The sequence below is a fragment of the Oncorhynchus keta genome, chromosome 22, assembly GCF_023373465.1.
Source record: "Oncorhynchus keta strain PuntledgeMale-10-30-2019 chromosome 22, Oket_V2, whole genome shotgun sequence".
NCBI classification, from domain to species: Eukaryota; Metazoa; Chordata; class Actinopteri; order Salmoniformes; family Salmonidae; genus Oncorhynchus; species Oncorhynchus keta.
In genome coordinates, this window is record NC_068442.1 from 37,176,760 (window position 1) to 37,320,938 (window position 144,179).

The 144,179-nt window shown below is 42.9% G+C and overlaps 6 protein-coding genes across 16 annotated transcripts; 1 reads left to right on the forward strand and 5 right to left on the reverse strand.

Moving 5' to 3' along the window:
* Positions 1–5,464: 5,464 nt before the first annotated feature.
* Positions 5,465–45,136, reverse strand: eps15l1a (epidermal growth factor receptor pathway substrate 15-like 1a). 7 transcript variants are annotated; one of them, XM_052475127.1, is made up of 25 exons: positions 45,073–45,133; positions 43,944–43,985; positions 43,589–43,678; positions 42,982–43,029; positions 42,764–42,859; positions 42,418–42,483; positions 42,051–42,236; positions 41,605–41,850; positions 41,311–41,468; positions 41,045–41,222; positions 36,483–36,545; positions 35,575–35,663; positions 33,786–33,858; positions 31,853–32,014; positions 31,478–31,675; positions 29,474–29,638; positions 28,018–28,123; positions 27,109–27,165; positions 21,215–21,372; positions 20,549–20,621; positions 19,024–19,184; positions 18,558–18,651; positions 14,135–14,296; positions 10,104–10,120; positions 5,465–9,662 (listed from the first exon to the last, which is right to left on the reverse strand). In XM_052475127.1, exons 1-25 carry the CDS (start codon positions 45,097–45,099, stop codon positions 9,516–9,518), a joined length of 2,862 nt encoding a protein of 953 aa, XP_052331087.1. In that variant the 5' UTR covers positions 45,100–45,133; the 3' UTR covers positions 5,465–9,515. The 7 variants fall into 7 exon arrangements, with proteins under 7 accessions (XP_052331087.1, XP_052331089.1, XP_052331085.1 ...); XM_052475129.1 differs by having other exon boundaries at positions 14,088–14,296; XM_052475125.1 differs by lacking the exon at positions 10,104–10,120 and having other exon boundaries at positions 14,088–14,296; positions 45,073–45,136.
* Positions 45,137–51,432: 6,296 nt separating this feature from the next.
* Positions 51,433–56,939, reverse strand: LOC118401408 (UV excision repair protein RAD23 homolog B-like). Its single transcript, XM_035798890.2, has 10 exons — positions 56,610–56,939; positions 55,060–55,141; positions 54,611–54,690; positions 53,958–54,322; positions 53,794–53,840; positions 53,565–53,692; positions 53,133–53,256; positions 52,759–52,976; positions 52,400–52,546; positions 51,433–52,275 (listed from the first exon to the last, which is right to left on the reverse strand). Exons 1-10 carry the CDS (start codon positions 56,676–56,678, stop codon positions 52,162–52,164), a joined length of 1,374 nt encoding a protein of 457 aa, XP_035654783.1. The 5' UTR covers positions 56,679–56,939; the 3' UTR covers positions 51,433–52,161.
* Positions 56,940–57,361: 422 nt separating this feature from the next.
* On the reverse strand, positions 57,362–63,305 carry LOC118401409 (calreticulin-like). The gene is made up of 9 exons (XM_035798891.2): positions 63,072–63,305; positions 62,407–62,508; positions 61,927–62,130; positions 61,538–61,632; positions 61,219–61,428; positions 60,574–60,687; positions 58,674–58,817; positions 58,497–58,589; positions 57,362–58,349 (listed from the first exon to the last, which is right to left on the reverse strand). Exons 1-9 carry the CDS (start codon positions 63,163–63,165, stop codon positions 58,149–58,151), a joined length of 1,257 nt encoding a protein of 418 aa, XP_035654784.1. The 5' UTR covers positions 63,166–63,305; the 3' UTR covers positions 57,362–58,148.
* A 985-nt stretch (positions 63,306–64,290) lies between these two features.
* c22h19orf44 (chromosome 22 C19orf44 homolog) lies at positions 64,291–69,176 on the forward strand. Of its 4 annotated transcripts, XM_035798887.2 has the most exons (9): positions 64,291–64,889; positions 65,080–65,238; positions 65,373–66,035; positions 66,139–66,541; positions 66,713–66,795; positions 66,976–67,456; positions 67,576–67,674; positions 67,854–68,020; positions 68,509–69,176. In XM_035798887.2, the coding sequence occupies exons 2-9, from the start codon at positions 65,092–65,094 to the stop codon at positions 68,596–68,598; spliced, it is 2,133 nt and encodes a 710-aa protein (XP_035654780.1). In that variant the 5' UTR covers positions 64,291–64,889; positions 65,080–65,091; the 3' UTR covers positions 68,599–69,176. The 4 variants fall into 4 exon arrangements, 2 of the variants coding, with proteins under 2 accessions (XP_035654780.1, XP_035654781.1); XR_004829257.2 differs by having other exon boundaries at positions 64,291–65,238; positions 67,795–68,020; XR_004829258.2 differs by having other exon boundaries at positions 64,291–65,238; positions 67,585–67,674; positions 67,795–68,020.
* On the reverse strand, positions 69,058–79,886 carry LOC118401406 (calcium homeostasis endoplasmic reticulum protein-like). 2 transcript variants are annotated; one of them, XM_035798884.2, is made up of 18 exons: positions 79,698–79,886; positions 79,076–79,249; positions 77,885–77,923; positions 77,038–77,201; positions 76,649–76,786; positions 76,406–76,557; positions 76,112–76,223; positions 75,930–76,019; positions 73,899–74,091; positions 72,610–72,767; positions 71,896–72,352; positions 71,464–71,711; positions 71,194–71,327; positions 71,035–71,121; positions 70,506–70,640; positions 70,149–70,346; positions 69,460–69,740; positions 69,058–69,345 (listed from the first exon to the last, which is right to left on the reverse strand). In XM_035798884.2, the coding sequence occupies exons 1-18, from the start codon at positions 79,720–79,722 to the stop codon at positions 69,308–69,310; spliced, it is 2,823 nt and encodes a 940-aa protein (XP_035654777.1). In that variant the 5' UTR covers positions 79,723–79,886; the 3' UTR covers positions 69,058–69,307. The 2 variants fall into 2 exon arrangements, with proteins under 2 accessions (XP_035654777.1, XP_052331092.1); XM_052475132.1 differs by lacking the exon at positions 77,885–77,923.
* A 5,506-nt stretch (positions 79,887–85,392) lies between these two features.
* On the reverse strand, positions 85,393–106,364 carry LOC118400782 (retinal homeobox protein Rx1-like). The gene is made up of 4 exons (XM_035797782.2): positions 106,139–106,364; positions 99,125–99,511; positions 91,995–92,248; positions 85,393–89,988 (listed from the first exon to the last, which is right to left on the reverse strand). Exons 2-4 carry the CDS (start codon positions 99,396–99,398, stop codon positions 89,545–89,547), a joined length of 972 nt encoding a protein of 323 aa, XP_035653675.1. The 5' UTR covers positions 99,399–99,511; positions 106,139–106,364; the 3' UTR covers positions 85,393–89,544.
* Between the last annotated feature and the right edge of the window lie 37,815 nt (positions 106,365–144,179).

The window sequence follows — 144,179 nt, forward strand, 5'->3', positions numbered from 1 at the left end:
TATAAACAAAACAGATAGCATGTTTTCCTTGAATTGAATTGAATTGAATTGAATATCATATGCATTCATTGCTATTCGGTTTCCCCTTTAGAAGTCTCAAATTACAGGCTTTACTAAATGTTTACATTTATACCTCCTCACATATACAGCACAGTAATTCAGAATAATCTCTGAATCTGAATGATAACCCTCAAGTTACTCTGCTCCCGTTTCAACCGAAGATGATCTGTATTTCCTAGTATGAAACCATTCATAATCATAACACGCAGCATTCGCTGGCTCTTTGCCATGGCACACCTGAAACTCCATGACAGAGATCCAAAATACCATTAACAGAGCCAAGACAACCAAATTCTGCTCTACCTACTTTATTTGTGAATTAAGAGGGTGTATAAAAGCTGTAAATCCAGTTGCAAGGACTGTTCTTAAAGGTCACAGGAGGTTATTATCATAGTTTGGGGACTAATGTCAACATGATATAAGCAGATATCTCTTAAAGTTACCATCTTTTATGCAAATGTATCAAGGCCTATTCACATCTCTTTCATATTAGATATACTTTAGTCTGAAGTGAGCATCAGGTCAGAGAAACTGTCCTTATCAAGCAGAAATACTTTACACAGAGTATCTTCAAAAACAACAGCATAATTTTAAACAATTCTACAAGGACGGTTACATAAAAAGGCAATAAAGAAGTATGTCCGTAGAGAGAACATGGAGAAGACAGCTTTTTAAAGCTCTACAGTACAAGCTAGATACGTATGTTTGAGCTTTATATGAAATCTCTGAAAGAGGTGAAAGAGTATTAACTGCTGAAAATCAAGGGAGCAGTTCAGTGTGTGTGTGTGTGTGTGTGTGTGTGTGTGTGTGTGTGTGTGTGTGTGTGTGTGTGTGTGTGTGTGTGTGTGTGTGTGTGTGTGTGTGTGTGTGTGTGTGTGTGTGTGTGTGTGTGTGTCTGTGTCTGTGTGTGTGTGTGTCTGTGTCTGTGTCTGTGTCTGTGTGTGTGTGTGTGTGTGTTTGTGGAAATACATATCACAGTAGGCCCCCAATGGGCAACAGAACACACACAGATGCCCAAATTTCAGTTTCCAGTAATAACGCTCAACAGGATATTCACCAAGACTTTGAGAGACACAACAAGCCTGGCCTCCATATTCAATGTAAAGCCCCAACATCTCATACTAAGATCCTGTCTGAGTCAAATGTATAACATCGATTATACCAGGAAAGAGTTGATCTCCTAGACTTCACGGCAGCCAGAAGCCAATTACCATGTGTGGGAAAAGTGGGAATGTCAAAGGATGAGTACACCATCTACTGGAGCTGTTTGGAAGCTCCTCAGTGGAAGATACTCATCTGGTCTATGGATGAACAACATGGATTAACATTGGTACTGGCTAAATACAGTCCTATGTAGAATGATACTGTATGTGAAAGAGTGGGGTCCTTTGCCAACAGACACATGGTGAGCACAGTCACCACTATGCACTTGAGGCCAGAAATACACAACTCAATTTCTAAGGCACTTGATATATACAGCATATTTTTGTTCATTGATAAATATGTTGATGTCTCGGTTCATTTCGGGAAAAACACTTCCATACCAACATCAACTTCGTTGTATATTTACGATACAAAAACCATCTCCCCTCCCCAGCTGTATGTAGCCCTAGTACTGCTTCAGTGCATACCACAAGATATATTTCTCAAAGATAAGCATCAGACTAATGGTGAATTATATGGAGTGACAAGAGTACCAGAGAGGGTCCATCTGGACTGTTTTAGTCAGCATTCCTCCCCTGACAGTCAGTCCTATTGGAAAACATGAACACTTTCCCCTGGTCTGTACCACAACATTCATGGGTCAGCCAGGCCAGGCAGCCCTGCTCTAGAGCAGCAAGCCCCACTCCTTCCCTCACCAACAGCTGATTAAATAGACTGGGCCAACGGGACTGGGTCTGCTACTCCTCAGGTCCAGGGCAGATTATTTATTAACTATGGCAGATTGGTTAAAGGAGAGGGGGTTCTCTTAACTGTTTTCCTAGGCTTTTCTAGCATTGGGGTGGCAGGTAGCCTAGTGGTTAGAGTGTTGGGCCAGTAACCAAAAGGTTGCTAGATTGAATCCCTGAGCTGACAAGGTAAACATCTGCAATTTTACCCCTGAACAAGGCAGCTAACCCACTGTCCCTAGGCCGTCATTGTTCTTAACAGACTTGCCTAGTTAAATAAAGGTTCAATTAAATTCTATCTCTTGGAACTAAGGCTAAAAAACATAATGGCCCCCAGCTAGCTGTCAGAGAGTTGGGGTCTCCATGTTTCGGCCCCAACAGGGAGAAGGCATACGGGAGATCCTCTTACAGATACCTCTGACAACTATGGACCCCCAACTCCCCTATAAGGGTGTGTGTGTGTGCACATGTGGAGTGTAAGCATTCTCCAACATCATGAAGCATTAAACTAGCATTGGAGACCCTCCACAGCTGGCAAGGGATATCCCATTATTTCCAGAAATTCTCTTTAAAGAGGGGGTAGCACAATTGTCCTAGTGAAAACACGTGCTGAAATATGCTGCTAGTGACAACATGTGCAACCTTTCTGCTCTTAACATGTCATGTTCTTGTAAGAAAACATGTCAATTCAGTCACTCGTTGAAAAAGTAAAAGACAACACTAGTAAATACCCCAAAAAGAATGCACAAATATAGATACAAATATTGGAGGGGCAATTTGTGAGACGAGCATATCTTCAATAAGTCTCCATGTCCCATTTTCATCCTTAAAGGCAAACAGCATTTCATTTCCGTACTTCCATTAGTATAAGGTAAATACAAACTTACCTAGGAATTTCCTGTTATTTCATACGGAGACAGTTAACATTCCAAACACAGGACTTGCTTGGGTTTCAAGTAATATATCCAGAAATGAGTGGTCTGTTGGCACAGAATTATTTTCACACGTGCAGCTGTATCCTTGAAATATAGACGGCTGTAATTCACAGCCCATTTTATTGCCTGGTGTTGCTTTTTGGCAGGTCTGGCATTTGGGGGACCATCAATGAGCATCTTGTCTAGAGGTTTAGATCTACAGTATTTACTAATTTGAGGGAGTTTTAATTCAAAAGGTCAAGAAGTATGAACCAACACCCCTGGGGGGTAAAATTAAGTCTATGAATCTTTGGCTGGTTCATATAAAAAAGTATATTTTGTATTTCAGATTCTTCAAAGTATCCACCCTTTGCCTTGATGACTGCTCTGCACACTCTTAGCATTCTCTCAACCAGCTGCAGGAGGTAGTCACCTGGAATGCATTTCAATTAACAGGTGTGCCTTGTTAAATATTAATTTGTGGAATTGATTTCCTTCGTAATGCATTTGAGCCTATTTGAGCCAGTTGTGTTGTGACAAGGTAGGGGTATATACAGAAGATAGCCCTATTTGGTAAAAGATCAAGTCCATATTATGGCAAGAACAGCTCAAATAAGCAAAAAGACACGACAGTCAATCATTACTTTAAGACATGAAGGTCGGTCAATATGGAAAATGTCAAGAAGTTTCTTCAAGTGCAGTCGCAAAACCCATCAAGCGCTATGATGAAACTGGCTTTCGTGAGGACCGCCACAGGAAAGGAAGACCCTGTGTTACCTCTGCTGTAGAGGAGTTACCAGCCTCAGAAATTGCACCCCAAACAAATGCTTCACAGAGTTCAAGCAACAGACACATCTTAACATCAACTGTTCAGAGACTGAGTGAATCAGGCCTTCATGGTAGAATTGCTGCAAAGAAACCACTACTAAACGACACCAATAAGAAGAGACTTGCTTGGGCCAAGAACACAAGCAATGGACCGGTGAAAATCTGTCCTTTGGTATGATGAGTCTAAATTTGAGATTTAGACTCATGCTTCACAGTGGGAACCACATGCGGACATCATCTCGATCATCCGAGTCATTGTCCTGTTGAAAAACAGGTGCAAACCAGATGGGATGGCGTATCGCTATAGAATGCTGTGGTAGCCATGCTGGTTAAGTGTGCCTTTAATTCTAAATAAATCACTGACAGTGTCCAGCAAAGCACCCCCACACCATCACACCACCTCCTCCATGCTTCACGGTGGGAACCACACATGCGGAGATCATCTCGATCATCCGAGTCTCACAAGACACTTGGGGGTGCTTTGCTGGACACTGTCAGTGATTTTCAACAGGACAATGACCCAAAACATACCTTCAGGCTGTGTAAGGGCTATTTGACCAAGAAGGAGAGTAATGGAGTGCTGCATCAGATAACCGACCTCAACCAACTCACAATCACCAGACCTCAACCCAATTGAGATAGTTTGGGATGAGTTGGACCGCAGAGTGAAGGAAAAGCAGCCAACAAGTACTCAGCATATGTGGGAACTCCTTCAAGACTGTTGGAGGGACCGCTGAGTGCTGAAGCGCGAAGCAACACTCACTACCGAGTTCAAAACTGGAAGCAACGTCAGCACAAGAGCTGTTCGTCAGGAGCTTCATGAAATGAGTTTCCATAGCTGAGCAGCTTTTTTCCAGATGTCCCAAACAATCGGAAAGGGGATTCATCAGCGATAATTACTTTACTCCAGTCCTCAGCAGTCCAATCCCTGTACCTTTTGCAGAATATTAGTCTGTCCCTGATGTTTTGTCTGGAGAGAAGTGGCTTCTTTGCTGCCCTTCTTGACACCAGGCCATCCTCCAAAAGTCTTTGCCTCACTGTGCGTGCAGATGCACTCACTCCTGCCTGCTGCTATTCCTGAGCAAGCTCTGTTCTGGTGGTGCCCCGATCCTGCAGTTGAATCAACTTTCGGAGACGGTCCTGGCGCTTGCTGAACTTTCTTGGGCGCCCTGAAGCCTTCTTCACAACAATTAAACCGCTTTCCTTGAAGTGCTTGATGATCCGATAAATGGTTGATTTAGGTGCAATCTTACTGGCAGCAAAATCCTTGCCTGTGAAGCCCTTTTTGTGCAAAGCAATGATGACGGCACATGTTTCCTTGCAGGTAACCATGCTTGACAGAGGAAGAACAATGATTCCAAGCACCACCCTCCTTTTGAAGCTTCCAGTCTGTTATTCGAACTCAATCCGCATGACAGAGTGATCTCCAGCCTTGTCCTCGTCAACACTCACACCTGTGTTAACGATTGAATCACTGACATGATGTCAGCTGGTCCATTTGTGGCAGGGCTGAAATGCAGTGGAAATGTTTTTTTGGGATTCAGTTCATTTGCATGGCAAAGAGAGACTTTGCAATTAATTGCAATTCATCTAATCACTTTTCATAACATTCTGGAACATATGCAAATTGCCATCATAAAAACTGAGGCAGCAGACTTTGTGAAAATGTATATTTGTGTCATTCTCAAAACTTTTGGCCACAACTGTACTCAGTGCACATGCAAAAGGAAAATCAATTAAATAAAAAAACACCACAAAAAAACATGAGACCTATTTATTTAAATGAAATGTTTATTCTAGTAAACAATGACCATGTACATAGGATTAACATTTAAAATAAATCCAAGCATTTTTTTTTTACTCTTAGTGTATAGTCATATATCCTCAAAATGTTTTAAGTTGTACATTTTTTCACTTCTTATGGGACAAATATAACAGACATAATATACCGTTTAAGACAGCTTTGATTATTTCTTCTCATCTACAGCGGAAAGACAATTAAAGGCAGACCAAAAGAAAAAGGAATGCATCGAGCTTCAGAAGACAGATCAGTTGTCAGAAAAACAAAAGATAAGTCCTCTACAATCTCTACAATCTGTTTAGGCTTGTATTAGGCCTCTGCATGTACCTCTGAATGTATGATCAAACTCAGCCAAGTTGGGGCAGAGGGCACTCGTATTAAAAGCATAGACATATTAAAAGTCCAATGGGATTCACAGGTGTTTTCAGCACACGAACAACGAGAAAAATACTAAATAAAATCTATTGCACAATGTAGGTATCAAAGACAAAATACAGCATGAGTGGTAAGTATGTAGAGAACACTAGGTAGTGTTGGGCCCTATTTCAATACTCTCAAAATGCATCCTTCCATCCTGTCTCCCTAATCTGACATGATTGGTTGGGTGATTGGGATACATAATGGAACCCTTTCTTTCACCAATCCAACAGTGTCAGATCAAGGGAAGACCTATTCAGTTGCACAACTGACTGATTTCAAGCTAAATGTGTCATCCGAATTTAACCCAACCCCTCTTAATTGACATCATCGGCGCCCGGGGAGCAGTTGTTGTTGGGGGTTAACTATCTTACTTAAGGGCATAATGACAGATTTGTTTCCACCTTGCCGGCTCAGGGATTTGAACCAGCAACCTTTCAGTTACTGGCCCAATGCTCTTAACCGCTAGGCTAACTTCAAAGAATGGAGTAAGAAATTATGGATATATTTTCAAGGCATAAAAAAAGGGCCATGAAATGACCAATGAACAGAGAGCTGACACCCTCACTGTGGATTTCCCCTAACCTGAAGGTACACTACAGGGGTTCTGACATACAGCATGCTGGGTAAGGGCGGGAGTGTTGGCATCCCAAGCTTCGAGAGTCTGACCTGTAATTAAAACACCACAGGTAGGGCCAAAAAGGTCAAGGATCAAATGCAGACGACCACAGGTTACCTCCCCACTGTGCACAGACATCAGTTCAACATCTAGTTTTGATTTACATTTGGTTGAGTTGTCAACTAACATGAATTCAACAACAAAAATTCAACATGTCATTAGATTTACGTTAAAAGTTAGGGTTAGGGGTACCCTTAACTCCTCCTCCACATTTACTGGATTGGTTGAACAGTGCAGAAGAGAACCTCCCCCAACAGTTTTTTTTCTTCTCGTCAAGACCAGTGCATCTTGTTTCAGGCGTTTCATTTACCCCTGCTTCGTTAGGTTACCCTATCCCTAACCCAAAAGACCAAATTCCCTCACGTTGATTACTTTTTTCTACGTTGACTCAATGTCATCACATACATTTTTTTGTTAAAATGGAAACAACATTGATTCAACGTGGAAACAACATTGATTCAACCAGTTTTTGCCCAGTGAGTCAGCTATATACAGCAGCACAGTTAAAGGTCAGATCTGTACCAGAACAGGTTTTTCACATATAATATAATTACACTGTTTTAACCACTAGAGCAAAGAAGTTTGATATGTAAACATTAACAAATAAATGTTGAGAGATGGTTTCTATTTCAACCTTGTGGCAGCGTTAATGGCCCATACCACTGAATTGTAACTTAAATCATGTCCTTTCCCAACCCAAAGGGGATGTAACTTTCATAATGCATTTTCACAACATTCCATATAGTTAGATGAGGTCTTTTCACTCAGACTAGTACAATAGTAGGTGACAACAATGACATTACATGGAAGCTTATAAAAGTCAATGTAGGACACATACAGTTCAGTACAACAGGAAAAGACAGAACACAGGGGCAATTAATGTAAGTGTCCTTTTCATATGGTTAGGACCTCAGCTGCTATTATCATCATCTCTATTCAGTTCAATTCAAAGCTTAATTAAGGTGAAAGTGAAGTAAAACTCACAGGTGTAATGTGCTAAGCAGGCAGTACCATCAGCAAGGAGTTTCAAGTAAAAGACAAAGCAGCTATAAATAAAAGTGGTTGAGCCCAAGTTGTAACATCAAACTATGACACACTGTACCGTAAACAGCGGAATATTCCAGTTATAGCTGTGAAACTCATGTGACCTAATGAATTTGCATATTATTGATGGTTAGCTGAAGAAAACCACAGGCCATTTCTAACTTTCTTTAACCTCTGCAGCTTGTGCTTGTAGGTTTGTAATTTTTGGCAGCTTTTTTTCAACTAGAATCGTAATAAACAAAATGTTTCTGTCTTTTAACAAATAATACATAAAATAATAAAATAACACATCACATAGTGAAAAAAAATATTATAAAAAAACTCTATAATAAAACTTGAAATAATTTCCCTCATCTCGCCTTTTTTGGTTGTTGTTTGATATACATCACAGCTTTGTGAACTTACTTGAACTTTCAGAGGAGGCACAGCTAAGTACCCATTCCTTCTTCCTATTCCTTCTTCCTAGCACACTGAAGAAGCACTGAATTATTGTCAAAACAATGCATCTACTATCTCACACTCAAAGAGAAGGAAAATATATCTGTACAGTTTGTTCTGGTCCAAACAGACCTCTCTCTCACACAACACTTACAGTAGCCAGTCAAAGAAGAACCCTGCCACTGGCTTGCCACATTCACATAATAAACCAATACTAAAATAATGTCTCAATCTTAATAAGCATTCCAGCATAACCTTTGGGAATTCCCTTCTTCACATCTGTCAGAGCTCCAGCTGCGATTAATGCTCATTCACCAAACCAACACATATTATGTTCATCTTTACATCTTTCATGTTGAGCCAGCCTCTATAGTGCATTTAAACAGTGCATCAGTTCATTCTAAAACCACGGGTCATCATCTTTTCCCCTCCCCACCTATCAATTAAAAACAGTAAGAGAGATTGTGATTGTTGGCTTCAATCTCCCACTCCAACTCCAACCTACCACCGTAAAGTCAGATCCAGTTCCATTTCCACCAGTGATGTAGTGGTAAAAAAATAGGTTGGTAAACTCTGATCACCGGTCGTGGTGAAAAAAGTAATGCATTTGTCCGCAAAAGGTGGATTAACTGTCACAAAAAAAATAAAAAAGGTTGGTAAACTGCATTTACTTGCGTTTCCCCTCCACTACACCACCACTCCACTGGTTTCCACAGGGCCCAGTATAACCCCAAAAGTTCTGTTTTGTATTTTTTTTTGCTTTGAGAGTTTGTCCATCCAGAGATTGTGTGGTGAGGTGTGTGTTTCTGTGTGTGCGTATCAGATGGCGTGTGTATGTGTGTTGTGGCGGTGGTGTGTGTCTGTGTGTGTGGTTAAGGAAGCGGACATGTGTTGGGCACATCGGCCCTGAGAGAAATGGCCAGCTCCAGGTCCTTCACAGTGTGATGGGGTATGGTGTGTGAGTCGTACACGCATGTGTATGTGCACGAGTAATGCTAGTAAGAGTATGTCTATCTGTGTGTTTGTCTATATGTGTCTGTATCTCTATGTGTGTGTTTATCTATATGTGTCTGTATCTCTATGTGTGTGTTTGTCTATATGTGTCTGTGTCTGTATCTCTATGTGCGTGGGCATCCCACTGGGCACAGAATTCAGTTCAACGTCTAGTTTTGATTTACATTTCTTCAAGTTGTCAACTAACGTGAACTCAACATGAAATCAACAAAAAATATGTCATTGGATTGGATTTAGGGTAAAGGTTAGTTGAAAAAAATACTAAATACCCTTATGTTACTGACTTTTTACACATGTAATGAGTTTTCAACGTTAATTCAATGTCATCACATGTATTTATTTTTTGTTGAAATGATGTGGAAACAACGTTGATTCAACCAGTTTTTGTGCAGTGGGATGTGTGTGTGTGTGGGTGTCCAGTCCAGTCCAGATCACCCGTGGGACATCTCGGCCTTGCTGAGAGCGATGGCCAGCTCTAAGTCCTCTTGCTCCTGCTGCCGGAGCCTCTTCAGCCGCTCCCGCTCCGCTCGCTCACTCTCTCTCTTCGCCCACTCCAGTTGCTGAGCCTCATTTCCAAACTAGAGAGAACAGGAGAGAGGCATTTAACATACAAATTATTCATCCCTCACACATATACAAAACACATACATTAGAAGGTGTCTTGACAGATTATTGCATTTTAGTGAACCTTACACTGTATATAAAGGGTAAACTTCCATGTTTGCCTGGCTACAGTAAGAGGATATACTGTACATGACTGTAGATTTCATAGTCACCATCTAATCTGCTCTTATAACTATACAACGTATACACACATCAGCACACACACAAAATATACACACCACTAGACACACACTAACTGACCTATCCCTATCCTTACTTTAATATTCAATTCAAGTGTGTTCTGCTGTTGGAGGAAAGGTGCTTCTTATTGTTTAACCTAAGTGGTTGTGCTCAGAGCCTAATGTATGAGACCAAAACACAAAACAAGCCACTATTCAATTTGACCACATTCTTACCTTAACCTTTTCTGGTCCTGCGAGAGAAAAATGAATGATAAAACACCAAAGAAATAATTCACCAATCGCACATCACCATCCATTTTACACCGAGCACACTTCGAAACACCACAAGATACAACTAACTATGACAAAGCAACATGGAGGACTTTTCAGTTTGGTCCCAAGTGACAATGAACAAGCAACTAAAAGCATATTTAAGATATCATGCAACAGTGACATGCAGGGAGAAAATGGAAAGGAAGAAAGTGACATTTTCCTAATCTGTTAAAGTGATAGTATGAGATCTAGCCTGTGTAAGGATCACAGCAAAGTCGAGCTAGGAACTCTCCCATGCATACCAAAACACACATATCAGGAGACACTGCTTTACCAACCTTAGATCTGATTCAGATGTCAGACTCAAATGAGCGCCTTCAATTCTGACTCACCAAAATAAGTATGGAACAGAATCCATTGAGGCGTTTAATAGATACATTACATTTGTTTCAAATGATTCATCATTCAATTCAGGAGCCAAGTTAATATATGATTATATATTATTATTATATTATTATATGATATGGTATTTTTATAGATAATATCTTTATTGTGGAACACCATGCCTCTTTAGTTTCAATAAAATCCAGGCAGCTGATTCTGTTCAAAATGTTTTGGTTACTTTGGGAGTAATTTGGCACAAGTCAGAGATGGTAAAGTAGGATCTATGCTACCAATGTCATGCAGCAGACCAACACTAACCAGGCTGAGCAAACTAAGCCTCATGAAAAGACAAACTGATACGGCATCTACACACTAGTAGGACACACATCACTGATACACACCATAGACATGCTGGGTAAGAACTCAGGACTGAGAGCTGAGTAGTGATACTGCTGCTTCCCATGTCAACAGATCCCACAGCCAGACCAGTGACCTGGACCTGTCAGTCACTAAACCACACCGGATTGGCTTCCCTCTATGGCCTAGCCTGGCATTAGGGCACACACTGACTCACTGACTTACTCACGGAATGACTTAATAAGGGACTGACTTACTGACTGAATGACTTAATAAGTGACTGACTGACTGACTGGCTGACTGAGTGACTGATTGACTGACTGCTGATGATTGGAGCTAAGTATTCAAATATGAGTATGCTGGATTATGCTTCACTGAGTACATTTACATGCACACTAATCATTTTAGATTAAACTGATTATGGTAGTAGGCCGAGTATGGTAATAGTCATGTAAACACTTTACTCTGCTTATCTTAATTGGCGTAAAATAAAACAAATTAAAAAACGAAGTAAGCATACGCCGATTATAACACCTAGTGCAAGCCTCCCTCTTATCTGCGAGTGAATTCAAAAAACTGAATTATGCATCTTAGAAACACACTACATGGCCAAATGTATGTGGACACCACCTCAAATGAGTGGATTTGGCTATTTCAGCCACACTCGTTGTTGACAGGTGTATGAAATCTAGCAGACAGCCATGCAATCTCCATAGACAAACATTGGCAGTAGAATAACCTTACTGTAGAGCTCAGTGACTTTCAATGTGGCACCGTCATAGGATGCCACCTTTCCAACAAGTCAGTTTGTTAAATTTCTGCCCTGCTAGAGCTGCCCCGGTCAACTGTAAATGCTGTTATTGTGAAGCGGAAATGTTTAGGAGCAAAAAAACAGCTCAGCCGCGAAGTGGTAGGCCAAACATAAGCTCACAGAACGGGACTGCTGAAGTGCGTAAAAATAATCTGTTCTCGGTTGCAACACTCTCTACCGAGTTCAAAACATTCTCTGGAAGCAATGTCAGCACAAGAACTCTTAGTCAGGAGCTTAATGAAATGGTTTTCCATGGCCAAGCAGCCGCACACAAGCCTAAGATCATAATGCGCAATGCCAAGCTTTGGCTGGAGTGGTGTAAAGCTCCTCGCCATTGGACTCTGGAGCAGTGGAAACGCATTCTCTGGAGTGATGAATCACGTTTCACCATCTGGAATTCCGAAAGGACGAATCTGAGTTTGGCGGATGCCAGGAGAAAGCTAACTGCCCCAATGCATAGTGCCAACTGTAAAGTTTGGTGGAGGAGGTTCAGGCTCCTTAGTTCCAGTGAAGGGAAATCTTAACGCTACAGTATACGATTAGATTCTAGACGATTCTGTGCTTCCAACTTTGTGGCAACAGTTTGAGGAAGCCCCTTTCCTGTTTCAGCATGACAATGCACCCGTGCAGAAAGCAAAGTCCATACAGAAATGGTGTGGAAGAACTTGACTCAATCCCATCAAACACCTTTGGGATGAATTGGAATGCCAACTGCGATCCAGGCCTGATCGCCCAACATCAGTGCCTGACCTCACTAATTCTCTTGTGGCTGAATAGAAGAAAGTCCCCGCAGCAATGTTCCAACATCTAGTGGAAAACCTTCCTAGAAAAGTGGAGGCTGTTATAGCAGCAATGTTCCAACATCTAGTGGAAAACCTTCCTAGAAAAGTGGAGGCTGTTATAGCAGCAATGTTCCAACATCTAGTGGAAAACCTTCCTAGAAAAGTGGAGGCTGTTATAGCAGCAATGTTCCAACATCTAGTGGAAAACCTTCCTAGAAGAGTGGAGGCTGTTATAGCAGCAATGTTCCAACATCTAGTGGAAAACCTTCCTAGAAGAGTGGAGGCTGTTATAGCAGAAAGGGGGGGACCAACTCCATATTAATGCCCATGATTTTAGAATGAGATGTTTGCCGAGACACTACGTTTGTCCATGTAGTGTCGTTTTCACATATAAACTTTATATGTCCGAACTCAGAGTCAAATAGGCTTTGCAAAAATAACATGGTCACTGTGGTAGAACATTTATTGTGATTGCCAATTATCTGTATTTATTTAAGTCCCATCAGGTAGCCTGATTTCAGATGTGTTCATGGAAACAGGATTATTAGGGAAATTGTTCTTCTTGCAAAGCATGCAAACGTTTTAAACAAAGTATTATATTAATATGACTATCCACAATAATAATAGTGTGAATGTAACTGTACTCACAGACAGCCCAGGCCATAGCACAACACTGATTTTAAAGCAACCATTGGCTGGTTGAATAATAATTCACATTCTGCCAGAATCCACTTATTGAACTGCCAGATAGGATTGCCAGAGATATAATACTTTCCAAGTGCGCTTGTTTTAGCCCTCAAACTCAACTCTGGACCTCAAAGCCAGTTCAACTGCGTTTTTTAAAAATTGTTCCCCTCTAATCAGGGTGTAATTATTTATCAGGTAGAACAGAAAACCAGCAGGCTCCGGATCTCATAGGACAAGAGTTGAATACCCCTGCGCTATAGCATGCTAACTAGCAGCAAACAAAATATATTTGTATTTGTTTAAATGTTCCGATCGCAGCGTACACATCAAACCACAAAAATGGCTGACACCCTTGCCTGCATGAGTACTGGGTATCACTTCTTCAATGCAGCTCCTGTGCTTTACTGCACAACATCAAATGCATTGTAGGTGGTGTGCAACCAACAACAATGCATGTGTTGAGAGAAATTCCCCCCCCAGAATCAGAACACAGTACAGAAAAGTGAGCCTTCTTCAACAGGAAACAGCTAGTGTCATCATCTTAGATATGAGGTAGGGTTGGAACGCACGCTCAGATGATCAGTGATCATGAACAGTAGTTATTGCTATGGATTATGCCATAGGTCTGAACAGTTAGCCTGTTACATGGTGGTTAATATGCCATGGGTCTGATTGGACAGATGCCTGGCTCTGGTCTTTGTGTGGAGTGAAGGTAGGTTATTCACAAACAGAGACATCTGCACAGTGAAGGGGAGGCCAGGATGAGATGCAGCAGAAATGTCTAGATAGACAGGCTGAGCCTTGTCGTCTGCTCTTCTCTAGATGCTTCAGTTAAACGTTGTGGGAGCTAGAAGTAGCGAGGTAGTGGCTAGGTATATAAAGACTGGTCTGGACAGAGAGAGAGTATCACTGAGCTCAACTTACAGAGCTGAAGTCTGCAAAACCCAAGGAAGGGTCTTTAGAGGCTTTACTTGAGGCAGGAGGAGCAAAAGGGTCTTTGCCACTAAAGGGGTCTCCGACCCCCTTTTTACTCTGAAATGGGTCGATGGCGTCACTGCCGAACGGCTGGAAGGGGTCGCAGGGCTTGGCCAAGTCACCCGCTCCTCCAGGCAAGTTGACAGGGCTGCTTTTACCTGAAGACATTGAGACAGTAAGGACACAGTCATTTCCCCAACAGATATGGTGTACTCCCATTTGAACTATAAATGTTACACTGATGTCTCAAAGATTAAATATGTGGTTACGGGGACAACTTGAGGTATTAAGTGATCACTGTCTGCACCAAATGCCACACGCAGCTCAACTTAAGCGAAATAGAGAGAGTAGACAAACAACACCATCGCATACACACAAAATTGTAATGAAACAATATGCCAGCATGGTATGAATTAAACACATTAAATTAGATGGGCCATATAGTATATTGCATGAACCCAGTACCAAAATACACGGCGAGAGCAGTTTCCTCTTTTATGCTGGGTTTTATGGCGAGCAGATGGGTAGAGTTTCTGCCCACATAACCAACAGAGGATTCAGTTCACAAGTTCATCAGATCTCTCCTCGGTGGGTGATGCCACTCCAAGGCCCTAGGGACGGCAGTGTTTTCTGACTACACTTTTTTTTAAAGATTCCAAAAGGGTTATTTGGCTGTCCCCAAAGGAGAACCCTTTTTGGTTCCAGGTAGAACCTTTTTTGGTTCCAAGTAGAACCCTTTTGGGTTCCATGTAGAACCCTCTATGGAAAGCGTTTTATATGGAACCCAAAAGGGTTCTACCTGGAACCAGTAAGGGTTCTCCTTTGGGGACAGCCAAATAACCCTTAGGTTCTAGATAGCAGGTTTTTTCTAAAAGCTAAAAGTGTAGGGACCAAAATTATTCCTGGTAATGTGAGGAAAAACTCCTGGTCTTATTTATGCCAACGTATTGTATCCTCATACCTTTATTTCCACATATAAATATATAAATCATTTCACAAAGAACCGAAACTACTCTAAAATAGGCTCATGTTAACATGGTAGTGATGTTTCTCTGTAGGCCAACCTCGGCTGGCACAGTCAGTGGGCCATGGGAACATAGTGCTGGTTGTTGTTGCTTCTGAAGGTGTTGACCACATTTCCAATCAAACTGTTATTTATACCCGGCTTGTCAAGGATAGCAGTTCACAGCCCCACTGAACAGCCAGGCATTCAGTTTCTCTTTCGCATAATAGAACATAGTCTTTACCACATACCATCAGCTCCACCCTGTTCCAAAATACCAGCACATCATTAGTGCTACCTATCAATGTAATGCACAAGGCACAACTCAGAACCCCACAAACAAAGGTTCTGACATGATTCTCATAACATAAATCACATGGACTGTATCTCGTAAAAATCTAAAGTATTGCTATGTAATGACTTCAGAAACCACCTAGAAACATTAAGATATCAGCATCAAACTACCACACTACGCTAGTGACCTTTCACTTATCTACTGTATGTTGCAGATTCTTCTCTACCCATATTATTTAATTTCCACGATTCTATAAAACCAGGTGTGAAAGGTGTTTATTGGCCAGGGCACAGAGTGTGACCCGAGTCGGGCAAGAGGTCGCCAAAAAGCCACACTTCTCACCCGAGTGTGCACACACACGTGCCTGCACACACACACACACACACACACACACACACACACACACACACACACACACACACACACACACACACACACACACAAACACGCACACACACACACACACACACACACACACACACACACACACACACAAACACGCACACGCACGCACACACACACACACACACACACACACACACACACACACACACACACACACACACACACACACACACAGGGTGGAAAGAGAGGAAGTGGGGAAGGGTGGGGTTGAGAACATTGTTGTTCTTACTCATCATCTCCTGTGAGACCTGATGCTCTGTGTTCTCCATGCAGCTTGGCATCAAATAATAATGTCAAGTAAGGATTCTAAAGATAGGGGATTTTTAGTTACAATTCATTTCTTAATTTTAATTTCATTTCATGCATGTAATTCAGCACATAAACCACTCATATGCATCTAAGTTCTACTTTGTAATAATTACATTGCATATTGAATATATGGTTTACCATGAGGGGGGACCAATAATAGTAAGTGGTGAAATCCTGAATACCCTGGTCCATTCAACATCCTTTGGGAGGCTTAAATGGTGACATAACACTTTTACTAAGTAACGTTCTGGCTAAAAATGCATATTAGGCCTAGCTACATTGCTACTAAGTTGAGCAGAGCTACTGCATAGTCAACTGGACTCATCTCTTTGCAAAACTGATCTGTTTATTCGATCTTAAAAAGGAGAATGAGATGATCAACTCTTCTTATCTGTTCTCATGGAGATCCTATCATGTTTTCTAAGCTGCATTGACCATCGCTGTTTGATCTATGACTACTGACTAGCATACTCTACTCTACTCATGCGGAGGTAAGAGAGGAGGCGACACCAGCTGAGTGTTACCTACGGGCACCGACGTCAATTCAACGTCTATTCCACGTTGGTTCAACGTAATTTTGTTGAAATGACATGGAAACAACGTTGATTCAACCAGCGTGTGCCTAGTGGGTATTCAGGGCCCTTACAACTCCTTCTAGTCAACTAGGCTCTAACAGTCAGAAGATATGTGATGAGCCACGCCATTCATCCTCACAAGCTTCTTCTGACTATGTCACTAGAAGATCCAAGCAAAAGAGGGCAACACTTACAATGAGATGAGAAAGACCATTAATAATCTTGAAACTAGGGGGCACTATTTTTATTTTTGGAAAAATAACGTTCCCAAATTAAACCGCCTATTAGAAGCACCGAGCGGGAAGAGGAAAATGGTTTACGTATGTATGGGTGTGGGTGGTTTGTATGTATGTATGTGTGTGTGTGTATGTATGTGTGTGTATGTATGTGTATACGCATATATATGTGTATATGCATGTGTGTATGTGTTTTTTGGTGTGCTTTGTCTCTGTTGTTGTATCTCTTAATATGGGTGAAAATTGTGAAATTCCAATAACAATACTGTTACAAAAAAGAAGTGAACCGCCTATTTTTCAGAACCAGATGCTAGAATATGCATATAATTGACAGCTTAGGATAGAAAACACTCTAAAGTTTCCAAAACTGTCAAAATATTGTCTGTGAGTATAACAGAACTGATATTGCAGGCGAAACCCTGAGGAAAATCCAATCAGGAAGTGCCTCTTATTTTGAAACCATTGTATTCCTATGCACCCCTATTGGCCATTGAAAGGGATATCAACCAGATTCCTTTTTCTACGTATTCCCTAAGGTGTCTACAGCATTTTGACGTAGTTTCACGCCTTTATGCTGAAGAATGAGCGTAAACGACTACATTGCGTAAGTGGCAAGCTGAGGGCTCTCAGAGTGATTATTGCGTAAAAGACAGAGGTAGTCATTTTTCCTTTCGCTCCTACTGAAAAGCCAATTGTCCCGGTTGATATTTTATCGAATAGATATTTGAAAAACACCTTGAGGATTGATTATAAAAAACGTTTGCCATGTTTCTGTCGATATTATGGATATCATTTGGAATTTGTTTCGGCGTTGTCGTGACCGCTATTTCCGGTGGATTTCTCAACATAACGTGACCAACAAACAGAGGTATTTTGGGTATAAAAATTATCTTTATGGAACAAAAGGAACATTTGCTGTCTAACTGGGAGTCTTGTGAGTAAAAACATCCGAAGCTCATCAAAGGTAAACAAATAATTTGATAGATTTTCGTGACCAAGCTTCCTGCTGCTAGCTGGACATAATGCTATGCTAGGCTATCGATAAACTTACACAAACGCTTGTCTTGCTTTGGCTGTAAAGCATCATTTCAAAATCTGAGATGACAGGGTGATTATTAACAAAAAGCTAAGCTGTGTTTCACTATATTTCACTTGTGATTTCATGAATATGAATATTTTCTAGTAATATTTTTTGACCGTTGCGCTTTGCTAATTAGTGTAGTTGATCACAATTCTCCCGGATCCGGGATGGGTAGTTCCAAGAGGTTCAGGGGAAGTGGCCAAGGGATACTAAACCATCACAATTCTATAACACAGAACCAAGATCAAATTGACCTATATTGCGAAATGTACTGTTAATCAAGGTACAAGGTGTTAAGTAGTATTATTCATAGTGAAACCTAGAAGGTAGGCACTACCCATCCTTGGTTAACGCACTACCCGTCCTTGGTTAACCCACAACCTCACCCTCCTCTAGTTTTTTTCCTTCTCTTTCCCTCTCTCTGTTTCTCATTCTCTATCTGCCCCTCGTCTCTCTCTCTCCTACACCTCCACTCCACCTCTATTTCTCCCTGTTTCCCCTCGGGCCTCACTCACCACTGGGAGGTTTGGGTCTGGGGGGAACACTCATCTTGGGCGGCAGAGCTGGGCCGTCCTGATTCCTACTGAATGGGTCCTCCACAAACCCCGACTGGAAGGAGAGAGAGAGAAGAGACGAGAAGAGAAGAGGAGGGAGAGAGAGAGAGAGGGAGAGAGAGGAAGAGAGGGAGAGAGGGAGAGAGAGGAAGAGAGGGAGAGAGGGAGGGAGAGAGAGAGAGAGGGAGGGACGGAGGGAGAAAAGGAGAGAGGGAGAAAGGGAGAGAATATATGAGTCTTCAGATGCCAAAGCTGAAGCTAATAGCAGTAACTTCACAACTATCCATAAGTTCCAAATCATATCAAGACTGATGTGCAGTGAAGGTGTTAAATCAGGAAGTTAGAAAAAATACCTCTGGAAAGGAATTGTGCAGTCTAATGATTAAATAAATAAAATGTAAAAGTTCATAGTCTTTAGTAGAAATACCTGCTGGTATTCTGGGAAACCTCCTCTTCCTTCCATTGGGTCTCTGATCTTTGACATTTGGCTGAAGTCTGCGAACCCACTGTTACTGATGCTGCCAAATGAGCTGTTACTGCCTCCAAAAGCAGTGCTGCTTCCAAAGGGGTCCAGAGTACCAAAGAGATCTGAGCAAATATCAACATGAGATGTTCAAGAAACGTTAGTCCAGGGTTTAGGTTACACAGCACAAATACACAAAATATTCACAGTATTCGAACGGGTGCTGTATGAAACGTAATCAAAATGGGAACCCTGGCACTCTCCCAGAAGCTTGGCTGGTGGGTAAAAACCGCACATTCAGACAAACAAAAAAGTGTATTGGGTCCGCACTCAAAAAGACGTTGCATAAAGCTAACTTCATTATTAGATTTTTTAAAAACAAGACGGATATGAGTTGTGCTTCCAGAGTCATTGCTCAAAGGTTGGCACACTGTTGCATCTATGTTTCACTGTTTCACCCCTGACTGTGTAGAAACCCTGTGTAGTTTCAGTCAAGAGTGACAAAATGAGCTGGCGAAAAGATTTGAATTTCAAGTATCCTTTTCACTTGGCTCATAAGTTCAATAGGCAAACTAACATGAAAACCTGATCCTACAAATATCCAACTGCCACAGCCTGCCCTGTGTTCTAGCACGGCGATGTTATTGCAGTACTGCATGGTGTAATGTGTTTATATGGACTACAGCAATTTCCTAGGGAAAATAAAAAGAGGACTTTCTTGCGCAACGCTAGAGAAGTGAAGGGGTTGATTGAGAATGGGACCTACACACTTGCACAGTTACAGATGGCCCTGGCCAAGGTCTCTCTGGGGCTATTTCAGATGCCACAAGCCATCCTCTGGGCCCAAGCCACAATGCATCTCTTGTTTTCACAGGGACTGTTTCAAGTGGTTAATGTGCTGCTAAGAATGGGAACCTTAGGAAAATATCACATCAAACAATAACCTCAACTGTTTCCCTCTTAAAACCATTAGGGTCAACATTTTACCCATCTTATTCATACCAATTCTATTTGAGGTAATGTGTTATTTTACACTGATATTTGTTAACCACCAGCACCCAAACACAGACTGAGACCTACCCTGTGTTCAAAAACTTGAAGGGGAAAAAAAGGGTTGGAGGGTTTAAACAGATTGTCAAAGATGGGAACTATTTCCAGTGCTTCTCGTCACCTGCTCTGCGGGTTAAGACAGCTCACAACGCCAAAGGCCTATAGGCTTATACACAGACAACAGTAGGCTGGGCAAAAAAGGTGTGGGTGCTCTTGTGCAACTCACCGGAAAATGAATCACCTTTATTCACCAAATACATTTGCAAGTAAAGAAGTGTGACTTTCCACATCACTAGTGTATATCTCTCTATCTCTGAATACAGAAAGCAGACTTATACATGACAAAGAAAGAGATGGGGAGAGGGGGAGAGAGGTAGTCAAAAAACAACTTGGGGTGAGGAGGAATAGGAGAATAGGAAAAAGAGATTAGAGCATGTACCTGGTCCTGGGCCTCTGGTGGGTTTTGGGCTAATGGATAAGAAAGGGTCTGCGCTGCTTGTAAAATGACTTGTCTGCAAGAACAAGCAGAAAGAAACAGTTACATACATATACGTATACCAAACATTAGGAAGCTATGATCCCTTATCTATTTTATTTAGTTAAATCCACTTCAATCAGTGTAGATGAAGGGGAGGAGACAGGTTAAAGAAGGATTTCAAGCCTTGAGACAACTAAGACATGGATTGTGTATGTGTGTCATTCAGAGGATGAATGAGCAAGACAAAATATGTAAGTGCCTTTGAACGGGGTCTGGTAGTAGGTGCCAGACGCACTGGTTTGTGTCAAGAACTGCAACGCTGCTGGGTTTTTCACGCTCAACAGTTTCCCGTGTGTATCAAGAATGGTCCAACACACAAAGGACATCCAGCCAACTTGGCACATCTGTGGGAAACATTGGAGTCAACATGGGCCAGCATCCCTGTTGAATGCTTTCGACACCTTGTGGAGTCCACGCCCCGACTAGTTGAGGCTGTTCTAAGGGGAAAGGGGGGGTTGCAACTCAATATTAAGAAAGTGTTCTTAATGTTTTGTATACTCAGTCTATACACCCATTTATAAAATATACTCAGTGTGGTTAGAAGGTGCCATGATGGCTTCCCTGTACCTTGGTGGGGAGGGTGGCACTTTTACTGAAAGGGTCGGTGGTGCTGAAGGGGTCTGCCTTGATGGTGGTCTTCTTGAAGAAGTCTTCTGACGAGGCCTTGAAGGGGTCCGTCTCTTTGAAGGGGTCCCCTCCAAAGGGGTCTGGGTGGAGAGAGAGATCTAGGAGAGCAGACTGTGGATCAGACATGACCTTTCCTTCACACAGGCCAGTCTGACTGGTCTGTAAACGTCACACAGCTACGCTATATGAATCAGGTGTACTGTGTAGTCTAAAGCATATAGTGGCTGAGATAATGTCTCATTTGGTTAACCTTTTCAGTAAGACTCATTTAACCATGTTTAGGCACTATATTCTATGCATATTGTTTATATCAGTTCAAAATGATGTGTGTTCAACTCTCATTGACTACTATAGTCAACATTGAGAACGTAGCCATTCTCCATTACGCAAGACAAACACAACAAGTGTCTACAGATATTTGGCAATCACCATTTAGATAACATTCAATATCCAGCAAATATTTTCTTTGGAATCTATCTTATAATTACAGTTAGGAGTAAACGAGGTGAGTGCTGCAATGAAAACATCAGTGTTTTTTTCCCCCCTCATCGTAGAGATAAGGGAACAGACATTTCACAATATTACAAAGAGAGAAGTGTGACGGTGAAAGCCTGTTTCACAGCTCCATAGTTTCATTAACATAACAAGAGGATGGCATTGTATGTCCATCAGTGGAGGCTGCTGAGGGGAGGACGGCTCATAATAATGTCTGGAACGGAACTAATGGAATGGTATCAAACACCTGGAAAACATGTGTTTGATGTGTTGATACCATTCCACCTATTCCGCTCCAGTCATTACCACGAGTGTCACGAGTCCGACCGAGGGTGTTTCCCCTTCCCGGGCGGGTGGCGCTCGGCGGTCGTCATCACCGGCCTATTAGCTGCCACTGATTGTTTTTCCTCTCCCTCCTTGTATGTTTAGTGGTAGCACCTGTTCATGTGTAATTAGTTAATTAGTTTGTCTTTATTAGACAGCCGGCCCGCCTGGTTGTTGTGCGGGATTATTTCAGTGTAACCTTCGGCTCTGTTGTAGAGGTACGTGTTAGTGCCTGGTCGTTACTTTTCCGTTGTACATTCTCATTCCCTGTGTTTGGGGCCGTTACTATTGTAAGCACCCTGTGGTGCGTTGGTACTATTAAAGACGCACAGCTTTGCACTCACTGTCTCCTGCGTTTGACTCCACACACCTACGACACCTGAAGCATTACAGAATCCCGCACCTAAATCAAATTGAATGGAGTCAGCAGGAGCAGCAGCCAACCCTCTCCCATCGATGGAGGAACGGGTTCTCCACCACACCACCGTTCTCCATCGGATCGGATCCGCGATGGATCAAGTGATGGAGAGAATGGACCGATGGGAGAGGAGTGGTCTCCTCTCTCCACCTTCGGCACCCCGGCCCGGACTCCCCATCACTCGACTCCAGCACCCTCCGTCTGACGCTACCGAGGGCTTATGATGGAGCGGCGGCGGGTTGCCAGGGGTTTCTGCTTCAGCTGGAGCTATACCTGGCCACCGTTAGACCCACTCCCTCAGGAGCGGAGAGGGTGAGTGTCCTCATCTCCTGCCTCACGGGTCGTGCTCTGGAGTGGGCGAACGCAGTCTGGAATGGCCCAGACTCAGCGCGGGAGCACTACCCAGAGTTTTCCTGCCGCTTCCGTGCCGTGTTTGATCACCCTCTAGACGGCCGAGCGGTGGGAGAGCGACTTTTTCATCTCAGGCAGGAGAGGAGGAGCGCCCAGGATTACGCGCTGGAGTTCCGGACCTTGGCAGCCGGATCTGGGTGGAACGACAGGGCCCTTATGGACCACTACAGGTGTAGTCTCCGAGAGGACGTCCGCCGGGAGTTAGAGTGTCGGGACACCACTCTGTCACTGGATCAGCTGATTGACATGTCCATTCGACTGGACAATCTGCTGGCTGCCCGCGGGCGTTCAGAGAGGGTCCTGTGCGTTCCACCACCCAGCCCCTCCGCTCCCATTCCGATGGAGTTGGGAGGGGCTGCGCCGAGGGGTACCGGAGGAGGAGGCCTTCCCTGCACCAACTGTGGTCGGAGAGGACACACGTCTGATCGGTGCTGGGGGGTCCGTCTGGGAGTAGAGATGGCAGGCGGAACGCTTCTCGGTCACCCCAGGTGAGTCAGCATCAGACTCACCCAGAATCCCTTGTTGGCCATATGTTTGTCTTAATCTCTTTCCTTCACTTTTTTCCCTCTTCCCAGCATAGGGCGCTAGTCGATTCAGGCGCAGCTGGGAACTTTATGGATCGCGGACTCGCCCTTAAGTTAGGGGTTCCGCTGGTGCCGATAGATTCTCCTTTCCCCGTGCACTCCCTAGATAGCCGGCCATTAGGGTCAGGGATGGTCGGGAGACCACGGTCCCACTGGACATGGTGACGCAGGGGAATCATAGGGAGCGTATCAGTTTTTATTATTGATTCGCCTGCGTTTCCAGTGGTGCTGGGGACTCCCTGGCTGGCCCGGCACAATCCTAAAATTTCGTGGAGACAGGGGTTCTCCAGGGGTGGTCAGAGGAGTGTTCTGGAAGGTGTTTGGGAGTTTCCATCGGTGCCACGTCGGTGGAGAGTCCAGACCAGGGTTCCACGGTGTGCATTCCCCCAGTATGCCGATTTGGCAATCGCTTTCAGTAAAGTGAAAGCGACTAAATTACCACCTTATCGACCGGGAAGGGATTGTACGATAGATCTCCAGGTAGACGCTGCGCTTCCCAAGAGTCACGTGTACCCGCTGTCCCAGGAGGAGACGTTGGCAATGGAGACATATGTCACGGAGTCGCTGGGACAGGGGTACATTCGGCCCTCCATTTCACCCGTCTCCTCGAGTTTCTTTTTGTGAGGAAAAAGGAGGGAGGTTTGCGTCCGTGTATCGATTATAGAGGTCTAAACGCCATCACAGTGGGGTATAGTTACCCTCTACCTCTCATCGCTACGGCGGTGGAATCGTTCCACGGAGCGCAGTTCTTCACAAAACTGGATCTCAGGAGCGCGTATAGTCTGGTGCGTATTCGGAAGGGAGACGAGTGGAAAACCGCATTTAGTACTACATCCGGCCACTATGAGTACCTCGTCATGCCGTATGGGTTAAAGAATGCTCCAGCCGTTTTCCAATCCTTTGTAGACGAGATTCTCAGGGACCTGTGCGGGCAGGGAGTGGTTGTTTATATCGATGACATTCTGATCTACTCGGCCACTCACACCGCGCATGTGTCTCTGGTGCGCAAAGTGCTTGGTAGACTGCTGGAGCATGACCTATACGTCAAGGCTGAGAAATGCGTGTTCTCTAAACGAGCCGTCTCTTTTCTGGGATATCGCATTTCCACCTCGGGGTGGTGATGGAGGGTGACCGCATTAGGGCCGTGCGTAATTGGCCGACTCCAACCACGGTAAAGGAGGTGCAGCGGTTTTGGGTTTTGCCAACTACTACCGGAGGTTTATCCGGGGTTTTGGCCAGATAGCGGCTCCCATTACCTCACTGCTGGGGGGGGGCCCGGTGCGATTGCAGTGGTCAGCACAGGCGGACAGAGCATTCAACAAGTTGAAGGCGCTGTTCACTGATGCGCCCGTGTTGGCGCATCCGGATCCCTCTCTAGCATTCATAGTGGAGGTGGACGCGTCCGAGGCTGGGGTGGGTGCCGTGCTATCACAGCGCTCGGGTACGCCACCAAAACTCCGCCCCTGCGCTTTCTTCTCAAGGAAGCTCAGCCCAGCGGAGCGTAACTATGATGTGGGGGACCGGGAGTTGCTAGCGGTGGTTAGAGCTCTGAAGGTGTGGAGACACTGGCTTGAGGGGGCTAAGCACCCTTTTCTCATCTGGACCGACCACCAGAATCTGGAGTATATTCGGGCTGCAAGGAGACTTAACCCCGTCAGGCAAGGTGGGCCATATTCTTCACCCGGTTCCGGTTTACTTTGTCTTATAGACCGGGCTCCCAGAACGTGAAGGCTGACGCACTGTCCCGCCTTTACGACACCGAGGATGGGTCCACCGAACCTACTCCCATCCTTCCCGCCTCTAAGCTGGTAGCCCCAGTGGTATGGGAGGTGGACTCGGACATCGAGCGGGCGTTACGGGCTGAACCCGCGCCTCCTCAGTGTCCAGCGGGCGAAGGTACGTGCCGCTTGATGTTCGGGACAAGCTGATTCGGTGGGCTCACGTCCTACCCTCCTCGGGTCACCCTGGGGTGACGAGGACAGTGGGGAGCCTTCAGGGGAGGTATTGTTGGCCTACGTTGGTTAAGGACGTTAAGGGTTATGTCTCCTCTTGCTCAGTGTGCGCTCAGAGTAAGGCTCCTAGGCACCTTCCTAGAGGGAAGCTACAACCCCTCCCCGTTCCACAGCGGCCATGGTCACATCTGTCCATAGATTTCCTGACCGATCTTCCGCCGTCTCAGGGAACACCGCGGTTCTAGTGATTGTGGATCGGTTTTCTAAGTCCTGCCGTCTCCTCCCGTTGCCCGGTATCCCTACAGCCCTACAGACTGCGGAGGCATTATTTACCCATGTCTTTCGGCACTACGGGGTGCCGGAGGACATCGTTTCTGATCGGGCCCCCAATTCACGTCTCGGGTATGGAGAGCGTTCATGGAACGCTTGGGGGTCTCTGTCAGCCTGACCTCCGGTTATCACCCCGAGAGTAATGGGCAGGTGGAGAGAATGAACCAGGAGGTGGGTAGGTTTCTGCGGTCGTATTGCCAGGATCGGCCAGGGGAGTGGGCACGATACATTCCCTGGGCTGAAATGGCTCAGAACTCACTACGCCACTCCTCTACTAACGTGTCCCCTTTTCAGTGTGTGTTGGGGTACCAGCCGGTCTTGGCACCATGGCATCCGAGCCAGAACGAGGCTCCTGCGGTGGAGGAATGGGTACAGCGCTCCAAGGAGACCTGGAGAAGAGGAGTGCTGACCGCCACCGAAGTGAGGCCCCCGTGTTTGTACCGGGGGACATGGTCTGGCTCTCGACCTGAAACCTACCTCTCCGCTTGCCCTGCCGGAAGCTGGGTCCGCAGTGTGTAGGGCCCTTTAAAGTCCTGAGGAGAATAAACGAGGTGTGTTATCGATTACAACTCCCTTCCTATTATCGTATTAACCCCTCATTTCATGTGTCTCTCCTCAGGCCGGTGGTAGCTGGTCCCCTGCAGGACAGTGAGGTACCGGAGGTCCCCCCTCTGGACATCGAGGGGACCCCGGCGTACACGATCCGGGCCATTCTGGACTCAAGACGCCGGGTGAGGGGCCTGCAGTACCTCGTGGACTGGGAGGGTACGGTCCGGAGGAGAGGTGCTGGGTACCGGTGAGGAACATCTTGGATCCATCCATGTTGAGGGATTTCCATCGCCTCCATCCGGATCGCCCTGCACCTCGTCCTCCGGGGCGACCTCGAGGCCGGTGTCGGCGCGCTGCGGGACTGATTGTTTTTCCTCTCCCTCCTTGTATGTTTAGTGGTAGCACCTGTTCATGTGTAATTAGTTAATTAGTTTGTCTTTATTAGACAGCCGGCCCGCCTGGTTGTTGTGCGGGATTATTTCAGTGTAACCTTCGGCTCTGTTGTAGAGGTACGTGTTAGTGCCTGGTCGTTACTTTTCCGTTGTACATTCTCATTCCCTGTGTTTGGGGCCGTTACTATTGTAAGCACCCTGTGGTGCGTTGGTGCTATTAAAGACGCACAGCTTTGCACTCACTGTCTCCTGCGTTTGACTCCACACACCTACGACACCTGAAGCATTACAACGAGCCCCTCCTCCCCAATTACGGTGCCACCAAACTCCTGTGATGTCCATGTATAATTAAACTCATGTGTTGTGAATAAATAAATACCTGCAGCGGATGGTAGTGATGACTGCTTTGCAAAAGGGTCATTTTGGAAGGGGTCACCTATAGGAGAAGAATCAAGTGGGGGGGAATCAGAAGCTATGCCAAAGAGGACAAAAGCTAAAACGCTGGAATTGGTCATCTAAAGAGAGAGACAGAGAGAGAGAGAGAGAGAGAGAGAGAGAGAGAGAGAGAGAGAGAGAGAGAGAGAGAGAGAGAGAGAGAGAGAGAGAGAGAGAGAGAGAGAGAGAGGGAGAGGAAAGAGAGAGAGGGAGAGGAAAGAGAGAGAGGGAGAGGAGATGGAGGGAGTGGAAAGAGAGAGACAGAGAGGAAAGAGAGGGAGGGAGAGGAAAGAGAGGGAGAAGAAAGAGAGCGAGGGAGTGAAAAGAGAGTGGAGATGGAGGGAGGAGAAAGAGAGAGAGGGGGAAAGAGAGAGAGGAAAGAGAGAGAAGGAGAGGAAAGAGAGAGAGGGAGAGGAAAGAGAGAGAGGGAGAGGAGATGGAGGGAGTGGAAAGAGAGAGACAGAGAGGAAAGAGAGAGACAGAGAGGAAAGAGAGGGAGGGAGAGGAAAGAGAGGGAGAAGAAAGAGAGCGAGGGAGAGAAAAGAGAGTGGAGATGGAGGGAGAAGAAAGAGAGAGAGGGGGAAAGAGAGAGAGGGAGAGAAAAAGAGAGAGGGGTGAGAGGAAAGAGAGCGAGGAGGAGGAAAGAGAGAGAGGGAGAGGAAAGAGAGGGAGAGAAGAGAGAGGGAGAGGAAAGAGAGGGACAGGAAAGAGAGAGGGGGACAGGAAAGAGAGAGAGGGACAGGAAAGAGAGAGAGGGAGAGGAAAGAGAGAGAGGGTGAGGAAAGAGAGAGGGACAGGAAAGAGAGAGAGGGAGAGGAAAGAGAGAGAGGGAGAGGAAAGAGAGAATCAGCACCTTTGAACGGGTCTGTCTTGAAGGGGTCTTCGGAGTGAAAAGGGTCTGTGTGCATCTCCTGAGGGACGCTATTGAACCCAGATGTATTCACCTTGAACGGGTCCTCCTGAGAAGGGCAGAAAAGTAGGGATTTTGATGTCTGTCTGGCTCTGGAGAGCTTCGGTTTATTTACTCTTAAAATGCTGCCACCATCTCCAACCATTTTCCCCTCAGACACGCATTAAGGAGATAAACCAAGTCAGATAGACTCCATTGTTTATTCAGTCGACCGCTAAGTCTCGCCAAGCCGCCAAACACGATGGCCATCAAATCAAATACTTCACATTTCAATTATGGCCCACTCAGGTTCAAGTGGAGGAATTTGAGTTCAACAACACTAACAGAGACCTCGGAGAGAGGAATGTGTGCCTTTAGAGAAGCCCCACTATGACTGCCTGGTTCCAGACCAGACCAGAGCCCCCTGAGCTTGAGTTTCACTTTAATAACACACAGGCAATTTTCATTCTCCTGCAATTTGTCCATTCGGTGTCTGCTGCGCCCCACTGCACTCAGCTGGTCCCAATGAAAAAGCACCCGAGTCGGTAGGAAACACACCTCTTATTAGGGCCCACATTCTTCAGGGTGTCAGGTTTCTCTAGAAAACCTGCCTTCACGGGCCAGACGAGCCCTGGCTATGAAAACGCTTACTTGTTATGTTTCATTAGCAGGACTTCTCATTTCAATAAGAAGTCTGACCATGATCCCTGTATTCAGTCCACCATGACATTCAATGCTGCCCAGAATTAGGACTAAGAATAAGAGCTAAGTGTCCGAGCCCTTTCAAAACGCACAGGTAATAAAGCTTAAGATGGAATAACAGAGGGCTGCCAGGTAAAATAACTGTGCAAAATTATTTAAGGCAAGATAATTACATTATGCGGAAAGCAAATCAAATATAACCAAACTATGGGATTAATCCATTTAAGATTGTGGAGTCGCACGTTTGATTGGAATATTTCTGATGCTAAATCATGGAAGTGATACCTCCTTTCTCTGCAGGTGAAGGTTTTGCATATTCCCATCATCGTCTCTTTAGCTGCAGCTTTCTGAAGCTGTTCAAAGTGGTGACAAGCAGATGCATTTCACACCCAGGCCAGCAGGTTTCAATAACTCATCATATTACCATGATCTGAAATGAACTACAACATTACACTAGGGCTGCAATCCATTGTTCAAGTCCAAATGTACCAGCTGTGTTCAGTAGAGTAGGTTTAACCAGTTCTCCACTAGACACCAACCATTCAACCTCAATTTACCTCTCGTAAATATGACTTCTACAGGCTTGCAATGCACTTAGGTACTACTACTATAGGTTTACAAATAGAGCCAGATGACGTGGTCAGGAAAGAAACTGTGGGCCGTAGTAATAAGGACTTCAATCAACCTCCTGTCCTTTTAAACAGTGTGGTGTCCTCACCACGGCGCCGAAGTCTCCGTTCTCGCGGTCGGGGAATCCCTCGCTCATGTCAGCCAGGTTGGTCATGCTGCCTCTGTGTGTCCCATTTAAGGTGCTGTTGTACTGCTCAATGCTCTTATTCATCTCCTGCTGGCTGTCCTGGATCTGAGACAGCTTACTGCGAGCCTGGAGGAACAGCACAGCACATACACAGTAGGTTAATGTAGGGTTTCTTTCAACACAGAGAATGTCATGGTTGTTAGGGTAACAACACCGTCCTATGTGAATGCAGGATGCTGTGGTCCATGTGCTGAGCTGGCTCTAGACTTTTTGGGGTCCTAAGTGAGATTTGGTTGGGCCCCCCACCCAATCTCGTAGGTAAAATCTCGTGGCCCCCCTGTTGACCGTTGAGAAAACATTTAAAAGTTTTGAAGTTCATTTCCTGCAATTTTACACAATTTGCCATGAGGCAAGGAGAAAATGTTGCCCTTTTAAAGCAGGTTGTATGAAATTCTACACATTTTGCCATGACTTTTGCCATGGTAAAATAATATCTAAGTGACAGTAGCTAAGAAAATCCATGGGGGCCACCTGGAGGTCAGGGCCCCTGGGCATGTGCCCTTCATGTCTGGTTGGTAATTCAGACATGATTACTACAAGTTTTGATAATTGGCTAGACTAATTTACCAACCAAAAAAATGTTAGTGTGTGACAATTGAGTGACTGTCATTGACTGACATAACAAAAGGAAAACTGCTGATGAACAACCAAATTTCAAAACTTCACCTTGTGCATTCTACTATTCTAACTTGTGGCTGGGGCCCTAAGAGACCACTTCCGTCACTTGTGCTTGGAGCCAGCCATGTCCAAGTGTTTGTACATAAGGTTGTGATGACGTTTTCCATTTTATTTCAATATGTCCTTGAGAGACTAAACCAAAAAGAGCCAACACAACAAAAATAATCATAAAGTGGCTACAGCTGAGTACTGGTATTCCCCTTGGCTCCTCACAGATGGTGGGCTGAGAATACAACATAAACTATGGTGGTATAATCTCAATATAATTCAAATTTACTGAGAGAAGAGTGACGAATTCTGATATTAGAGTCAATATGATTTGGTCCTGATGAGTATGGAAGTGCTGCCATTTGTTCATGAGAGTAGATGAGAACGGATCATCTTTCACTTACTTCGATGCAATGGCAAGGATGTCCCCACCTATAAAAGACAACACAGCCATCTATGGCTCAGCATCCTTTCTTGGGTGATATGAGAGATGTGAGATCTGAGGCGTGGGCTGTGGCATGTGGAAGTCATGTCAGATATGATGATTCAGATGATGCAGAAAGCAGAGGTAAAACAGCTGGTTCTCTAACTGAAACTGCCACACCCAAACCTGGCAGAGGACTGAGAACCAGCTGATATCTCCAAATTAATTCAAGAGGGGTTGACGACGATGACATGCACTTTAAAATATAATCACGGAATATATTACATTTCTCTCTAAAACAACTTCCCTAGAACTTCACTGAAAATGAAGTATGCCTTAAATGTCCAGTTTATGCTGAATATCTTTCAGAGAAATGAGAGGATAGAACTCAAGGGGGAATGAACCGAGCCCAAATTGAATCTGGTTGTTTCCGCCATTCATGACACAGTTTCCCCCTGGTGGTCACATTAGAAAGTGTCTTGCAACAGGTCCTCACATCCCACATCTCACATCAGCCTGGTTCACACCACAGGACAAAACAGAGCCAAGCCATGCTGAGCTGAATTGCCTGGTTATGCATCCAAAATAGATAGCTGTGCTGAAACCATGCAAGGAAAGGATAGTGCAACAATGAAATATCAGAGCCAGCATGGTTCGGGTTAGATCTATTGTGTGAATCAGGTAAGGTTGTGGTCCTTGTCCTTAGCCCGATCCCCAACAGGACATTACTGTGTATGGGACCTCTGCATATCTGACTGGGAACATTCCTGTTCCTTCTCCTCTCTCACTACCTGGCCCCAGTGGTTCTCTCTCACCTGGTTGATCTCGTCCTGGGTAGCTTTGAGGGATCTGATGATGGTCTCCAGCTGGAACTTGCCGGCAGTCAGGCTCTGTTCCATCTGGCTCTCCTCCAACTGCAGCCGGTTCAGGTCTGCTTTAGCCCGGCTCAGTTCCTCCTCCTGGCTCTGCAGGTCTGTCTCCTGGGAGTGGATCTGGTTCTGCAGAGATGAGATCTGAGGTAGAGAAAGAGATTGAGAGCAACAGACAGAGGGGAAGAAAGAAAAAGTGGACAATGTAAGCTTTGTCAACCAATGCAAGGATGGAAGGTCTGTCTACCAGATTGATAGTGAAAAGTAGCTAAGTTTCATATTGATTCCACGGCTACTACATGACCCCTCCATCCCTCTCACCATTTGAGACTCCTCGTTGCACTGGATCCTGACGTCGTTAAGCATGTCCTCCAGCTTGGCCTTCTGCTGGTCCATCTCCTCCAGCCGCTCCTGGGCATCCTGCTTCTGGGCCTCCAGCTCCTGCAGACTGCACGTCTCTCTGTCCAGGTCGTTCTGCATCTCCTGATGGACAGATGGGGGGAAAGAAGAGGATATTGGTTTGGGGGAAGATTCATTTCATAATTGAAATAGTGTGTTTTGGATAAACTGTACATTCCTGATTCATCACCAATACTTCAATTTGGAGAACCACCATATCACATTTAAATATACACTGCTCAAAAAAATAAAGGGAATACTAAAATAACACATCCTAGATCTGAATGAATGAAATATTCTTATTAAATACTTTTTTCTTTACATAGTTGAATGTGCTGACAATAAAATCACACAAAAATGATCAATGGAAATCAAATTTAGCAACCCATGGAGGTCTGGATTTGGAGTCACACTCAAAATTAAAGTGGTGAACTACACTACAGGCTGATTCAACTTTGATGTAATGTCCTTAAAACTAGTCAAAATGAGGCTCAGTAGTGTGTGTGGCCTCCACGTGCCTGTATGACCTCCCTACAATGCTAGGGCATGCTCCTGATGAGGTGGCGGATGGTCTCCTGAGGGTTCTCCACCCAGACCTGGACTAAAGCATCCGCCAACTCCTAGACAGTCGGTGGTGCAACGTGGCGTTGGTCGATGGAGCGAGACATGATGTCCCAGATGTGCTCAATTGAATTCAGGTCTGGGGAACGGGCGGGCCAGTCCATAGCATCAATGCCTTCCTCTTGCAGGAACTGCTGACACACTCCAGCCACATGAGGTCTAGCATTGTCTTGCATTAGGAGGGACCCAGGGCCAACCGCACCAGCATATGGTCTCACAAGGGGTCTGAGGATCTCATCTTGGTACCTAATGGCAGTCAGGCTACCTCTGGCGAGCACATGGAGGGCTGTGCGGCCCCCCAAAGAAATGCCACCCCACACCATGACTGACCCACCGCCAAACCGGTCATGCTGGAGGATGTTGCAGGCAGCAGACTCTGTCACGTCTGTCACATGTGCTCAGTGTGAACCTGCTTTCATCTGTGAAGAGCACAGGGCGCCAGTGGCGAATTTGCCAATCTTGGTGTTCTCTGGCATATGCCAAACGTCCTGCACGGTGTTGGACTGTAAGCACAACCCCCACCTGTGGACGTCGGGCCCTCATAGCACCCTCATGGAGTCTGTTTCTGACCGTTTGAGCAGACACATGCACATTTGTGGCCTGCTGGAGGTCATTTTGCAGGGCTCTGGCAGTGCTCCTCCTGCTCCTCCTTGCACAAAGGCGGAGGTAGCGGTCCTGCTGCTGGGTTGTTGCCCTCCTACGGCCTCCTCCACGTCTCCTGATGTACTGGCCTGTCTCCTGGTAGCGCCTCCATGCTCTGGACACTACGCTGACAGACACAGCAAACCTTCTTGCCACAGCTTGCATTGATGTGCCATCCTGGATGAGCTGCACTACCTGAGCCACTTGTGTGGGTTGTAGACTCCGTCACATGCTACCACTAGAGTGAAAGCACCGCCAGTATTCAAAAGTGACCAAAACATCAGCCAGGAAGCATAGGAACTGAGAAGTGGTCTATGGTCACCACCTGCAGAACCACTCCTTTATTGGTGGTGTCTTGCTAATTGCCTATAATTTCCACCTGTTGACTATTCCATTTGCACAACAGCATGTGAAATGTATTGTCAATCAGTGTTGCTTCCTAAGTGGACAGTTTGATTTCACAGAAGTGTGATTGACTTGGAGTTACATTGTGTTGTTTAAGTGTTCCCTTTATTTTTTGAGCAGTGTATATACTGTACATATGTGAAAACCCCTGAGTCCCCTTTTAATAAAAAGTGGTATGCCTGCTCACCTGCACCTCTGAGGACTTGTGTCTGATGGCCTCCTCAGCATCTCTAATGTCCTGCTCCAGGGTGAATTTCTCCCTGAAAGAGAGACAAACACACACAACCATCAACCAACAGCGCCACAGGGTAGAACCAGACAGTCTCCCCCTCCTCCTTCCTTCTCTCCTCCTCCTTCCTTCTCTTCTCCTCCTCCCTCTCCTTCCTTCTCTTCTCCTCCTCCCTCTCCTTCCTTCTCTTCTCCTCCTGCCTCTCCTTCCTTCTCTTCTCCTCCCTCTCCTTCCTTCTCTCCCACTCCTCCCTTTCCTCCTCCTCAATCTCCTTCTCTCCCTCCTCCTCCTTCCTTCTCTCCTACTCCTCCCTCTCCTCCTCCTTCCTTCCCTCCTCCTCAATCTCCTCCTCCTTCCTTCCTTCCTTCCTTCCCTCCTCTTCCCTCTCTCCCTCCTCTTCCCTCTCTCCCTCCTCCTTCTCTCCTCCTCCTCCCTTCTCTCCTACACCTCCCTCTCCTCCTCCTCCCTCTCCACCTCCTTTCTTCTCTCCTCCTCCTTCCTTCCCTCCTCCACTCCTCCCCCCCCTTCTTTCCCTCCTCCACTCCTCCCCCTCCTTTCCTTCCCTCCTCCTCCACACAAAACAACAAAAGAAAAAGGACAGACTGTGACAGCAAAGAGAGGGTTACCTGAGAGCATTCCAGTGTGTAAAAGCAAGATTTCTGACGCAGCATGTAAAGTATGTGGTGAAAACAAAAGATTGATAAAATACACACAGTAAAGGAAGGTTGGAGGGGAGGGGGGGGTGAGAGGGGATGAGGTGGGATGAGCGGAGATGAGGTGGGATGAGGGAAGGAACACCAGCTGTGACCTGTCTTCTCCTTTGAAGTGTGCATTTTATGCCCTGAGTTCTAGTGTGTAGATAGCATAACGATATATTAAAACACAAAACAGTATATAGATGTAGTATCTTAATTCGAGTCAGTTTGCTGCAGCAGGAAAATAATCCTTTAGCAACAGGAAATTATTATTATAATTAATGGAGTTATTATTTTATTTTTTATATTTTATCAACAATACAAAACATACACATACAAATGACAACATCATACAAACATCAACAACATCACACCTGCCCAGACCCACTAGCACACACCCCCATCTTCAGCGTCCGCATCACTTTCTACCACATGGTGTCAAACTGCACCCCGTTGCCCACGCACTTTCCATTTTTAGATAATAAAGCAATTGACCTTTCCATTGCATTAATGACGAAGGATTGGTTAATTTCCAGTTTTAAGTATATGTTGTTTTAAGATGATAATGAATGGAATTTTGTAGGTGTTTCTGCAGGGGTTGATACATTTTCGTAAGGGACATTTCAAAGTGGAAATGTCAAACTTCAGAAGCCTTTTAAAACCTAAAATAAACTTTGCAGGAAAGTTATCTTGCAACAGGGTGATCAAATTAAGATCATACATCTGTAGTTGCTACTTTTATTGCGTTTAGGTTAAACTACTGCTGTAAAACCGCAATGTCTAACTAAATCAAGTCAGAGCTATGTTGAGTGATGATTGATGAAAAGGAAATGAAGAGAGGATCTCATACAGGGTGACATAAGCTGGATATGACATAACTAAGCAAAAAATATCTGAAAAAATGACATCCCTAAAGACGGTGTGTTTTTAAGGTACGGAATTCTGGATCATTGTCAGTGGCACAAATGTTGCATGATGAGAAATAAATTACAATTTGAGATCACTTTGAAAGAAAATAACCCCTTTGATGTCTCCACAGTGTTGTGAATTACCTCTGCAGCTGAGCGATCTCTTGACTGATGTCATCAAGCTCCTTGATTCCAGTGAACTCTGACCCTGACCCAACAGAACTGGAGCTGTCCTGTGGATGGTCAGAAAGAGAAAAAGAAGAAGAGAAAGAGAAAGAGAAGAGAAAGAGAAGAAGAGAAGAGAAAGAAAGTTAGCCCTATTCTTAGATAACCTGAAAGCCCGAATGCCACAACATCAAACCATCCAGACCAAACCAGAGGGTAGATAGAGAGAGAGATCACAGGGAAGGAAGCATCACAGAGGGACGGGCGACGGGACGAGTGCAACAATGTCTGAGGTGAGCCGGTCACCATCGCCATGGTTAGGAAACTCAGGAGGTCAAGGCACACCACCGTTCACAGCCAGAGTTCTCACAAATGCTTTTCATCATTGGGTTTCTGTCTCGTGAGCCATCGAAAGCATTTGTCGAGTTTTACCAGTTACCTACCCAGAACTTGAACATTATTTGCTGATACAGAGATATAACCCAGAAAGCGGCATTCAGCAGCGTTTAGGTTAGGGTAAAGAAGAAAAGAGTGTGCAGTAAGCTCCTGGTATGGTCTAAGCACCAGACTGGAGCAGGATCGCAGCAGTCTACACACACAAAGCACATCACAATTTCGAACCACAGTTCCGAACCATTGCGATTCCAAACCATATAAATATAATTTCACACCAAATCAATCAATGAATAGTTATGTCCATCAAGAGGATACTCTCTCCACAGCTCAATAATGTAGTTACATAACACTCCCTGGCTGCCAAAACAAGTCTTTCTTATCAGAGGATCAAAGTCCCTCCCTCCACGCTTTTAAACCAAGCACCTGGAAGCAGGGCCATGGAAAATGCTAACACATTTTCAAAAAGCAAAATATGGGAGGACGTCACTCACCCGCCTCATCTCAGACAGAGCAGCCATCTCAGAGCTCACAGGGGTCACATACCCAGAAATACTCTGTGGATAGAAACAAGGGATGAAGACTTCCTATTGAACACAAGAATGATTCCTAGCCATGAGACACATTGAGTGTCAATCCCAGAAATGAATACAGGATTAGATATTTTTTTAACTGTGTTATATGTCTAAAAGTGTATAAACATAAAGAAAGAAAGTTGCACACTCTATATATGCTCCCAACAATTTCATTGGTAAACCTAATATCCTTTTTCTCAAAGTGGAAATACAAGTACTTGCAACAGGGTGATCATGTCTCTGCACCAAAATAGGTTGTTTTCAATAAAACATCACAATAAGATGTAGAGCAGTGGTCACCAACCGGTCGATCGTGACTGGTGGATCTCCAAGCCATTCCTAGTCGATCACCAAACATTTCTGTTAAAAACCCAATAATAAAGCCATAAGTTCCTATTTTTGTATTTGTTTCGTGCTGTTGGCGGTATGTGCACTTGATTCAGCAGCACTACTTTCGGGAAGGCACAGTGTTCCCATTATGAACCATTTCATGTGTCTGAAGGTAGAACTCCGGCTACCTGGCAGGCCTAGTGAGCAAATCAAGTGCACCTATTTGTATTTGTATTTATTATGGATCCCCATTGCCAGCAGCTACTCTTTCTCGGGTCCAGCAAAATTAAGGCAGTTTATACAATTTTAAAGACATTAAAATACATTCACAGATTTCACAACACACTGTGTGCCCTCAGGCCCCTACTCCACCACTACCACATACTTCCAGTTCTAAATCCATGTGCATGTATAGTGCCTACGGCTGGCCAATCATATAGCTCAGACCACCGTGTCTGCAGTTTCCTCGCGCCATAGACTTTAAAAAAAACTTTTAAAACCATGACTTGAGAGAGACTCAATGAATACAGCAAATAGCTGCTGTTTTTATGGGTAAGTTCATGTTTAAGTTGTTATTCAGCACTGTTAACACTTTTATGAGCCACTCAAGCTTCCACTCAAGCTACAACCAACACTGCAGCTGCAATTAATGACTATAGCAAAGTGTTTCAAAAAGCTTGCGTTGATATTTGTAGCTTGTGTCTTTTTTAATATCGAGGAATATTTCACTTTCTCTGGTCATAGAAGTAACAACATAAATTGGTGCATGAGGCAGAAATAATGCTGTGCGACTTAAGTTTCGCCATCAACTGGAAGACTGTGTCCACTATTCTCAGTGGAGGGAGGGAGCGAGGTGGGACGGTAAGTCGGGTGAGAAGCAGCCTCACAGCTGCTCCCTCCCCTCAGACTGGCCATCAGATGCAGGCCATCAGTCCAGTAAAATAAATAAGCTAATTATTATGCTCACTCAGCTGTGCCTCACAAGTAATACAACAAATGATAAATTACCAGTGTGATCATATACCTAAAATGTTGAAATATAATTTCATAATGGTCTGAGAAGAACAACTGTCACGCCCTGATCTTGGAGATCCTTTATTATTCTCTATGTTGATTAGGTCAGGGTGTGACTCGGGTGGGAAAGTCTATGTTTTCTATATCTTTGTTTTTGGCCTCGTGTGGTTCCCAATCAGAGGCAGCTGTCTATCTTTGTCTCTGATTGGGGATCTTATATATAAGTTGTCATTTTCCTTTTGGGTTTTGTGGGATCTTGTTTTTCTGTTTAGTGTCTGGGCCTGACAGAACTGTAAGCTTTCGTTTTCACGTTTGTTATTTTGTTTTGAGTGTTTTTAGAATATTAAAATCATGAACACTTTCCACGCTGTGCCTTGGTCCACTCTTCATTCCACAAACGAGAGCCGTTACAACAACATTGGCAGGGAAATTAAAATGTAGACAATATGCAGTGATAATATATTGGGCCAAAGCCTATTTCACAAACTTCATTGCTACAAAACTGTTTTTAATTGGTTAAAGTTGCATAGGCTTAAGTTTTTGAAGTCCTGTTTAAAAACAAATCTGAGCGGTAGATCAGATCTCATCTTGCATTTTGCCTCAGAAAGTGATCTTGACACTGGTGTAGAGCGTTCGATTTGCCTACTGGGGAACACACAGCTCAGCTAAAACCATTGACAACTGCGTGCCGATTTCAAGGGATTGTTAAATAAATGTTAACTATTTGGTTGTAATGTCATCACCTCTTGAAGAGCATAGTCAGACTTACGAATTTCAGATTATTCTATGCAAAACAATTGCGCACATTTATCTCTATCATCAGAGTTATACAGAAAGTACCTGCCTGCTTATCATGATCAGTAAACATCAATGATCATGTCATTTCAGATAGCCTCACAATATCTCTCAATATTTGCCACCATTAACTGGATAGTTGAGAGATATAAACTAAACCTGACAAGTATGAGTGGTTTAGGTTAATTTCCCATATTTTGTGTGTTGTGTCTGTAAGCTACCTCTAGAAACGTTGCACAGTTGGCTAAACATATGCAAGTGGGGCAAAAAAGTATTTAGTCAGCCACCAATTGTGCAAGTTCACCCACTTAAAAAGATGAGAGAGGCCTGTAATTTTCATCATAGGTACACACAACCTCAAACAGTCACACTCCAAACTCCACTATGGCCAAGACCAAAGAGCTGTCAAAGGACACCAGAAACAAAATTGTAGACCTGCACCAGGCTGTGAAGACTGAATCTGCAATAGGTAAGCAGCTTGGTTTGAAGAAATCAACTGTGGGAGCAATTATTAGGAAGTGGAAGACATACAAGACCACTGATAATCTCCCTTGATCTGGGGCTCCACGAAAGATCTCATCCCGTGGGGTCAAAATGATCACAAGAACGGTGAGCAAAAATCCCAGAACCACACGGGGGGACCTAGTGAATGACCTGCAGAGAGCTGGGACCAAAGTAACAAAGCCTACTATCAGTAACACACTACGCCGCCACGGACTCAAATCCTGCAGTGCCAGACGTGTCCCCCTGCTTAAGCCAGTCCAGGCCCGTCTGAAGTTTGCTAGAGAGCATTTGGATGATCCAGAAGAAGATTGGGAGAATGTCATATGGTCAGATGAAACCAAAATATAACTTTTTGGTAAAAACTCAACTCGTCGTGTTTGGAGGACAAAGAATGCTGAGTTGCATCCAAAGAACACCATACCTACTGTGAAGCATGGGGGTGGAAACATCATGCTTTGGGGTTGTTTTTCTGCAAAAGGGACCAGGACGACTGATCTGTGTAAAGGAAAGAATGAATGGGGCCATGTATTGTGAGATTTTGAGTGAAAACCTTCTATCATCAGCAACGGGCATTAAAGATGAAACGTGGCTGGGTCTTTCAGCATGACAATGATCCCAAACACACCGCCCGGGCAACGAAGGAGTGGCTCCGTAAGAAGCATTTCAAGGTCCTGGAGTGGCCTAGCCAGTCTCCAGATCTCAACCCCATAGAAAATCTTTGGAGGGAGTTGAAAGTCCGTGTTGCCCAACAACAGCCCCAAAACATCACTGCTCTAGAGGAGATCTGCATGGAGGAATGGGCCAAAATACCAGCAACAGTGTGTGAAAACCTTGTGAAGACTTACAGAAAACGTTTGACCTCTGTCATTGCCAACAAAGGGTATATAACAAAGTATTGAGATAAACTTTTGTTATTGACCAAATACTTCTTTTCCACCATAATTCGCAAATAAATTCATAAAAAATCCTACAATGTGATTTTCTGGAATTATTTTCTTCTCATTTTAGGTGGGAGAACTTGCACATTTGGTGGCTGACTAAATACTTTTTTGCCCCACTGTATAGTGGTAAGTAGACCTCATGTACTTTTTTCTCCAGACGATGGAGACCTACCTACCTAGCGAAGTTAGCTAACATTATACCCTTTTCAACATTGTTTTTAAGAGTGTTTAATTACAATGACTTCTGACAGACATGATATAGACTACATAGATTGACGGACCAAGTCAAATTGGCTAGCTAGTTAATAACAGATCACGTCAATATGGCTAGTTAACAAGCTAACTTTCAGGGGATAAACTAGATGGCTATATCAAAACATTGTTTGATTTGCTTGCCATTTATAGTGGTGATGACAGGAGTCCGACTGACAGCTTTACCAGGACGAGGACTTGTCGATGTCAAGCTCTTTTCAAAAGCCTAATGTCTGATGAAGCAAGCTAAATTATGTTGTTTGCTTAGCTAGCCACATGCCAAATGGATAGGTCCCTTTACATATCTGAAATGACATGATCATTGATGTTTACTGATCATGATAAGAAGGCAGGTACTTTCTGTAAACTCTGATGACAGAGATAAATGTGCTTTGCATGGAATAATCTGAAACTTGTAGTTCTGACTATGCTCAATAGGTGATTTATTTAATCCAAATAGTTATAACATTTATTTAACATTTATTTAACAATCCCTTGAAAGTGGTACATAGCTATCAATGCTTTTAGCGAAGCTGGGGGTCTCCTTGCCCCCCAACAGCCAAATCTAATGTATTGTGACGCTTTATTGAAAACAACCTATAGAAAGAGTGTGTATGTGTGTGTGTGTGGTGCATGAATGCGTACATGGGAGGGAGTGGTACACACTGGAACGGGAGTGCCCCTCTCTGAAGGAGGGATCATGTCAGGGGTCAGGGCCTGAGGAGGGTCCATGCCTTTGCTGACTTTCTGCTGGATGAAGTGCATGGCCAGAGCAAACTGCTCCCGCGTCAGCTTCCCCATCTGCCTGGTGTCTGCCAGGGCCCTGGACACACAATAATAACAACATGAGTAATACAGTCAACTTCAGTCCGGTAATCAGGTGGCATCAGCCATCAGTCAGTCTCTCCTACCATATATGTGCCAGTAGATTCTGGGGCAGCCCTGAGTGCATGAAGATGTCCTTGACTTCCATTCCGCTGACAAAGCCATCCAGATCCAAGTCTGTCTTCAGGAAGATTTCATCAAAGCGTCCTCTGTCTGTCACCGGGACCACCCAGTTCACTGAGTGCTGACATGGAGAAGAGATTACACGCATTATCACACACATATCTCACATGTTAAATGTTTTGTGTGTGTGTGTGTGTGTGTGTGTGTGTGTGTGTGTGTGTGTGTGTGTGTGTGTGTGTGTGTGTGTGTGTGTTTACCTGCGCGGATTTGAGTGTGTGTTTGGGAGAAAGGCTGCCGGCACTGTTGAGGGAGTTCATGCTGCCGTGGGAAGGGGTGGAGCGCAGGCTGTCCTTGGGGGGCGGGGGGCTGGCGGGCAGCACAGGCACGGTGCCAGGGAGGGAGCCAACCAGAGACTTCTTCCTCTTGTTAGGAGGGATGAGAGAGGAGGGGAGAACAGAGGGGACCGGCTCCTTCTCCAGGGCCCGATAGACCAGGTGCATGGCCTGGACAACAGAGGGGAAAGAACAAAGTCAACTAGTCATTACAAATGCTATTACAAGTAAGCCTTATTACCAATGTTATTAGACAGTTATTATGTTTTACTATTGTGTCAGTTATAATCTTATACACATGTGAAAGTGAGCTGTGAAATATTTGTTTATTCAGATCTAGTCATTCCACAAGTTCCTGGAGTACACCTTACCACAGCAAACTCATCTCGATCCAGATGTCCATCTTTATCAATGTCACTAAGATCCCAAACCTTTCCTAACACGTCCAGAGGTAGTTTTGAGTTGATTAGAACTGGTTTTACTTTGTCACCAGAGAGCAGTCCACTGACTGGTGCAAGACTTTCAAATATCCCATCGAATTTACTCTTTTCTTCGGGCTGGAATAAAAAATGAACAAAAATAACAATGAGTGATTGATAAACAAAGGTAAACTCATTGTTGATGATTCTCTGAATTCAGTGTTTTGGATGACAAAATAAAAAAAAGTCTAAGATACAAAACTAAAATATGTCTGCATCAACCAAGCATATGGTCCTGGGGTGTTTCAACATGACTCACCCTCACAGCCCAGTGGGGTTCACTAGAGACCGATGATGTGCTTAGCGATGGGCTGCTAGTGTCCTTCTATAACAAAACAATTTTAAAAATAACTTCACCTTCACGCTTACTTTACAATCTCCCAACCAAACATATAAACATATAGAGTTTGAGAAAATAAACGCATCATAAAACTATCATGAAACATGTGTGTAGTTAGGAATGTACTAGTTAGGAATGTACTAGTTAGGATTGTACTAGTTAGGACTGTACTCTTTAGAATTGTACTAGGTAGGATTGTACTAGTTAGGATTGTACTAGGTAGGATTGTACTTGTTAGGATTGTACTAGTTAGGATTATACTCACAAATTTTGGGGGAGGGATAGTGAGGTTCAGACTAGTGAGGCTGACGTCTTGTCCGCTCTGTGCACAGGCCACCAACCGCAGAGCTACATAGAACCCCTATTAGACAAGACAGGACAACATAATTATTTATGGGAACCATACAAATACCAGCTCAATTGCCCTCAAGGGCCACAGAATCAAAGACATCACACAAAGAGAGGAAATGATTAGTTCTCTACCTGTTTGTCCAAGAACCCTTTCCCATCTGGGTCTGCCAAATCCCAGATCTGAGGGGAGACAAACACAAACAAGATGATCAACTAAGGAAACATCAATTAAAGCATCAATGTGCAACAATCATTATGGAATGTGTACAAAGTAAAGTAATAAACAATCAATGTGCATAACAGTCCCAGATAACCAGCTGAATGTGATGGTGAGATAGAATAGGCTAAGACTCAAAGCAGAGTATGACATAAACAGACCAAGGTAACACGTAAAACAAAAGATGGGTACAAACGGTACACCAAATATAGCTGAAACAAGTACACACCCTAAAGGTTCTGATAAAGAGAAAGGAACGACATTGATTAAATCAGACCAGGCAATGACGTAAGATGTGGTCATCTTTTCCAGTTATATTCCTCTGGGAGTACTGAAGCATGCCTGTGTGGAGGTGCTCGTATTACTCCTTAATGACAGAGACACTCTAATAAACATAACTTCCTGCTGGTTGCTTTCAGAACAGTTTATCCGTCTACAGTGTCCGAGACTATTCCCTTGAGTCTGCCACTCTGCCCAAGGTTTCAGAGACCGGCAGTGCTACACAGTACCAGTGCTACCCACCTTTCCCAAGGTGACATCAGGAAGGCCAGATTTCTTCAGGAACAACGCAGCTTCCGTGGGCCCTACTCTCCCCGTGTTTCCTGGGTCCACCTTGCAACAAGCACACAGCAAACCAAATTATGAAATGTTTCTATCCACACCTTCACTCTATACTGTTGAATGTGTTTAGCGTTGTCTTAATGTCATAAGGTGTATGCACCAATTTGTAAGTCGCTCTGGATAAGAGCGTCTGCTAAATGACTTAAATGTAAATGTAAATGTTAATGCATCCATTGAACAATAAAGACATTTAATGATCCCTAATCTATGTAGATAATATGACTATGTGATAACCAAACTTTAAAATGTATTTTACCTGTCTATAAAAGTTCTCGTACACAGGGTTCCCACTTGACAGCTGATTGGGGAAAGGTTTTTCAGATTACTATTTCAAATAGCTGCTGGAAACCATTGTCTTACGTCAAATAGTGTGACACACCCCACCAAACTACTACTGACATCTGGACCCATCCTTTAAAAAGGCACTTAAGGGTCTATCACAAACAATAGCCAGAGAGGGATTTCCTGTCCCGTGACATCAAATATGAATGTCCTCTAATAGGCCATGGCCAAGTTGTTGAGTACCTTTTGTGAGCTCTTTAAACTTAAAGCGTTGTGTGAATTATAAGATGGCAAAAGGTGTTATAAATCCATGTTCTCCAATAACACTAAAAGCCTATCTTTGTTATGTTTTAATGGAATAACTACAAGCATCATGTAGCCTAGCTAATGTGATTGACACAAAACTGGTCCTCTCTGCAATCTTACTTAAAATGCAAAGTACCCAGCATCGACATAAGCGCACAAGCTGGTCAGTCATCATTCATCACATCTAGTAGGTAGCTGCAGGCATTACGGTATCACTACTCACTTCATAGCTATCACAGTGTAGCAGTGTATTAATATGTATATATTAATATATTGTTATTACAGTAACTGTTCGTGTTATTACAATGTTATAATAGTCCAATTGTGTAGCTTACTAGCTTGTATTGTTTAGCTGGCAACCTATCTAAGCTAACTATATATAGCTAGCCTTCTAGCTCGCTATAGCTAACTAACGTTGAAATATGTTGGTATGTTTTGGTTGCATACCTCCTGCTCTTCTGTCTTGTATATACATCTAAATATTTATTAAACATATCTCAAAATATCTTTCCTCAAATGAGCATTAACGTTAGCTAGCTTGTTCATTTTTCAAGAAAGCTAACGGTAGCTAGCCCACTAGCCAGGCTAGCTAACTAGCTTTCTAACGGTACTCTCTTCAAGCTTACTGTCAAGGCCTTGTCCCATCCAACTAGCAAGCTAAATACCTTCGGTATTTGTCTTCTTTCTTATACAAATTGGATAAAGAGCACACCACTAAAAACGGCAGGTCATCAGCATGCACAACAGCTAGACTGAAAGTCCACTGCATAATATTGAATACATTGCAGTAACATTACCTGGGTGAGAGATGTGAGTGCTGCCATCTTCCCTGTTGCTGCGGGAACGCACACACCCTCCAGTTCGTAGACAACACCACCTCCTAGTGGACAAACTTGTGCATGGCACTTATGATTGAAATGATAGTCTTTCAAACGTGTGAAAATTGTCATATTGTTTCAAGCAGTAATGTAAAGTACTTAAGTATAAAAATGTAAAGTACCACTTAAGTCGTTTTTATGGTATCTGTACTTTAGTTTACAATTTTTTGTATTTTTGACAACTTTTACATCTACATTCCTAAAGAAAATGTTTTACTTTTTAATTTATTTTCCCTGACAGCCAAAAGTACTCTTCACATTTTGAATGCTTAGCAGGACAGGAAAAGTGTCTAATTTACGCACTTATCAAGAGAACATCGCTGGTCATCCTTACTACCTCTGATCTTACACACACTAAACACACATGCTTTGATTGTAAATTGTTGGAGTGTGCCCTGGCTTTCCGTACAATAAAAAAACAAGAAAGTGTTGCTGTCTGGTTTGCCCTCAAATAAGGAATTTGAAACTATTTATCCTTTTACTTTTTTAGCAATTATATTATATACTTTTGATACTTAGTATTCAGACCCGTTGACTTTTTCCACATTTTGTTCCGTTACAACCTTATACTAAAAAATCTAGCATCAATCTACATAATGACAAAGCAAAAACTGAGCAAAAACTGATTTTCAGACATTTTTTGCAAATGTATAAAACATTTAAAACGAAAATATTCCGACCATTTACTCAATACTTTGTTGAAGCACCTTTGGCAGCGATTGCAGCCTCAAGTCTTGGGTTTGGGGCTGCAGTGTAGCCTAGTGGTTAGAGTGTTGGACTAGTAACCAAAGGTTGCAAGTTCAAATCCACAAGCTGACAAGGTACAAATCTGTTGTTCTGCCCCTGAACAAGGCAGTTAACCCACTGTTCTTAGGCTGTCATTGAAAATAAGAATTTGTTCTTAACTGACTTGCCTTGTTAAATAAAGGTTTTTAAAAAAAAGTCTTCTTTGGTTTGACACTACAAGCTTGGCACACCTGTATTTGGGGAGTTTCTCCCAAACTCAGCAGATCCTCTCAAGCTCTGTCAGGTTGGATGGGGAGCGTCGCTGCACAGCTATTTTCAGGTCTCTGCTAAGATGTTCGATCAGGTTTAAGTCCGGGCTCTGGCTGGGCCACTCAAGGACATTCAGAGACTTGTCGCGAAGCCACTACTGCATTGTCTTGGCTGTGTGTTTTTGGTCGTTGTCCTGTTAGAAGGTGATCCAGTCTGAGGTCCTGAGCTCTCTGGAGCAGGTTTTCATCAAGGATCTCTCTGTACTTTGCTCTGTTCATCTTTCCCTCAAGCCTGACTAGTCTCCCAGTCCCTGCCGCTGAAAAACATTGCCACTGCATGATGCTGCCACAACCATGCTTCACTGTAGGGATGGTCCCAGGTTTCCTCCAGGCATGACGCTTGGCATTCAGGCCAAAGAGTTCAATCTTGGTTTCATCAGACAAGAGAAACTTATTTCACATGGTCTGAGAGTCCACATGGTCTGAGAGTCCTTAACTCCAAACAGGATGTCATGTGCCTTTTACTGAGGAGTGGCTTCTGTCTGGCCACTCTACCATAAAGGCTTGATTGGTGGAGTGCTGAAGAGATGGTTGTCCTTCTGGAAGGTTCTCCCATCTCAACAGAGGAACTCTGGAGCTCTGTCAGAGTGACGATTGGGTTCTTGGTCACCTCCCTGACCAAGGCCCTTCTCCCCCAATTGCTCAGTTTGGCAGGGAGGCTAGCTCTAGGAAGAGTCTTGGTGGTACCAAACTTCTTCCATTTAAAAATGATGGAGGCCACTGTGTTCTTGGGGACCTTCAATGCTGCAGAAATAGTTTGATATCCTTCCCCAGATCTGTGCCTCGACACAATCCTGTCTCAGAGCTCTACGGATAATTCCTTTGACTTCATGGCTTGGTTTTTGCTCTGACAAGCACTGTCAACTGACATGCACTGTCAATATGTCAAATTAATTGAATTTGATGGACTCCAATCAAGTTGTAGAAACATCTCAAAGATGATCAATGGACACAGGATACACCTGAGCTCAATTCCGAGTCTCATAGAAAAGGGTCTGGATAGTTATGTAAATAAGGTATAAAAATAAAAAAAATCTGTTTTCACTTTGTCGTTATAGGATATTGTGTGCAAATTAATGAGGAAATGTAATTTAAAATTAGAATAAGGCTGTAACTTAACAAAATGTGGAAAAAGGGAAGGGGTCTGAATACTTTCCAAATGCACTGTAAGTAAACTCAGCAACAATAAAAAAACATCCTCTAGCTGTCAACTGTGTTTATTTTCAGCAAACTTAACATGTGAAAATATTTGTATGAACATAACAAGATTCAACAACTGAGACATGAACTGAACAAGTTCCACAGACGTGATTAACATAAATGGAATAATTTGTCCCTGAAAATAAGGGGGGTCAAAATCAAAAGTAACAGTCTGGTGTGGCCACCAGCTGCCTTAAGTACTGCAGTGCATCTTCTCCTCGTGGACTGCACCAGATTAGCCAGTTCTTGCTGTGAGATGTTACCCCAATCATCCACCAAGGCACCTGCAAGTTCCCAGACATTTCTGGGGGGAATGACCGTAGCCCTCTCCCTCCGATCCAACAGGTCCCAGATGTGCTCAATGGGATTGAGAATCAGGCTCTTCGCTGACCATGACAGAACACTGACATTCCTGTCTTGCAGGAAATCATGCACAGAATGAGCAGTATGGCTGGTGGCATTGTCATACTGGAGGGTCATGTCAGGATGAGCCTGCAGGAAGAGTATCACATGAGTGAGGGGGATGTCTTCCATGTAACGCATCGCATTGAGATTGCCTGCAATGACAACAAGCTCAGTCCGATGATTCTGTGACACACCGCCCCAGGCCATGACGGACCCTCCACCTCCAAATCGATCCGTCTCCAGAGTACAGGCCTCGTTGTAACACTCATTCCTTTGACGATAAACGTGAATCTGACTGGTCAGTGAAGAACAATTTTTGCCAGTCCTGTCTGGTCCAGCGATGGTGGGTTTGTGCCTATAGGCGACGTTGTTGCCGGTGATGCCAGTGACATTCAATTTATTTCCCTGGCCACATCTGCAGTCCTCATGCCTCCTTGCAGCATGCCCAAGGCACGTTCATGTAGATGAGCAGGGACCCTGGTCACCTTTCTTTTGGTGTTTTTCAGAGTCAGTAGAAAGGCCTTTTTAGTGTCCTAAGTTTTCATAACTGTGACCTTAATTGCCTACCATCTGTAAGCTGTTAGTGTCTTAATGACTTTTCCACAGGTGCATATTCATTAATTGTTTATGGTTCATTGAACAAGCATGGGAAACAGTGTTTAAACCCTTTACAATGAAGATCTGTGAAGTAATTATCTTTGAAAGACAGGGTCCTGAAAAAGGGACGTTTCTTTCTTTTTTTTTGCTGAGTTTATTTTTTAAATCAAATACTTTTAGACTTTTACTCAAGTAATATATTACTGGGTGACTTTCACTTTTAGTTTAGTCATTTTCTATTAAAGTATCTTTACTTTTACTCAAGAATGACATTTGGGTACTTTTTCCACCATTGGATTCAAGATGCATAGTCTTGTGTAATCATAACCAATGACACAATTTTAAAGCTTTGAAAACCTATTTATTGTACATAACGCTGAAACAATAACCTTAAAAAAACATTCAGCAAACCTTCAAGTGGGGCATTTAAGGCTAAATCCCTATGCTTTATTGTAGTTTAAAATAAGAAAAAACTCAAAGTTAAACAACAAAACAAGATGATAAAAATCAATATCATCACTCCTGTGGTTCCACAGCATGCCATAGCTCAGCTTAAGCCTCTGTTATAAAACTCATGCAATCAACCAATCGCTCAGAGCAGAACAGTCTTCACAATAAAGTGTCTTATTTTGCAAAAGCTGAAATCAACTCCATGTACATTATGATACAGAAAGTCAGCTGGGTCAATCTTTCTCGTCTACACACAAGAGAAAAGAAAAAGCAGAGGCCTGTGTTGCGTGTTGTTCACACAAAACTGGGTGGTTTCTAGCACTTCCAGAACTTCACTGCACTTTTAACACCCATTATAGGATGGCTGTTTGATTATGATAGTCAATATAAATCCTATGGCACTCATCTATGAATAATTAAAAGACACATTTTGACTAACCATGGACCTATAAAAAAATCTGTACACAATTTTGCACAAACAAACAATTAATCTTCAAAAAAATGAGACTAACCTCAATGCATGGTAGAGTGGATAAAAAAAACATACAGCATGATTTATTTTGACATGATACATTAAGGATCAGGGGCAATCAAAACACACAAGACAGTGTTCAGGGAGAACAGAATCAGGTGTGCATAGCATGCTTATGAAATAATAACAAAGGGACATGGCTCAAATGGCATTCAGCTCAAACTAAAAATCAAATCAAAATATAGATGAAAACTCTCTTGGTAAATAGTGTGGTCTACAGCTTATAATTAGAACTAGCTTTCAAGTGTTGAGCAAGTATTTGTAAAAAACAACTATGTTGCTCAAACTTCATTTAGTGCAGTCATATGGTACCTTACAGTGAAACTACACTGGGACACATCTGGAACCAAATCCAGGATTACTCATCATGTCTCATCCTACAGTGAAACTATACTGGGACACATCTGGAACCACTGCTGCTACTCTCTGTTTACCATATATGCATAGTCACTTTAACTATACATTCATGTACATACTACCTCAATTAGCTCGACTAACCGGTGCCCCCGCACATTGGATACCGGGACTATCTGCATTGTGTCCCGCCACCCGCCAACTCCTCTTTTTCGCTACTGCTACTCTCTGTTCATCATACTTGCATAGTCACTTTAACCATACCTACATGTACGTACTACCTCAATTCATCTGACTAACCGGTGCCTGTATATAGCCTCACTGCTGTTATAGCCTCACTACTGTTATTATTCACTGTCTTTCATTGTTGTTTTGTATTTCCTTACTTATCTATTGTTAACCTTATTCCTATTTTCTACACTGTTGGTTAGGGCCTGTAACTAAGCATTTCACTCTAAGGTTGACAAATAAACTTTGAATTTATTTGATCTGAAATCCAGGATTACTCATCCTGTCTCATCTTACAGTGAATCTACACTGGGACACATCTGGAACCAAATCCAGGATTTCTCATTATGTCTCATCTTACAGTGTTATCACATTTCAATATGATGACACTTATCAATAACATAACTTCCTTATCTTTTACACAAATGATTTTACATAAACAATAGAAACATGAATTCTGTAAAAGTAAAATAAAGTGCCAAAGTAACTTTCCAACATTGATATGACATTTAATTTACAAAATATCTGAGTTACCTTTATATGAAAAAACAAACAATAAACAAGTTCCATGGCCATTTTGCTGGTTTTGTCACTTTATCACGGGAAACTAAAGTATATTCTCCCAAGAGATGAGGCCGACATAGCAAACACAAATCAAAGTATGTTTGGGGTTTCCTTTAAGAGAGGTTGAAAAGCAATATATGGTGAGGCAAACTGTAACTCTATGGATGGAACCGGCACAAGCAGCAGTGATAACAGCAGTAATAGCAGCAGTAATAGCAGCAGGGCTAGCAGCAGTGATAGCAGCAGTAATAGAAGCAGTAATAGCAGCAGTGATTGCAGCAGTAATAGCAGCAGTGATTGCAGCAGTAATAGCAGCAGTGATTGCAGCAGTAATAGCAGCAGTGATAGCAGCAGTGATAGCAGTAGTAATAGCAGCAGTGATAGCAGCAGTGATAGCAGCAGTAATAGCAGCAGTAATAGATAGCAGCAGTAATAGCAGCAGTAATAGCAGCAGTGATAGCAGCAGTGATTGCAGCAGTAATAGCAGCAGTGATAGCAGCAGTGATAGCAGTAGTAATAGCAGCAGTAATAGCAGCAGTGATAGCAGTAGTGATAGCAGCAGTAATAGCAGCAGTAGTGATAGCAGCAGTAATGATAGCAGTGATAGTAGTAATAGCAGCAGCAGTGATAGCAGTAGTAATAGCAGCAGTAGCAGCAGTGATAGCAGCAGTTATAGCAGTAGTGATAGCAGCAGTGATAGCAGCAGTGATAGCAGTAGTAATAGCAGCAGTAATAGCAGCAGTGATAGCAGCAGTGATAGCAGCAGTAATAGCAGCAGTGATAGCAGTAGTAATAGCAGCAGTGATAGCAGCAGTGATAGCAGTAGTAATAGCAGCAGTGATAGCAGCAGTGATAGCAGTAGTGATAGCAGTAGTAAGCAGTAGTGATAGCAGTGATAGCAGCAGTAATAGCAGCAGTGATAGCAGTAGTAATAGCAGCAGTGATAGCAGCAGTAATAGCAGCAGTAATAGCAGCAGTAATAGCAGTAGTAATACAGCAGTGATAGCAGCAGTAATAGCAGTAGTAATACAGTAGTGATAGCAGCAGTTATAGCAGCAGTGATAGCAGTAGTGATAGCAGTCATAGCAGCAGTAATAGCAGCTGTAATAGCAGCAGTAATAGCAGCTGTAATAGCAGCAGTTATAGCAGCAGTGATAGCAGTAGTGAGCAGCAGTCATAGCAGCAGTAATAGCAGCTGTAATAGCAGCAGTAATAGCAGCAGTGATAGCAGTAGTAATAGCAGCAGTGATAGCAGTAGTAATAGCAGCAGTAATAGCAGCAATGGTCGCAGTGATAGCAGCAGTAATAGCAGCAGTGATAGCAGTAGTAATAGCAGCAATGGTCGCAGTGATAGCAGCAGTAATAGCAGCAGTGATAGCAGCAGTAATAGCAGCAGTGATAGCAGCAGTAATAGCAGCAGTGAGCAAGAGAGACCACTGAGAGCTAACATACTCAGAGAGAATGGAGAAGGCATAGCTTACAGTAACTAAACATCACGTCTTTGTCCAATGACAAGTCACTTTTGGTAACCTTTTCCACTCCTTCCTTCCAAATCACATTTTGTAGCACTATCATTCGTTCTCTAGCCCTCCATTCTTCCCCTTCATGCTGACGCATGCACATTCACTCGTCATCAAATGTTTGTTGGAGCAGGAAATTAGCAGCTAAATTCTCGTTCTTCTCACATGCGAAATATGCTTGAATGACAAGTCCCTCTGGAAATCCCAAGGCTTTTAACTGTAATGAAAACACATAGGCAATTGTCAGCTCAGAAACACATAACCAATGACACAGCGAGCTTCGCATTGAGAAAGTGATATAAATGAGTTCAATCTCAATTATTAAACATAAATATTCATACCCTCTCGATGGCCTCCTTCTCTTGTGGGGTGACCTGGATGTAGTTAGTCTGTGGCGCCCCCTGGGACTGAACTCCCTCCTCTACCATCTCTCCTCCTTGGGGCTCGTTCAGCATCTGCACAAACCGCTCCTGGTGCTGGGTAATTTGCTACAAAGAAAGAACATCATCATATAAACCCTTACGAATACAAATAATGATTTCCTTTTTAGTTGGTTAAGCCAAAACAGAATCTAAAGGGCAGAATATTTACAACCTCCCATAAAACCAGATTGGGTCTGGAAAGCCAAGCCGATGAGCATGGCTACGTGGATGGAGAGAGACTGCATGCAGTCACTGGGATGTCCAGTCTCCCCACTGACCTGCAGCAGCTGGGGGTTGTCTCTGCCTAGCTGCTGGAGCAGGGCAGGAAGGAGAGCTGGGTTCTGCTGGATGACCTGTCTCATCTGCTGGAACTGTGGCTGGTTCCTCAAAAACTCCAGTGGGTTCTCATCCCCAGTACTTCCACCAGTACCACCAGTAAGCCCACCAGTCAGCCCACCAGGTGAGAGGGGCTGCTGGGTTGAAGACACTGCGCCTGCTGCAAAACAAGAATTAATGGACAGAGAGTTCAAAGACCTCTATGAAACACAGTACTGAGCTGACAATGTGCGTCCAGAGAAATTATTGGTTGGTATGAGAGACACATGGGCCTGGTAAAAGATCAAGTGTAGAGTGGACGGGTGGGTGGTCTCACTCGTGGCTGCTGGTGGGGGCTGGGCTCTATCTGTGGCTGGAGCAGGGGCAGTGGGGTTGAGGTTGGCCAGAGCTGTGTGTAGGAACGCCTCCGGTGGCAGAAGGTCAGCCTCGGCTGGAATCCCCTGGATGAAGTAGAGATAAGAATTTATGATGCCTCGGGACAATTAAATAATAATAATGAAGTGCATTTATATTGCTCTCTCCTAAGTTCTCAAACCGCTTTGCATTGTAAGGGAGACAGATGGATAAACACACAATGAACTGTATACAGCTTTGAGACTGAAAATAATGTTTTATTCTGTGTGCATACAGAATATGCACACTGTCAATTTGTGGAAAAGAGTGTGGTGGAGCATAGGAATTAGCTCCACTGCTCCCAGGTCATAATACACTCATCTACCATTAAATCACTGATAGGATGGAAACTCACCATTAGCAGGTACTCCACGGCTCTGTCTGGGTTGTTGTAACTGGCTCGCAGCGCTGCAATAACCTGCTCCCTTTCATATCCCATAGACATGATTTCAGACACTAGATTCTCATATGCCTGTCCTGTCACTGTCTCATGAAGAGAGGGGGGAAAGATACAGGGTCATAAATCAATGGGAAGATGAAGCATGATATTTTGATGTAAAAGATTCGATTAGTCTCTTGATTACCCAGTATTGACGCTGCTTCTTCCAGGAGACTTAAGTCATCAACAAGGCTGTGAGAGAATGTTTTGTTGTTGATCAAAACAGACACATTTATGAACTAAAAACATGTTTGCCATACACATCTTTAAACAATCTAAGATATAAAATATTTTATCAGAAGTCAATACCTGGAGGAGGAGAGGGCTGGTGGTGTAGCAAAGGGCTGTTCAGGGTGCTCCCCCTCAGGCTTGACCTCTGAGTGGGAGGATGCTGCTGCAGCTGGGGCTGCACTCGTCCCCAGGGCTGCAGGGGGAATAGAAGCAGGGGCTGGTGCAGGGGGTGTGAAGAACTCCACTGCTTGTGTGAGGCTTGAGGCAGGGGCAGGTGTAGATGTAGGGGACAGGGTGGAGATCTCCATGGGGGCAGGGGATGAGGTAGGTCGGGCAATGTCAGAGAGGGACAGCCCAGAAACAGCAGGAGGTGCAGGGGCAGGAGCAGGGGTAGAGGCTGGGGCTGCCAGAGGAGAAATCTGTGGAGAAGCTGGAGGTTTGGGCTGTAGGGAGACAACAAACAAGACTGCCCAGAGATGACCACTGTGACTACAGACAACTACCTCATCTTTAGACATCAATGAATAATATATTTCTACAAATACAAATTACTAACTCCTGCTTCCACTGTCATTAATGCTGTAATGACAGTATTATAAGCACATAAATGATCTTGTACGTCCTTTGTCAAAGTTTACTATCAATTAATCAATAAAATGAGGAACTCGTATAATATCCTCACATATGAATGGCTACCAAAAACATCCATTAAAACAGTGTTGAAATCTTACCTTTGTAACCATGACCACCAGAAAGTTGTTCTCATCAATTCTGTAGTGTTTTAGAGGTATGTCATCATTCAAGATTTTGCCTACCAAAACACAACAAGAAGAACCTGCTCAATAACAATGAACAAAAATATAAAATGCATAATAATATATAATAATAATATATAATCTGCGGTTGAAATGCTTCTTGAAATGCCACACCTGTCAGATGGATGGATTATCTTGGCAAAGGAGAAATGCTCACTAACAGGGATGTAAACACATTTGAGAGCAACACTATTTTCGTGCATATGGACATTTTGTGGGATCTTTTATTTAGGCTCATGAAATATAGGACCAACACTTTATATGTTGCGTTTATATTTTTGTTCAGTCTAGATCTATAGGCTACAACATTCCTGATGTGTCCGATAGATATTCAAGATGCAGTTAGTGATTAACTGCTGTTTTACCTGCGTAGATTAACTTTTGTCCTGTGGCTGGATAGCCATCCTTCCCTTTTTCAGTCTCAATCTTCTCCTTCAGGGCTTTTACCTGCCAATAACATAACATAATGACAAGCTGTTAAATAGGACTAGAGATAGAACACATTTAGTTTGATCTCTACGGGCAGGGTATTCTTCTGATTAGTTCTCTGAGGAGAGCACCTCTCCTGGACCTCCTGAACCTAATGAGGTGACACATTATACTGTATGTCTCAGCTCCGTCATAAAGCAGAATCTTTGAGGATTATGGGATTGGAAGTGGAAAGCTGTGAGCCTGTGATTCACATTCTGCCATTACTTCACCCTGTTGTGAGTGCTTCAAGGCAGTACACAGATATTTTTTATAGATAGATGCATTTCAATGGCTCTACATTCTCTTATGTGATACACCATACATGTATTTTTAAAGTTGACACACTATACACAAGTTAATGATACAGTAATACATGTTCCAGTTTTAAAACTGAGCTGTAGAGTTGCTCACCAGACAGTGTTATTACCAGCAATGTAATATATCTCTCAGTCAATTAGCAATACAGGCCTAGGGAAATAATTTGTAAAGCAGATGCCATAGCTTGTACACAGTCGTACTACTATTTACATTTCTCTTAAGGTTGAGTGTTACTCAATCTTGGTCCTGTGGAACCTCAGGGGATGCAGGCTTTTGTTCCATCCCAGTGCTACTGCTAATTACTAACACACCTGATTCAACAAATCAGGGTCTTGCTAATCAGATGTTTGTATCTAAACCATTTTCCCAGGTGAGTTGACTGAGAAAGCATTCTCATTGACAGCAGTACTATAGTAGAAAGCTGCTCTAAAGGTAGAACCCTAAAGGTCACTGCTATGTAAGGGGCTATGGTAGTTGCATTCTAAAGGGGAAACGTCACCTGTGAATTAAGCCAAGTATAGAGCAGATAAATATGCAAAGACGATGTGTTGACATTGGAAAGGTATTGAAAACAGCAAACAATCATCATTTTGTGTAATATTGTGTAAGAAACCATTTAAAAATACATTTTAATAATCAAGAGCCCCCCAATGTATAGTTTACGTTATTTTAATAAAGACAATTGTTGTAGAATATCTCAAATGCATTAAATAATGTATATTGTTATTAACCTTATCTTTGTATTGTTAATTGTACAGCCTCTCAAACTGTTTTTTCAATGGTACAGTGTATTAACAAATATAGCATAACAAATGTACATAACGCCCCCCTCCACCCGATTCCTATAGTCCAAAAAGGGGGTATACGAGATCCGCTCTATGGTATCGAGACCTGGGCTTGTCAAATCTTGCGTCATCATTCATGAGAATACAGCCAGGCAATCTCAGGCGCCACGAATATCGCCATTTGACAACAACACCTGTTACAATGTGACATGAGGAATGACAACATATAAAATAGCATCCCCTCTCCAGATTAAATTGCATTGTCCAAGGCCCTGATTACTCGCAGCCCCTCGGCCTCAAGCATTTTTACTGGAGTCACTAACTTAACTTCCACTACTTACCGTTAGTTCTGGATCTATTTCTATTTTAAACGTTTGCTGCTGAAGAGTCTTCAACGTTATCGACAGCATCTTCAAGACGATTCCCGATAAATGCCAGACGCTAAAGGGCTCTACACCAGTTTCTGTAGGCTACTGTTGCCACAGTAGGACCTAGTTGTGTGACTCAGCTATCACTGTATTGGTTGTGTTGTAGTCAGACGCCATCTACTTGCTGCCTGAGACAAGACATACTGCTGGGGCTACGGCTATACCACGTGAATCTAAATGATTGTGCATATGATTTACCCAATATCAAATGCTGTTCTAGTCTCACCTCATACAACAAAATTACTTTGTAAATTATTTAGTGGGTTTTCAACAAGCATTTAAAACATGACTGACGGAGACATTAATTTACAAAATGATCAGTTACGGAATTGTACAATTATTAGAAAGCAAACCATTTCAGCGGTTTCTTTTTACTGAAAATGTTGTGTAGTGTTACTGACAAACGTGCATGTATTCCTGTATCTGGGTATGGATTGTTCCAGAACATGGTTTCGAGAAAAGGCCCACCGCCCTGTCCCGAGTGTCCTCAGAGAGGCAGAGACCTGCCATCGCCCTGTCCCGAGTGTCCTAAGAGGCAGTGACCTGAAATAAAACACACGGTCAAGAGTACCTCTCCTCATTGTGTCTACAACACCACATTAGAACGGTTACAACAAACCCATCCATATCACAAAAATCAGTATGAATCAAACCTTTCTGGAATGTAAGTCTCCTGAAAATACTTTTATTGAAATAAAAAGCTTAATTTATTCACTGAAATTTAAACAGTAATCTGTGAGGACAGTGACATGTTTAAGATTGTGAGTCACAGTTTAGATCCTTTAGTCTGAGTCATGTCTGCGGCTGCCATACAACTAAAGCAAGGTCTGAGACAGCAACATGTACAAAATAGATCATGGGAGAGTTATGAATGGTGGACAAACAGGATGATTGTAACGAGGGAATAAATTAAAAGGATGTTGATTATAATAATTTATAGTACTGCATACAACTGTATAAAAATAAATCAAACAAACTACAACTGATATGCACCCAATTTGTTTCCCAAAATAGACAGCATCAGATAAGATTGATGACAATAATGTGGGGAATAATCCTTTGCTTTGACACTGAAGGGATGAACTGATGGTAGCTGATGATAAAAGCAAGGAAGCCAGTGGCAGCACCACCTAGAGCAACTGTAGGACACATGGACAGGACAGACCACATTCTGAACAAAGGGGGAAATTATCCTAAATTAATCACTCACAGAAACATAAAGCTTAAACCCAGTTATTCAACCCTAAACACCCATTTAAAAAAAAAAGTGTTTTAAAAAAAATGGAACCTCTAAGGCAAACATTGCCTGCCCCTTGCCCAACCCTACACCTGAAAAATAGGTTGCCACAGGAAGGGCAAGTCCATAGGGTATTACTCAATGTGATGATGCACAGCAGTCAGCCATTGGAGAGAAGATAGGGCGGGACAGAAACATCTTCTGTTCAGTTTAATTTACAACTCGTCCTTGTCCTTCTTGGGAGTTTCCTCTTCCCCTTCTTCCGTTGGGCTGTCCTCTTCCTCCTCATTTGACTCATCCTCCTCATCATCATCATCTCCCTCATCGTCAGCAGTGTCCTTCTTGCTCTTTTCCTCCTCTTCTCTCGCTTTCCTCTCCTCCTCCTCCTGTGCATCTTTCATTTTCTTTTCTGGTTCCTATTTTACAAATAAGGAAAATGGGTCATTGAGAGAGCATTGTGGGTCAGTTGTGTTTTGGTCTAACATTTGAAGAGGAATAGCAAATTGAACTCATACTAACTTATGCCAAAATAGAAACGTATCATGAAAATAACAAAATCTTACCTTTGTAGTTCCCCAGGTTTCATTACCAAACTCCTCCGCCTCCTTTACATCATCACCAATCAGGAAGTTGTCAAAGATGGTGCCAGACTTCACCTACAGAAAGACAGACAAACAAATGTAACATCAAGCCCATAATTACCCTTCAGCTACACATTTCTCATTCATTGTCTAACATACCTGCCACAGGTCCAGACCCAGCACTCCAATGTTGTCAAACTTGTAGATGGAGGTGTCGGCTGTGTAATCAGGGTTATCAATCTCAGGATGCACCCAGGTACCTTTGTAGTCGGGGTTGTCAATCTGCTTTGGATTCCACTCTCCCTGAAAAGACAAGGCCAGATATTAGACTACCAGTGGTGACCAACTAGCTGTATAATGCAGCTCATGGAAGGATAACACTCTGTCATGACTGTCTTGATCAGGTCAGGTTACAGGAGACCACAACCCTACACATTATCTCTCAACCCCAACAGAGGAGGAGAGATCTAGGGGTCTGAAGACGTGGGGGTTTTATGGCCCCCACTCCCCTGGTAAATCTCAGGCCACAGACAAATTCCTTTGTCTTGTCACTATGAAGAACAAGCCTCAGAACATTAAACATTAAATAAAGGGACTTTGGAACAATGGTTTCCGTCTGCCACAATGGTGGTCATGACAATAGATGGACTATGAAAATGTATGTCATTTTTGTTCGGTTATTAAAGGTTAATAGATTATGTTATTACGAAAACATTGTGATGTGAAGGGTTTTCCTAGTATACGTTTGATGTTTATACATTGTATGGAAAATATTCAAATCAAAGAATGTTTTGGGGCAGATGAAATGTTAAGTTAGTTGTCTAAAATGGGATTTGAGAAAAATCTAGCCCTTGCTTCATTAACTTGGTACGCCCAGAGAACTGCCCTAGAGGCGGCTACGCCCACTTCTGACCCAAGGGTATAAAACCTGTGAGTATAGAATTTACAACAGGACTACGTGACCCCAGCTGCAGCAGAGTCTTAAAAAGTAAACAAACCCAGAATGCAACGCAAGTTTGAGGACAAAGAAATCCTTTTCTACCCAAGCTACGGATGAGTAGCTGTGTCTAAGCGGGTGAATTCAAGTCGAACCACCTAGCCTCCATCTCCCATCGAACCGTGGTATCTAAAGGGTTTTATTCCTATGCTGTGAGCTACAGAGCTGTCTGTCCTCAGAAGACTCCTTCCAGAGAAAGGCGTGGGGGAACAGACTCCTAAGCCAGAAAGGACACTCACACCGGGAGGACGCGCAGGAGAAGTGAGTCATCGAACTGTGGAACGGTCCACGCAGAGAATCCCTGGAGATCATCACCACGTAATTACATCATTATATTCTGACCCATAAGAGCGGCAGTTTGAGGCAAAGCTAGGGTTTGAATTGCATAGCTGACAAATTCACCCAAATGCATATTTCTCGTGTACTTCTTTCTGTTCCCTCTCTTTTGAAATTCCCATTGTGGGTAACACGCGCCATAGTGTGTTGGCCCGTTATACTAAGTTCTAATCAATAGCCTAAAATGGGTTTTGTGTATCTTTTATCATCATTTTAGCTTTTAGTAAATACATATTCCATTAAGATTGGTGTGGTACGATTTCATTAGTGGGACCCGGGTCCGTGCAGATTCATGCTATACAAAGTTCAGAACGAGACTGTCAAGAGGCAACTGGTTAATTAGCGGCTGTTGTAAAATCAACATTTTCTGATATTCTTCGAGTTAATTTGGGAAATAGAATCTCAATAAAACTTAGTTTTCCCATGGTGCCCCAGGTTAATGAGTTAATACTTGCTTGTTTCAGTTAATCATGTAATTAGAAACTTGTAATCATTCGATGAGCAACAGTCGTCAAATTAACTAATACAACGTCACAACAACTCTATAATAACTTGTATTAATAAACTATTTGTAAGTATTGTATATGCTATGAATGCATGAAGATTCTAGAGTATATTAACATAATAAGCTTAATCAGCATTTACATAAGCTGTTATAAATGCTTATAAATTAATAATTGAAGTTATTTAAGTGTTGTTAGCCACTGGTTAAAACTAAGTGTGTACCTGATACTCCGGGTTGGGGATCACAGGAGGCTCCCACTCTCCATCCATTTCCACATCCCAGTCATCAGGCTTCTTAGCATCAGGGTCAGGGATGTTCTCAGGCTTCTCCCAGCCCTAGTGAGAAAGTTCAAGATTAGTTGGCCAGTGACAGAACTTAAAGTGCTTTGGACAAAGAGAGAGAACTCCTGAAATGGTGTAACTAAACCAGGACCACAGAAAGCTCAAGCTCTTTGGCTTTAATAGTCAAATTACTGTTAATATCAGGAAGAAAGATCATACAACATTTTCTAAGCACAATGGGCCCATAATATGGTAGAATGAAATGTGATAGCCATCAAATTCTTAAAAATTGTTTTACCATTATGTAAGAGTAACTAGCCTTGGAGAAACTTTGGGATCTGTCCATTTTACAGTAGATTGATGGAACTGTGTTTCCTGACTAGATGCATTGGGCCGAATAGGGAAACAGCGCTGACTGGACACAAATGCAAAAAAAGGGCTGAGCCTCTTCAGCACATTGTCATTCCCAGTAACAGCTTATAAACTTCTTTTAACTTGGATTACGTTTCTCAATCGGGATTCTGATATTCCCTATATCAATGCTGGTTTACTTATGATCAAATGTCTTCAATCAAAGAGGCTCACCTCTGGCTTGGCGTCTGTAGGATCGTCAATTTTGGGCCTGTCGTCCCAGTCCTCTGGCTTCTTGGCCTCAGGGTCCTTGATGGTCTTTGCGGGCAGAATGTCCCAGTCCTCCTCCAAAGTGCCTGACTCCACCTTCTCATTGTTGATCTTCACCTCGTATGTCTGGTCCGGGTTCAGGATCAGAGTGTACAGGTGTGTCAGCTCGTCATCCTGAAGGGACAAAGTGGAGAACAGCAGGGGTCAGGTTAGAGGCAAAGAAAGGCCTGATGGGCAATATGCAGTAACAGAATTCCATGCTGAGGAATTTAAAATGTCTTACCTTGCATTTGATTTCTTTCTTGATGAGGTGGTTCTTGCCTTTATAGTTAAAGATGACGTGAACCTTCTTGGTGCTGTAGCCACAGATGTCTGGCCCTGTGGGATGGATGGGTAGAAAGCATTTAATATAATGATTGTTATATAAATAAAACACAGAATCTACCTTAAAATCCACACGTTTCTCAAAATGAACAAGGGTCACAAAATCAATTTTTATTGGTCGCGAAATGCTTGCTTGTGTTCCTAGCTCCAACAGTGTCGTAATATCTAACAATTCACACAAATCTAAAACTAAAAGAATGGAATTAACAAATATACACAGAGGAATTAATCTCTGACCAAAAATCATTCCTCAGTCAGAAAAACTAGTGGTGCTCCGCACCCACTCACCAAACATGATGTAGTACTGCGAGTCTCCGTGCATAGCTGCCTGGTCTAGGTCTGCTGGGAAGATTTTGACATATCCGCCACCACAGTCGATCTTCTGCTCGTGTTTGACAGTGAACTGGACCACCAGGGGCTTGCCCTCGTTGCTGAAGGGTTCAAAGCGGCTGGACATAGCATAGAAACGGGCATCCTGGCTGGTCTGGAGGCCTGTGGAACAGGTAAGAAGAGAATACATTAACATCAGTAGGTATAAGGTATAGGAGGATGTATAGTGAGTTTACAGTACTGTATGTCATGTGGATTACACTTTGATTAGTGTTGGCGAGAATACGCTTTACATGTGCATTTACAACAATCCACAATCTAAGGGAGCCATTTGCAACCATTTGGCATATGCAAACTCAGACTCAGTGAAGGAATTGGGCATAACTCCATATTGAAACATCTTGTGATCAAACTACTGTATATCCCTATTCAGCTCACCTTTATCGGCCTCAGCATCGCCATAAAATTTCCCAGCAGTCAGTTGCCACTCTCCATAGTCAGTCTTGTGCTTTGAGACAAGCCACCGGCTCTTCCATGCATCTGAAACCAACATTTACATTCTTATCAGTCAGGATCTAAGGGAAGTTACATGGCTGAGTAAGGATGGTAGGAAATCAATGAACAAATCAAAAGTGAAAGAATCAATAATGACAATAATGGATTTCACCTTGAAACTATGTCAAAAGTTATCTTGATACATACACAAATGGTGCGTCTTCTACACACAGTGTAAAAAGTCTGACCATAATGATATTTTATGTCAATTCACTTTCAAATAGATTTTATGCAACAACAACAAAAAATCCAATAAAACTCAAAAACTTCTTTGGCGCACAGGGTGTAATCTCATGTTCCACATTACAGAAAACTTGTATTTTAACAGAAACTACACAATGAAGGGTTCTCCAAGCAATAGCCTAGATACCAAAGTGATTGACTACCACATGCAGGAAGAACATTGAAAATGTAATTAAAGACCGTAAAGACCAAAACACTACGTTATGGGGTACGGTATATGGGCACTTGATTAGATCATCCCCAAAACATAATCTATCACATATAAACGTTTAAGCAACGATCAGTAAGACAAAAGTCGCATTTACCTCCATCCTGAAATTGTTCCTTGAAGTATACAGTAGCGTCGATGATGACAGCTACTGATGCAAAAACTGAAAATATTGCCACTGCGACCCTCATGCTTCCACCGTCCCGCTGTACAGGTTAACTGTGTCGTTTAGCTCCTTGAAACCCAGTAATAAACGCTCAAAGAATAAGGAAACAGGTTATATGATCATTTCTATCTCCGTATTCCTTCACAGATGGCCGCAGCTCATTGGATGTGATCCTGTCCAATGAAATGAGACCACGAGTTATTTTTCGGAAGTGCTCGGATTACACACAGAGAGGAAGAGTCAAAAAGAGAGGCTCAACTCGACGGAAAATCTGTCTCCCTCCATCCATCAGGTTACGTTTTTTCGACCACCAAGCAAGGAGTTTTTGTATGGAGGTCAATGAGCGAGTGTCGAATTTGGTCAACAAAAACGAATGATTTATTTGCTACGTGAAGTTTATTTGATCGAATAGAAGTGTTGTAATGTTTAGGTTGTCATGAGTGTAGTGATAAAGTAGGACACGTGACATTCCGGCATCTTGCGTTGTCTCGAGATGGCTATGCATATTTATTGTATGAGGCTAGTAGCATAGCATCTTTCCATCCAATACAGGCGGTTGACGTCAACAACCCTCGTCAAATATTCAAGAGTGTTAAAATAATTAGATTTATCAGCAGCAATATTTGTGACCTGTTGCCACAAGAAAAGGGCAACCAGTGAAGAACAAACACCATTGTAAATACAACCCATTTTTATGCTTATTTATTTTCCCTCGTGTACTTTAACAATTTGTACATGGTTACAACACTGTATATATACACATAATGACATTTGTAATGTCTTTATTGTTTTGAAACTTCTATGTGTAATGTTTACTGTTAATTTATATTTTTTATTTCATTTTTGTATGTTATCTACCTCACTTGCTTTGGCAATGTTAACACATGTTTCCCATGCCAATAAAGCCCCTTGAATTGAATTGTATCCACCGATCCAAAGAAAGGATAGGCGGGAGCTTTGTTGTCCACAAAGCAGCCCGCTATGCTGTTTTGTGGACAACAACTGCCACTATTAGGGGGGAGAGAAGCATCTTATCAGTATATCCATCATCTTTGTTTACACATTGGCTCGAGGTCTAGGATCAGATTGCCCAAACCCAAACCCTAGATTTAACGGCATGGGGGATAAAAAATATCTGACTCTGAACCAGAGTTTAGAGGCAACCTCTTCAACACCGAGTGGGCCATATTTTCAATAATTTCTCTGAATTTGTAAGAGCAGCGATAATAGGGGACGAGAGGGAAACAATTGAGTTTATTTTATGTTGTGGATAGGTTTGTAAAATTGTGAAAAACATGTTCACCTATTCTGAGAACCAAGTGGGCTATTCAAATGTCTAAATGCACCTTTCTACACAGTTACATAGCAAAATAAACGTCCCTCCAATGTTGACACACACATCCACTAGGCTTACCAAATGCCTCGTTTAATGCAATAACAATAAAATATGGATATTGCATGACATACCCTGAAAGCCCGTGCCTCTTAGCTTTCCGTAGAATGGCGCGTTTAAATGATGTCATGTGAGTAAACTGCGATTAGTCCCATGGATACGAGGGACGCTGTTTACAGTGAAACGTTGGATACATTGTAGCGATCGTGGCTGATCGATCCATGGTCATGTTGTTGCTACAATTTTAATTTGAAAACGGACACATCTAATCAAATGCATACGTCGTATGCATTCGTCTACTTGTTTTGTACACGACTGCAAAGCAGATATATTCTTGCTGGCAGCCCCGTGTAAATGTAGGTCACTGTGTTTTTTAAAACAGCTTAGAACTACTTATGATGAACATAGCTTTGCTGTTTTTTTTTTGTTGAATTCCTGCATTTATTTTTCTATTTCATATGATCAAAAATGACAACGCAGATGTTTTGCAAATATCCAATTGTTGAACAGCTAATCTAACATTCATTTGAATGTGTTTCTAACAAGCTAATAGATAGAATGTGGAATCGTTGTGGCATGAATTCAGCTCTGGAAAGAGCACAGGCACAGCTCTCAGAGAGGAGAATTACCAAAAACACTGCTGACTCGAAGGATAACCCAGAGTGTTATGTGGCCAAAGGAACAGTTAAAACCCATGGAGATCCAGTAAGTTCAAGTTACTTTATTTTATACCTTACACCCAATGGTTGTTCATTAGCTAAGCTGCCCAGAACTGCAAGAATGGTGAGTGCAAAGTATTCACAGAATGTTTTGCATTTCTATTGCAATTTTCTCCCCAGGGATATGTGGACACCATTGCCAATAGGAGAAACACCTCACAAGCCAGACAAACCCCACTCCAGGACCTGAGCGACCTATCATTATCCTTAGAGGACGACCCACCACCAGAGAGCGTTGGGGCTGGTTGGGGGAGCAGGTTCATCAAGAAAGCCCCTCCACCTGCTACCAGCCAACCTCCAGCCCAGAGCAGGACCCAGACACAGCCGGTCGAGCCCAAATATGTGACCACATGCCAGAGGAGCTCACAGAGCGCGGCCCTGAGCCGACTGGCCCTCATAGAGAACCGCATCCGAAACCGGCAACAAGCCAGGGATCGACCAGCACTGTCTAATAGGAGTACACCACCAGCCCCCCAGGAGAGGGAGACGCCCCTAACCCTATCTGACCAGTCCAGCAGTGACCTCAGCATGAAGGGAAAACGCTTCCTGAAGAAGTCAGTGAATGCATCACCTACAGCTGCTGTAGTTCCCAAGGAGAAAGGCCCAGATCTGGATCTCATGCCATTGGGTGGTTTCAAAGCCCCTACTCCTCCAGTGGCCAGTCGAGGTGTGACTCTGGACAGTGATGAGGAGGATATGAGGAAGCTCCTGGGAGGCTCTTTTGAGTTGTCAGAGGATAGCCTGCACAAAGAAGCAAGAGTGTCCTCACAGACAACTAGAAAGGTACCTCACGGCCTTACTAAGAGTGGTATTATGTATTAATAGCAATTTAGCACCAGCAATGTGCAAACTAACCACCATCTCTCCTTTTGCTTGTATTCCACAGTCCTTCGTCAAAAGAAGCCAAAAGGTTTCACCCTCACCCCCACTGGTCGACTGGCTATCCTCAGTCAGAGCATTGTCCCGCTCCCCACCCTTTCCTCAACGACTCGGGTCCCCCAATCGCTTCTCCAGCCGAGGCCTGGCACAGCATAGCCCTTCTCTCTCCATCCGCAGTGCCTCAGCTGTCCTCTCTCCATCGCCCTCTCCCCCCAACACTCCCGCCCCAGGCAGACAGGGCTCCCCCCGGGCCAGACACCTCAGGTGCTCCCGGTCCTCAGTGTCAGCCCTCAGCGAGGTGCGCTCCCTGGAGGAGCTCTTCCCTGAGGCCTTGGGCTCCCTGGTGGAACTCTACCCTGAGGACCTGCCCTCTGACGATGCCATCAGTGAGAAAAGTGGGGTCTCTGATGGTAAGATGTCATGTGTTAAATATCTGTAGTCTGAGTTGTAGTGAAAAGCAATATAGAAATTAGTAGTGTTTTTCTATATTGTTTTGAGTGTGAAGGCTAAACAGTGATCGAGAGCGCTTTAATATAATTTACAAAATTCTGTTGATTTATTAAGTCATGTTTTCTCTACAGAATTCAAACTTAACATTATGTCACTGGACGACCTGGCACCGGTTATCACGCTTGGAGTGTCTGAGAACAAAAAAATGAATAAGGTTGGTAATAATGGCAGCCAGCCACACAGGAAAAGGCTCGCAGAGTTACAGCGCTCTGTACAGGGCCTGATAGTGTTGAAGCACAGATCCCCTACTTTGTTTTAATTATGAAAATACTTAATGTTTTGCACTCTTTTATATTTAGTAAGTAGATGCATGATTTTTTGTTTTGTTTTCCAGAAAGAAACCACAGCGGTCAAGGACCCTGCCGCTAGATCATTTATGGAGGAAGTTTCCAGTGAGGAGCAGATCCCATCAGAGGAGCCCAGGAAGGACTATGAGAGTGACTTTGAGAGTGAGATCAGGACTGAGACAGACAGGAGTAGGGTGAGTGAGATCTCTGAGCACCTGGGATACGGGGACAAGGACATGTCGGAGGTCAGGAACTACATCGTCTCGGACACATCCCGGCAAGACAAGTACTCCAGTGTCTCGGAGGGAGACAGTCACGTCACCCACACAGACTACAGTAGAACCGCTGATTCATTCACTGGCAGAAGCAGCAAGGGTTCCTATTCCCGATCACCATCTCGCTCCCCCTCTGTGGCTGACACCATCACGCCGTCTAGTGTGTGGAAAAGACGCTCGCCCAGCAGAAGGGGCGTGAGAGAGGCTGCGGTGCAGACCCAAGCAGACGGACTGGCCTACACCTGGTCCTCCGGTTTGTCCACTAACTAACTGCAGTAATATTTGTAACAGCAAAAACAATATTGCCATTTTAGTCAGTGTAATGTAGTAATGGCTACTTGTCCGTCATACCTTTCCTTACATAACTGTCAGTCTGTGTAGGTATGGCCGCCCTGGGTCCAGCGGTGGGGATGGCCTACGTGGATCCAACCCCTGTTGCAAGTCACACCGTCAGTGCAGAGGCTGTGGAGGGTATGTCCTTACAGCCACAGTTCAGTGACAAATTCTCACTCATGCTAGTCGACGCATTGTTTCACCCACCTCATTGTCACCATCGTTAACAATGCCTGAGGCCTAATCTCTTATCTACAGGAAAGGTTCAGGTCTTCAACCTACTGACCACACCTATATTGTGTCTACCTCCTCCCAAGCCCTCAGTGCGTACAGCCCTGCTGTGTTTGTCCTTAACGACATGCTGAGGCAGCAGCTGGCCCTCACCAAACACTTTGTCCAGACCAGTCGCCACCTCCACTCCTCCTTGCTGCAGTCCCTGGGCCCTGCAGACTACACCTACACCACTCTGGAGGACACCAAGGAGGTAGGCTACTCTATTGCCCAATCCTAAATTAATTCCTACACATTTACAGAGTACTGAATGTATAATTGAGTCAAACACCCCCCCATTGATACCTATCCTCTTATGAGGGGCTCTCAACCATTGTTAAATATTTGCTTTGGCCAGAAGATAGCGACCCTACCATTCCATAATAGCTGCTGTGGTTACTGGTAACTAGCAGTATTTCAATATTCAATGTAGCAGTGAGGATAAACGTCCAATGTGAAGTACAGTGGCATATCCCATCCCTGAATCAAGATGTTTTCCGACTCATATCTCACGCTGGCTCGTGTCTTATTGTAATCATGATTGCGTTCCGACCGTGTAAACAAGCGTAACTGTGGTTTTCACACTTCTTACACTGTCCAGTTGTAGTCATAATCCAAGACAAAGATTGGTATTTTCAGATTTTGTTCAACTTTTCCTTAGTTGTAGTGGGATTCAATCAACCTGTGCGATCTTTGTTATAGTTCATTCGCTGTCACAAGTCTCCCCAGCTGACCATGGAAGAGGCCTTGGAGGAGGTTCTTCAGGAAATGAGAGAGTATCACTATATCTGACAACCAGGAGCTGCCTTGACTGCACTCAGCGCTGGAAATGTATGGACACTTTACATGGTACTATTAAAACATTTTATACCAGATCATTTTTGTAATGAAATGTATTAGTTGGTGCATGTGAGACTGACCTACAGATCAGGACATCCTTATGACAAGATAATTTACTGAGTGTCATGTTCAAAAGAATGTACCGCTTTTATATTCAGATCAATGAGGACATGTAATGCTGTTCAATAAAAAGTTTAAGAACTGGAATCATGTTTTTTTTTTAAAAATCTTGATATTAAATGGACCATCTTTGATGCTTGATTCTGAAGGGACCATTTGTCTTATTTACAGTGTACATTTAAGTTCGAGCGGAGACTAACAGTGCATTTATTCAAACAAATGAAAACATTAATCTTTACAGCGTGTGGTTAGAGGGTCATTTTGATTCACATTTGACATTACATCAGTGGGTGAATTCCAAAAACGTATTTTATTTTTCTTACAAAAGAGCAACAATACTTTATATCCATTTCCAAGTCATCAAACACTGGAACATAAGAAAATAAATGAATGAGTATCACAAAAAAAAACCATTCAAAACCTTCTGGTAATGTGAGGATTTTTCAAACAGATTGAAACATACTATAAGAACATTATTCTGTACAAAAAACTGACTGAAGAGGTACGTTCTGGGTTAGGTTTGTTTGCTTTACGATGCACATTATTCAGTGGGAGGGGGCTCTTGTGGTTCCCGATTCACTGAAATAAAGAAGACCTTGTTATATTTTAGTTTGTCATATCACCTAAAAAAAAATATACCTATCCACTACATCAGGATTTCATTGCAACAGTTTTTTAATAAAAAACACCTACCTTCCTCCCTTGCTTTCATGCGAGCTACAAAGTTGTAGCTCTTGTTCCTGCGGTAGTTCTCATAAGGGTCATCCAGAGACACCCCCACTCCTTTATACTGGTCCCACTTGTCCCGGAGTTCTCCCCCCTTGATGGGGTCCTGGATGCCCTGCTCCTTTGCTCCAAGCCCCCCAGAACCACTCCAGCCCATTTTCATGAGCAGCTGATGGCCCTTGTTCTCCTCTCCCAGCCTGCTGTCTGGAGGCAGGACCGAGGGGGCTGCGCCCAGACCAGACGTAGCTCTGTGGAGATACATTCAGTAAAGACTAAATCTACAGCAGGGTTCCCAACACTCTCCCCGGGACCCCTCAGATGTTTCACATTTTTGTTTTAACCCTTAACAATTAGTCAAAGGCTTGATGATTAGTTGACTGAATCAGGTGTGCCAGTTTAGGGTTAAAACAAAAATGTGAAATGTGTGAGTGGGGCCCAAAGGAGAGGGTTGAGGAACCCTGATCTACAGCCTTCAATGCTCTGCTTTAACTTTTCAATGTGACGGCCTCGATTATCCCAATGGCGCAGTTACTATTTGGTCTCTACCTTCCCAAAAAATCTAGCCCTATTATATACACAGATATACAAGCAATATGTCAGAGGGAATAGACTGTGTGGACAGCAGAATACAGTGCATGCGGAGATGAGGGACTTACGGAGGAGAGGGGCTACGGGACTTCTGGGAGGCAGAGGGAGGGACAGAGGCTGGGACAGAGGCTGGGGCAGAGGCTGGGGCAGAGGCTGGGGCAGAGGCTGGGGCAGGCCTCTCTTGCCGTCTCTTGTCAGGAGAGCGAGATCTGGAGCGAGACCTAGAACGAGAGCGACTGCGGGACGACCTGGATCGGCTCACGCTCCTGTGGAGGTGAAAGACAAAAAGTCATAAGCATCAATGTCTCCTTAACGGTCTGTCATGTTGGTGGTGCAATTAGACATCAACTATCATCTAACAAAATTTGAATTTCAGAGGTCAAGAATTCCTGTTAAAAATCAGGAAGAATCCTATCTGTGCGTACCTGGAGCGAGATCGGGAGTATGAGCGAGATCGGGACCGGGAGGAGGAGCGGGAGGACTTGGAGGATCTTGAGCTGGATTCAGACGAGGAGCGACCCTGACTATGAGAACGGCTGTGTGAACGACTACCGTGTGCACTGGGAGAGACAGAGAAACCACATTGTTAACACACTCACCCCTCATACAGTTTTTACACTTACCACAAGCGGCCAGCGGCACATTAATTGGGGAGGACGGGCCAATAATAATGGCTGGAACGGAATAAATGCTATGGCATCGAACACAAACATGGTTTTCGATGGGTTTGATACCATTCTATTCACGCCATTCTCCAGCCATTATTTTGAGCCGTCCTCCCATCAGCAGGCTCCTGTGACACAGATGGGAAAAAATACAGACTTACAAAGCATTTGTATTTACCTGCTGATTTCAAAAGGCACATTTATTTTATGTTAATAGACACCCAACGTCTCCTTATACTACAGATGCGCGTGTGAGACATAAGGCTGGTCAGCAGGCAGACGGTCTCACCTGTTGTGTTTCTCCTGGCCCTTTCGCCTCCTGGCTCTCATCTTGGCTCTGAAGAACTCATACAGGCCGTTCTGTTCCCAGCCCTCACTGACAAACACATTGCAATCAATAGAGCACATATTGCATTGATCACATAAAGTGAAAATGTTTACGTTTTACCTGTTCCTGGGTCCGTCATGGGAGGGGGGGCTGTAGAAGGCCTCCACAGCAGCTAGCAGGCGTTCACTGGGGGGCATTGGGGGAGGCAGACGGATGTCTTTAGGATCCAGTGCTTTGTAGTCATGGTCTTCCAGCTAATGCACATAAACAGGTAGAGAACACAACTGTTTAGACCACTGTGGTCAAGAAATATATGCATCTCCATAGTGAGCTGTGGAAAAAAAATGTATCCTTGAAAAGATATAGACATCTTCATCCCTTTCTACTCACTTTGACTAGAGGGGCCATGAGTCCGGCGGGCAGGTCAAAGTAGGGGACGTTGGGGACCAGGCTGGGGTCATCCTGGTTGACGTGAGCCGGGGCCGGACGCTGTCTCATGTGGGGGGACTGGCCGTTGAAGCCGTGGGATGGGGGGCCGAAGTCTGGGTGCTGGTTACCCCCCCAGGGAGGGTGCTCTCCTCCCCCCATACCCGGAGGAGGGATCCTCTGGCTAGGGTGGTGGTGCGGAGGGCCCATGTCTTGGTCAACACGCAGGGGCATGGGGAGATACTCAGTTAAATTACATGTTGCAGCCAGTACTTTCAGTTACTGATGTAAATCGCTACGTGATGGTGGTCAGGGATCTAAACCAGAGAGGTGCTCATATACATAGAAAAAACTGAATATTGAGCTCCCATGGTGGGACCTGTCCTGGATTCTTACCTCCAGGGAAGTCCCCCTGTGGGTAGTCAAAGCGGTGTGGAGGGTAGGGAGGCCTTTCAAAATGGTGCCTGGGTGGAAAGTCATCCTGCATGTAGCGCGGCGGGAACCGACCGAAGTTGTGGGGAGGCGGGGGCGGCTGGTTAAAGGGAGGGGGACCCGGCTGGTGGGGCGTGAAGGGCCCTCTGAAGTGGGGGGGCCTCTGCATGTGGGGGAAGGGGTGCTCTCTCTGGCCCCAGGGGGGCTGGTCAGGTCCCTGGTTGCTCCAGGGGGGCTGGTCGTACTGACCGCTCCAGTTGGGAGGGGGCTCATTCTGTCCTCCCCCTCCGCTCCAGGGACCCCCCTCCCCCCTTGGAGGGCCTCCGCTCCAGCTGGGGTCCCCCCTCTGCTCGTTCCAGATGCCCTCGTGGCTGTTCCAGGGGGGGCAGGGTGGGGGAGCCTGGGTGGGGTCGAACGGAGGCTGAGAGGGGACAAAAATAAAACTGGTGTTTCGACGGAGTTTCATCTTCCATGTTACTGTACCTTCACCACCACTCACTCATCAACTCAACAGTTTGCTATCATGGGACTGATTCAATAGATAGGAACATCAGTCATTCTGTTCAACTCTACGATAACAATAAACCTGTAAGTATATCCACACAGACTATTCCTTATAGTTTTACATAATAAGGGAAAAGTCACACTACACACAAACAAATTAGGAGAGCAGCTTACTGGCTGATTGGGGTTCCAGCCTCCAGACATGTGTTGTGGGTCGAACCAGGGTTTAGAGGAGGCGTTATCAGAGTGGCCACTGTTGGCACCGGGGTCCGATCTGGACTGGGCGCCGTCATAATCACCAGGAGGGCCAGACATGGACGACTTCACCTCTCCTGTGGTTAAGTTTTGTCACATGCACAAGTACAATGAAATGCCTTTGACACCACAAGACAGTCAGAAGGATATTTGGTTAAAGGGTAAATATGGCAGATGAAGAATCTACCCATAATCAACATGTAAACAAAATCCTGAAGTGCTTGGGTCTGTGTGTACACAAGAAACAGCCTAAAAGTCAAATCAAATCTTTCACCCACTTCTCTACGGTGCTGTTTTGCTAACAATACCCTCAACATAACTCATTATTATTCGACCATGCTGGTCATTTATGAACATTTGAACATCTTGGCCATGTTCTGTTATAATCTCCACCCGGCACAGCCAGAAGAGGACTGGCCACCCCACATAGCCTGGTTCCTCTCGGTTTCTTCCTAGGTTTTGGCCTTTCTAGAGAGTTTTTCCTAGCCACCGTGCTTCTACAACTGCATTGCTTGCTGTTTGGGGTTTTAGGCTGGGTTTCTGTACAGCACTTTGAGATATCAGCTGATGTACGAAGGGCTATATAAATACATTTGATTTGATAACGAAGTGCCTGGTGTGTTTTTGTGTGAGAGAAGTGGTGTAAATGACTTAACTAAAAATACTTTAAAGTACTACTTCAGTAGTTTTATTGAGTGTCTGTACTATTTTTGACAACTTTTACTTTACTACATTCCGAAAGAAAATGTACTTTTTACTACATACATTTTCCTTGACACCCAAAAGTATGCACTACATTCTGAATGCTTAGAAGCACAGGGAAATGGTCCAATTCACACACTTATCAAGAGAACATCCTTGGTCCTCCTCACTGCCCCTGATTTGGCAGATTCATTAAAGACAAAAGCTGTATTTGTAAATGATGTCTGAGTGTTGGAGTGTGCCCATGGCTAACCATAAATATTTAAAAAAAAACAAGAATTGTGCTGTCTGGTTTGCTTGACATAAGGAATATTTTATACTTTTGATACTTAAGTATATTTAAAACCAAATACTTTTACGCAAGTAGTATTTTACTGGGTGACTTTCACTTTTGACTCATTTTCTATCAAGGTATGTTTACTTTTACCACCACTGTGTGTGCATGCATGAGAATGTGTGTTTATGCATGTGTGTACGAGTATGTTCTTCTCTCTCTACCCTCTCACCAGGCTGAGTGGTGACTGCCTTAATGTCAGGCTCTGCTGCAGCTAGCTGGCTCACTGCTGCTGCAGTCTGCTGCTGCTGAACCGCCAGGTTGGCCACAAACTCCTCATGCTGCGTCTTCAGGGTCTGGATCTGTTGCTGGAAGGCCAGCTGAATGGGCTGTACCACCGCAGCGTACTCTGTGATCAGAGAGGCCTGGGAGAGAGAGAGAGGAGATGAGCAGGAAGATGGCATTGTTAGTGCTGCAGACAACACTAGGGGTGAATATCCTGGCTGGAGTGAATAAAATAATTAAAATTAAACCAATACGCTGTAAATGTTTACTATTTTGATGGACCTTCTTGTGCGGCATAGGGCAGGATACATATACAGTGGGGCAAAAAAAGTATTTAGTCAGCCACCAATTGTGCAAGTTCTCCCACTTAAAAAGATGAGGCCTATAAGTTTCATCATAGGTACACTTCAACTATGACAGACAAAATGAGAAAAAAAATCCAGAAAATCACATTGTAGGATTTTTAATGAATTTATTTGCAAATTATGGTGGAAAATAAGTATTTGGTCAATAACAAAAGTTTATCTCAATACTTTGTCATATACCCTTTGTTGGCAATGACAGAGTTCAAATGTTTTCTGTAAGTCTTCACACTTTTGCTGGTATTTTGGCCCATTCCTCCATGCAGATCTCCTCTAGAGCAGTGATGTTTTGGGGCGGTTGCTGGGCAACATGGACTTTCAACTCCCTCCAAAGATTTTCTGGGGTTGAGATCTGGAGACTGGCTAGGCCACTCCAGGACCTTGAAATGCTTCTTACGAAGCCACTCCTTCGTTGCCCGGGCGGTGTGTTTGGGACCATTGTCATGCTGAAAGACCCAGCCACGTTTCATGTTTCAATGCCCTTGCTGATGGAAGGAGGTTTTCACTCAAAATCTCACGATACATGGCCCCATTCATTCTTTCCTTTACACGGATCAGTCGTCCTGGTCCCTTTGCAGAAAAGCAGCCCCAAAGCATGATGTTTCCACCCCCATGCTTCACAGTAAGTATGGTGTTCTTTGGATGCAACTCAGGATTCTTTGTCCTCCAAACACGACGAGTTGAGTTTTTACCAAAAAATTATATTTTTGTTTCATCTGACCATATGACATTCTCCCAATCTTCTTCTGGATCATCCAAATGCTCTAGCAAACTTCAGACGGGCCTGGACATGTACTGGCTTAAGCAGGGGGACACGTCTGGCACTGCAGGATTTGAGTCCCTGGCGGCGTAGTGTGTTACTGATAGTAGGCATCTGTTACTTTGGTCCCAGCTCTCTGCAGGTCATTCACTAGGTCCCCCTGTGTGGTTCTGGTATTTTTGCTCACCGTTCTTGTGATCATTTTAACCCCACGGGGTGAGATCTTGCGTGGAGCCCCAGATCGAGGGAGATTATCAGTGGTCTTGTATGTCTTCCATTTCCTAATAATTGCTCCCACAGTTGATTTCTTCAAACCAAGCTGCTTACCTTTTGCAGATTCAGTATTCCCAGCCTGGTGCAAGTCTACAATTTTGTTTCTGGTGTCCTTTGACAGCTCTTTTGTCTTGGCCATAGTAGAGTTTGGAGTGTGACTGTTTGAGGTTGTGAAAGGTCTTTTATACTGATAACAAGTTCAAACAGGTGCCATTAATACAGGTAACGAGTGGAGGACAGAGGAACCTCTTAAAGAAGAAGTTACAGGTCTGTGAGAGCCAGATATCTTGCTTGTTTGTAGATGACCAAATACTTATTTTCCACCATAATTTGCAAATAAATTAATTAAAAATCCTACAATGTGATTTTCTGATTTTTTTTTCTCATTTTGTCTGTCATAGTTGAAGTGTACCTATGATAAATTACAGGCCTCATCTTTTTAAGTGGGAGAACTTGCACAATTGGTGGCTGACTAAATACTTTTTTGCCCCACTGTATGTGGTTGACTTCTAAGTCCAAGGCTTTTAACTGTCAGCCAACTTGCAGTATTTGACTTTACTAGGCCACGAGCCTCAGTCCTCACCTGATACTGGCCCAGGCCCACAGCTGGACTCTGTAACTGCTGGATTGTCACCCCGTCGAAGTAGCCATTCTTTTCCCAGAGTTGTAGAAGCTGTGAGAGAAACAGGAAAATAAAGGGTGTCATTCAACCACAGGTAACATCTATATGGCGCAATGTCTACATTGAACAGGAAGCTCACTGACACGTGTGATCTTCTGCTGCTTGTCCTCCTCTACAGCCAAGAAGCTGGTGCAGTAGATGGGCACCACCACCTTCTGTAGCGCTGCTAGCAGGTCCCTCTGCTGCTTCCTCTGACTGGTGGTACACAATACAAGTATCATGTAATTAACCATGAATACAATGCATGACATAATTACTAACATTATCTATAACAGGTGTATTTTATCAGTTTAAAATGCACATAGATTGACACTCACATAATGAAAAAAGTGCATTATGAGGATAAAAACAAAGCCTCATTTCCACCATGCTTTTACCAGTGATGGAGGACATCATTGGTGAGATAGATGAGGTGTAGGCGGAGTTCGAAGTGAGCTGTGTCGGCTGTGATGCGGTTCCGGAGGTGTGAGCACATCAGCTCACAGTGCAGTGGACCCTTGGCGTTGTTGAACATCCAGTTCTTACCAGCCTGGGAGGAACCAGAGAGAAACATACCACTGACTAAACATACCAGACCCTTCTCCTGCTCATGTTGTGTTAACCTGGTGTCATGAACCTACCGAGATGGCGTCTTTAGTGCAGGTGTCAATGATGGGCTGCAGCAGGTTGTCAAATTCAGATATGTCCTGCTGAGTCTCCGCCAGCAGCTTCTGAGTCTGCTGCTCCATGGCCAGAGCTATAGCCGCAGTCACTTGCTCCTGGAATCAAACGACAACCAGTTTTGGACATTAGGAAAAACAACAGCTGTCAAATGTATTTGCTTTGAAACTTCATGTACTCGGTCTCATACATTTTATGACCAGAGAATATAAGATATGGTAACGTTGGTCAGTCTGCACCATGGAGGGCCAGTGTATGCAGGCATTTTCTCCAGCCCCGCACTAACACAACTGATTCAACTAATTATGGTCTAGAGGACTCAACGACCCTGGGGTAAGGTGACCCGTACCTGTCTGAGAGTGAGCAGCTGCTGTTCTTGCTGCTGCAGGTTCCATTGGCTCTGCTGGATGAGCTCATCTAGAGATGGCGTGGCAGGGGCGATGGGGGGCGGGGCCAGGATGGCGATTGGTGGAGGGACGTCTAGGACTTCCGTACCAGATGGGGTATAAAGATCTGCAAAACAAGGTCAAAATATCTAATAAAAGACAAACATGATAAGGAACATTGTAGTAGTGATGCCTTTTGTCATTTGCACAGGCAGACGTCTATGTGGCCTAAAAAAATGTAATTCATAATTGAATGAAATTCTGGAAAAGCTAAGCCAGTACCAGAATAATACAATTTTGACATGCAACTATCTTCATGCAATGTCAAGGAATGTTCTCATCTTCATTTAACTAAATTCCTTTATACTTCAAAGTTGATATTGAAAAACATGTAAAGCGTTTTGCAGCACCTTCGAAACTGAAATAAAAAACAGGAGTGTGTGGATTATTAAGTCACAAAAACTTTGCAGCAGCATTGAAACAATCACAAGCGACAGACAAAAATGATCTCAAAAAGCATTAAGAATATCAAGAACAAGAACTTTCTCTAAAAACTGACATACATAGGCATCGCAAAGTACAAACTTGAATTGTGGTTGAAACATCAAAAATACAATGTTTAGATAACAACTAAAATATAAGTATTTTTAGATGAACACCAGCAGTAAGGGTATCCCCCCTATCTCAAAATCATCATGATTGAAAAATATCAACACATTAAACGCAATACAAAAACAAAGCCTTTGAATCACTGCTGATACAACATGTGCAGGTTGGTACTAGAATTGCACTTTTCTATCCAGTAAATACCTTCCAACTTATACTCCTCACATTCGTGGGTAGTAGGATCTATGTGGAGAGAAGCACACATTACAATACAGCTGGCAAACAAACAGCCACACATCATAATACAGCTGGCAAACAAACAGCCACACATCATCATACAGCTGGCAAACAAACAGCCACACATCATAATACAGCTGGCAAACAAACAGCCACACATTTAAATAGTGTTGTCCATAGCTGCAGGAAGTATGGGTGCTGCATGGTGTTGTCACAATACTAGTATCAAGATAGTACAAATCTACGATACAAGATTTTACTTGGCAAAAAGAACACAGACGCTGTGAAGCAGACCTTACTCTATGATCCTTTTCTAACTTTTTTGGGCTTCCAAGTGGCGCAGCGATTTAAGACACTGCATCTCAGTGCTAAAGACTCTGGTTCGATTCCAGGCTGTATCACAACCGGCCGTGAATGGGAGTCCCATAGGGCAGAGCACAATTGACCCAGCGTCGTCTGGGTTAGGCCATCATTGTAAATAGGAATTTGTTCTTAACTGACTTGCCTAGTTAAATAAAGGATAAATAAAAATAACCTAATTGTGTAAAATATATAAAATATAAATAAACAAATGACTGATTGAGAACATAAGGCAGTTTTTTCCCCAACATTGGGACTGCTTTCCATAAGAAATTAAGTCTGCTTCATGTTGTGTTTCCTTCCTTAGCCTACTTCCTAGTATCGTGATACAAAGTATAGTAACAACCCTATATCTAATTTGACAGAAATACACACAGGTCTTCTTCCTGCAATGACTCGAAAGATTGGAGCAGATGTCACAAGTTATGCGACAACATCTGCACTTTGTGGTGGTTGTGCTCCAAAACTTGCTGCAAAATGGACTAAAGACTTGTTGTTACCTATGCAGTCACTTCGCCCCCACCTACATGTACAGATTATCTCAACAAGCCTGTACCCCTGCACACGGACTCGGTACAGGTGCCACCTGAATATATCCTCGTTATTGTGTTACTTTTTATTTTAGCCTACTTGGTAAATATTTTCTGCTTCTTGAACTGCACTGTTGGTTAAAGGCTTGTAAGTAAGCATTTCACGGTAAAGTCTACACTTGTTGTATTCGGCGCATGTGGCAAATACAGTTTGATTTGAATCTAGGATAAGACTAAGAATGGATAGCTAGCTATATGTGCTACATACGCTGGTGTTGTTCCATTGCAAGCTTGCACCGGTAATAGGCGAAGAAGTCCCCTCCAAACAGAAAAGAGAATTTGGAATTGTCCTTCTGTTTCTCCATTGTCATCTTCTCAAACTCAGGGCCATTTCGAGCCACAAACTGGGCCAGTTTGTCAATTACATTTTTCAGCTCTTGGTCTGTGGAGGAAAACAATACGGACATTTGTATGGTGAGTCACATACACCATACATACTGTACATAGGGGTCTCTTATTGTTACGTTAGCTAACTAAACGTCAAAGCAGAATTACCCCCAGTTATGTACTGCAAAAGGTAACTGTGTAGGGGAGAAAAGTAGTCAAGCAAAAGGGACATTATCGACGCATGCGCGACTAACGTTATAGCTAGCTGTAGCCAGGCGTATCAGTCAAAACAGTCCAGATAGTTCCCTAACCTAAGTATAAATATACTAATTTACTGATCAAAAAGCTAATAAAAAGCATAGCATTCTAGCTTAGTAACGACAACCATGTGCCTGACTAGCTTTGGATAAACTAGCTAAGTTAGCTGCGTAGCTTAATTGCACAGCATGCTAAGTTAGCTAGCACATTGGCATTGCTAGTTATTCAAAATTAAAGATACAAACCCTCAGGAGCTGTAGGAATATCCATGTTTGTCTTCAATAAATTAACAGCGAGTCCACTGAACCACAAAGACACACAGATTAATTTGTAAAAAATGTTATCTAGCTATGTGGTTTAAGGAAAATACAGCAGCATTCCAAAATGTTAGAGACATTCCGGCACCGGAAGTACTTCGATGACTTCATAATTCAGGGTACCAAGCACTTGTAGGACTGACAAGATACACAGGAAGTTTAGCAACAAGAAAAAAATTGTTATGATGATCAATTGTTTTCACCCTCCCAAAACTATGATGACTCCAGTTTACTTTTACCTTGTTCTTTTTTGCACTGCCTACATAAGGAAGCAGTCACACATGTTTGTTCCCCTAAATATTCCTAAGAAACTCTCTAACTAGTCTAACACACTGTCCTTTGATTACATGTACAATGAGTATATTTGTGTATATAGACATAAGTGGTCTTGTCTTGAAACTCTGTTCCACTCAGCTGAGCGGTGTCTTCTGCTCTGTCTTTCAGCGGTCCCTGGATACATTGGAAATTCCATCTCTATGTAAAAAAGCTATTGTTGTATGTACCTGTACCAAAAACCTCTCATCCATCTGCATCAAAGGATTACAGACCTGTCACTCTTACCCCTCTCTTGATTAAATCTCTTGAAAAGATCATCAAGGCATACATAATCAACACCACCAGACACCTTCTTGACCCCCTCCAATTTGCATACCGGTCAGAGAGAGGGACAGATGATGCCATCCTCGCTCTTACATCTGGTGTACATGCATTTGGAGGGCAGTAAAACCCATGTGCCTATCAGGTTCGCAGATTTCTCCTCGGCATTTAACACAATCAATTGGTTGGTCCTCGCGGACAGACTGAAAGGAGACTTCGGACTTGATGCTATGCTTATCACATGGATCACCAACTTCCTAACTGATAGGTCTCAGCAGGTACGAGTTGGCAACACACTCGCTGAGGTGCGCATTAGTTCAGTATGGAACCCCACAGGGCAGTGTTCTTTCACCAGTACTATACATACAGACAGCTGCCGGAGCCGTTTCCCAGGGCGTCACCTTATCAAATATGCTGATGATACTGCTTTGGTCAGTCTTCTCAAAGGGGATGAGACGGAGGACGGACCTGCTCTGAATGATTTTACTGTCTGTCTTTAAAATTACATACATAAAAAAACAAAGGACACAGTGATTTACATTCGAAGGAACACTACCATACACACAGTCAGCAGCATACCACCCTGCGTCCCATTTTTGGCTTTCTTCTGAAGCTAAGCAGGGTTGGTCCTGGTTGATTGCTAGATGGGAGGCCAGATGCTGCTGGAAGTTGTGTTGGAGGGCCAGTAGGAGGCACTATTTCCTCTGGTCTGAAAAATCATATCCCAATTTCCCAGAGCAGTGATTGGGGCCATTGCCCAGTGTAGGGTGCTGTCTTTTGGGTGGGATGTTAAACAGATGTCCTGACTCTCTGTGATCATTAAGGATCCCATGGCATTTATCGTAAGAGTATGGGTGTTAACCCTGGTGTCCTGGCTAAATTCCCAATCTGGCCCCTGTACCATCATATTCACCTAATCATCCCCAGTTTATAATTGGGTGTTTCAACTATTCCCCATGTCATTGCTGTAAATGAAAGTTTTCTCAGTCAACTTACCATGTAAAATAATGGCTAAATAAAAACACCATAACTGATAAAAGGTGAGCCCATTGAAATAGTGGAGGAGTACAAATATGTTGGGCTCGTCGGTGACAACAAGCTGTCCTGGGATCATTTTACTGATGCTATTTTTAAGGAAGGCCAGCAGGGACTGTATTTCCTACGGACACTGCACTTTTAAAATTTTGATCTAACCATCATGGTTCTCTTTTATGAATCATTTATTGAGAGCATTCTGTCCTACTGCTTGACCTGCTGGTTTGGAAATGTCAAGGTTACACAGAAAAATAGGTGGGCAAGATCTGCCATCTCTCTACCTGGGGAGAGCCCTCCATAAGGCAAATAAAATAGTGGTTGACTCTTGCCATCCACTAAACCCTGAATTCCAGCTCCTTCCCCCTGGCCATAAGTACAGACTACCTAAGGTTAAAAAAGGGCCAAGTACTCTTTTATTCCAAATGCAATTCTTCAATTTAACAATTTGCTCTGAGCACTTGCACTATGAAACTGAAGTTACCCTGCCTATTTGCTTGTAAATATCCATTGCTATTTATTTACATTTTTTACATGTGTTATGTTTTATGACTGCTGCAAGATGAATTGCTGAGGACAATAACGTTTTCTGACTCTGAATAGACAAGTGAGTGATAAACCATACATTGATATTAACAATCTCAGCAAATTAGTTGAATATAGATGTTTTCCAAATGCCAACCATAGTTGGCGCTAGTAATCTCTTTTACATGCTGTCCAGAGCAAATACCCTTGGCAATTGCCATAGTTCACAAATGTTAATTCAAGTGGATATAAAATGGAAAACCAATATTTTGAGGATGAGATCTTTCATATTCTAGTTGTGGGGTGAGGAGAATGCATGTGGATTATATTTTTGGATTTACTATAGTGTCGACTGAATAGCTTGTCTGTCTCTCCTCCCCTGTGATAGATTATAGTGTAACCAGATTATACAAACACAATGAGCAGACCAATTATATCAGGTGTGTTTTCCTGAACAGTTCCTGCACAGTGCATTATGGTGTGTGTGTTTGTGTTGCGCACATGCATGTGTGATCTACATTCAAAACAATCTGGGGTTATCGGGAGTTGTTTCACGTGCATTATAATAATTGTTCTAAAATAGCAGAGCGGAAGTGACAATCTCACACCGAATGTATAGCAGGCCCTTGCAACAGCTTATCCAAATGTGTGCTTTCTGGTGAATGAGAGCCTATGAAGGTTTACAACAAGGTACACTACAATACCATGAGTATGTGGACACCTGCTCATCGAACATCTCATTCCAAAATGGGCATTGTCATGCTGAAACAGGAAAGGACCTTCCCCAAAATGTCCCAAGCAGGGCAGAAATGTGATGAACTGACGTGTTGGAAAGGTGGCATCCTATGACGGTGCCAAGTTTCAAATCAAATCAAATGTATTTATAAAGCCCTTCGTACATCAGCTGATATCTCAAAGTGCTGTACAGAAACCCAGCCTAAAACCCCAAACAGCAAACAATGCAGGTGTAAAAGCACGGTGGCTAGGAAAAACTCCCTAGAAAGGCCAAAACCTAGGAAGAAACCTAGAGAGGAACCGGGCTATGTGGGGTGGCCAGTCCTCTTCTGGCTGTGCCAGGTAGAGATTATAACAGAACATGACCAAGATGTTCAAATGTTCATAAATGACCAGCATGGTCAAATAATAATAAGGCAGAACAGTTGAAACTGGAGCAGCAGCACAGTCAGGTGGACTGGGGACAGCAAGGAGCCATCATGTCAGGTAGTCCTGGGGCACGGTCCTGGGGCTCAGGTCCTCCGAGAGAGAGAAAGAAAGAGAGAATTAGAGAGAGCATATGTGGGGTGGCCAGTCCTCTTCTGGCTGTGCCGGGTGGAGATTATAACAGACCGTGGCCAAGATGTTCAAATGTTCATAAATGACCAGCATGGTTGAATAATAGTAAGGCAGAACAGTTGAAACTGGAGCAGCAGCATGGCCAGGTGGACTGGGGACAGCAAGGAGTCATCATGTCAGGTAGTCCTGGGGCATGGTCCTAGGGCTCAGGTCCTCCGAGAGAGAGAAAGAAAGAGAGAAGGAGAGAATTAGAGAACACACACTTAGATTCACACAGGACACCGAATAGGACAGGAGAAGTACTCCAGATATAAGAAACTGACCCTAGCCCTCCGACACATAAACTACTGCAGCATAAATACTGGAGGCTGAGACAGGAGGGGTTAGGAGACACTGTGGCCCCATCCGAGGACACCCCCGGACAGGGCCAAACAGGAAGGATATAACCCCACCCACTTTGCCAAAGCACAGCCCCCACACCACTAGTTTAAAGTCACTGAGCTCTTCAGTAAGGCCATTCTACTGCCAATATTTGTCTGTGGAGATTGCATGGCTGTGTGCTCGATTTGATACACCTGTCAGCAATGGGTCTGAAATAGCCAAATTCATTAATTTGAAGGGGTGGCCACATATGATGATCAGGACCAGGTGTGCAGATAGCTGATGGGATACAGGTGCGGGTAATCAGAACTCCCAACTGGCTACATTGCCCAGCAACCAGACAGGGTGCGTTCCAGGACGCCGGAAAAAAACACTCCAGGACAGAACACAGGCAAAAAACAGACTCAGGAAACGAGATTCGTGACAAGAGGCAATGGAGTAGGGAACAAAATAATATATTATGTTATTATGTAAAATTAATTGCTGGGGGTCAGTTATTGAAGCGTTCCCAACACTTATGTGAGGACAACTCAGCATGTTGACTATAAATCAGAGACACACGGAAGTCCTAAACTGTGTTGGGCTCGGATTCAAAATGTGAAAGACATTGGAGGAGATGGTTGATTTTGCACAACAAAAGCTTCTACGTTGATCTGCTGCTCTTTTCCCATCCTTTTCTTTGTGCCACTCACTCCATCTCAACGCATGCCTACCCCGGCCCTGGCTGCGCCGTGCCAAGATGTCCAGCAGTCAGTGTCTGCTCAGGCCTGGCCTGGCCACTAATCCCTGAGTTGTCAGAGAACCACGCTCTGAACTCATCCTGGTCCTCAGGAAAAGGCTCTAATTGGGAGATTTTCTACATCATTAACTCTGATGAGCAGCCATCCCACCCTTACTACAACCCTTCTCTCTCTCTCTCTCTCTCTCTCGCTCTCTCTCTCTCACTTCTACGCTCTCTCTCTCTCTCTCTTTCTTCTTGCTTCCACACTCACACTCTTGTCTCTCTCTCTCTTTCTTTCTCTCTCTTGCTTACAGTCTCTCTCTCTTGTTCCCTCTGCCCCCTCCACCCCCACCCCCACTCTATCCCCTCACGATTAGGATGTCCTAAATTGTTTTACAGTGCAGTTTTCTCATCCACACGGTGTTGTTTGTTTGAGAACACTGGATAGATAGGATCTCCAAGAACAATATAACAGCATGTGTGCAGTGAGCTGTTCATTAATGATGAGAGAGACTACTACTTGTTGCCATCAAAGGAAAACCTGTTTTATTAAGAATCCCCTATAACCACACTACTTTTGAAGATGAATCTTTTGGCTTCCTTGTTCATTTGATTGCCAAATCCTAACACTTTCTCCAAAGTTTTGCTTAGAATCAGTCAAAGGACGTGAGTCATTAAATTACCTCTATAAAAAAACACCAGGTAGTTGAAATTTATAACACACACAGATCCAAAAAGAACCTTCATAGCAAAATCATTTTTTTTTCTAACATTCTGTTGTGTTCACTCTTTCTTTGGCCCCAGATGGCCCTGATGATAGGTTCTCCGGGCTCCCATCTGACAGGGAGTGTGGTTCACACGATGGGGAGGCGAGTGCGGCAGGACCAGCCCACTGTGAACATGTGCTGCAGCGGCAGCGCCCGGGGGCAATTAGGGAGCAGTGGCCCCTGTAGACCCCCCGGGAGCCTGATTGATTGGAGCCTCATCATTCTAACGGGCTGGCACCAAGCCACCAGCCAGAGATCAGGGGACATGAGGGTGTGGGAGGGAGGCTACTATTCACTGTGTGTTAGATCCCATCTCTATCCTATCCTCTATACTATAGTAAGCCTACTGCTACAGAGCTGTATTATCCTACTTCAGAAACCATACTGTAGTGTCAACCGTTTACATTCAAAGATTAGTAGATCGATATTCACAGTCAGTGGATTTATAGAGTAGGTAGGATAACGGGGCCAGGAGACAAATATGATATCAAACTATATTTGTTTATTTTTTAAGTAGATATTACATTTTTCCAGAACATGGACATCAACATTTCAGACAAAATCAAAGTAAACAGTAGAAGAACAAGAACACATTACAAATTGATTGGTATATAGGGAATTAAAAAGTGTCCTGTATATTTTCAGATATAAATCTGAAATGAACTTCTGAAGTTTCTAGTGCATTTTTTAAACAATATCTAAACTTTGGCTTATTCTTGGTCCCAGTACCACATAATGAAAAAACATTTCTAAACATATCTTTTAATGTGCAAACTAACCCTGTTTCTCTGTTGGGCGTGAGGTCCCAAAAATATCTGACAAGAGTTAAGAGCTAAAGAAAACAACATAAGACATAAAAACTAGACAACTGCAAGTAAATTAGGAAAAAATGAACAGCCTATTTACAGTTGAAGTCGGAAGTTTACCTTAGCCATATATATTTCAACTCAGTTTTGCACAATTCCTGACATTTAATCATAGTAAGGATTCCCTGTCTTAGTTCAGTTAGGCTCACCACTTTATTTTAAGAATGTGAAATGTCAGAATAATAGTAGAGAGAATTATTTATTTCATCTTTAATTTTTTACATCACATTCCCAGTGGGTCAGAAGTTTACATACACTCAATTAGTATTTGGTAGCATTGCCTTTAAAATTTTTAACATAGGGAGAAACATTTTGGGTCGTCTTCCACAAGCTTCCCACAATAAGTTGGGTGAATTTTGTCCCATTCCTCCTAACAGAGCTGGTGTAACTTAGTCAGGTTTGTAGGCCTCCTTGCTCGCACACACTTTTTCAGTTCTGCCCAAAGATTTTCTATAGGATTGAGGTCAGGCCTTGTGATGGCCACTCCAATACCTTGACTTTGTTGTCCTTAAGCCATTTTGCCGCAACTTTGGAAGTATGCTTGGGGTCATTGTCCATTTGGAAGACTCATTTGCGACCAAGCTTTAACTTCCTGACTGATGTCTTGGGATTATGGCCAAACAGTTCTATTTTTGTTTCATCAGACCAGAGGACATTTCTCCAAAAAGTACGATCTTTGTCCCCATGTGCAGTTGCAAACCGTAGTCTGGCTTTTTTATTGCGGTTTTGGAGCAGTGGCTTCTTCCTTGCTGAGCGGCCTTTCAGGTTATGTCGATATAGGACTCGTTTTTACTGTGGATATAGATACTTTTGTACCTGTTTCCTCCAGCATCTTCACAAGGTCCTTTGCTGTTGTTCTGGGATTGATTTGCACTTTTTGCACCAAAGTACGTTCATCTCTAGGAGACAGAACACATCTCCTTCCTGAGCCGTGTGACGGCTGTGTGGTCCCATGGTGTTTATACTTACATACTATTGTTTCTAAAGATGAACGTGGTACCTTCAGGCGTTTGGAAATTGCTCCCAAGGATGAACCAGACTTGTGGAGGTCTACAATGTTTTTCTGAGGTCTTGGCTGATTTCTTCTGATTTTCCCATGATGTCAAGCAAAGAGGCACTGAGTTTGAAGGTAGGCCTTGAAATACATCCACAGGTACACCTCCAATTGACTCAAATTGTGTAAATTAGCCTATCAGAAGCTTCTAAAGCCATGCCATAATTTTATGGAATTTTCCAAGCAGTTTAAAAGCACCATCAACTTAGTGTATTATGTACACTTCTGACCCACTGGAATTGTGATACAGTGAAATAATCTGTCTGTAAACAATTGTTGTAAAAATTACTTGTGTTATGCACAAAGTAGATGTCCTTACCGACTTGCAAAAACTATAGTTTGTTAAAAAGACATTTGTGGAGTGGTTGAAAACGAGTTTGAATGACTCCAACCTAAGTGTATGTAAACTTCCAACTTCAACTGTATTAGGGCATAATTAGCAAAACAACAATGATGATAGTGAGAGTTTATCATAGAATCCCATAACACACCAGTAAAAAATATATATATATTATTTTAAGTATTGTCCGATGGTGCTATTACCGTCTATGACATTGAAAATACTTTGGAAAATTCACAGTAAGTTGGATGAATTGGCAAGTCTGTGGTGAGTCTGCAACTTTTTCAAACAGTTGTTCTCTGTTAGTCTGGCAGCAAAGCCATTTTGAGTTTCCATTTAAATCAAATGCTGCAACAATATACATTTTGTGTGAAGGAATTGATTTCCTTCATATTGTAATAGTCTAAAAAACATCACTGAAATTAAAATAATTAAATGTTATCCCTCGTGCCTATTCAATTACATTAGGATAAATAATGTTAATATCTGTAAAAAGTATCAGAAAAATAAAATTGCTAAATTATTTTCCATCAGAAATGATTCATTCTACCTTGCCCTATATATGACATATTGTCATTTTACAATGTGCCGTATACAGGGGTGGTTGGAGTAAAAAAAGTTTTACCATACACAAACCAGTTAATGGGGACCCAATCTCCCCAATGCCATATTAAATATACATGCAGTCATTATCAAAACATAATGCCACATTGGACCTGTACACCCCATGCTCATTTCTTGGACGTAGAATTACAAAAAAACATTCATGATAAAATAGACAAATCATGCTCTTTTTTCATTCCCAGAGGCCTATTTAGTGTAGTCTGATCATTTTCCCCCTCAAACTTTAGACAAAGAAGATGGTCTTGGATCAATTGTGCCAACAAAGACAAAACTATGTGTGGTGACATCAGACCATTCTCCTTCTGCTGCTCTGCATGTACACACAGTGACGGAAGGCCAAGCTGCCTTCTCCAACAGCCACTGAGACAAAAATAGGTTACTTTAGTGGCCACTTCACTCTGTCCCCCTGTCCTCTTCCAAACCCTACTGTGTAAGAAGGACCTGGCTTCCATTCTCTCTCTGTACGAGGCTTACGCCATAGAACTCTCTGTTTGACTGACCCAAACATGTTTAACAGCTCCAATCCAAAACTAAAACAGATATTTTCTTCCTCAGTTAATCAAGATGTCACACACTGAAGGTGCCATACAATTCAGAGATTTGATTTTGATATGTACCACTCCTCAAGACTCATTCTCAAGGAACAAGAGCCTCACGTTGTTTGACTTGCCAGCATTTCTGTGAAAGAAGTTGTTGATATCAGTGTGTGTGCTGTCTGGGGTGTTTGTGTGTGTATGCAGTCTGGAGTCTCAGGACAATCATAGTTTTAGTCAATTAAGACTAAATCATTTTCAGTTGAGTTGATTGAGTGTTAAAACATGTTCACTTCTTTTCAAATGAAATAGCATGACAGATTGTCTTACGCATCCTCAGCTGAAAGCGTAATCCAGCCAGAGCCAGGACATATCAACCATGACCCCACAACCCACAGTGTGGACAGAGGCTCTCCACTGTAACTGCAGTTACCACAGACAGAAATATAGTGTTCTCCATCTTCGGGGAGGTGGCCCTTGTTTTCTTTTTCTTCAGGTGTTGAAATAACCTGACCATCATAACTAGATGAATGATAATGTTTTTCAGGGTCATAGACATAGTGATTCACACCGCCGCAACCTTCAACTACTATTATGGGAGACATGGCATGTCCAATCACAAATAGTGAGAGAATGACTGGTTAATTGACCCATAACATTCATGACAAATTAGACAATTGGATTAATTACAAAAATACACAAACCTTAATTTGCAGAGTTAAATGTGACCATGTGTGAGCACTCTACAAAATGTATTTTGTGAAAGGATCTGGAGGGGACTTCATTAGGGTCCTTTCTGGGTGGTGGCACACAAAATATGCATCAATTTCCAATCCTTCACATTACTAGTAGAAAAGGAACTCAAAACAGAGACCAAGAACCATTCTAATATAAAGGTCGCTGGTGCTGGAAATCTTAGATATATCAGGAGTCATAACTGTGCATTTCTCGGTGCCATCACTGCAATCCTGTCGCATGGAAAACGGCATTAGCATGGACCCAAAATCCCAATCAGGCCTGCAAACACAGTGTCAATATCCCATCACATGGGCTGCCAGGTTTTGTCCATTGAATGGATGTGTTCCTTAGCTTTCATCCTCAGCGCTGCGATGCTGGAGCTCCTCTGGTCCACGTCCTCCATTGGATACTTGTCGGTGAAGGGAGCGGAACACTGGTACGGAGGAGGTGTCATGGATTGCATCCCCTGGCCCATGGGTGAAGGGCTGTTGAGGAAGCTGTGGCTGGGATAGCCTCCCTGCAGTCCCTGGCCTGTGCCCATGAAGCCTGGGATGCTGTGAACTGGGGTGGCGCTGGACAGAGGAGAGGTCAGCCAAGGGTCCAGGGGGAGGGAGTTGCTCATGGGCCCCATATTGCTGTGCATGGGCGGCCGGTTAAATGAGAGCATGGGTGAGTCGTGCAACTTCATGGTGGTGGCGTCAAGCTTCTCCTGGCGCCTCCATTTGGCTCTGCGGTTCTGAAACCAAACCTAGAAGAAGGTAGAGGGTTTTGATTTATAGGGTAGAGTATTTACAGTACAGAGCATTTCAACTGATGCCAAATGGGATTAGTTTAGTGCTAATATTAGCATTATCAAGCTACCTATTTTGGAGGCTTGGTATCAAATAAATTAATAAACTATTACTGAATGTAATTGTTCTGAGACCAGTTAGGGTTGCAAAATTCTGTAATATTTCAATAAATTCTCTGTTTTTTCCAAAATCCCGGTTGGAATCAGGAGGGAGTAAGCAGGAAATCCCAAATCCTCCAAACAGGATTTCTGGAAACCAGGGAATTTATTGAAAGTTCCTGAAATATTGCAACACTAAGAGACCTTCAATTGCCTTGGCCTTCACGTTTATCCTCCCCCCTGCTGTAACACTTTGCATATTTTCTGGGATGTCCCTAAAGCAGGGTTTCCCAATTCTTAGAATTTTAATTGTTGGACATAAAGACTGTAAAAACACCTGGAAATCAGTGATTTTAATTTAGGAAATCTGTTCCCAAGTATTCCCACGCATGACAGAGAGACATGTGATCATATACAAATGCAAGCAAGGCTTGAAATTATTATGTTTTAGTCAAATATTATATCTGTTTGGGCTCCATGCGGTCAATTTGCAGTCTGCAAATTATGTTTAATTATTTTCCAGCCCCCCGACCATCCGCTCAACAAAAAATCATCCCGCGGCTGAATCTACTTGATGATCCTTGCCCCAGAGAACCTGGGACCCGATCCATTGTCAGCAAGGCTTGGACAGTGACACCTATGGGCATGGTAATCTGCTGATTTTGTATTTTTACCTGTATTTATTTTTTTTAAATCTCATTGAGATAATATCTCTTTTCTAAGAGAGACCTGGTCCAATAGCAGCAAGGGGAACAACGTTTCAGACAAAACAACTTACATACACTAACACAACATTAAACAAAACTATAAACACACATACAGTACAACAATTACATATTACATTGAAAACACAAACATCTTGACGAAAAACAGCTGGCCTTAGAGGCCTTAACAGGAGCATCTTAGAGGCCTTAAGTAAAATGTCCTATCATTACTCAGCAGCAGAAGACCATTATGTCAATGAGGCCTGTGTGCACAACAGCTATAGTTATATTTACAGCATGAGGTATTTAACCTGTGCAGGCCAATCTTAAATCATTTCAACCTGCTTTAATACTTTGCCCTTAGACTCTACTATAAGACTGCCCTTAGACTCTACTATAAGACGGCCCTTAGACTCTACTATAAGACGGCCCTTAGACTCTGCTATAAGACGGCCCTTAGACTCTACTATAAGACGGCCCTTAGACTCTGCTATAAGACGGTCCTTAGACTCTACTATAAGACGGCCCTTAGACTCTACTATAAGACGGCCCTTAGACTCTACTATAAGACGGCCCTTAGACTCTACTATAAGACGGCCCTTAGACTCTACTATAAGACGGCCCTTAGACTCTACTATAAGACGGCCCTTAGACTCTACTATAAGACGGCCCTTAGACTCTACTATAAGACGGCCCTTAGACTCTACTATAAGACGGCCCTCTGCCATGCTAAGACAAGCTCCTAATGTCTATCCTCAGGAAACCAGAGACCTGAGCCATTGGGGACACGACATGGCTTTCTTTGTCACTTGTATTTATAGTGCAACGTATGCTGTGAGAGACCCCGAAGCTCCTGAGGATGTAGAAATCTGCCCTAAAGTCCTGTCATCACTCATGATTATTATCTAAAGATTGAAAAAATGTATTTCTGACCCAGTGATGTTTTTTATACGAAAGCATAAGCAATTTGTCCACTGTATTCAGCTCTAAACAAACTTAACTAGGGGAAAAATTCACATTGGACCAAGGTTGTACCTGATCAGATTTGTACGAATGTGAGCTCACTACTGACTGCTGTTGTCACAATGATTTGCTAGAAAGTCAGAGGAGTTGACCAGAGCACAGCACAGTAACAGTAACAATAGTGGTGGACAAACCTACCTGAACTCTGACTTCAGGGAGGTTAACCTTCATGGCCAGCTCCTCACGGCTGTACACATCAGGGTAGTGGGACTTCTCAAAGGCACGCTCCAGCTCGTGCAGCTGGTAGGTGGTAAAGGTGGTGCGGTTGCGTCGGTGCTTCTTCTTGGGCCGCTCTTCCTCGCAGGGCACTGGACTCTTCCCACCGTTGCTGTCCACATTCTTCCTCAGCTCACTCATGTCCCCATCACACTTATCTGAGTACAGTACTGAATCTGTAGAGCCGATAGGGAGAAAGAAGAGATTAAAATATGTTTAATCCATTAACAAAGTTACTTTGACTCCTTTTGATTTACCCAAACAAGCTTGTTTGACTTTCTCTGTGTAAATGTAAGTTGTTATTTTTTTAAGCTTTACCCAGTTAAGTATCCTTAGCTTGTTAGCCAACTGTTGGCTTTAAGCTCCCCTATCATCAGCCTTATGTTATGTCTAATCAACATGTCTGTCTTGGCTAGACAGAGATTTTTCACAATTTCTGTAATCACGTGTGAGTGAATGGCCAATGGGAATGACCATTCAATGAAAGGTCTAGCTGTTGAAGGGTTAGGGTTGGACAAAAGCTGAAAACATGGGATATTCAAATGAGCTCCACAACCCGTTAATAACTTGACCAGTGTATGTTCTGACAACTTTCCAGTAGAGCACACATTGATTTGACACCTGCAACAATAGGCTACTGTAGGTCATTGAAGCTGAAGTTGACAAAAGGAGGTTGACCAATATACTTCAATGTGACACTTAAAAACACCCCTTAGCAAATTGATGGAGATTAAAATAGTCTGCGGTAGACCTATAGGCTGGTATCTAGGTTAGCAGTAGCACAGTACAGAAAACCAGTGGAGAAGATGAAGAGGCAATCCCAGGTTCCTGTAAATCTAAAGAAAGGAATATCATCTGATATGGATATGTTGTAGTTTATAACGAGTTATGTCAGATTACTGTAAACTGCACGTGTCAAAGCAGTGTGTCTTACTCTATGCATGCAAAGACAATTTGATTATCCTTCAGCCTTGTAACAAAGCATGCTTGCACCGCATACAGATGTAGGATCTTAATTTGAGACAGTCCTGCAGCAATAGGAAATGTGAATTGTTATGTGGATTATATTTCATGGACATTTTTGTAAAGGTTGATGTATTTTTTGTAAGGCAAAATCAAGTCTGACATTTCTAAGTGGAAATTACAAACTTCTGAAATATTTTTAAACCTCAAACACACTACAAGTTAGACATTTCCTGCATTGCATTTCCTGCAACAGGGTGATCAAATTAAGATCCTACATCTATACGTGTCACTGACTTGCTAAGGCCTTCACTGCAGATTTCCCTCTTCAGAGGGAAACAGATGCACCCTGTTATTTCCTCTGATGGCGTCCACGTATACTTAACTCTAATCTACGTAGGACATTCATTTGTATCAGTTTCATAATCAGGAGAATACTGTAATCATTACAAGGAAATGGGTAAAGCCGTAACATGCTGGCTGAATTAGCTTTAGTCAAAGGGTAATCAAATTCAAATCGGGCACAAAGATGACCATCAGATCAGTTGCCCCCTCTACGCATCTGCCATCATAGCAGTGATCTATGCATTAGTCCTGTACTGTATAATAAATTATCGGTAAACAAATTATCTATTGGGACACTTCAAACACGTCAATTCTGTAATTTTCCCCAGACAAAAGTAAGAGTGTGTCAGTTTGGGTTAATATTGTGGGTTATATTCATTATCAGTTCACATTGACCATATAACTTTATAACTACCCATTTGGCACATGGAGGGAAAGGGATTCTTTGGGGGCTTCGTTTTACAATACTTAACCAAAACTTTCTTGCTCTGTCACCAAACCAAATATGGCTAGCCCCAGCCCAGTTCAAACCCATGACCCAGTAGGAACCAATTTTAAACCCACTAGTGGATTCCGACCATTATCAAATCCTGCTAAACAAATCTTCATATCAAACCAGTGCCTGATAGAATCCAGACAGAAAGCCAAGCAAAACCTTAAATTAACAGACAGGGGCAGCTAGAAGTATTTTGGGGTCCATTGATCTTTCTCTCATTAACAGCCTATGACAATGCCCATAGTGACACAATGGAGAGGTCAGGCTGGGTTCAGTAACCAGCTCACTGCCTGTCAGCCTGTTGGAACCACCCGTCTAAAGATCTTGACATGTTAACAGTCCAGCAGTAAACCTCAATGTGGAGGGAACAAAGTGATGCAATGTAGTACGAAGTGCCCATTCAGACGGAACAGGGGTGACTAACAAGTTAGTTATGTGTTAAGGACATGTAAATTAGTACTGAATACCAAGTGCTCAGTTGGTAGAGCATCTCACTTGCATCTCCAGCTTTGTGGATTCGATTCCTACGGGGACCAATACGAAAGAGCATAAAAATATATGCACTCAGTACTATAAGTCGCTCAAGATAAGGGCATCTGCCAAATGACTAAAATGTAAATGTAATGTAAATTAAACATTAATGATAATATTTTATAGTCAATTGGTACAACCATATCAAAAGACATGAGTCATGACAAATGCTGATTTGTGCTGCATGTTTCATCAAACTTTGTTTTTTTGGATCCCATAGAACCAGAATATCAAAACTGGCAGAGATAAAAAGATGTCCCACATTTCATGCAGAGATAAAATGTTAATAAAATGTAACTGCACTACTGTAGAATATCATGTGTCCAACAGAAGATTAGGGGAATTCCACAAGGGAATGGGGTTTGGGACGAAACACCCTCACCATCTTGTTTTGTAGTTTATCTCTCAATATCAGCATGATTTCACAGTTTTTGCAAGGTACAGCAACATGTCATGTACAATACCCCTATAGAGATACAATATAATGTGAGAGAAACAGACTGTCTGCAGGGCTAACTCATGCAGCCATTGAGGTCATCTTTGCCTCAACGCATTGATGCAATGGAAATAATAAAATCTTAATGACTTAAGTAAATCATTACATCACGAAAAGGGAAGTGTGCAAGTTCAGGCGTCCTCCTACGCACTTTGTGGTCCACTAATGAAAAATGAAGGGTTAGTATTAAAGGTTCGGTTTAGTTTTTTTCCATTGGTTGGACGTTAGCACGTTGGACTCGCCAATTGGTGTCACTTCGTTAGTCAGTATGTGATACACCTGCGCTGATCTTGTTAATCAGAAGGTGTTGTGATATAGGCTAGGGGGCAGTATTTTGATGTTTGGATGAAAAACATGCCCAAAGTAAACTGCTTATTTCTCAGGCCCAGAAACTAGAATATGCATATAATTGGCAGATTAGGATAGAAAACAATTCACCGGATGTAGACGAAAATGATCCCACTAAAGGGATCTGAGCGGCAAGAGGATTTATTAAGAGCAGCTGGCACAGTGCTCCAGTTGGCTTGAGCGATGTGGAACCTTTTAGTTGGCTCTCCCTATTTGATTTCTAAAAAAACTATCCTGTATCTGATCTTCCATGTTCTAATTTTGCTCTACTTTTTGGATTGCAAACAAAATTGCAATTGTTGCCTAGTGGCAAACAAAATTAAAACCCACCCCAAATTTGAAGATGGGAAGCGGGTGGGTATAATTTGTGGAATGTTCCAACAGCAATCTGTTCCAAAAACTTTGAAAATAATGATGCCAACAAACAACGCATACAAAGTAGCATGATCAATTCACCGAGCTAACTAGCTGCCGAATAGGCCTCAACTCACCACATAGTTCATTCTTAATTTTTCATTTTTGTTGAACCTTTATTTAACTAAGCAAGTCAGTTAAGAACAAATTCATATTTACAATGACGGTCTAGGAACAGTGGGTTAACTGCCTTGTTCAGGGTCAGAATTACATTTTTACCATGCCAGCGCAGGGATTCAATCTAGCAAACTTTTGGTTACTCGCCTAATGCTCAAACCACTAGGCTACCTGCCGCCCCAATAATGTTTGTCCATAGGCTACCAGAGTGAGGACAGACATTTTTCTGAATAGATGTGGTGAGTGAAAACTTAACTAAATTGCCCACTCCCTACCTGGTATCTTATTGCCACTATACAACTTTGTATGCGTTGTTTGTTGGCAACCTTGCTATTTGCAAAGTTTTTGGAACGGATTCCTGTTGGAACATTCCACAAATTATACCCACCCGCTTCCCATCTTTAAATTTGGGGTGGGTTTTAATTTTGTTTGCCTCTTGGGCAAATTTTGTGGCCGCTCATGGTGGGTGTCTTTCAGGTCCCATTTGTTGCTAATCAACTTTCAAACCTCTCCTGGAACTCCACCTGTTTTGTTGTGGTTGTTTTTTGTTAGTTCCCCCATCTCTTTGAGCGGGAACAAAAACAGCTGCACTCAAATGATTATGTTTGGTATGGTTACACAAGACAGAAAAAAAGAAGGTAAAACATCTAGCAACCCCAAACGGGTTGCATGTTCGAATATCATCTGACAGCTTTATTATTTTTGCAACTACTTACAACTTTTTTGTTATTTTGCAGCTACTTAACATGTCAGCTCTTCCCCCAACCGTAACCCCAGTGCCATCTCTCACTCTCACATGCCACACCTCTTATTTCTCACGCATCGAAAAGAGTACTGCTTTAATTTTCTAATCAATTCAGTGAGTTCTTTCAACTGTACCTCCTAAGGTTATTATAACCGCAGCAGCTTCTCCTAAGATAGACATAATTTTCCTGCCACTGCACTGAACCGCGGCAGACTGAAGTGTCTGATTGGTTTAGTAAGGGTCCGGGACCAAGGGGATGTGATGCGCGTTTGCAAATAAAACACCCTCACGGTTAGAGCGGAGCAGACAGCCATGGCAGACTGGATAGACACATGTGGAGCAGACAGCCATGGCAGACTGGATAGACACATGTGGAGCAGACAGCCATGGCAGACTGGATAGACACATGTGGAGCAGACAGCCATGGCAGACTGGATAGACACATGTGGAGCAGACAGCCATGGCAGACTGGATAGACACATGTGGAGCAGACAGCCATGGCAGACTGGATAGACACATGTGGAGCAGACAGCCATGGCAGACTGGATAGACACATGTGGAGCAGACAGCCATGGCAGACTGGATAGGTACATGTAGTGCAGACAGCCATGGCAGACTGGATAGACACATGTGGAGCAGACAGCCATGGCAGACTGGATAGGTACATGTGGTGCAGACAGCCATGGCAGACTGGATAGACACATTCGTTCTAATCTAGGCCTACTTAACCAAGTTTATGAACTCAATTTTCAAAAGAGCAGCATGGCAACTTGTAGTGTGGTTTTTAGACAATTGTCAACATTATTTCTGTCACTCCTGTCCCCGAATGCTTTCTTTTGACAGCATGTGATACTAGTGATGTAATCCACATGAGCCCAGATCCATAGGCTATATTATTCATCTTGTTTGGTTGGTCATTGGCAATTTAACACTAGGTTCATTAAGCTGTAACATCGAAAAGGCAGCATTCAGCATGGATTTTGTCCGAGTGACCTGATTTCTCTGACTATGAACATGATTTTTCCCAAACAGATTGTGAACCCAAATGTGTAACTGATTCTCGTAGGCGGACACTACACTGAAAGATAATTTGGGTTGGATGTAAGGGCAGGCTGTGGCTACGTCATATTGTCTTCAGGAGATTTACTTTTAAATTCATTTGCTCTTTCCCCATAGCTGATGTAAGTCATTAGAACAATTCCGATCCCCTATAATGGGCTAACATATATAATAATTAGTGTGAAAGAACTATACTGTTATTCCCCATACTGGTATTATTTTATTTGTATTCAAAAAATCTATTTGGAGATGGCAATGCATTCTTGTCAAATTTGAAGGACAGACAAGCTGTCTTCATCAGGGTATATATATAATGCATTATTGTAAGCATTTATGGGCAGTGTTGAATATAGGCTACATAAAATGAGAAAAGGCTATTTTGAAATACCCCTTGCCTCAAATATCCTGTTTTGTCATTTTAGTATTGTGCACAAACTGCTAGACAGAAATGGCAGGCATACATGCAAAATATCTTGCCTATGTAAGATGTTGGCAAGGTTTTACAAGCCTCAACCACCTGAAAATTGATATTCATTTGATTTTTATTGAATGTGGGGTCATTTGTAAAACAAATCTAATATCACATGAACATATTCAAACCCAGAGGATTTGGGAAACATAAATCCAGGGTGGCCTAAAGCCTCTTGGAGAGCTACCTCTATTTTAAAGGGATGAATTACATGTTTGTTTCTTGTGGACTAGGAGAGACTTCAATCCATCCTATGGTTAGCCACTGCCACCACCTGTTAATATTAGCATTTTCTAACAAAAACCAATGTAAATCAATGTCCCTCAATTAGCATACTCTAAATCATGCCCAAATAATCTCAAAGTATCTTCAAACCAAGTGGACCCCCAGACTAGGGGATAGAGCCACTGACATTCACGATAGGAAATTTCACTCCAAGCTATCTTCAAAAGTTGGCAGCCCTGTAACCCTAACCTTAGCCCTTTAACCTAACTCCTAACCTTATCTTGCTAACGTTAGCAAATTGGAATTCGGAACATATACATTTAGCAAATTCGTAACATATTGCACGAATTGCAATTCACAACATATACGAATTGTAATTTGTATTATGTATGAAATGGATGATGGACATCCACAAATTAATATATACAATACAAAACATATAATATTAATTGGAGTATACCGGATCTACTACTGTATATTACGTCTACCCCTGAGTCCAGGTTGGAATAATGTGAGCAATATCTCTCATGCCATCTTCCCCTATCCATATTGTATGTGTAAATGTTTTTATAAATGCATTGTGTGTTATTATAATGCCTATGACAGATACATTTCCCCCTTGGGCTGATGGTAAATGAAGTAAATTCCTTGCACTTATCCTGCATTAGCTGCTTTCTACATTCAACATGTTCCTATCAGATGGGGCTTGATAACTTATGAAGACCAGCAAATTTGTCAGTGTGTTATGTCCTTATACATTCTGAGCCATGCGTAAATGCCACAGAATCAGAACTGTGATGTACAGTTTGCCCAATGAAGTGTTTCTCTCTACTGGGAGACTCACCATGGTAAGACCTTTGTTCTGAGAGGTGCCCATAGGGGTGTGACAGGTCCTGCTTCCCAGGGTCCCCCAGGCCATCCACGCCCACTTTGTGTCGTCCTGGACCCTCAGAGGGGGTGAGCAGGGGGTCCTGGTCTTTGCTGAAGCCCAGGATGACATCAATGCTGTGGACGCGGCCGCCCATCGCCACCCCTCCTCCTTTCACCATCTCGTGGAAGTTACTGGGCGAGAGGCAGCTGTCATCCACCACACTCATGGTATCCAATGATAAATGCATTCGAACGTTCAGACGCTTTCTCTATACTTTAGCAGGGAAAAGTAGACTTGGCTCGGCTTCGTGAAGGAACAGGTCCAAGGATGAGTTTTAAAGTGATGTCTTCCACAAGTTCTCTGCACATGCAAAACACAATCCAAGTCATCACATGATCAGAAGCAAGTCTGCCGTTTAGTAGAGCCACATGAAAATATTCAAACACTCTCACAACCACTACTATTCTGATGATAATAATATATAATCATTTGATTAACATAGTATATTCAATATAAACAACATTTCAGACACAAAATGGTTTTGAAACTCTGAGCAATAGTTAAAGGGGTATATGGTATGTGTGTTTATCAAAATATGTATCGATCACTGGAGTTGATCTTTTAATGAGACATATTATTCAATTAATCAAAAGCAGATCATGTAATGCATTTTTATTCTATTGCATAAACTCATTATCAAGGATATTGAATGAATTGAGATTGATAGAAGTGTGGTTGAATGACTTTACTGTATTATGATCCTTCTACGAAAATGTCCCACCACCAGGAAAAGCACTTAAAAATGTCAGATAATGACACAAAATATGTTTTTGTTAATTGTTATTTGAGAACAAAACATATGTTAGACAAATATATTCTAAACAATGTTTTTTAAACAGTATACCATAGAACATGGCAATTTGATGATTCATTTGGTAGTTTCATGTAAAGCCTTCAGGTCACACTGGTATAATGGATTTGGAGACAGGTGCAGGAATACGCAATAGGGGTTTTTAATACACCCAAAACAAACACGTATACAAAAACACTGGGCTGTACCCAAACAAAAGAGCGAGGGTAAAGATTGTTGAACGACACGGGACGATACCTGTAATACACCATATACAGTTGAAGTCGGAAGTTGACCTACACCGTAGCCAAATACATTTAAACTCAGTTTTTCACAGTTCCTGACATTTAATCGTAGTAAAAATTGATAGAGCTGGTGTAACTGAGTCAGGTTTGTAGGCCTCCTTGCTCGCACACGCTTTTTCAGTTCTGCCCACAAATTTTCTATGGGATTGAGGTCAGTGCATTGTGATGGCCACTCCAATACATTGACTTTGTTGTCCTTAAGACATTTTGTGGTCAAATGGCTTGTGGACATTGTCCATTTGGAAGACCCATTTGCGACCTTCCTGACTGATGTCTTGAGATGTTGCTTCAATATATCCAAGACTTTCGACTCTGTCAATCACCACATTCTGATTGGTAGACTCAATAGCCTTGGTTTTTCAAATGATTGCCTGGCTTGGTTCACCAACTACTTCTCTGATAGAGTTCAGTGTGTCAAATCGGAGGGCCTGTTGTCCGGACCTCTTGCAGTCTCTATGAGGTTGCCACAGGGTTCAATTCTCGGGCCGACTCTCTTCTCTGTATACATCAATGATGTCGCTCTCGCTGCTGGTGATTCTCTGATGCACCTCTACGCAGGCGACACCATTCTGTATACATCTGGCCCTTCCTTGGACACTGTGTTAACTAACCTCCAGATGAGCTTCAATGCCATACAACACTCCTTCCGTGACCTCCAACTGCTCTTAAATACAAGTAAAACTAAATGCATGCTCTTCAACCGATCACTGCCCGCACCTGCCCGCCTGTCCAGCATCACTACTCTGGTCGGTTCTGACTTAGAATATGTGGATGACTACAAATACCTAGGTGTCTGGTTAGACCGTAAACTCTCCTTTCAGACTCACATTAAGCATCTCCAATCCAAAATTAAATCTAGAATCGGCTTCCTATTTCACAACAAAGCATCCTTCACTCATGCTGCCAAACATACTGACCATCCTACCGATCTTCGACTTCGGCGATGTCATTTATAAAATAGCCTCTCATGCTGCCAAACATACCCTTGTAAAACTGACCATCCTACCAATCCTCGACTTTGGCGATGTCATTTACAAAATAGCCTCCAATACCCTACTCAACAAATTGGATGCAGTCTATCACAGTGCAATCCGTTTTGTCACCAAAGCCCCATATACTACCCACCATTGCGACCTGTACGCTCTCGTTGGCTGGCCCTCGCTTCATACTCGTCGCCAAACCCACTGGCTCCGTGTCATCTACAAGACCCTGCTAGGTAAAGTCCCCCCTTATCTCAGCTCGCTGGTCACCATAGCATCTCCCACCTGTAGCACACACTCCAGCAGGTATATCTCTCTAGTCACCCCCAAAACCAATTCTTTCTTTGGCCGCCTCTCCTTCCAGTTCTCTGCTGCCAATGACTGGAACAACTACAAAAATCTCTGAAACTGGAAACACTTATCTCCCTCACTAGCTTTAAGCACCAACTGTCAGAGCAGCTCACAGATTACTGCACCTGTACATAGCCCACCTATAATTTAGCCCAAACAACTACCTCTTTCCCTACTGTATTTAATTTATTTATTTTGCTCCTTTGCACCCCATTATTTTTATTTCTACTTTGCACATTCTTCCATTGCAAATCTACCATTCCAGTGTTTTACTTGCTATATTGTATTTACTTTGCCACCATGGCCTTTTTTTGCCTTTACCTCCCTTATCTCACCTAATTTGCTCACATCGTATATAGACTTGTTTATACTGTATTATTGACTGTATGTTTGTTTTACTCCATGTGTAACTCTGTGTCGTTGTATGTGTCGAACTGCTTTGCTTTATCTTGGCCAGGTCGCAATTGTAAATGAGAACTTGTTCTCAACTTGCCTACCTGGTTAAATAAAGGTGAAATAAAAATAAATAAAAAAGTCTTTGCTAGGTAAAGCCCTGCCTTATCTCAGTTCACTGGTCACTATAACAGCACCCACCCGCAGCACGCGCTCCAGCAGGTATATCTCACTGGTCACCCCCAAAGCCAATTCCTCCTTTGGCCGCCTCTCCTTCCAGTTCTCTGCTGCCACTGACTGAAACGAACTGCAAAAATCTCTGAAGCTGGAGACTCTTACCTCCCTCACCAGCTTTAAGCACCAGCTGCCAGAGCAGCTCACAGATCACTGCACCTGTACATAGCTCATTTGTAATTAGCCCATCCAACCTACCTCATCCCCATACTGCATTTATTTATCTTGCTCCTTTGCACCCCAGTATCTCTACTTGCACATTCATTTTCTGTACATCCTATCATTCCAGTGTTTAATTGCTATATTGTAATTACTTTGCCACCATGGCCTATTTAATGCCTTACCTCTCTTATCCTACCTCATTTGCACATGCTGTATACAGATTTTTCTACTTCTATTTTTGATTGTTTATTCCATGTGTAACTCTGTGTTGTTGTATGTGTCAAACTGCTTTGCTATATCTTGGCCAGGTCGCAGTTGCAAATGAGAACTTGTTCTCAACTATCCTACCTGGTTAAATAAAGGTGAAATAAAAAATAATAATAAATATCCACATACTTTTCCATCCTCATGATGTTATCTATTTTGTGAAGTGCACCAGTCCCTCCTGCCAAAAAGCACCCCCATAACATGATGCTGCCACCCCCGTGCTTCACGGTTGGGATGGTGTTCTCCGGCTTGCAAGCGTCCCCCTTTTTCCTCCAAACAAAACGATGGTCATTATGGCCAAACAGTTCTATTTTTGTTTCATCAGACCAGAGGACATTTGTATGATCTTTGTCCCCATGTACAGTTGCAAACTGTAGTCTGGCTTTTTTAATGGCGGTTTTGGAGCAGTGGCTTCTACCTTGCTGAGCAGCCTTTCAGGTTATGTCGTTATAGGACTTGTTTAACTGTGGATATAGATACTTTTGAAGTTATTTATTTCCAATATAAGAAGTGTGGTTTGAGTTAGTGGTCACCATCTTAGATATTATATATTTTCTGCAGATTTGTCACTGGTGTTACCATCACTGGTGTTACTGTTCCTGCTGCTTTTAACAGGATAGTTTGAAGATTTGTCACTGGTGTTACCTTCACTGGTGTTATTATAGAAATATGTTTTTTTAAAGTAAATTATTACTCATCCAAAACATTTCTTAATATTATCATGAACCTTTTCTGTCTTTGATTATTTATGCAAATTATATAGTCAAATAACATTCTGGAAAGCATGAATTGTCATTAAAATATAGGTAACTCCAGTGACAGAGGCAACACAGGCATTTTTTAAAAATTGAATTGAATTTATTTAAGCTGTCATTCATGTTGATTTACAATGTTAAGGGGTTTAATTAACTTTTATCTGACATTTTTGTTGAAAAAGAAAACAATAATTTATATATTAAATGTACAGTACCAGTCAAAGGTTTGGACACACTCATTCAAGGGTTTTTCTTTATTTGTACTATTTTCTACATTGAAGAATAATAATGAATACATCAAAACTATGAAATAACACATATGGAATCATGTCGTAACCCAAAAAGTGTTAAACAAATCAAAATATATTTTACATTCATCAAAGTAGCCACCCTTTGCCTTGATGACAGCTTTGCACACTCTTGGCATTCTCTCAACCAGCTTCACCTGGAAGGCTTTTCTTGAAGGAGTTCCCACATATGCTGAGCACTTGTTGGCTGCTTTTCCTTCACTCTGCAGTTCAATTCTTCCCAAACCACCTCAACTGGGTGATTGTGGATGCCAGGTCATCTGATGCAGCACTCCATCACTCTCCTTCTTGGTCAAATAACCCTTACACAGCCTGGAGGTGTGTTGGCTCATTGTCATGTTGAAAAACAAATGGTAGTCCCACTAAGTGCAAACCACATGGGATGGTGTATCACTGCAGAAAGCTGTGGTAACCATGCTGGTTAAGTGTGCCTTGAATTCTAAATCAATCACAGACCGTGTCACCAGTAAAGCACACCCACACATCACACCTCCTCCATGCTTCATGGTGGGAACCACACATGCAGAGATAATCCGTTCACCTACTCTGCGTCTCACAAAGACATGGTGGTTGTAACCAAACATCTCACATTTGGACTCATCAGCGCAAAGGACAGATTTCCACCGGTCTAATGTCCATTGCTCGTGTTTCTTGGGCCAAGCGGTCTTTTCTTCTTATTGGTGTCCTTTAGTAGTGGTGTCTTTGCAGCAATTTGACCATGAAGGCTTGATTTATGGAGTCTCCTCTGAACAGTTGATGTTGAGATGTTTCTGTTACTTGAACTTTGTGAAGCATTTATTTGGGCTGTAACATGAGGTGCTTCGATCACACCAACAGCGTCATTGCATTTTGGTACACCAGAATCACATTAATTTCCAATGAAACACTGCTTTTGCCTTGCAGCATTGCGTTGCAGAGGCAGTCGCAGTGCGTTCTGTGTGGTGCAGACGTTGGACTTATCGAAGGTATGCGTCAAACCTATGCATAGACGGCTTGACAGAAACGGTAGCAGAAGGTGAATGTTGAACTTTTGTTGCATACATATCCAGATGATGCTGCATCTATTTTGCAGAATGACGCTGTCGATGTGTTCGAAGAGTAATGAACTTATCCTCTGTAGCAATGGTAACTCTGGGTCTTCCTTTCCTGTGGCGGTCCTCATGAGAGCCAGTTTAATCATAGCGCTTGATGGGTTTTGCGACTGCACTTGAAGACACTTTCAACGTTTTTGAAATGTTCAGTATTGACTGACCTTCATGTCTTAAAGTAATGATGGACTGTCATGTATATTTGCTTATTTAAGCTATTCTTGTCATAACATGGACTTGGTCTATTACCAAATAGGGCTACTTCCTGTATATCAACCCAACCTTGTCACAACACAATTGATTGGCTGAAACGCATTAAGAAGGAAAGAAATTCCACAAATGAACTTTTAACAGGGCATACCTGTTAATTAAAATGGATTTCAGGTGACTACCTCAACACTTTTTTGGTTACTACATGATTCCATATGTATTATTTCATAGTTTTCATGTCTTCACTATTATTCTTCAATGTAGAAAATAGTAAAAAATAAAGAAAAACCCTTGAATGTGTCCAAACTTTTGACGGGTACTGAATATATATATTTTTTAATTGGCTGGTCAAAAGGACACCATTGTCGTAGAACCACCCGGTATTACTGTAACATGTCAAATCACGTCTATTCCAGTTGCTCTCTGAAATATCTTATTTAGGGCTACATATATTTATAATGAGATTGACAGGTTTACACGTTTATAATGAGATTGACAGGTCCACACCTTAAAGTTTAGGATAATAGTTCAATTTGATGGAGAGAAAAAAACGTATTCGGCCAAATATGGGTATAAGGAACCATATATCATTTTTTGTATTGTCATAAATGGCTTTGTACAGTAGAGATAAGATACTATTTACTGATTAAATATGCAAAAACGTAAATGGCCCAAATGTGAAATTGAATTAGGCTTTACATATTAGAAATGTGCATAGTTATATTGTATTCAATATATATACAGTTGAATGACATTCAATAGCACTTGTTTGGAGTTTATTTAAGCACTAGTATCATTACTGTAGTAAAATATACAAATTAGCCTACAATGCAAAGTTCTTAAAATGCACAATCTCTGTCTTTATATTTCACTGATAAATTACTGTAAAACAAATCTATACTCTGTGGAAAAGAAGCGTCGTTTCCAATGCTAACAACATTCTCACTGTCAGTGTCCATTTCATAAGATTTAAATGTCATGTAGAGACACTCTGTATTGCGAATATTGTTTAAAATGTTCCTCTTTATTCTATAGTAGGCTAAATGTCACAACAAAGGAAAGAGTCATTTCGGTTTGAACCTACCTCTGAAGAAATGACATGCGTTTAGCACGGACTGTCAAAAATCCACCTGTTTCCTCCAATACCGCACTTTTCAATTACTGAGGCGGCTCATGCCGGCGTCTTATACACTGCACACCAAAGGCGTGCAAGTCTCACCCCGGGTCTATTCTTGGCTACCTTGCATCTCCTCTATATTCTCTCTTCACAAACAGTGTGCATAACATGCTGACACAAAAAGTGTGTGCATAAAACAAGCTTGACAACTAATGTGGTTTTGTTGCAGGCTATAACTTAGTCTTTCCAAAGCTCGGAGAGAGTAGTTCTGGTTGTGCTGGAGAATGGAAATAAAACGAGGGGATTAAAAAGGTTTATTAATTAGAATCCTTCCCCTTTGAGAATGATTGACAGTTGTTTTCTAGTCAAGTAATTGCACTAAATGTAGTTTGCATTCACCCCACAGGAGGAGGCCAGAGCTAATGAAGCCATGACAATACTTTCTTTCAGAAATCTATTGTTTTAAAGACAAAGGTCTGACTGAAAGTTTTCACTAATCCCCTCATTATTAGACTACATAAAAAGTCTGGTAGGGACAATTTATACACAGTGCACAAGAGTGGGGGAGAGAAGCATCTGAAAACATGAGGCTTCTAATGTTGACACTATATTTTACCATTTTGAATTTGAATTTGAAAAAGGCAAATATGAATTTACCTAATGTTATTAAAATATCAAAACATCATATGTCAGTCAAAGTATGCAGTTACAACTTATTTCAGATGTATTTAAACTACAGGCAAAGTGACAGAAAATATCACCAACATTATTTATGTCACATCATAATTTCTTTGTCAAATAGCAAATAACAGTAAACCGCAAGTAATCATTAAGGATTTAAACGATTTATGTCAATTGGCTTGGACTAATTGTTGCAAGTGTTCATTCCACGAAGATTAAATCACTGTGACACATAGATCAAATGATTTGGTTTACATCGCTAGATCCGCCCTAGCCACACCAAGTGCTACTTTCATGTGAAAATGCCAAAATGCACCTTGTGTTTTTTGTTGGTGACCCCATAGAGATAGGTTGCAACATGTACCTGTCCAGTTATGGTGTCTGTGAGAGAGCATAGGCAGTGCCATTGAGGCCATCTCCATTTTTTAAGAAGTCAATTTTAACTTCAAGACGCTCTGTTGATTTGTTTTAGGTTGCCATCCTTGATGAAATAAAAAAGCAGTTCTGGAAAAATGCCTGACCAAATCAGTTGTTCTCCGTCTGCCATATTGTCATTGCATAGAGCTGGATAGGGGAAAACAAGCCGTTTCTGGCTTCAAAATCTCAATTTAATGCACCATCACAGTCCAAAATAAAATGTAAAGGTCATTTGGCTTGGATATGTTTAAACTGTAGATATTTAATATTGAACCTACTTATGAGTTATTACAATGCCCCCTGCCAAACCCCAATGGACAGTTAGTTAAATTAATTAACAGATTTTCACCATGTTAGTCTGATTAGTTGTTGAGTCAGAGTACATGGTAAGTGTGGACATTAATTAATTAAGAGTGCAACTGTCTTACATAGTTGCATAGTAGTATACAACATAGTATACAACTAAATACCTCTCACTCCATTGTTTATGTTTTTGTTATAGAAGACTTTGTATTGCTTCAAATATTTGTTTACACTATGCCGGCTAATGGAATTTCCTTGCGTATTACTAAGTACTATTTTCTTTTCTTTGGGCAATCCCACTCCTTACATATTTTATTGTTTATTGGGTAAACAATGCCCGGACTCAAACTCATGCTGGCAGCGGTACATGTATTCTGGAGGCAGCGGCCGAGACCACTAGCCCACCCCAGGCCACACCAAGTGCTGTTTTGATGTGAAAATGCCAGAAGGCACCTTATGTTTTTGATGGTGACCCCATAGAGATAGTTAGAGGACACACAACATTGTATATGTCCAATTTTGGAGTCTGTGAGAGAGCATGGGCAGCGCCATTGAGGCCATCTCCATTTTGAAGTAGCCAATTTTCTTATGGTTCATGAGAAGAAGGTTTTCCATCATTTCCAAGATGGGAGGAAAACCTATTCTGACTGACCTTATGGGTCCATGAAGCAAACTTTCTTCAGCATGAGAAAGACACCCACATACAACATTTCAAGTCTCTAGGTCAAACTGGGAGACAGATATGAGGGTTTAAGTGAGACTGCTTATTACAGCACCCCTTATAGGCCATTTATTTTTGACCAAGTTACTCAGGGCCAAATTAGAAAAAAAAGAATGAATTCAGACAATAACAGTAGGTTTTTACAGCTTTGTTGTGAACCCACAAATATGATGGTTGGCAGATCTATTCAAGAGGAGTCACCTCAGGCATGTTTAACAGCTCATTAAGGATTTAACCTGATTTTTGTCAATTGGCTAGGACTAATTGTTGCAAGTGTTCAATTACATGATCATATCATGGCCAATCCATTTAGGTTAAATCACTGCGACACAAAGATCAAATAAATCACATTTCTTCACATAAAGCCACTTTCGGTGGCTACTTAAAATAAAATGTGTAATCACAGTGATAATGATTTTTATATGACTAAACTAAAAAGTCTATACAATACATTTAAACAAAAACAATTAAAGGATTTATTGTAGTAACATAATTAATATTGGCCCATCTGTAACTTTAAACAAATAAACATATACCTATGTCACTGGGGATATTTGGGAGGAATCTGTTGCTTTAAGAGAGTATTTGCACCAGTAGGACACTCTGAAGTCTTGGATGGGCTTAGAGAGTTAAGTGTCACAGAGATCAACCCTGCCTTTAATGAGGCTAAGGTCTTCTCAGGAGATTTCCTCTGTCCTCAATGAAAACTAAAGATAAGTTTAAGATGCTCTGTTGATTCAGTTTAGGTTGCCCAACTTGAAGAAATAAAAAGCAGTTCAGGACAAATGGCTCTGGCCAAATCAGTTGTTCTCCGTATGCCATATTGTCATTGCATTTTTATTAATTTATTTATCCATTATTTTACCAGGTAAGTTGACTGAGAACACATTCTCATTTGCAGCAATGACCTGGGGAATAGTTACAGGGGAGAGGAGGGGGATGAATCGGTGTGTTACGGTTTTCTTCGGGTGAAAGAGAGGAGGACCAAAATGCAGCGTGGTAATTTTGATACATGTTTATTGAACGAATAAACACAAACAATACAAAACAAGAAACGTACTGCGAAAACCTAAACAGCCTATCTGGTGCAAACAAACAGAGACAGGAACAATCACCCACGAAACACTCCAAGAATATGGCTGCCTAAATATGGTTCCCAATCAGAGACAACGATAAAACACCTGCCTCTGATTGAGAACCACTTCATGCAACCATAGACTTTTCTAGAAAACCCCACTATACCACAATCCCAATACCTACAAAAATCCCCAAGACTAAACACACCACATAATAAACTCATGTCACACCCAGGCCTGACCAAAATAATAAAGAAAACACAAAATACTAAGACCAGGGCGTGACACGGTGACCGGGATGGTTTGAGGGCCAGATTGGGAATTTAGCCAGGACACCAGGGTTAACACCCCTACTCTTACAATAAGTGCCATGGGATCTTTAATGACCTCAGAGACTCAGGACACCCGTTTAATAACATCCCATCTGAAAGGTAGCACCCTACACAGGGCATTGCCCCCAATCACTGCCCTAGCATCCAGGAACTGACCAGGACCAACCCTGCTTAGCTTCAGAAGCAAGCCAGCAGTGGTATACAGGGTGGTATGCTGCTCGCATTGAGGTGGATAGGAGAAAACAGGCTGTTTTTGGCATCAAAATCTCAATTTAATGCAGCATCACAGTCCAAAAAAAGATGTAATGGTAATTTGGTTTGGATATGTTTAAACTGTAGATATTTAATATTGAACCTACATATGAGTCATTACAATGTCAACGTGTGCCACCTGCCAAACCCCAATGGACTGTTGGTTAAAGTAATTAACACATTTTCACCATGTTGGCCTTAATTGTCAAATCAGAGTACATGGCAAGTTTGTACATAAATTAAATTAAATAAAATGAGTGCAACTGTCTTACCTTGTCATAGTGGACAACTAATGACCATTCACTCCATTGTTTCTGTTATAGAATACTTTGTATTGCTTCAAATATTTGTTTTACAGTAAGTAGGCTAATGTTGCTCAAATAGAATTCACTTGAGTACTACCAAGTTCTATTTTATTTTCTTTGGGCAGCCCCACTCCTTATGTACTTTATTGGGTAGGACAGAGAGAGGTAGAGCGGAAAGGAAGGAAACCACAATGGGCCGGGTTGAAACTCATGCCGGCAGTGGTACATGTGTTCTGGAGGCAGTGGTCTGGACGACTAGAGCACCCCAGACTGCACCAAGTGCTGTTTTCATGTGACAATGCCAGAATGTACCTTATGTTTTTGTTGGTGACCCCATAGAGATAGTTAGAAGATGCAACATTATACCTGTCCAATTATGGAATCTGTGAGAGAGCATGAGCAGCTCAATTGAGGCCATCTCCATTTTGAAGTAGTCAATTTTCTTATGGTTCATGAGAAGTTTTTTGAAGGTTTAAAAAAATGTCCAAGATGGAGGAAAATCTATCCTGACTGACCTTATGGGTCCTTGAAGCAAATTTGATCAGCATGAGGAAGACACCCACATAAAAAGTTTCAAGTGTCTAGATCAAACTGGGAGACGGATCTGAGGGTTTAAGTGGGACTGCTTATAACAGCGCCCCCTATTTGACCCCTCTGGCCAATTATTTTTGACCAAGTTACTCATGGCCTCTCGTTTCTGTGTGCCAAATAAAAATGTAAAAAAATGAATTCAGAACAAAACCATACTTTTTACAGCTTTGCTGTGAACCCGTAAATGTGACAACTGGCAGACAATCTGTCCAATAGAGAAAATAAAAAATTAGGGACCAGGTCTATTCAAGAGGAGTTGATCTCAGGCATGTTTAACAGCTCATTAAGGATTTAACCCGACTTGTGTCAATTGGCTTGGACTAATTGTTACAAGTGTTCATTGCATTATCATATTATGGTCAATCTACGTAGATTAAATCACTGTGACACATAGATCAAATAAATAACATTTCTTCACATAAAGCGATTTTTGGCGGTTTATTAAAATAAAATGCGTAATCACAGTGATAATGGAAAATGATTCAAAACTGAGATTAGCATATGACTAAACTAAAAAAGTTATAAAATAGATTTAAACAAAAACAATGAAAGGATTTACTGTAGTAACAATTCATATTGGTCCATCTGTAACTTTAAAGAAATAAACATGTATCTATGTCACTGGGGATATTTGGGAGGAATCTGTTGCTTTAAGAAAGTATTTGCACCAGGAGGACACTCTGAAGTCTTGGATGGGCTTAGAGAGGTAAGTGTCACAGAGATCAACCCTGCCTTTAATGAGGCTAAGGTCTTCTCAGGAGATTTCCTCTGTCCTCAATGAAACCTAAAGATAAGTTTAAGATGCTCTGTTGATTCGGTTTAGGTTGCCCAACTTGAAGAAATAAAAAGCAGTTCAGGAGAAATGCCTTTGATCAAATCAGTTGTTCTCCGTCTGCCATACTGTCATTGTATTGATCTGGATAGGGGAAAACAGGTGGTGTCGAGTCAGAGTTCATGGCAAGTGTGGACATAAATAAAATAAAATGCGTACAACTGTCTTACCTTGTCTTAATCGATAGGTAAAGACCTCTCAATCCATTGTTTTTGTTATAGAAGACTTTGTATTGCTTCAAATATTTGTGTTAGGCTAATGTTGCTCAAATGGAATTCCCTTGAGTAATACCAAGTACTATTTTCTTTTCTTTGGGCAGCCCCACTCCTTACATATTTTATTGGGAAGGACAGAGAGAGGTACGTAGAGTGGAAAGGTAGGAGAGTTTTTGCTGAACAGCAATGGGCTGGATTCAAACTCATGCTGGCAGCAGTACATGTGTTCTGGAGGCAGTGGCCTAGACCACCCAGGCCACACCATGTGCAATATTCATGTGAAAACGCTGGAATGCACCTTATTTTCTTTGTTGGTGACCCCATAGAGATACAGTAGTTAGAGGACGCAACATTGTATCATTACAATTATGGCGTCTGTTTGAGCATGGGCAGAGCAATTGAGTCCACCTCCATTTTGAAGAATCCAAATTTCTATGAGTTGGTACACAAACTGAAAAGATGCATACTGTCACCTGGAGTGATCCTTCCTTCAAAATAATGAAAGTCCTTAATTGCACAACCCATGCTGCAACAGGCTTTTGGGCACTAGAGTCCTCTATCTGTCTCTATGGATGACCCACAGGGAGTGTGGCTTTAAAGCTTAAGCCACAAAGTGAATTTTAAGATGATCTGTGAGTCATGTTTGCTAAATTGCCTTACATGAATACATTCAGGGTTATGAAAACAACTATTATTTAATATTCAGTATTTCATAGCCTCCCTACTCCATACAGTTGGCATTTGTTGAATCCTGACATTGCAACAGAGCAACTTGGACTCAGGGATAGACATAACATAGTAAACATATAATATAACATAGCAATATGTGTATGATATGTTCCGAATTCCAATTTGTTGTGGATAACATTAGCTAGGTGGCTAACATGAGCTAGGCTAGGGGTTAGGGGTTAAGGTTAGGGTTAGGGGTTAAGGTTAGGAGTTAGGGGTTCATGTTAAAGTCAGAGGAAAGGTAAGCTAAGATGTCAAGTATTTGCAGAGTAGCTAAAAAAGTAGTAAGTAGTTGCAAAGATGCTAATTAGTTAACATGCTTAAATTGTCTGTGATGTTATTCAAACAATCAACCTTTGGGTTGCTAGACATTCAAGTAACCTTCTGTCTTTGCAACCATACCAAACATAACACATATTACTAATTTGAGTGTCACAGATTTATGTTTACTGTGTTACGTCTTTGAGGCCAGCCTGAGAGATACTTGAAATACTCAACAGTGCAAAAGTGTTTTGGTTGGAGAAGTAAGTAACCAGGAGACCTTTTTAAAACGATTATTACCTAGAAGAGATTACACTTTTTTTACAGCATTATGATGCAATACCGGCTACAACAACAACACTGGTGGTGAAATAACAATTACAACAACAATGTTCAGTGCCCCTTTGAGTATTAGCCAGCACATGGCACTTACAGTATAAACACACACATACATCTAATGCATCTTTGACCTTGAAGGACAAGCTAATCTGAGGATATGAGACGACTAGAGAAACTAGCAAGCCTCACCATGGTCCTGTTAATGTGAGGAGAAGTAGCCTGCGGCCATCAGAGACTGAGAGCTCACTCTTAATGTCATAGTCTGATAAAAATCAAATGTTTGTGTCAAACAGTTTTGTTATATTTCAGTCTTCTGTGATGTATATAAAGTGTAATATTGGGATGCAAACTCAAAATTGAATACATTTCAACTCTATATCTGACATGGTACAGGTGTCTTCTTTTTTTAAGCCCTTAACCATGTGTGTGAGGTGTATACTTTTGTTTCAAAGTAGATTTGTTTAAGATGACCAAGAATCACTCTGTGTGAACCTGATTTAGCCCACTGTAGTAACAGGTTAAGCCAAGGCAATCTATTTGGCGGAGTTCTTGGGTGTCAAATTAGTCATGCATTCACAGTGTCTAAATGGTTAATAACTAAATTACAAAGTGAATTGGAAACAGATGGAAACGTTCAAATGGATAGAAGCCAGAGTCTTTTAAGGTCAGTGGGTTTAACAATGAATGGGCAGTGAAAATAACTATTGATTCCTTTCACTGGAATCCATTTGATTTGATTTAATTTAAGACAACAGAACTGAGTCATGCAATGGCATTCTTGGGATGCTCTTCACTTGATAAACAATCCAGTTCGCAGCGAAGGTTAATGTCTTAACAACATCAAGAAATGACCTATTAAAGAAGCAGATTGAAGAGTCAATGCCAAATTGACAGATGTTGTCCTATGTTGCCTATCCAAATCGTCAAGGTAAAGCATGGATCTTCTAAGAACAGGCTTAGCATCCTCCTAAGACCTCTGCAGAACTACAGATGGTAAAATAACTACTAGATGTTTGAATTACTAGAATCACATTGGTGGTCTAGACCACCTTCGACATGGGCTTTGTTAGAGTACAAATCTGACCATCTGCTTCACAATGCACAGTAGACATTTTGTTGGATGGTCATTGTAGTGGGGTGTGTTTGCAATTTTCTCGCTAAAACCTGCAATCTGCTCGCTAAAACCTTCAGATTGCAGGTACAGTCCTCAGAGTACGTTGGCCTGCTCTCTTTAACGAGACATACATTCTGTAGAACCTGCCCATAATGCAGGTTTCTGAGGATTTGCAAAAACCTGCAAATTTCAGGTATAATAATGTGTAGTGTTTGATATAGAATCAGCTAGCCTCTGGAATGGCCTGCCAGCCATACCTGTGTCACCTATTTGCACTTGTGTGTTGTTCCCTCAATCAGTCTGGCATGGTTGCTAGTGAGAGCTAATGGCCTTAGTGAAATTATACCTTATTCAGGAAGGAATCACCATGTTGCTGAGCAGCTTCTCAGGAAACCCCTGGACGGTGATGCTCATTAGGGCTGCTGGACGCCACGGAGCCAGGAATTTTACATGCGGCTTGGCGTGGAAATGCTGCAGACTGCAGGTCCTTGCAATGTCCAGAGGGATGAGGCCAAGCGGATGATATGGAAATCACTGGATCACTTGCTAAGCACTTTACCCACTATTAGTAAGCAAACATGGTGACAACGTTATCATGTGTCATCTTCATCACGTTAACATACTATACATATTTATATTGTTCATGATAACTTATCAATATCATGATAGGTAGATTTCAGTTGCAGATTTTACTTCTCAGTTTAGTCTACACATAGCCTACAGTGCTGCGAAGGAAATCAAATTGTCAAGCCTTTATTACGAGAGCGACCAGTTTAATGACTGACTTCTCAAGTAAAACAAGCAGGTAGTGTGTGTGTGTGTGTGTGTGTGTGTGTGTGTGTGTGTGTGTGTGTGTGTGTGTGTGTGTGTGTGTGTGTGTGTGTGTGTGTGTGTGTGTGTGTGTGTGTGTGTGGGTGTGTGTGGGTGTGTTTGTATCAGGGTGGGTGTTTTGGAGGGCGATGGGACTCAGTTATCTTATCATGTTAATACATTCTCGGTCCATCTTCGCTTGTTTCCTCATTATCCTAATTGAGTACAAATTAGTTAAGAAGGAGCAGCGCAGTTATCAAGCTGCTTAGTTTTATCAGATGACAATGTAAGCCCTTGATCCTATTAGAGACAAAGCAGCTAACGCTTAAACACGCTATGTCAGCTTACTGAGAAGATGGATGGGGCAGTGGAGGGGTATAGAGGGGGGTGTAGCAGGGTGTGAGGCCAGGGGAAGTGCACGTGATTCCCCCCTCCCGGTCCCTCTCCTCATGATTTAACACTTTTAGCATTTCCCTGAAAAGCTAAGATAGTGTTTGGGTTGGCTTGTCCCCGAGCCCTGTTCCCAATCATACAGCTTGGAGCCACCAACCCCACCTTCAACTGATGGAACTACTGAGAACCAGGAATTACAGACAGTCAACTCCTTACTGTAAAGGCAATGGTATTAGGGACCCTTGGGATCCGGACCAATTAATATCACGGAGTGGCTATGTGACCAGATTCTCTGGACACCCCTTTCCGATAGCTAAACAATCTATGTGTAAACAGGGCTAAGCTACATGTTATGTTGTCATGTAGGCTAAATGCCTTTGGTTTCACCCCACATTTAGGATAAGGGTATTGCAAAACATTTTTGTCTGCGTTCTGCTCGTGTTTGTGCTACTGAAATAGAAGTTTTACAATGCCTCTCAAAGAAGGGTACTGATTGGTAGATGGGTAAGAAAAAATAATTTGGGGCCTCCTGGGTGGGGCAGTGGTTAAGGGCACTGTACTGCAGCGCCAGCTGTGCCAAGAGTGTGTAAAGCTGTCATCAAGGCAAAGGGTTGCTATTTGAAGAATCTCAAATATATTTGTTTAACTTTTTTGGTTACTACATGATTCCATATGTGTTATTTCATAGTTTTATTGACTCAGGTGGGTGAATACTTACACTACCAGTCAATAGTTTTAGTGGAATGCTTTCCAGCAGTCTTTATCCAAGATGGCGTAACAGTCAGATGTCAGTTTTGTGTATCTTGTCCTGTCCTGTCTATATATCATTTTTCTTTGTATATATTTTGTATACATTTTTTTTCTACTTTAAATCTCAATTTCCATCTACGGACTGAACATACTATCCTGCAACCCGCCTCACCTAATGTGGTACGGATCTGCAATTTTTATACTTTTATACAGAACCGGAACTACCTTCAGAAGCTAGCCAGCTAACTAGCTACTAGCTAGTAGTCAGTAATCCCACCGTACCTTCTCCACTATGCAATCTGGTTTCCGAGCAGGTCATGGGTGCACCTCAGCCACGCTCAAGGTTCTAAACGATATCATAACCGCCATCGATAAAAGACAGTACTGTGCAGCCGTCTTCATCGACCTGACCAAGGCTTTTGACCAAGGCCTGACCAAGGCTTTTGTCAATCACCCCATTCTTATCGGCAGACTCAATAGCCTTGGTTTCTCAAATGCTTGCCTTGCCTGGTTCACCAACTACTTCTCAGATAGAGTTCAGTGTGTCAAATCGGAGGTTCTGTTGTCTGGACCTCTGGCAGTCTCAATGGGGGTGCCACAGGGTTCGATTCTCAGGTCGACTCATTTCTCTGTATATAGCAATGATGTCGCTCTTGCTGCTGGTGATTCTCTGATCCACCTCTACCCAGACAACACCATTCTGTATACATCTGGCCCTTCTTTGCACACTGTGCTAACAAACCTCCAAACGAGCTTCAATGCCATACAACACTGCTTCTGTGGCCTCCAACTGCTTTTAAATGCTAGTAAAAACAAAGTGCATGTTCTTTGACCGATTGCTGCCCGCAACCTCTTGTCCGACTAGCAATCACTCCTCTGGACGGTTCTGACTTAGAATATGTGGATGACTACAAATACCTAGGTGTCTGGTTAGACTGTAAACTCTCCTTTCAGACTCACATTAAGCATCTCCAATCAAAAATTAAATCTAGAATCGGCTTCCTATTTCGCAACAAACCCACTGCGACCTGTATGCTCTCGTTGGTTGGCCCTCACTACATATTCGTCGCCAAACCCACTGGCTCCAGGTCATCTATAAGTCTTTGCTATGTATACAGTGGGAAGAACAAGTATTTGATACACTGCCGATTTTGCAGGTTTTCCTACTTATGTCATGCAATAAAATGCAAATGAATTACTTAAAAATCATACAATGTGATTTTCTGGATTTTTGTTTTAGATTCTGTCTCTCGCAGTTGAAGTGTACCTATGATAAAATTACAGACCACTACATACTTTGTAAGTAGGAAAACCTGCAAAATCGGCAGTGTATCAAATACTTGTTCTCCCCACTGTAGCTCCACCTTATCTTAGCTCACTGGTCACCATAGCAACACCCACCCGTAGCACGTGCTCCAGCTGGTATATTTCACTGGCCCTCCCCAAAGCCAACACCTCCTTTTTGCCGCCCTTCCTTCCAGTTCTCTGCTGCCAATGACTGGAATGAATTGCAAAAAACAAGGAGAAGGACCGACTTTGGCAGAAGTTGTGACAGTTACTTATCCTCTTGCTCTTTTGCACCCCAGTATCTCTACTTGCACCTCATCATCTGCACATCACTCCAGTGTTAATGCTAAATTGTAATTATTTTGCCTCTATGGTCTATTTATTGTCTTACCTCCCTACTCTTCTACATTTGCACACACTATACATAGATTTTTTTATTGTGTTATTGACTGTATGTTTGTTTATGTGTAACTCTGTGTTGTTGTTTTTGTCGCACTGCTTTACTTTAACTTGGCCAGGTCGCATTTGTAAATGAGAACATGTTCTCAACTGGCTTACCTGTTAAATAAAGGTTAAATAAAAAAATAATAATGAAATTAAAAAAACATGGACGATACATTGAAGATAATATAAAAATGTATTGGAAACAATAGAACTGTCACGTTCTGACCATAGCTCTTTTGTGTTTTCTTTGTTTTAGTGTTGGTCAGGATGTGAGCTGAGTGGGCATTCTATGTTGTGTGTCGAGTTTTCCCGTTTCTATGTTTGGCCTGATATGGTTCTCAATCAGAGGCAGGTGTTAGTCATTGTCTCTGATTGGGAACCATATTTAGGTAGCCTATTTTGTGGGTGGTTGTCTTCTGTCTTTGTGTGTCTGCACAAGACAGAACTGTTTCAAACTACTTTTGTAATACAACATGAGGTATTTTTTAATGTAAATAATCCATAAAATTGAAGACTGGATGATCTGTGTTCAATACAGGAGGAAAACAAACTGTAGCATGCTTTCTGGTCACATGCCTCTATCTAACAGTACACTTCAAGTTACCCTCGTTCAAGGTGGCCGTACTTCTTCATTACACAAAGGAAAAACCTCAACCAATTTCTAAAGACTGGTGATATCCAGTGGAAAGGGTAGGAACTGCAAGACCGTCCCTTAGAAATCTGTATTCCCAATGAAAACCCATTGAAAAGAGTGACCTAAAAACAAAATCGGAATGTTTTGTCCTCTGAGTCTCGCCTTCTACATAAGTTCTGTTATACTCACAGACATGATTCAAACAGTTTTAGAAATTTCAGAGTGTTTTCTATCTTTTCACTGGCTTACTGGGGCTCTCTCATGCTGTCCCTGGAGGGGTGCGTCACCTGAGTGGGTTGATTCACTGTTGTGGTCATCCTGTCTGGGTTGTGCCGTGGCGGAGATCTTTGTGGGCTATACTCAGCCTTGTCTCAGGATGGTAAGTTGGTGGTTGAAGATATCCCTCTAGTGGTGTGGGGGCTGTGCTTTGGAAAATTGGGTGGGGTTATATCCTTCCTGTTTGGCCCTGTCCGGGGGTGTCCTCGGATGGGGCCACAGTGTCTCCTGACCCCTCCTGTCTCAGCCTCCAGTATTTACGCTGCAGTAGTTTGTGTCGGGGGGCTAGGGTCAGTTTGTTATATCTGGAGTACCTCTCCTGTCCTATTCGGTGTCCTGTGTGAATCTAAGTGTGCGTTCTCTAATTCTCTCCTTCTCTCTTTCTTTCTCTCTCTCGGAGGACCTGAGCCCTAGGACCATGCCCCAGGACTACCTGACATGATGACTCCTTGCTGTCCCCAGTCCACCTGGCCATGCTGCTGCTCCAGTTTCAACTGACCTGAGCCCTAGGACCATGTCCCAGGACTACCTGACATGATGACTCCTTGCTGTCCCCAGTCCACCTGGCCAAGCTGCTGCTCCAGTTTCAACTGTTCTGCCTTACTATTATTCGACCCTGCAGGTCATTTGTGAAGATTTGAACATATTGGCCATGTTCTGTTATAATCTCCACCCGGCACAGCCAGAAGAGGACAGCCAGAAGAGGACTGGCCACCCCTTTCTAGGGAGTTTTTCCTAGCCACCGTGCTTCTACACCTGCATTGCTTGCTGTCTGGGGTTTTAGGCTGGGTTTCTGTACAGCACTTTGAGATATCAGCTGATGTACAAAGGGCTATATAAATACATTTGATTTGATTTGAAATATACTAATAATATGCATATCTTATCTTCTGGGGATGAGTAGCAGGCAGTTGAATTTGGGCATGCATTTCATCCGGATGTGAAAATACTGCCCCCTGTCACCAAGAAGTTAAAGGCAATGCTACCAAATACGAATTGCGTGTATGTCAACTTCTGACCCACTGGGAATGTGATGAAAGAAATAAAAGCTGACATATATATTTCTCTCTACTATTATTCTGACATTTAAAATAAAGTGATGATCCTAACTGACCCAAACAGGGAATTTTTACTAGGAATAAATGTCAGGAATTGTGGAAAAACGGAGTTTAAATGCATTTGACTAAGGTGTATGTAAACTTCCGACTTCAACTGTGTATATAGTATGTATACACTGGATGTGTTGGTCTAAGTGTTGTTGTTCACTAGTTTACTCCAATTAAGGGAGCGGTGGTAGGGATACAAAGTAATAAAGGAAAATATATATTTTTAAAGGTGTATATATTGTACCAGTCAAAGGTTTGGACACATCTACTCATTCGAGGGTTTTGATTTATTTCTACAATTTTCTACATTGTAGAATAATTATTTGAAGACATCAACACTATAAAATAACACATATGGAGTCATGTAGTAACCAAACAAGTGTTAAACAAACAAATATATAGTTTACATTGTTCAAAGTTGCTACCATTTGCACAATCTTGGCATTCTCTCAACCAGCTTCACCTGGAATGCTTTTCCAACAGTCTTGAAGAAGTTCCCACATATTCTGAGCACTTGTTGGCTGCTTTTCCTTCACTCTGCGGTCCAATTCATCCCAAGATCTCAATTGGGTTGAGGTTTGGTGATTGTGGAGGCCAGGCCATCTCCATCACTCTCGTTCTTGGTCAAATATACTTTACACAGCCTGGATGTATGTTTTGGGTCATTGTCCTGTTGAAAAACAAATGATAGTCCCACTAAGCGCAAACCAAATGGGATGGCATATCGCTGCAGAATGCTGTGGTAGCCATGCTGGTTAAGTGCGCCATGAATTCTAATTAAATCACTGACAGTGTCACCAGCAAAGCACCCTCACACCTTCTCCATGCTTCACTGTGGGATTCACACATGCAGAGATAAAGGACAGATTTCATCAGAGCAAAGGACAGATTTCCACCAGTCAATGTCCATTGCTCGTGTTTCTTGGCCCAAGCAAATCTCTTCTTATTATTGGTGACCTTTAGCAGTGGTTTCTTTGCAGCAATTCGACCATGAAGGCCTGATTACACGTGGTCTCCTCTGAACTATTGATGTTGATATGTGTCTGTTACTTGAACTCTGTGAAGCATTTATTTGCGCAAGCATTTTTGAGGCTGATAATTCTAATTAAGTTATTGTCTGCAGCAGAGGTAACTCTGGGTCTTCCTTTCCTGTGGTGGTCCTCATGAGAGCCAGTTTCATCATAGCACTGGTTTAGCGCTGATGGTTTTTGCGACTGCACTTGAAGAAACTTTTTTTATTTATTTGATTTTTATTGAACCTTTATTTAGCTAGGCAAATTCTCATTTACAATGACGGCCTAGGAATAGTGGGTTAACTGCCTTGTTTAAAAGTTGTTCATATTTTCCGGATGGACTGACCTTCATGTCTTAAAGTAATAAAGGACTGTTGTTTCTCTTTGCTTATTTGAGATGTTCTTACCATAATTTAAACTTGGTCTTTTACCAAATAGGGCTTCTTCTGCATACCAACCCTACATTCTAACCCTACAACCCTACAACGAACACCTGTTAATTGAAATGAATTCCATTGAAAGGAAGCTGGTTGAGAGAATGCCAAGAGTGTGCAAAGCTGTTTCTACATGATTTCAAGTGTTATTTCATAGTTTTGATGTCTTCACTATTATTCTACAGCGTAGAAAATTGTAAAAAAAAAGAAGAATAACGGCCTTATTCTAAAATGTTTTTTTCCCTCATCAATTTACACACAATACCACACAATAACAAAGCAAAAACAGGTTACTATAGATTTTTGAAAATGTATGAACTATAACAAACTTTACATAAGTATTCTGACCTTTTACTCAGTACTTTGTTGAAGCCCCTTTGGCAGCGATTACAAGTCTTCTTGAGTATGATGCTACAAGCTTGGCACACCTGTATTTGGGGAGTTTCTCCCATTCTTCTCTGCAGATCCTCTCAAGCTCTGTCAGGTTGGATGGGGTGCGTCGCTGCACAGCTATTTTCAGGTCTCTCCAGAGATGTTCGATCAGGTTCAAGTCTGTGCTTTGGCTGGCCACTCAAAGACATTCAGAGACTTGTCCTGAAGCCACTCCTGTATCTTGGCAGTGTGCTTAGGGTTGTTGTCCTGTTGGAAGGTAAACCTTTGCCCCAGTCTGAGGTCCTGAGCTCTCTAAAGCAGGTTTTCATCAAGGGTCTCTCTGTACATTGCTCTGTTCATCTTCCCTCGTTCCTGACTAGTCTCCCAGTCCCTACCACTGAAAAACATCCCCACAGCATGATGCTGCCAACACCATGCTTCACTACTTAAGTAGTACTTTAAAGTATTTTTACATTACTTTACACCACTGTGGAAGCCACAATCCACCCCCCACACACACTTCTAAAACCAAAGGAGCACCCCTGGAGTTTCAACCTCATGGCTTGGTTTTTGCTCTGACATGCAATGTCAACTGTGGGACCTTATATAGACAGGTGTCTGCCTTTCAAAATCATGTCCAATCAATTGAATTTACCATAGGTGGACTCCATTCAAGTTGTAGAAACATTTCAAGGATGACCAATGGAAACAGGATGCACCCGAGCTCAATTTCAATTCTTGTAGCAAAGGGTCTTAATACTTATGTAAATGTCATATTTATATACATATTTTTAATACATTTGTAACACATTCTAAAAACCTGTTTTTGCTTTGGCATTATGGGGTATTGTGTGTAGATTGATGGGGTAAAAACAACGATTTAATCAATTTTAGAATAAGGCTGTAACAACAACATTTGGAAAAAGTCAAGGGGTCTGGGAATCACACTCCAGAGTTCCCGGAGTACCCTCTTAGGGTAAAAGAGGTTGATGTATCTAGAATGAGGGCTATCCAGCAGGTCTCCTATCTGGAGGCAGTGCAAATAGCGGAAGGAGCAAGTGGAGATAAGATGAGTTATGCCCCACAGCCTGAGATATTAACAGTGACGAAGCTAGACTTTGTTGTGTTTATTGAGCAAGGACAAACTGCACTGGACAAACAAATAAAAAAATGGAGTAAACTAGAAATAATTGTGAAGGCAGCAAAAATACTTTGGGATCTTCAGGACTTTAGGAACTTGAAGCTCTCAACCTGCTCCACTACAGCCCCATTAATGAGAATAGGGTCATGCTCTGTCCTCCTTTTCCTGTAGTCCACCATCATCTCCTTAGTCTTGATCACGTTGAGGGAGAGGTTGTTGTCCTGGCACCACCCTGTGCTTAGTCCCCTCCTCTACTTCCTGTTCACCCTTCCACTGAGTGGCCAAGCACAACTCCAACAAAATTATTAAGTTTGCCGACAACACAACAGTGGTAGACATTAAGAAGGAGGTCAGAGACCTGACAGTGTGGTGCAAGGACAACCAGCTCTCCCTCAATGTGATCAAGACAAAGGAGACGAACAAGCCCACATTCACATCGACAGGTCTGTAGTGGAGTAGGTCGAGAGCTTCAAGTTCATTGGTGTCCACATCACCAACACACTATCATGGTCCAAGCACACCAAGACAGTCGTGAAGAGGGCACGACAAAATGGTTCTGGTGAGAACTGGCAAAAATTTTCACAAACTCATCCATGTTGAGGGAGCGTGCCCTCCTTGACTCAACACTGAGAATTCCGAGGTGACTTAACCTGTCATCAACCATTGTTGTCCTAAGGTGGGTTTTAATCCGTTTTAAAGCTGAGAAGCTTCTCTCAGGAAGAACTGCCGACTGGTGTAACAGAAGTCTTAAAAAGTTGAAATAGCTCATGGAAGACCTTTTTATAAGGTTCTAGAAACACAACAAAGTCAAGGAGAGTAGATGGTCTGTCCCTTCCACTTTTCTCCCCTATCAAGAAGAAGTTTTTGATGTTTGATGGACCTCAAAAGGTCCTCTAAATCTGATTTAAAGGTCTGAGCAAAGGCAAACAGACACTCCACGTTCAAGAATGTTGTACTCTTGGGGTTGAGAGACTGGACCCCTTGCATTACCTTATAATTCTTCTTTGAAAAACTCCTCTGCAGCTCAGCTGTGAGACTGTCATGCACCTGATAAAAGATAGCTCTTTGGAAGTTCTCACCGTCCCTTTGGTCACTATTTTTCTGTCCTGCAGTGCTCATCATCAATGAGTCGTGAAATCTTAAACTTGCTTTATGCTGTCTTTTACACACTGTTTATACACTTATTTTACAGTGCTCTGCAATCTCTTCAACCTCTTTCCATAGTTCTCCAAAGTAACCCTCACTTCTGTAGTCCTGTAATGTATCTGGAAGGGCACCTACTTGATCCCCAGCCTTTGCTAGGTCAAAAGAGCTTGATTGGAGCATGTCAGAAAGACATTTGGCATCACCAAGCACTTTACAAAAGGTAACCAAAAGCCCTATGGAATGTAAACCTATCTGAGAAAGAAGGCCCCTTACCTCCACTGATCTATAAACACTATTTTCAAGTGTGATATCCTGTAGCACTCTCAGAACTGCTGGAAGCCTGTCCCTCAGATTACGGTATGCCATGTATCTGCATTCCCACCTTACATCCGTAAGTCTCTGTAGTTCCCTGGGCTGCTGCTGTGGATACAGCTCTTTCTGAACTGCAAGCCACTTGAGATGAATGTACGGGCCAGATACAAAGTTATAAAGCTTCTGCAGGAGAGCAAACAAGTTAAATGCCTCAGGCACGGATTTTACAGCATCGACAAGTACCAAATACAATTTGCATTACAGTGCACATTAAATGCAAATCTTGCACTGTTTTTAATCTGTGCAGACACACCAGAATGATTTCCGCTCATGACGGATGCACCGTCATAGCCTTGCCCCACAAGATTATTTCTGCAGTCCAGATCATGTTTTTCAAGGCAATCAATTATCATTTTTGTGAGACCTGCTGCATATAAGCTTTCAGCTGACTGAAAGTGTAAAAAGCTTTCGTGGATGGCCCCGTTGTAATAGTACCTCACAACTGAAGACATTTGTTATTTTTTCTTTAAATCTTTGGTTTCATCTGCAATTACACTAAAAACGTCACTTTCTTTTACTTCTCTTATTATTTAACGTTGTAACATCTAAGCTCTCAAGAACTTCGTTCTGGATTTGGTGGCTTGAGTACTTAGCATTGCCACATGCATTCATCCTTTTCTCTATGAACGGGTCATGCTTTGCTATTTCTTTTAAGATTGTCAAAAAATGACCCTTGTTGTGAGAGTCATCAGACTCTCGATTACCTCTTTGTGCTATATTTTGTGTGACAGTTAATAGGAGAACATCTGAAATTGTTTTAATGTAATGTACAGTTTTCCTCCACTTTCTTTTCAGGTTCTCATTTACGACATCTAACATTGATGAGTTGCTGTCGATAGTCATTTATGCTGATTCCAAGCATACATAGCATTGATATGATGCTCTGCCTTCAAACGGAGCTTAAACCCAGAATCTTTAAACAGCACCATTTTCCAGTTACAAAAACCTGACTGTGATGTGAAGGCAGATTCAGGTGTATTGAACAGAGAAAAATATCTACAGGCGAAACAATATGTCGAATCTTGATATACAGAATATTCGAGCCATGAATTGTCCTTATACCAGGAGCTGTTGAAAGCCCTTTTCCTAGTACCATGCTGAGTTCTGGGAAATGTTTTCAAACACGGCTGTACAGGACTCTCTTCTCTGGTTCTTGAAATGTCTGAAATACATGTTAAATAATGTCATATCTCTATGGAAATGTATAATTAAGGGATCAACAAGATTAGATACTAACAGCTGCTAACTCAAATCAAATCAAATGTATTTATATAGCCCTTCGTACATCAGCTGATATCTCAAAGTGCTGTACAGAAACCCAGCCTAAAACTCCAAACAGCAAGCAATGCAGGTGTAGAAACTAAACTGTGTAGTTTAAAGTATAGTCCTGACCTACCATTGGGTCCTTCTGGAACAGCAAATTGCTGAATGTTACTCAGCTGAACACGGACAGCTGTAGCCTACTAGTTACCCCACATTAGCTAAATATTCATATACTGTAACTTACGTTACTGCACTGTATATGTGTGAATTACTAGCACATATGTAAACATAATGTTAGGCTAAATTGGGAACCGATCTCTCTTAACTGATTAACTGTCTGTTAATGGAGCCAAAGGTCTAACAATAACTTACACAGCGACTCAACCTTCGAAAAGTTGTTCAGGAAACCTAAACTTGATGCTAAACCTTAAAACCTACTACAAATATGACACATTTGCCAAAGAGCTTGTGGAGCTGTGGAAATAGTCTCTTCTTCTATATGTACTTCTTCTTCTTCTGTATCTCACAACCAATGTTAATATTCTCTCTTCCTCATCCTCGATTTGTTCAAATGCACTGTCGAACGTCAAAATAAATGCTTCTTTCAACAAGAGGTGAAATGAGATGTCAATCAGCATCAAACTTCCAGTAGCGAATGAATTTTTGGTGTGGCACCCAGGGTGGCCAATCAGAAGTCAGGGGTGTCCAGTGTCACCCCGGACACACCTCTGGCTTCGCCCCTGCATCCAGGACCTCTATACCAGGCGTGGTCAGAGGAAGGCCCTAAAAATGGTCAAAGGCTCCAGCCACCCTTTTATTTGCTGCTGCTTCTCGCTGTTTATTATGCATAGTCACTTTACCCCTTCCCACATGTACATATTACCTCGACTAACCTGTACCCTCACACATTGACTTGGTACCGGTATACTTTAAAAACAAACTTTTGTAAATATTTTCTCTCATTTTTTCTTAACTGCATTGTTGGTTAATGGTTTGAAAGTAAGCATTTCACTGTAAGGTCTACTACACCTGTATTCGCATGTCACAAATACAATTTGATTTGATTTAAGGCACATCAGTCATCTAGTGCAGAACAACCTGGACACCTAAATGTATGATTTTGTGATGAGAATATTGGTGAAAATGCAGAAGAGTAGCTAATATCAGGGCGGCAGGTAACCTAGTGGTTAGAGCGTTGGACTAGTAACCGGAATGTTGCAAGATCAAATCCCCGAGCTGACAAGGTAAAAATCTGTCATTCTGCCTTGAACAAGGCAGTTAACCCACTGTTCCAAGGCCGTCATTGAAAATAAGAATTTGTCCTTAACTGACTTGCCTAGTTTATTAAAGGTAAAAAATAAAAATGACCGATGATCAAGGTAAGAATAGACATAGAGCTATAACATTTGACTTATGTTTGAGGAAACTGTTGCGGCATTATGCTATTATATGTAACTTTAGATCACAAAATGATCATTTGTAGCTGATCTGAGGTTATGCCTTTTAGATAGTTCATCTGCCTTGATATAAATTGTATATATGTCTGAGATAATTGAACAAAAGAAGTTTGTTGAGGGTCAATGTTGTCAAGGTACAATGAGGTAGCTAGCATACTTGTTCCATAAGTGGGCTGCTCGGAAAAGACATTGTGAACCTGGGAGCCTGGCTAGCTAGCTAGCTAGCTAGCTATCAACTCTTCCTAGAGCTGTCCGCCCCGCCAAACTGAGCAATCGGGGGCATTGGTCAGGGAGGTGACCAAGAACCTGATGGTCACTCTGACAGAGCTCCAGAGTTCCTCTGTGGAGATGGGAGAATCTTCCAGAAGGAAAACCATCTCTGCAGCACTCCTCCAAGAGGCCTTTATGGTAGAGTGGCCAGATGGAAGCCTCTCCTCAGTAAAAGGTGCATGACAGCCCGCTTGGAGTTTGCCAAAAAGCACCTAAAGACTCTCAGACCATGAGAAAAAAGATTCTTTGGTCTGATGAAACCAAGATTGAACTCTTTGGCCTGAATGCCAAGCGTCACGTCTGCATATAACCTAGCACCATCCCTATGGTAAAGCATGGTGGTGGCAGCATCAGGCTGTGGGTATGTTTTCCAGCGGCAGGGACTCGGAGACTAGTCAGGATCGAGGGAAAGATGAACGGAGCAAAGAGAGATCCTTGATGAAAACCTGCTCCAGAGCGCTCAGGACCTCAGACTGGGGTGAAGGTTCACCTTCCAACAGAGCAACAACCCTAAGCACACACCCTAAGCACACAGCCAAGAGCCTGTAAGTAAGCATTTCACTGTTGTATTCGGCGCACATGACAAATAAACTTTGATTTGAAGGCATCACAGGACATCTGAATGTCCTTGAGTGGCCCAGCCAGAGCCCGGAATTGACCACGATCTAACATCTCTGGAGAGACCTGAAAATAGCTGTGCAGCAATGCTCCCCATCCAACTTGACATAGCTTGAGAGGATCTGCAGAAAATAATGGGAGAAACTCAGGTAGGGGTAAGGGTTCCATAGTCGCAGATAGAACAGTTGAAACTGGAGCAGCAGCACGACCAAGTGGACTGGGGACAGCCAGGAATCATCAGGCCAAGTAGTCCTGCGACATGATCCTAGGCCTCAGGTCCTCCGGGAGGCAAGGGAGAGAGAGATAGAATTAGAGGGATCATACTTAAATTCACACAGGACACCAGATAAGACAGGACAATTACACGAGAGATAACAGACAGATCCTAGCCCCCTGGCACATAGACTATTGCAGCAAAGATACTCAAGGCTGAGAAGGGTAGGTTGGGGAACCCTGTGGCCCCATCCAACCGTACCCCAGGACAGGGCCAACCAAGTAGGATATAACCCCACCCACTTTGCCAAAGCACAACCCCCATGCCCCTAGAGGGACACTTATGCGAACAGGCCTTTCTAATCGACATAACCCGGGTATCCTGGAAGGATATTGACCTCATCCCTTCAGTAGAGGATGCCTGGTTGTTCTTTAAAAGTGCTTTCCTTACCATCTTATATAAGCATTCCCCTTTCAAAAAATGGAGAACTAAGAACAGATATAGCCCTTGGTTCACTCCAAACCTGACTGCCCTCGACCAGCACAAAAATATCCTGTGGCATTCTGCACTAGCATCAAATAGTCCCCGCAATATGCAACTTTTCAGGGAAGTCAGGAACCAATACACACAGTCAGTTAGGAAAGCAAAGGCTAGCTTTATGAAACAGAAATGTGCATCCTGCAGCTCTAACTCCAAAAAGTTCTGGGACACTGTAAAGTCCATGGAGAATAAGAGCACCTCCTCCCAGCTGCCCACTGAACTGAGGCATGGAAACACTGTCACCACCGATAAATCTACAATAGAGAATTTCAATAAGCATTTTTCTATGGCTGGCCATGCTTTCCACCTGGCTACCTCTACCCCAGTCAATAGTTCTGCACCCCTCACAGCAAGGGCCTGTTGTCCGGACCTCTGGCAGTCTATGGGGGTGCCACAGGGTTCCATTCTCGGGCCGACTCTCTTCTCTGTATATATCAATGATGTTGCTCTTGCTGCTGGTGATTCTCTGATACACCTCTACGCAGACGACACCATTCTGTATACATCTGGCCCTTCTTTGGACACTGTGTTAACAAACCTCCAAATGAGCTTCAATGCCTTACAACACTCCTTCCGTGGCCTCCAACTGCTCTTAAACGCTAGTAAAACTAAATGCATGCTCTTCAACCAATCACTGCTTGTACCCGCCCGCCCGACTAGCATCACTACTCTGGACGGTTCTGACTTAGAATATGTGGACAACTACAAATACCTAGGGTGTCTGGCTAGACTGTAAACCCTCCTTCCAGACTCATATTAAGCATCTCCAATCCAAAATTACATCTAGAACAAAGCCTCCTTCACTCACGCTGCCAAACATACCCTCGTAAAACTGACCATCCTACCGATCCTCGATTTCGGCGATGTGATTTACAAAATAGCCTCCAACACTCTACTCAGCAAACTGGATGTAGTCTATCCCAGTGCCACCCGTTTTATCACCCAAGCCCCATATACTACCCACCACTGCGACCTGTATGCTCTCGTTGGCTGACCCTCTCTACATATTCGTTTCCAAACCCACTGGCTCCAGGTCATCTATAAGTCTTTGCTAGGTATAGCGGCGCCTTATCTTAGCTCACCAAAACAACACCCATCCGTAGCAAGCGCTCCAACAGGTATATCTCCCTGGTCATCCCCAAAGACAAAACCTACATTGGCCGCCTTTCCTTCCAGTTCTCTGCTGCCAATGACCGGAATGAATTGCAAACCTCGCTGAAGTTGGAGATATATCTCCCTCACAAACTTTAAGAATCAACTGTCTGAGCAGCTCACCGATTGCTGCAGCTGTACACAGCCCATCTGGTTAAATAAAAAAAAGATGTATAAAATCGACAGACCACCAACCTACTAACCTGAGTATAGCCCACAACGATCTCATCTTCTGCCCGAGGGGCAAAGAATCTGACAGGAAGATCACGTGTGTGACTCAACCCGCTCAAGTGATGCACCCCTTCTAGGGACGGCATGGAAGAGCACTAGTAAGCCAGTGACTCAGCCCCCGTAATGGGGCCAGATGCAGAAAATCCCAGTGGAGAGAGGGGAACCGTCCAGGCAGAGACAACAAGGGCGGTTCATCGCTCCAGTGCCTTGTTGTTCACCTTCGTAACACTGGGCCAGACTACACTCAATCATAGGACCTACTGAAGAGATGAGTCTTCAGTGTCAGCATTGGACCCAATACAGAACTTTCGCCATGTAAACCAAAATGTCGCATCTGCAGTAACCAAGTATTCCAGCCACTCTCTTCCTATGAACCTGTTGTAATTAAACAAAAGTTTTTGGACAGAAAACTTGCGGCTAGGGTAGGATTCTAGGTTAACCTGGGCTGGCACCTCTGTTCCAGATCGTCAGGAACTGGGTGGAGGGGACTGTGGAGCCATTATCCTGGCAGGAATTGTGGAAGGGTGGGTGGGTGAGGGGGGCAGGGGTAGCATCATTGTTCCTGGGCTTGGCGGTGGCCTCGGTGGTTTCATTTCTTATATCCATTGTGGCAGTGGCAGATTAGAACTATAATAGTCTAATAATACTAACGCCTTTAGAGCAAGCTAAAAAGCTAACTGAACTCTGTAGTGGTGGGGTGTGAGGCAGAGTTGAGTGAAGCAGCTTCAACTGTAAACTTGACCCCGTCCTTATAAATCAAACATTACAGGTAGAGGTGTATCTTGTTATTCACATAGCTTACCACGTTAGGGATGGATTAAAATGTACATAATGGGTACATGGAGGAAAATGGGGGAGGGTCATGCTATTACAATTTCAGTCAAGGGGAGGGCTTAATATTTTTTTAGAATCTAATCAAGGGTCATGTAATTTGCAATTGATGAAATGTCTATATTTCTCATTGTTTTAGAATTACTTGCTTATTAGGCTATATATCGATGTGTCCCCGATGCTGCCCCTCGTCTCTGATTCTCTACTGAGCATGCAATATCAAGAAGGCCTATAGACTATTTAGTGTGGTCTCAATCAAATGATCCATAGCACTCAAACTCAATTCTTGACCTTGAAGCCAGTTCCACTGCTTTTAAAAAATTGTTCCCCTCTAATCAGGCACTGATTTAGACCTGGGACACCAGGTGGGTGTAATTAGTTAAATCAAATCAAATTTTATTTGTCACATACACATACACAGCAGATGTTAATGTGAGTGTAGCGAAATGCTTGTGCTTCTAGTTCCGTCCATGCAGTAATATCTAAGTAATCTAACCTAACAATTTCACAACAACTACCTTATACACACAAGTGTAAAGGAATGAATAAGAATATGTACGTAAAAATATATGAATGAGTGATGGCCAAACGGCATAGGCAAGATGCAGTAGATGGTATAGAGTACAATACATACATATGAAATGAGTAATGTAGGGTATGTAAACATCATATAAAGTGGCATTGTTTAAAGTGGCTAGTGATACATTTATTACATCAAGATGGCAAGATGCAGTAGATGGTATAGAGTACAGTATATACAGTACAGTGGGGAGAACAAGTATTTGATACACTGCCGATTTTGCAGGTTTTCCAACTTACAAAGCATGTAGAGGTCTGTAATTTTTATCATAGGTACACTTCAACTGTGAGAGACGGAATCTAAAACAAAAATCCACAAAATCACATTGTATGATTTTTAAGTAATTCATTTGCATGACATAAGTATTTGATCACATACCAACCAGTAAGAATTCCGGCTCTCACAGACCTGTAAGTTTTTCTTTAAGAAGCCCGCCTGTTCTCCACTCATTACCTGTATTAACTGCACCTGTTTGAACTCGTTACCTGTATAAAAGACATCTGTCCACACACAATCAAACAGACTCCAACCTCTCCACAATGGCCAAGACCAGAGAGCTGTGTAAGGAAGGACATTAGGGATAAAATGGTAGACCTGCACAAGGCTGGGATGGGCTACAGGACAATAGGCAAGCAGCTTGGTGAGAAGGCAACAACTGTTGGTGCAATTATTAGAAAATGGAAGAAGTTCAGGATGACGGTCAATCACTCTCGGTCTGGGGCTCCATGCAAGATCTCACCTCGTGGCGCATCAATGATCACGAGGAAGGTGAGGGATCAGCCCAGAACTACACGGCAGGACCTGGTCAATGACCTGAAGAGAGCTGGGACCACAGTCTCAAAGAAAACCATTAGTAACACACTACGCCGTCATGGATTAAAATACTGCAGCGCACGCAAGGTCCCCCTGCTCAAGCCAGCGCATGTCTAGACCTGTCTGAAGTTTGGGGCGGCAGCGTAGCCTAGTGGTTAGAGCATTGGACTAGTAGGTTGCGAGTTCAAACCCCCAAGCTGACAAGGTACAAATCTGTCGTTCTGCCCCTGAACAGGCAGTTAACCCACTGTTCCCAGGCCGTCATTGAAAATAAGAATGTGTTCTTAACTGACTTGCCTGGTTAAATAAAGGTAAAATTAAAAATTAAATGACCATCTGGATGATCCAGAGGAGGAATGGGAGAAGGTCATATAGTCTGATGAGACAAAAATAGAGCTTTTTGGTCTAAACTCCACTCGCCGTGTTTGAAGGAGGAAGAAGGATGAGTACAACCCCAAGGACACCACCCCAACCGTGAAGCATGGAGGTGGAAACATCATTCTTTGGGGATGCTTTTCTGCAAAGGGGACAGGACGACTGCACCGTATTGAAGGGAGGATGGATGGGGCCATGTATCGCGAGATCTTGGCCAACAACCTCCCTCCCTCAGTAAGAGCATTGAAGATGGGTCGTGGCTGGGTCTTCCAACGACCCGAAACACACAGCCAGGGCAACTAAGGAGTGGCTCCATAAGAAGCATCTCAAGGTCCTGGAGTGGCCTAGCCAGTCTCCAGACCTGAACCCAATAGAACATCTTTGGAGGGAGCTGAAAGTCCGTATTGCCCAGCGACAGCCCCAAAACCTGAAGGATCTGGAAAATGGGGGAGTGGGCCAAAATCCCTGCTGCAGTGTGTGCAAACCTGGCCAAAAACTACAGGAAACGTATGATCTCTGTAATTGCAAACAAAGGTTTCTGTACCAAATATTAAGTTCTGCTTTTCTGATGTATCAAATACTTATGTCATGCAATAGAATGCAAATGAATTACTTAAAAATCATACAATGTGATTTTCTGGATTTTTGTTTTAGATTCCGTCTCTCACAGTTGAAGTGTACCTATGATAAAAAACTATAGACCTTTACATGCTTTGTAAGTAGGAAAACCTGCCAAATCAGCAGTGTATCAAATACTTGTTCTCCCCACTGTACATATGAGATGAGTAATGTAGGGTATGAAAACATTATATAAAGTGGCATTGTTTAAAGTGGCTAGTGATACATTTATTACATACATTTTTCCATTATTAAAGTGGCTAGAGTTGAGTCAGTATGTTGGCAGCAGCCACTCAATGTTAGTGATGGCTGTTTAACAGTCTGAAGGCCTTGAGATAGAAGCTGTTTTTCAGTCTCTCGGTCCCCGCTTTGATGCATCTGTACTGACCTCACCTTCTGAGGTTGAAGAGGTGCTGCTGCGCCTTCTTCACCACGCTGTCTGTGTGGGTGGACCATTTCAGTTTGTCTGTGATGTGTACGCCAAGAAACTTTACACCCTCTCCACTACTGTCCCATCAATGTGGATAGGGGGCTGCTCCCTCTGCTGTTTCCTGAAGTCCACAATCATCTCCTTTATTTTGTTGACATTGAGTGTGAGGTTATTTTCCTGACCCCACACTCCGAGGGCCCTCACCTCCTCCCTGTAGGCCGTCTAGTCGTTGTTGGTAATCAAGCCTACCACTGTAGTGTCATCTGCAAACTTGATGATTGAGTTGAAGGCGTGCATGGCCACGCAGTCATGGGTGAACAGGGAGTACAGGAGAGGGCTGAGAACGCACCCTTGTGGGGCCCCAGTGTTGAGGATCAGCAGGGCGGAGATGTTGTTACCTACCCTCACCACCTGGGGGCGGCCCGTCAGGAAGTCCAGGACCCAGTTGCACAGGGCGGGGTCAAGACCCAGGGTCTCGAGCTTAATGACGTGTTTGGAGGGTACCATGGTGTTAAATGCGTAGCTGTAGTCGATGAACAGCGTTCTTACATAGGTATTCCTCTTGTCCAGATGGGTTAGGGCAGTGTGCAGTGGGATTGAGTCGTCTGTGGACCTATTGGGGCGGTATGCAAATTGGAGTGAGTCTAGGGTGTCAGGTAGGGTGGAGGTGATATGGTCATTGACTAGTCTCTCAAAGCACTTCATGATGACGGGAGTGAGTGCTAACGGGCGGTGGTCATTTAGCTCAGTTACCTTAGCTTTCTTGGGAACAGGAACAATGGTGGCCCTCTTGAAGCATGTGGGAACAGCAGACTGGGATAAGGATTGATTGAATATGTCAGCTGGTCTGCGCATGCTCTGAGGACGCAGATAGGGATGCCGTCTGGGCCTGCAGCCTCGCAAGGGTTAACACGTTTAAATGTTTTACTCACGTTGGCCACTGTGAAGGAGAGCCCGCAGGTTTTGGTAGCGGGCCGTGTCAGTAGCACTGTATTGTCCTCAAAGCGAGCAAAGAAGTTGTTTAGTTTGTCTGGGAGCAAGACATCGTGGTCCGCGACGGGGCTGTTTTTTCTTTTGTAGTCCGTGATTGACTGTAGACCCTGCCACATACCTCTCATGTCTGAGCCATTTAATTGTGACTCTACTTTGTCTCTATACTGACGCTTAGCTTGTTTGATTGCCTTGCGGAGGGAATAGCTACATAGTTTGTATTCGGTCATGTTTCCAGTCACCTTGCCCTGATTAAAAGTAGTGGTTCGCGCTTTCAGTTTTGAGCGAATGCTTCCATCAATCCACGGTTTCTGGTTGGGGATTGTTTTAATAAAAGCTGTGGGTACAACAGGGGGTGGGGGGGGATGCGTCACAGAAGTTTGAATAACAATGATCCAGGGTTTTGCCAGCCTGGGTCGCACAATCGATATGCTGATAAAATTTAGGGAGCCTTGTTTTCAGATTAGCCTTGTTAAAATCCCCAACTACAAGGCTGCCTCAGGATATGTGGTAGCCAGTTTACATGGAGTCAAATGAAGTTCGTTCAGGGCCGTCAATGTGTCTGCTTGGGGGGGAATATACACGACTGTGATTATGATCGAAGAGAATTCTCTTGGTAGATAATGCGGTCGGCATTTGATTGTGAGGAATTCTAAGTCAGGTGAACAAAAGGACTTTCTGTATGTAGTTATGATCACACCACGTCTCGTTAATCATAAGGCATACACACCTACCCTTCTTCTTACCAGAGAGATGCTTGTTTCTGTCGGCGCGATGCATGAAGAAACCAGGTGGCTGTGCCGACTCAGATAGCATGTCTCGAGTGAGCCATGTTTCTGTGAAACAAAGAACGTTACAGTCTCTGATGTCTCTCTGGAAGGCAACCCTTGCTCGGATTTCATCTACCTTGTTTCCAAGAGACTGGACATTGGCGAGTAGTATGCTCGATGTGCCCGTCTACGGAGCCTTACCAGAAGACCGCTCCGTCTGCCCCTTCTGCAGTGCCGTTGTTTTGGGTCGCCGGCTGGGATCCGATCCATTTTCCTGGGTGGTGGGCCGAACAGAGGATCCGCTTCGGGAAAGTCGTTTTCCTGATCATAATGTTGGTGAGTTGACGTTGCTCTTATATCCAATAGTTCCTCCTGACTGTATGTAATAAAACCTACGATTTCCTGGGGTAACAATGTAAGAAATATCACACAAAAAAAACAAAATACTGCATAGTTTTCTAGGAACGCGAAGCGAGGCGGCCATCTCTGTCGGCGCCGGATGTTCAATGCACAAGTCAGGTAGAACAGAATAGGCTTCGGACTTCGTAGGGTAAGAGTTGAATAACCCTGGCCTATAGGCTGTAGGTTACGAAGTGCATGCTCAGAGAAGCACAGAACAAAGTTATACACTGAACGAAAATATGAACGCAAAATGTAAAGTGTTGGTCCCATGTTTCATGAGCTGAAATAAAAGATCCCACAAATGTTACAATTGGCATTGCAGGAATGTCCTCCAGCGCTGTTGCCAGAGAAATGTATGTTAATTTCTCTACCATAGAGTCACCTTCAATTGGCAGTACGTCCAACCTGCAGACCACGTGTAACCACGCCAGTCCAGGACCTCCACATCCGTCTTCTTCACCTGCAGGATTGTCTAATACCAGCCACCCGGACAGCTGATGAAACTGTGGGTTTGCACAACCAAAGAATTTCTGCACAAACTGTTAGAAATCGTCTCAGGGAAGCTCATCTGCGTGCTTGTCATCCTCACCAGGGTCTTGACCTGACTGCAGTTTGGTGTCGTAACCAACTTTTGTGGGCAACTGCTTACCTTCAATGGCCAATGCACGCTGTATAAGTGTGCTCTTCACAGATTAATCCCGGTGTCAACTGTTCCCGGGCAGATGGTGTTGTTTGGGCGAGCGGTTTGCTGATGTGAACAGAGTGCCCCATGGTGGCGGTGGGGTTATGGTATGGGCCCATTATCATGCCATTCATTTGCTGCCATCACCTCATATTTCAAATCAAGTCAAATGTTATTGGTCACATACACATATTTATCAGGTGTTATTGTGGGTGTAGCGAAATGCTTGTGTTCCTAGCTCCAACAGTGCAGTAGTATCTAACAATTCACAACAATACACAAATCTAAAAGTAAAAGACTGGAATTAAGAAATATATAAATATTAGGACGAGCAATGTCGCAGTGGCATTGGCTAAAATACAGTAGAATAGAATACAGTATATACATATGAGATGAGTAAAGCACTATGTAAACATTATTAAAGTGGCCAGTGATTCCATGTCTATGTGTATAGGGCAGCAGCCTCTAAGGTGCAAGGTTGAGTAGCCCGGTGGTAGCCGGCTAGTGATGGCTATTTAACAGTCTGATGGCCTTGAGATAGAAGCTGTTTGTTAGTCTCTCGGCCCCAGCTTTGATGCACCTGTACTGACCTTGCCTTCTGGATGATAGCAGGGTGAACAGGCCGTGTCTTGGGTGGTCGATGTCCTTGATGTTTCTGGAAAAACCCTGCTCCTCACAGCTACACAAAACACTGCACAGAGAGTACATAAAGAAACGGAATGGTCAGAATAAAGGACATTTCCTCTCTATTATGGAACTGATAGCCAAGCAGGATCACACAGTCAAAAGAAAAATGACAAGTTAAAGAAATGCAACATACCTTGGGCATAGTTCACAAAAGTAAATAATTGATTGCCTGGCTGAAATGGTCCGCACCTCAATAATTAGGGAAGTGTCACAAAGTGAGGCTTTCAGCATTATGGTCGACGAGACCAAAGACATTAGCAAGAAGGAACAGATGTATTTTGTAATTCATTACTATTACAATGGGTCAGTGTAGAAGTTTCCTCACCTTTGAAGCAGCAGAGTGTCTGGTTGCTGCAGAACTTTCACAGGAAATTTTACAAATACTGCAGAAATATGTCCTTGACTACAGAAACCACCTAGAAGGGCAAGCATATGATGGTGCCTCTGTCATGTGTGGAAAGAACATAGGTGTGCAAGCACACATTAAATGAGAGGCCCCATTAGCTTTTTATGCGCATTGCAATACACATTGCCTAAATTTAGTATTAGTTGACAGTGTGAAATGCATCCCTGAAGCCTATTGTGTCTTTTCTCTTTTGCAGAAACTATTTGTCTTTGTGTCAGGGTCATATGTGCACCAAAGGTGGCTAGAGGGACAGAGGGAGATGTTTCAGGGGGCCCCGGGAGAGTTACAAAGGCTGACAGAGACACGGTGGGCATGTAGGTACAATGCTTGCAACAGTGAGGGACAGACTGCTAGCCATCATACATCTACTGAAAGAAATATCTGAAGAGAGAAATGGTGACAGAGCTGTAGAGACAAGAGGTCTATTAGTCCAAATAGATCTACAGTGTGTTGGCCTCCTTGTAATGTTTTTCTGTGAGATAAAACATCTGTCAGATATTTTACAGTCCCTACAACTCAATTTGAGCACGGCTGTTACCCTTGTTGATTCTCTTGTTTTACACATTGAACAGAGAGGACTCTCTCTTTCATGAGATTTGGGACAATACTGTGACCCTTGCCGAGCAATGCAACATCGGTGTTGCACCTCCAGGCCGTCAAGGGCGTTAGGTCACACCAAGCTCTAGGCTTGAAGGGTATTACATTTCCACTCCAATAGTTCAATGACAGGTCAACACAGATAAAGAGTCATTTGGGGCAGGTTCATTAATTCCAATTATTGACGTGCTTCTCTCTGAGGTGAAGAGAACATTTTCTAAAGAAAATCATATAATGCAAGGTATACGTTGAATCCCTGTAGTCCCACATTTTGTGAGAAAAATGTAGTGTTTCCATTTGCCTCACAATACAACTGCAGCACTGAGGGTCTAGAGAGTATGAGATCCCTCAGCTTAAGCAAACTTCTTAGGGATAGGCGTCCCATCAAGGGGACAGTTGTAAATCATGCAGCTCCTTGTGTCACGATCACAGATTCTAGAGAAACAACAAATGTCGGTACATATAAGTGTCTTATATCAGCTGAAAGCTTAAATTCTTGTTAACTTAACTGTCCAATTTAGAGTGGCTATTACTGCGGGAAAAAAGCCATGCTATTGTTTGAGGAGAGCTCCTAACAGCAAAACTATTTTTCACCGCGATAAGTTTGATAAATTCACCTCTGAAGGTGAAATGTGTACTTACGTTCTGAAATCTAAAATCAAATCAAATCAATTTATATAGCCCTTCGTACATCAGCTGATATCTCAAAGTGCTGTACAGAAACCCAGCCTAAAACCCCAAACAGCAAGCAATGCAGGTGTAGAAGCACGGTGGCTAGGAAAAACTCCCTAGAAAGGCCAAAACCTAGGAAGAAACCTAGAGAGGAACCAGGCTATGTGGGGTGGCCAGTCCTCTTCTGGCTGTGCCGGGTGGAGATTATAACAGAACATGGCCAAGATGTTCAAATGTTCATAAATTACCAGCATGGTCCAATAATAATAAGGCAGAACAGTTGAAACTGGAGCAGCAGCACAGCCAGGTGGACTGGGGACAGCAAGGAGTCATCATGTCAGGTAGTCCATTTCCCTTTACTGAGAAGAACGAAAATCTGTTTTATTTTTAGAATCTAAAATAATTAGACACATACCAATCTTATAATTAGACACATACCAATCTTATAATTAGACATATACCAATCTTATAATTAGACATATACCAATCTTATCATTAGACATATACCAATCTTATAATTAAACATATACCAATCTTATCATTAGACATATACCAATCTTATGAGACACATACCAATCTTATCATTAGACATATACCAATCTTATGAGACACATACCAATCTTATCATTAGACATATACCAATCTTATAATGAGACACATACCAATCTTATCATTAGACATATACCAATCTTATCATTAGACATATACCAATCTTATCATTAGACATATACCAATCTTATAATGAGACACATACCAATCTTATAATGAGACACATACCAATCTTATCATTAGACATACTGTCGGAATTTCCCCCCTATTTATTTTATTTTCATAACCATTGCAGAATATATTCCTCACCTTTTCATATTTTATATTTCCAAATGAGTCATACAACAAATTACCATGCAAATCTCTTATTTAATTGGCTATATGTATTTCAAGTTTTGCAATATCACATAGGCAGTGCAGTTTTAATGCAGATATAAGGTCTAATTTAACAGATTATATTTCACATTGAAGTAGGCCTATGTATCATGTTTTTATTGTCACGTGCACTAGTACAGTTAAATGCCTTTCTTGCTTGCTCTTTCCCAACAATGCAGTAATGAATATCATTAGTACAACAAAATAAAAAGTAAAGAAGAACAAAAACACACAATAAAAATAAGTAGGTCTACTATAATTAAATTTTTCTTTGATTTCTTAGTCGTATTGTTTCAAGTCGTATTAGTCTTATGTACAGTACAGGATACGCATGGAAAAGGCCTACATCGTCGAACGACATGCTTACTTGCAGGCAAACACTGGTAAGTACAACAAAACCCACTAATAGCCAAACACATAACACCGGACTCACGGAGAGATGTGTCGTGGAGGTAACTGGGGGAATGTAACACACATCCGTAGGTGACAGGGGGGCTGGGGAAAAGTCACACACGGATGTGGGGGGGGGACCATGAGTCTCTGCTGCTTTAACTGTTGGAGTAAAGTTGAGTGAATGTGACATTAGGGGGGGCCATGGTGACTGCCTGCCCTCCCTGGAAGCTCAGTGTGCCCCCATTTAGGTATAACTGGCAGCCTGTGCTCCTAAGAAAGTCCAACCCCAGGATACAAGGGTCCTGCACAGCCGCCACCCACACAGGATGACGCATAGTCCTGCCCCCTACTGTCAGTCATTATTCCCTTCCCTTTCATGGGTGCCAGCTCACCTGTGACTGTGTGGAGCTGCACAGTTGTGGGCTCACACTGAGTCCAACCTGGCACAATATCTGGCCTCACCAGGGTTACTGTGGACCCAGTGTCCACCAGGGCAGAGCAGGGCTCCACTCCACAGTGACAGGGACATGACAAAAGTCCCCAACACAGGCCTGGCCCACAACAACAGGCTCCATCCGCTTGCCCTCGTCTGCTTTTGGGGGAAGTGGAGCCTTGCTTCCCCATCTGTGCCGGTGGGCTCCTCCTGAAGATGATGGTGTTTGGGAAAGAAAGCCAGGGGTCCGCACTACCCGGTCTATGTGGAGCCCGAGCCGTTTCCCTGAGCTCTGGGGGATATGGGGCAAACCTGGCACAGATGGCCTGGCTGGCTACAACGCCAGTAGACCCTGGGACCAGTGCGTGTGTTTCGTGTCTCCTGTAGTGACACAGCACAAATTAGTTCTGTCATTTCAGCCACCCATGCAGGCTTTTCCGGCTCTGGGCTGCTCTGACCCACAGCCCACACAGAGGGTCTGTCTCCCTGCACCCCCAGCTGAAGCCCCAGCCCACACCAGCTCCCTCTCCAAAAGCCATCTCCAAGGCTATCTGCAATGACTCAGGATGAGGCAGCTGAGTCTGTATGCGCAGCTCCGTAGGAGAGAGGGTCTGTATGAACTGGTCCCGTGCTAGCTCGCTCTGCACGGAGGGGGGCATGTGAGCATATGCCCGCCGAGACAGGCTCTCAATGTCATTAGCTAGCACCCGTAGAGGCTCTCCAGGCTGCGTGCGTCTATTACTCAGTTCGGAGCGCAACAGTCCGGACTGTACACACTGTCCATAGCGCCTCCTCAGTGCTCCAACTAAAGCACCATAATCATGTCTGTTCTCGGGGCTAATCAATATCAAACAGGCCAGAGAATCATCCGACCACCCCCTAAAATGAGCTAACAGTTCAAACAGAGCACGAAAAGCTTCCCAATCCACCTTACCGGAATACTTTGGGGTCTTAACAGATATGGACTCAGCCGGGAACAAGGCGCCGCCATGTTTGTTTACATCCTCAGCCCCAGATTCCTCGTCCCGCCGCGTCGACGTCACCCCTTCGGTCCGCCCACCAGAATCCGCGCAAAGTACAGTCGACGAGGCACTCATGCCCGCTTCAGCCGTCCTCCCTCAAATAGCCTCTGGGCTCCTACGCCCTGGCGATCTCCTCAGCCAGATCCTCCGACGTCCATGCACACGCACCTCCTTGGCCATAATAGATTCCCTCGAAGCATTTTCAACCCCTGTTCTCACCTACAGTAGCTAGCCACAGAAGTCAGCTACCTAGCTGGCTAACTTTGAACAACATCCCACTTCTGACGCCAGTGTAATGACCTGACTAGATCATAAATGAACAATTGTCCAGGCTGAGGCTTGCGTTTACGATTTGACGGTTTATTAACCCAACTTTACATAGGCTACTGTTTGGCCGTAGCCCACGCCAAATAAATTAAAGATGACCCACAAGCCAACCTTGACCTTTTCTTGTGAAGCCCAGAAGTAAGAGAGAGAACAATGGTCTTAACTTCCAATGCTCCATCCCCCTGCCCAACCCCCCTCCACGCCATTCCGCCAACCGCCAGGATGCCCTGCATCAGAACATTCCAGGCATTCCCGTAATTGGCAGAGAGCAGGTTGATTGGCATGTCGGACCCCGCGAACACTGGTAAGTACAACACAACCCACTAATAGCCAAACACATAACACACAGCTGTCTGTGCGGGTTGCTACAATATATATCATTGAGTTAATAAAGCTGCATACAAACATGGTCTATTTTTTTGTTTTCTTGAGTAAGGCAGCTCGAAAATGCAGGTGTTTCAGCCTAGCTCAGTGCTTTATGTGGTGGTGGGGCAAGCCAGCAAAAAATACGGAGTGTTGCTTCGTGATTGGCTCAGGGTTCTGTCACTAATGGGGACACTACATCACCTCCAAGTCTAAGGGTAGAGCTAGAAAATTCCAGCCTCTTGGGTGCTGCCAAAGCATTACAGTTGTATTACAAAAGTAGTTTGACATTTTGGATATATATCGACGGAATTAATCGAACAAAAGGACCATTTGTGATGTTTATGGGAAATATTGGTGTGCCAACAAAAGAAGCTTGTCAACGGCATGATTTATGTTTTATTTCTGCGTTTTGTGTGGTGCCTGCAGGGATGAAATAAGCTATTGTCTCTTTGTTTACTGTTGTGCTATCATCATATAATAGCTTCTTATGCTTTCGCCGAAAAGCCTTTTTGAAATCTGACATGTTGGCTGGATTCACAATGAGTGTAGCTTTAATTTGGTATCGTACATGTGTGATTTCATGAAAGTTTGAATTTTATAGCATTTTTTGTTTATTTGGCGCTCTGTTATTTGGCAGTCTGTGAGACATTTGCATCCTGCCTATCCCAGAGTGGTTTTAACCAGGTAGGCCAGTTGAGAGCACGTTCTCATTTACAACTGCGACCTGGCCAGGATAAAGCAAAGCAGTGCGACAAAAACAACAACACAGAGTTACACATAAACAAACGTACAGTCAATAATACAAAATTAAATAAAAATAGAAAAATATATGTACAATGTGTGCAAATGTAAAAGAGTAGGGAGGTAGGCAATAAATAGGCCATAGAGGCTAAAATAATTACAATTTAGCATTAATACTGGAGTGATAGATGTACAGATGATGATGTGCAAGTAGATATACTGGGGTGCAAAAGAGCAATAGTGTAAGTAATAATATGGGCATGAGGTAGTTGGGTGTGCTATTTACAGATTGGCTGTGTACAGGTACAGTGATCGGTAAACTGCTCTGACAGCTGATGTTTAAAGTTAGAGAGGGAGATAAGACTCTAGTGTCAGAGATTTTTGCAATTCGTTCCAGTCAATGGTAGCAGAAAACTGGAAGGAAAGGCGGCCAAAGGAAGTGTTGGCTTTGGGGATGACCAGTGCAATATACCTACTGGAGCGTGTGCTACGGGTGGGTGTTGCTATGGTGACCAGTGAGCTGATATAAGGCGGGGCTTTACCTAGCAAAGACTTATAGATGGCTTGGAGCCAGTGGGTTTGGCGACGGAAATGTAGTGAGGGCCAGCCAGCGAGAGCATACAGGTCGCAGTGGTGGGTAGTATATGGGGATTTGGTGATAAAACGGATGACACTGTTATAGACTAGATCCAGTTTGCTGAGTAGAGTGTTGGAGGCTATTTTGTAAATGACATTGCGGAAGTCAAGGATCGGTAGGATAGTTAGTTTTACGAGGGTATGTTTGGCAGAATGAGAGGAGGAGGCTTTGTTGCGAAATAAGCTGATTCTAGATTTAATTTTGGATTGGAGATGCTTAAT

What these genes read in the sequence shown, in the direction of transcription:
- LOC118400782 (XM_035797782.2), bottom strand. Translation starts at nt 99,398, where the DNA reads ATGCATTTATCATTGGATACCATGAGTGTGGTGGATGACAGCTGCCTC. An exon ending in AGAACAAAGGTCTTACCATG is followed by an intron (nt 92,249 to 99,124) that starts GTGAGTCTCCCA and finishes TCGGCTCTACAG; the next exon opens with ATTCAGTACTGTACTCAGAT. An exon ending in TCCCTGAAGTCAGAGTTCAG is followed by an intron (nt 89,989 to 91,994) that starts GTAGGTTTGTCC and finishes ACCTTCTTCTAG; the next exon opens with GTTTGGTTTCAGAACCGCAG.
- LOC118401409 (XM_035798891.2), bottom strand. Translation starts at nt 63,165, where the DNA reads ATGAGGGTCGCAGTGGCAATATTTTCAGTTTTTGCATCAGTAGCTGTC. An exon ending in CGATGCTGAGGCCGATAAAG is followed by an intron (nt 62,131 to 62,406) that starts GTGAGCTGAATA and finishes CCTGTTCCACAG; the next exon opens with GCCTCCAGACCAGCCAGGAT. An exon ending in AAACCTGGGGAACTACAAAG is followed by an intron (nt 58,350 to 58,496) that starts GTAAGATTTTGT and finishes TTTGTAAAATAG; the next exon opens with GAACCAGAAAAGAAAATGAA.
- LOC118401408 (XM_035798890.2), bottom strand. Translation starts at nt 56,678, where the DNA reads ATGCTGTCGATAACGTTGAAGACTCTTCAGCAGCAAACGTTTAAAATA. An exon ending in TGGTGGTCATGGTTACAAAG is followed by an intron (nt 54,323 to 54,610) that starts GTAAGATTTCAA and finishes GTCTCCCTACAG; the next exon opens with CCCAAACCTCCAGCTTCTCC. An exon ending in CCGTGGAGTACCTGCTAATG is followed by an intron (nt 53,257 to 53,564) that starts GTGAGTTTCCAT and finishes TACTTCATCCAG; the next exon opens with GGGATTCCAGCCGAGGCTGA.
- c22h19orf44 (XM_035798887.2), top strand. Translation starts at nt 65,092, where the DNA reads ATGTGGAATCGTTGTGGCATGAATTCAGCTCTGGAAAGAGCACAGGCA. An exon ending in CCTCACAGACAACTAGAAAG is followed by an intron (nt 66,036 to 66,138) that starts GTACCTCACGGC and finishes TGTATTCCACAG; the next exon opens with TCCTTCGTCAAAAGAAGCCA. An exon ending in GGCCTACACCTGGTCCTCCG is followed by an intron (nt 67,457 to 67,575) that starts GTTTGTCCACTA and finishes CATAACTGTCAG; the next exon opens with TCTGTGTAGGTATGGCCGCC.
- LOC118401406 (XM_035798884.2), bottom strand. Translation starts at nt 79,722, where the DNA reads ATGGATATTCCTACAGCTCCTGAGG. An exon ending in TGGGCCTGGGCCAGTATCAG is followed by an intron (nt 74,092 to 75,929) that starts GTGAGGACTGAG and finishes TCTCTCTCCCAG; the next exon opens with GCCTCTCTGATCACAGAGTA. An exon ending in TACTCCCGATCTCGCTCCAG is followed by an intron (nt 70,347 to 70,505) that starts GTACGCACAGAT and finishes TCACCTCCACAG; the next exon opens with GAGCGTGAGCCGATCCAGGT.
- eps15l1a (XM_052475125.1), bottom strand. Translation starts at nt 45,099, where the DNA reads ATGGCAGCACTCACATCTCTCACCCAG. An exon ending in CTGATGTCACCTTGGGAAAG is followed by an intron (nt 43,030 to 43,588) that starts GTGGGTAGCACT and finishes GTCTCCCCTCAG; the next exon opens with ATCTGGGATTTGGCAGACCC. An exon ending in GTGCCACCCTCCCCACCAAG is followed by an intron (nt 20,622 to 21,214) that starts GTACAGGGAAGC and finishes TTGTTCTTGCAG; the next exon opens with ACAAGTCATTTTACAAGCAG.